The sequence below is a fragment of the Periophthalmus magnuspinnatus genome, chromosome 17 (assembly GCF_009829125.3).
Source record: "Periophthalmus magnuspinnatus isolate fPerMag1 chromosome 17, fPerMag1.2.pri, whole genome shotgun sequence".
Lineage (NCBI taxonomy): Eukaryota > Metazoa > Chordata > Actinopteri > Gobiiformes > Gobiidae > Periophthalmus > Periophthalmus magnuspinnatus.
Genome location: NC_047142.1, coordinates 7,499,779 through 7,616,124, shown reverse-complemented (window position 1 = coordinate 7,616,124; position 116,346 = coordinate 7,499,779). Strand labels below are relative to the sequence as shown.

Genomic DNA, 116,346 nt, shown 5'->3' with positions numbered 1-116,346 from the left:
CCCAAATTTCTGTTGACAGGCCTGGGAATTTTCACCGTCAGTGTGTGTGTGTGTCCTGGGACAACTTGTCAAGAAAATTGGCAATATCCACAAATCTTTGCAGTACCGTGAAAATGTGTGAAGAAGCCAAAAGGTTATACAGTTATTAGGTTATACAGTTACAATAAAGCACCCCTGAACTAATAGCCAGAGTCAAATCCCGGAACTTCTTTGTTGTGAGGTGAGACTATTAGCCTCCATACTTCAACAACAGCCTATCAAATAATCACATAACTAAAGACTTCACATTTTCCTTAAAGAATAGGAGAATAGGTCACTTATAGAGCCTGTAGCTTTCTCTTCTTTCTATAAACTTTTAGAGGGAGTGTGCTGTCTGCGCCTACCCTCTGCCTGTTCGTATGCTGTAAATTAAATCAGAAAAGAACATTTTGTGTCCTTTCCGTGACCACACTCACACAAGGCCAGCAGGGATGTGCAGTTCAGAGCGTGTGTGAGTGCACTGCTAACACACTAATCTACGAGCATTCAGTGACAGTGGTGTCTGCATGGTTTATGTAAGTTTTTAAAGAGCCAAACAATTGTGTTAGATGTGAATCAAAGGTTGACTGTTTGACCTCATTGATGGTCTAATCAGTTATTCAAGGTTCAAGCTAATGAAAGGTCCTATACACTAAATTGGCTCTTGTGAGATTTAAGCCATGTTAGAATGTTGTTACCTCCTTAAAAACAGACCTGGGGTTGTGTTTTGTTTCAGTCACGCATGTTTGAGTAAACCATTATTTTTAGTCTGTCTGCATCTCCAAAGGTCAAAATACACTGTTCCACTTTGTGATGTCATGAAGCAGTAATAATAAAATAAAATAAAATAAAATAAAATAAAATAAAATAAAATAAAATAAAATAAAATAAAATAAAATAAAATAAAATAAAATAAAATAAAATAAAATAAAATAAAATAAAATAAAATAAAATAAAAATACATTTTATTTATAATGCACTCTTCATTCCATAGAATCTCAGATTGCTACAATAAAACAAGAACTTTAAATCAGTACTTATTCCTAAATGCTAAAAAACATCAAGTTTTTTTAAGCTTTCCTAAATAAAAAGGTCTTTAGATTAGCTTAAAAAATTCCAGAGTCGTGGTGCAGCTGAACAGAAGGCTCGGCCCCCCATTGTACGGAGCCTCGTGGGGGGAACCTGAATAAGCATTCTACCTGAAGAAGTGAGGGTGCAGTTTGAAGATTACAAAGTTTTTAGTTCAGCAGAGATTGGCAATTCCAGGACTGAAATTATCCAAACGATTTCAATGAAGGTTTATGAAGTTTTAAACACACTAGAGCAGTTATTGTATTACCACGTGACATCACACTATGCAGGATTTGTGTGTTAAACATGTGTGAATGAAACAAAACTCCAGGTAGGAAACAACATTGTAACATAGATCAGAAAACTCTGTAATATGGGCCTTTTAAAAGTCATTTAAGAGAAGTATTTAGTGATCTTGTTGGGTTAGTATTTCGTGTTTTTGCTGTTTTCACACTCGAGAATTCCTTCATGTTGAGGCGGTCTCCTTTAGATGGTGTTTGCTTTATAAGGCAAAGAGGTAACTTTTCTGGTTGACAATCTGCCACCTGCTCATGATGTCTTTGCCTATTCCACAAATGCATGTTTTTCAAGGCAATACAAGCACCTGTAATAGAAAACAGCCAAGATAGACAAGTTCAATGTCATACTGTGGAAAATTCCAGGCACAAACAACAACTTCCCTATGGAGACGAGCAGGTAGCAGACTCTTCAAAAGTCTGTGGACCTTAATATGGAATTTATGATACAAAAATTCTGGCTTGTTGTCTGTGTTTTTGACTATCTATGAAATCATTGTTATCATTGTGAATAAGGTTATAATGCAGCGTGTCGGTCTCTCAAGGGTTTAGCTGACGATCTGGGTCTCATTCGGACTCATGACTTCAGATAAAAGGTCTGTTGTCAAAGGCTGTGGCTCCAAGCAAGTGCAGAAAACATACACTTTAAAGATGAGATCACATAAGGGCGACAACTTCACATTTACTTCGCTTTTATTAACCATTTTAATGAACTGGAGTAGCTTATATTACAACAGCCATTTTCAAGATGATCACCGAATGATTAATAATAAAACAAGATCGTTTCAAAATATATAAACTTGAATTGACTGAGTAATGATGATGATGACAGTAGCTAAACGGCGATGACAGTAGTTCAGTTGTCCGCTGATCCGAAGGTTGGTGGTTCAAATCCAGCTTTTGACGTGAGCATCATTGTTAGAGCTGTCAGAACCATTCTAGCTCCCACAAGTAAATGCTGCCATTGTGTCCTTTGGCAAGACACTTAACCCACCTTGCCCCCAGTGTCTATGTACATGTGGAAATGGGTGAGTGTTTCCTTGATGTAAAATGCTTTGAATGCCTTGAAAGTGGAAAAGCACTTATCATTTTATCATCTTTTCATTTTCTCATTCATGCAAACCCCACATCATCCTTATTTTTAAAGGTTCACTACGTAACATTTTTGGTGGAGGGTTTCTGTAATGTTCCAATTGCATTAAACGTATATATCTTGCATTTATTCAGTTACATGTGTTTTATTTCTTAAGAGGCTTACCTTGAAAGACAAGCTGCAGTGAGTGGGCTCTTCTCTCCACACATCTGACGTGTACCTTTGGCTGGTGACACCACCTGCTTGTCACCATGGAGATAGAAAAAGCTTCATAGTGCACCTTTAAATCTACTATATACTTTGACAATGTTTAAATCCAGGCTCAAAACGGTTCTGTTTAGTTGTGACTGTGATATGAGTGAAAGGTTTTTATTCTGCACGTCATTGTTTTAATGTTAATTTTATGATGATTATTTGTGATTATTTATGTTTTGATTTGTGTGATTTTAATGTCTTTCTTATTCTGTAAAGCACTTTGAATTACTTTGTGTACGGATTGTGCTCTACAAATAAACTCGCTTTGCCTTAAATGATCACACTGGCTCCTGGATTCCATAGAGACATTTGTCGGTTTCCTGTGTTTTTTTTTTATTTTTTATTTTATATATGAAAAAACCAAACAAACAAACAAAAAAAAACAAAAAAAAAAAACAGTATAATACAAAACTTAACAGGACTTGTCAAGAGATAGAAACAAGAAATAGAAATAAAACAATGATCAGAGCTTGGGGCGGGTTGAGGGGGCGGGTTGAGGGGGTGGGTTGAGGGTTTGGGCTGGGGGTTTACAATGAGCTAATATTTTATTATTAAGCAGGAATGAATGAATGAGTGAGTAGAGTTATGAAGTTAAAACTAGTTTTGACATTCAGTTTCAGGGTTGAGTCTCCATTCTTCTTTTATTTATTTTTTCCTTTTCCTTTCTTCCCTTTTTTCCTGTGTTTTTATTTGATTAGTCCTACTTCAGTTTGGACAGGTTTACTGACTCCACAGCATACACATGTACTCTTACCCATCTAAACACAATTAAATATTTCAGACTGTCATGGATCTGTTTATGTTTTTATGAGAGGCTTTGTAGACAGACAGGAAATTAAACCCACAATGAGCAAATAGGCCACAGACTATTAAACATATTTAAGAAATATCTGGGATGTCTTCTCTACAAATATTACAAAGAATCCACACAATAATGTCACTTCAAGACCTGAAAGAACACTCCCAGCATTTCACCAATCAGGATCTGTTCTAAAGACTGAACAGTGAATGTTTTCCTCAGGGTTTTATTTCTGGATTTGGGTCTTATGATCACGTCCATGTGCCTGCCACGTGGAGAGCTGCCTGTAGAAAATCTTAAGTGGTACCCAATAATTCACTCTGTTCTCCACACTGTTTCATTCATGTGTCTGTGTAGCACATGTGTTTCCCTCAGAACTATAATGAGATGACCCCCCCTAAAATGTAAACTTTAATCAATATAAAGGAAAAACTAAATTATCTCTAAATAACTGTATTGAATTAAAGACAAAAAATAATCCCAAAAGAACAAATTCAGCGTATCTTGAAACAGTAATAACAGCACATGGGGCAAATTCATATCTTTGTGTTGTCCATAGCAGATTTGTGTTAGTTTGTTTCTGTGCATGTTCTTTGTCCTTATCACGTTTTGTACTGGACGTGTCCATGTTGTCGTTCTGTCCTGTCAAACAGCTGTGTCCAAATGTGAAATATTGTTACAGCGCACTGTCAAATGGACAAAGCATAAAAGTGTCATTGTATTTTAACTCTAACAATGCAGGGAGAGTACACACATACATAGATCATATAGATAATATAGACCTGTGTAACTCATGCTGTTCATAAGTCACAACTGATGCATATGGTCGTTTAGTTAGTTTCAAAGTCCATGTGAAAAAAACGTCATCTTTGCTTTGTCTCATTTAAAACATGTGGGACATTGCCCCCTGGTGGACACAGTTTGTATTACAAGTCCTCGAGTTTACCTTACACAATCACAGATTCATTTTCAGAAGGGTTTGGGATGCACAAAAAACTGCATTTGAAGGAATTGTCCAGTATTGTTTTCTTTCTTCTTTGCAGAAATCCCACAAATAAATGCTGCCATCGTGTCCTTTGGTAAGACACTTAACCCACCTGGTCCCCAGTGTCTATGTACATGTGTGAATGTGTGTGGAAATGCGTGAGTGTTTTCTTTATGCAAAACGCTTTGAGTGCCTTGAAAGTGAAAAAGCACTTACCATTCCCCCATCTTTTCATTTTCTCATCCATGAAAACTCCACATCATCCTTTTTAAAGAATTCACATTTCTGGTGGAGGTTTCTGTAATGTTCCTATGGCATTAAACGTATATATCTTCCATTTATTCAGTTCCACATGCTTCATTTCTTAATAGGCTTACATTGAAAAACAACCTACAGTGAGTGGGCTCTCACTATGAAAAAGTTTCATAGTGCATCTTTAAATGATCACACTTGGTTTCTGGATCACACGGAGACATTTGTGGTGGTATTGTTTTCTTTCTTCTTTGCAGAAAATAGGCTTTTTACTTGTTTGCAAGAATTTTCTTTCCCACCAGTCAAATATAATATGAAATACATTACTTTACCTGCAATATTACCCTGAGGAATGAGCATATTCTTCAATACAATTTATTGTGTTAGTATTGTGTGATACAGGAATATATTTACAATATAAAAGGTTATTACTGGGAGGTCTTACAGAGCACTGTGTTTCTTCTGTGTTAATGTGCGTCACTGTTTACAGTCATTCTCTAAACTTAGATTTTACTGCATTTTCTTCTGAGGAGACTATTACTCTATTAATAAAGTTGTTTTTTTTAGTTTAAAAAAAACCAAAAACATCACATTAATTTGTTCATTTGCAAAAACATAAGAGCCATTAAAAACAGGTGAGACATTCAATATTTTCTAAACTTACTCACAGAATATTATAACAAAAATAGAAATTTTCAGCTTTAAAGAATGATCTGTTTTTGCAAATGAATACTTTGACAGAGAAGTATTCAGTCCAGCAGTGTGACTCCTTGTCAAATGCTAAGTTGTATTTTTCAATAGTTGTATGTGATGTGCCATTTGCAGATCGTTTTAAATAATAAATTATGCACAAAAAGATTGACACTGGTAACAAAGGCACAAAAGGCTAAAGTGAGTTTTGCCTTGAGCAGCACATGCATCAACCATCCGTCATATGGGACCTGATTTAACATGAACACGCCCATCCCATCCATCCCACAGGCGTTTATGTACATGACAGTTATGGCAAAAAGAAACAACCTTTACAACATAAATGCTTTCTTAATTAAACAAAACTTCTCTAGTGTAATGAAGTACAGTATTTGTGACCACCAGCGTGGCGTTCGTCTCAAAGTATTCAAAAGTCGGTATGGCTTTTTCAGAGCTGAACACAATGTGATCATCACTGGGCTTTCCTCATCCGGTCAGCCACAGATGCTCTGTGGTTGGTTAAATTGTTCAGGACACAACTGTTGGTCAGAACTGAGAGTTTGGAATTAAGGCTGTCTTTGCCTCTGTCCCAGCAGCAGGTGGCGCCCTGTTCAAACTGCTCCTCATCCTCTTTGTCATACTCCTCAATGTCACTTTCATCGTCACTGCGCTCGTCCTTCTCCAGCTGAAATCAAGTATGAAATGTGTCATTACAAGTAATGCAATAATACTGACAAACTAAAATCTTATAATATTATAGTGGTGGGAGAAGTATTTTGTTTCTTAAGTAAAAGTTCAGATACCAGAACAAAATACTAATTTACTTAACGAGTAAAAAGTAAAAGCATTTTGTGCAGATTATGAGGTCTTATAAGACTTCATATGAAATCATTTTGATAAAGATTTGTGCTGAATTTTGTTCAAAAGAAACAATTAAAGTTTTTTTTTTTTCCTAGCTGTTTTTATTTGTATATTTCTGTTTGTTCAAGCTACAAATGCCTTACTACTTTTACTTTGTTACGTTCCACCACTGAAAATTATATATTATAGTGGACTTTGCATAATGGTAAGAGGATACAGAACCACATGGTAATGATGTTATTGCGTGTACATTTTCTTTGCACTAGTGAGGAACATTTTTTCTGTAGTATGGTGACCATAGACTGTAAACTTAAGAGTTTAATTCAGCTCTTTATTTATTACAGCTCATGCTTTTATCAGTGTTGTAGTGTCAAACAGGGTTTATGGGAATTATCCTGCTTCATTATATTTTGTCAGTGGCATAAATTACTTTCAATAATATTGTTCATAGTGACATTGCACTTCAGAATTTGTAATGGTCAAAGGCCTCATAAAGACCACATGGTAAAATACATTATTCAGTGTAAATGACATCATATTACAGAATTAAAATGATAAATCAATTTTATTGTGACAATACTAGTCCTGGGTCAAGAAAGCATAATTGTTCATTGTAAAAACTGCTAGCAAAGAAAGTACATTTCCTCACCTTGCCTTTGAGGAACTTATAGATCATTCTGAGGATTAAACCAGCCCAAAACAAGTGGAGCGCCTGTAGCACCATCAGCAGAATGTTGAAAAAGTAGTAACCAAAAAAGGGCTCAAATACTTCCATGGACAGAACTAGAGTGGAGTGGATGATCCTGTGACAAAACACATTTTAGTTTAGCATAACATACTTTTGGCATGGCATGATAAGCTAACAGAAAATACTTTAATCAAGTATTGTAGTAGAAAAATGCATGAAGAAATATAGAAAAACAACTTACTTGCTTGGGAAAATGACTAGTCGAGTGACAAGAAAAACAGCGGCAAATACAATGAAAAGAGAGTCACATGTTTTTCTCCAGCCTGTGCCATAGTTGAACATCTTAGCAGACTGCAAGAAATAAGACCAAGTGTAAGTGCACACTTCAGTGTGTGTGTGTTTTATGTGATGAAATGTCAGCTGCTCTGTGTGCCTTTTAATTGCCCTTTGGGGACAAATGAAGTTATTTTAATTAAATTTAATTAGAGGTGCTCTATGTAACTTATTTTCTGGTGGCAAAGCAATAACAGCCCTATTGGGATGTTAGTGCTTTGCCAAGAATGTTCCACACAATGACATTAAATGTATGCAAAAAGTTAAAGTGCAGAAATAGACTTCTGACTAAGGGCAGTCCTTTTGTTGTGGTTGTCAAGGCAGTATCAAAACTATTAAAGCTCACACAGCAGTTTTTACTCCGAAGGTGAACAGCTCAGTTTCAGACCTCATCACAACACTCTATAGTTCAATAATATTTAATACAGATGAGGGGCAGCTAAAATGAGCATTGTTATAATGTTTGATTTTTGTTGTAATACTCCCCCACCCCACCCCCCAATCTGGGAGTATGACATTATCAAAGCAAACTTCAGAGTTACCAAACCTCTCATGCATCCCTACTGTTGACTGCTTATTAACTGGAGCAGAATCCAGTCATGGGACGTGTGAACTCTGGCAAAGGAAGACTGCAGAGTTCACTCAGAAGACAAGAGTTTTCTCATGACCCATTGAGTTTAAACTTCCTCTTATCGTATGTTTTATCACAAAACATCCCACAGCTGAAAAAAAACAATATGCATAAGAAGTACAACTGCACCTCTAGCAAGATGTCCGATGAGTCGTGAAGGAGCATGACCAATGTCCCAATGCGAATGTAGTTGGCGCAGTAGGAGAAACTCAGTAGGAAGATTGTGGCCAAATGGTGGATCACTTGTTCCCTGAAATCCTACAACACGCATCAAGATACAACATGATTACACAAGAGATATTTAATATTTACAGAGAGGTCATGTGATGTTATGATAGGAAGCTAAAGGAGGCTATTTCAGAATGGCTCAGTTTTTCCCTTTTTATTTAAAAAAATGTATACTTTATTTTAAAATATACAAACCTTGGAGTCATTACCTTTCTTTTAACATCCACAGAAATCCTGAGAAGCAGTGATGCATAAAAGCCAAGCTCAAGCATGTAGTACCAATAATGTGTCCATTCCATGGGCTGAGAAAAAAAAAAAAAAAGTCAGTATGAGTTTAATATTACAGTGTTCGTTATAGTTCTAGATCAGGGCAAAACAAGGAATAAGGAAGGAGTAAAACAACAAGGAAGCAGGTAAAATATTATCACTACAGTCTTTATTTCCTTTATTTCATATCAGTTACAACGATTGGTCTGTTATTAATGATCATGTCTTGATTTAGGGAGAAAATAGTGAAAGAAAAGCACCAAGATCAGGTAAAGATGGTTAAAAAGAACATTTTAAGATCAACATGACGAATTTGACAGCAGTTACAGGGAGAGGGGAGAAGATTTTTCAATAGAAGTCAGTTGGAACCAGACCTACAAAGGACTACTGGTACTTAGTTCTCGCCCATGCTCACTTCTTACGTTCACCGCGGCAGCTAGCGGGCTATAGATGTGCATTTTTATATATACAGTCAATAATTTAAAGTGGAACATCCCAAGCAAAAGCAATAACAGAACAAGAACAAACAGGAGGTATACGCTACCCACTCGAAAAGTTGCATATAAAGTTTAAACATGGCTTTACCTGTACAGGATATTGTCTCCAGCACTCCCTCAGGTCCCAAAACCACGGCCGCTGTAAACACAAAACAAGTACCATGATGTAATCACCTGATATTTTGTGTTTAGTTCAGAGTTGACACCTTTTGTTGTTCTTGTAACTGTGTATGTGTTGTTTATGTAACTCTTGTGGCACTTGGTTGCTATGTCGACAAGTTGATGTGAACTTGTTATCTGATTTTGGAGACTCTGATGGGTTGAGGCTGCTGTTGTTTTGCTTTTGTTTTAGCGTGGGTTACGGCCTACAGTAGCCCTTGTGTTCAGAAAATAAACAACCAGAACAAAAAAAGGTTTCCATACACCAGACGCTACAGTAATAACACTGTCAAACTGGTATTAATATAGTTAAAGTCCTAGTCCCTTAAACTGAAAATAAAAATGGTATTGCATTTCAAAATAATGGAGGCAAAGACTCCAGTTGAGCGTGAGACTGACAGGCGGATCGGTGCAGCGTCTGCAGTGATGCGGTCGCTGTATTGGACTGTCGTGGTAAAGAAGGAGCTGAGCCAAAAGGCAAAGGACGTGCCTGGGGTGAGGGAAATCTAGGAGTCCCTGCTTAGACAGCTGTCCCCGCGGCCCGGCCCCGGATCAGCAAAAGAAAATGGATTTCAACATAATGAAATCTGTTGTAGTTCAGACACGTGATGTAATGTTAAGTGGGTTTGTTTCCTTATTGAAAGTAACTTACATTAATCAAGCAACTTAATCCAGCAATGAAGGCTGCACTGTAGAAAAAGAATCTCCATCTGTTGAAGAGCAAATCAAACACTGTAAATACTTTTGCATGTTTTGTAATACATTATAAGTACAATTACAAAGAAATCTCCACATACGCGGCTTCCCCAAACTTCTTAGTCTGACCCGGCCGGTCCTGGTTCCTGCGGAGCCTGAACCATGTCTCAATTTGCCTCTGAGTTTTCCCACACTGTGACATCAGAAGTACTATTTCTTTCTGAAAGAGAAAAAAACCAAAACATTCTTAGACCACCTGATCTAAGATGTAGCATGTGACAAATCATTTAACATTATTCTAGTTTGTATTATGACAGGGTGTCAAACACATTTTCACTGAGGGCCACATCAGCAAAATGGCTGCCTTCAAAGGGCCAAAGGTAATGTAAAACAACTGTAACTACTTTACACTACTACTACTATGACTATGCAACTGCGTATCTTCTGATAAATTGACATTTTAAGACAGTCGTACCTTTTTATTTACCTTGTTGGGGGCCACATAAAATGCCTTGACATATGTGTATTATGCGATTTATGGGATTTTCATACATTTAAAACAAATCACCTAAAAAAGAAAATATGCAAATTTGGCCAAAAGAAAAACAACTTTTGATCTAGACTGCAATTTTTGAACATGTATGAAAATAAGTATTCATCATTTAGGAAACTGGATTACAATTTATGCTGTACAACAGAATAACAGTTAAATCTAAGGCCAGGTGTAACGAACTGTTGACTCGATTAACATATAGTGGAGCGTGTCCCTTAGAGTATTTTTCCAGGAACAAGGAAGCGTCTCCATAATCACACAGACCTTTGTTTCACTGTGCGCTCATTGAGGAAGTTTTACCACTAGCTCATATATCTTTTAACGGTTTGTGCTTTACTTGCTCTGGTTTAATGACTTACCTGTGAGGGTTTTCTGCTCTTCTGTTTGTAATAGGACTCCAGTTTAGGGGAGGAGGCTGCAGGCACTTGTAACCTATCCCTCACCCCCAAACATCTGGACATGGGTGGGGCGCAGAACCTGTGGTGAGGACAACAAAGAGCCAGATAGTAGCAGCTGGGGTGCTATCGTTACTGTAAATCAAACGGACTCGTGTGGACATTATAAAAGGTAACAATAGTATCAGATTTCATCAAGAGAAGTTTATAAAAACACTACTTAAAATAGTAAGGACTGAGTGATTACACAGTTACTAATTAGCACATGTTTGAACAATAGTGTAAGCCCCAACATACCTGGTAATAACAAAGTGCTAAAACTTTACATAAGATTCAAACCACATATTTTACAAACTGTTAGCTGATTTAAGGATAACTAAGTAAATATGTCATTCAACAAAGGCACAAATAACTTAATATATTCATTTTGTTACGTGTAATAATTGAACTTAAAGCATCGTGTCACTAAAACCATTAATCAAATCATAGTCAATAAATGTTAAAGTCACTGTGCATTGTCTTTTGCTCATCAATAGTCTGGATAAAGTTAAATAAAAACCTCCACACCTAAATAAACATATTATTTGCATAACATATTTAATTACTAAAAATAGCTCATAGTCTGCTGTCATGTGTCTCTCTCATCTAAACATTGAGAAGCAGTAATTGGGTCTACCTCTCAAAAAGGTACCGCAGAACAACAAAGCCCAAAGCGAGGGGCAGTGTGATGAGCAGGTCCTGGGGTCGGGGGCGAGCAGATGGCCCCAGGCGTTCCATGTCCTCCCAAGTCACACCCGGAGGAAGCCACAACTCCTGCCTCCATAAATCTGGTACCAGCTTCATTGTGGATACAGTGGATACAGCCTGGAGTGGGAAAAACACAATGAATATTACTGTTCATGTGGTTTATTAAGGTGTCAGTGGTTATGTAAGTCACATGGCTAAAATGTAGTTGCTGTGTTACCTTGAAAGGATCTTAATAACTACAGAGTTAGTTGTGTTATTGTGGTGAAAGACACAGCAGTGCTCTAACTCATTATACGTTGTTTGCTTGCAATTACAGGCATTGTGTTGAGAAAAAAGGATCTCTGCAAGCACAAAAGATTTTAATTTGTGTATTCTGTGTGTGTGGGGGTGGGGGTGGGTGGGGGTGTGTGCGTGTGTGTGTGTGGGGGGGGGGGGGGGTATGTGTGTATGTGTGTGTGTGTGGGGGGGGGGGGGGTATGTGTGTATGTGTGTGCGTGAGCTCCTATTCCTCCCATGCTCAGTACACTTGTATCAGCAGTACATCACGTATGACTGTGCTATTACTACATCCACACAGCCACAAAACGTAGGCCAAGTTATACAGCTATTTGACTCAAGGCCAACTATCCCATCGCATACAGAGGAAAAAAGTAGGTTGTTAAAGGCCTATATTTTTCTATTTATAATAATAAGATAGGTCATACTTATATTTTGACTCTTTTTTAGACTCACCTGATCTTCTGGCCCCTTCAGAAATCCTCCAAGGTGCTATAAATGTGTCCAAAAAGAGCGTTTCTTGTTGTGATTGTGGTAATGGGAGATGAGATGCGCTTCAATGCTGCTGAATCCTAGCGACGACACGGAGATAAGTGAAGGGCTTGTGTGCGTAAAGCCTTCAACAATCACAGGGGGCTGACGCACTTTCAAAATAAAACCGGTGCGTAAATATCTCGTTTTCTTTTCCTTTCTCTAATTTGCTGTTGTATAAATATATGTTTGTTTGAATATATATTTTGATCAACTCATTTTAATCCTGTTTTGTCATTTTTAAACCTCTATATTTTCACTATGGGCAGTTGTCATTATTGCTATTTTATTTTGACACACTTCCAGATTGCTGATAACGGGTGGGTGCATTCCCAAAGCTGTGTGGTTAATGAAACACAAGGAGCGTCTCCTGCTCCATTAAACCAGCAGCAATAACAACAGTCTATAACATTAAATGTAACCTCTTGGACACATATCCAAGTGTGAGTGTGTCTGGATGGTTCTGATGTTGTGACTTTAATTATATTTCATTTATCAGGGCTGAAGAAGCGTCCTGGATGGGCAGCGAAACGTCTTCACTCCTACAACATTTTGTCCAGCTGACAGATTTTATATTTTTCTTTTACTATGTTTTATTAATTACATTATTGGACATGGTGTTATAAATTACTTGCATTAAAGGTGCAATTGTTTTTCTTAGAACTGAAGTTTTCTGTCTTGGATATACTCAGTTCTTGATGGCCAGTGTCTTCTGTATGCGTGTTTATTTTTCTTTGCAGACAGAAAGTCCACCCATGTTTGCTTTGCGTGTCTAAACTTTTGAAAGGCTCCCAGCTGGAGTCCCACACACCATTGTCCCATGTTGAATTAAAGGAGGAGATGGAGGAGGTCTTCTGATTTACTGATATTGCAGTTGTTATGTAGGTGGACCATGGACCATTCTACCTCTTTGTTTAAGTAAAAATAGTGCACCACAGGAAAGCATATTTGCCTAAATAATATGGTCCATGCAAACGGTACAATCCATGGCCCACATGTGTGACTGCAGGAAATGGACTACAGTGTTCTGTTAATAAACATAACACTGTTTTGTTTTTGTTTGTTTTTTTATGAGAAAACACAGAATATCCCAGTGGTGGAACGTAACAAAGAAAAAGTTGTAAAATACTGTATTTAAGCACAATTTGTATCTGTACTTTAAGTACATTTTAAAGTAGACACTTTTTACTTTTACTTCACCACATCTGAGAGCAGGTATCTATATTTTCTACTCATGTTGAACAGCACTGAAAAGGAAAAAGACTGATTCAATTGTTTCTATTGAAGAAAAAAAAAAGAAATACGTTTACTTTTTACTCTTAAGTACATTTTTAAATGAGTACTTTAATACTTTTACTTAAGTGGGTTTTTCTTGTGATACTTTTGCTTGAATATTTTTTTGCTCCACTATCTGTACTTTTACTTAAGTAACAAAATTGAGTACTTCTTCCACCACTGGAATATCCATAGTGCATATGTTGGTCTTGTCTAAAACAAATCTGAGACCATTGATTTGCATAGATGTGAATGTTTCACTAAAATGTTGATGACTTGTTCTGTTTATTGAAACCAAGTAAACAATGTACAAATGTACAAAGCTGTTTTGCATGATATAATGTTGTAATGTTCTTATTAATGATGTTTATTCATCCAGATGGCTCCCTAATACGACCTAATGTGTTTATACTGCTCTGATTTCCATATGACAGTCATTTGTATATCTGTGTACTGGTTGTGTGTCCTTGGGTCACTGTGTGCAACTGTGCATAGAGACACATGAGAGAGGCTTTGTTCAGTGAGTTATTGGTGTCCACTGGAGCACAAGTGTATCTGTTGAACTGGGGCCATAATGAGTTTGACAGTGGTATTCAAACCATCTGTAGGAGTGTGATAAAGCAAGGGGAGTCCTGGTACTGAGGTTTTCAACTGAACTCATACTAATGTTACATATTTGAATTACATTGTATTTGTCAATCCATAATGTCTGTGAAAACAACCACACAGAGACTAGTCTACTGAGGGAAAGGTTATAGTATTAAGATTAAGTGTTTATGTCTGTAGTTCCATTAAGTGTTGATTTTATTTTTTATTTTTTGCATCAGAGGGATTATTAATCATAGAAATACACAGTTCATTAGTTTTCTCACAATACAACTGTATGTGTTTGTGTCCTAGATGTTAATGCACAACAAGATTTTTGATATAATCTGGAAAATTTGCAACTAAAAAGGGATTTCTCTGACTTGTAGTTCACACAGTCTCCACAAGAGGACAGAAAAGAGCACAATCTATTTTGAAGTAGAACGGAATAAGAACTAACTTGACAAAAACTTCACACAATATTGCGATCTTGATGTGTGTTTTTTATTTTATTTTATTACTAAAGTATACAAAACGGTCTTTCTCCCAACGTACTAGTCATCAACATTTCTTTATTAACCTGCTCACTGAAATGGGCGATATTTCTTCCCGTGTTTCCTGAAGTGGAGCAGGGTTCATTCTCTTTACGAGCCTCTATTGATTCCTTATTGATTTAAATTGCTCTAAATCTCTCGATATTGACTATAGAGCTGCAGCAAGAGTTTAAGCACGTTTCTATTCGCAGACTTTTGTGATAAAATGAAGGCAAAATGATTGACTCTAATGATCAATAAAAAATAAATGACTGAACCAAAGCAGCGTCCATAAAGTAGTTTTTATTATTTTTAGCGTTCATTTAAGACATTTTGTTTTCTTAACAATAGATTATCAAATTCAGATTTAAAATAAAGGACAGATATTTCTACAGGCACGGTTTTGGCTGGTGAACTGCACGAGGGCAAAAGGTAAGGATTAGGAGAGGAATTGGCATCAGTGCTTTTCATTATCACCTTTATATAAACAGATTCTCTTGATATTATCCCACAAAGCCTCTTAAAGGGACAGGTGCATAAGCCTCTCATCTTATAACTTTACACAAAGAGACTGAAAATCAAATTGTTACAAATAGCTGCTAAATCTTTGGTTAATAGACATTTTTACCTGAGGAACGTTCTATTACAAATTTACAAAGTATGGCTTTCTATATAAATAAGTAGCATTCAAATATATATGATGTTTAATTGTAATAATCCACTCTGTATAGGTCAGTTTTAAAGTATAAACTAGGATTCTCAGCCTCTATTTATTCTGTAACTGTTCTGACTTAGGTTTGCAACAAAGCACAAAGCCCACTGCAAGTAAAATCACATTACTTGTCAACAATTTGGAAAGGAAAAAATAAAGATACAGCATTTTACAAAACCTTACATTACAACTCTTGTTAAACCTTTTAAATTTCTTCTTCTTGTGGCAGCTCTTGAATTTGTCAAACAAGAGTGTGCGGGTCATTAAAGTCACAACCTTTGACTTAAATACTTCTTTGTTCTCATCATGACATTGACTTTTCTCTAAACCAGAGCATAGTCGAACTGTCCTCTGTCTAGACCCTCCTTATGATCGGTCCAGGATGAGGCCGGCATGCTGCTGTAGGGGTCCAGAAGGATTCGGACACATCGCACCATGAGGAACAGCAGCAGTAACACCAAGAGGCCCACCAGACAGAAGGCCGTGCCCTGCTCCCCATGCCCCTCCATAGGGTCCACATCAGAGCTACCCCTGGGGAACGGAGGTGAAGAGGAGAACTCATAGTCCACCACCCAGTAATTTGTGTCACCCATATTGAAAAGTTAAGCCATACAAGAAAAGCTGAAGGTTTCAAGATACCAACAGCAGCATTTTAATTTACTTTACGTTCATAGCTTTCCAGAAGGTCATTTGAAAACACTGTAATGTCATAGTTTGAGGCAAAAAGCTAAGTTATGGTTAGGAATGGCATCTGGAGTAAAAGATATGCCAGCAAATCACTACATGTTAGAAGACAAGTTGGGCTTTCAAATGCTATATGTAGTACAAATGCTAACCCAGTGACCCACTTGTCCTTATAAGCCACAGTCACAGTCTATTCTTGCCTTAACTGCAGCCATCAAGTGTTCCATGTCTGAATGCATCAATATTTCCAGTGTCATTGAACAACATGCCCTTTTCAATGGAGAGGGCTTCTCTATAGTGACAAATGAAGGTTAAAACTGACAGTGTATCTCAACGTAAGCTGCAGTAAATAGAATTTTTTGAAGATGTCAGCTGGTTTTGTTGCACTCCTCCATCAAACATCATCTCTACATGAGGATTGTATCACAGGTCAAAGTTCAGTCAGTGTTCTGGTGGCGTTTGGAGGGGCAAGTTGTAGAATCAGTGGTTACCTAGAAGAAAAACATACACAACATGAGGAACTGTGTCGAAATGCTGACTGGGCTCAAATGTGAGTGATTCAAGGGGTTCGAGGCTGGACAGGGACCTTGGAAAATGTCAAGATATACAGATTTTTACTGTTTAAAGCTTCACTGTTTTGGTTCATGTGTAGACAGAGGACAAGTGACTGAATAAAGCACTTGTACTTTCAAACTATCATTACATCTACTGAAGTAAAATAATAATGAAATGTATTATCTTGGTAGTTGGAGTGCACAGACCTCCACCAAGGCACGTATCACACATAAATAAAGATATAGTTATTCTTTATATTTAATAAGGACAGTACCACTGAGATTTGGATTCTTATTTGCAGGGGAGTCCTGGTCTCAGAGGGGAGTCTTTTGTACATGTTCTTAGAGGTAGGAAAGACGTAGCACACAGAGGAAACCTATGCAGACACAGGGAGACTCTCCACACTACCCGGGAGTCGAACTGAGAACGTTCTTGCTATGAGGCTAAAGCAAATACTGCTGCACCACTGCATTGCCAAGATGTAATATTTTAGCTTATTTCTCTTGGGGCAAAAGTACATTTATTTATTTGGACACAGTAGTTCACAGATTACAATAAAATAACAAAAATGGTATCTACTGTGAGCTGGTGTCACTCTCTCAGACGCTCAGGTAAAAAATGATGATAGTAGAACTTATAGTATGAATACAATCTGTTTACTCTTGACGTTTTATCAGTTGATCAGATCTATACTTTATCTCCTCAAATATAACAACACAACAAACCAACGTATCTGTAAAAATCCCCTTGCTGTATTTATTAAGTTAGTGCAGTAATTTCTACATTAACACTGAATTATTATAGCGTAGTCTTATTTTTGTGCAGCAATAAAGTGAAGTGGATAACGGAACAAGAAAAAGTTAAACATAGTAGTGTGAAGTGTTTACACATTTACATCAGTACACATATATCCCAGGGATCCCCCCATGCATTGTACCCCTGTGGATTCAACAGCGACATTTGTGCACCACTGCCTCTTCCATCAGCACATTTTATGCCTGGTTCTCCCTCTGACAGCTCTCCATTCTCCCACAGACAGGCATTGATAGTGGGGTTGATGGTCTTAAAGCAGGGCCAGGCTTTTAATAGGCAACTTAAAGACATAATGAAAGAAAGTGCCTACCTCAGTATCAATTATCAAATGGACCAGGGTTACATCAGTGCCGACGGAGCAGGTATAAGGAAACCAATAGATAAAGTAAAGGTGCATGTAACCAGCTAACAGTGATTTGATAAGTTAATATTTTATTATCTAAGTGCTTATAATCCGCTGTTTTCGGATCTATGTTACAATGTCATTTCCTCATCAAAAACAAACCTGGAGTTGTGTTTTGTTTCATTTGCACATGTTAAACACACAAATCCTGCATATTTAGGCTGAGTTCCTCTTTCAAACAGAAAATACTTTGGTCCACCTTGTGATGTCATATGTTAATACAGGAAGGGCTCCGCTGTATTTTCACTCCATACACTAGAATAATTTGCATAATTTCAACTCTGGTATTGCCAATCTCTACTAAACAAAAGGTAAAATGTAGCTGTTAACTTGAAAACTACCACTACATGACATCACATGGTGAAACAGATCATTTTAAGATTTGGAGATGTAGACAGATTAATAGTACAGGATTACTTAAACCTGTGTAAATGAAAAAAAAAAAAAAAGAAACACCTCCATGTATGTTTTTGATGAGGTTACAGCATTATAACATGGCATAAAACTCACAAGAATTCATTTTGTGACCTTAAACAAGCAGGTAATAATGTTCTGTTTACCTGGGATTGACAATGGTGTACTGAGTTTAATATGGGGATACTCTCTCTTATTTATGACTTAAAATAAGGTTTGTAAATAATTAATGAGGCAGTTACTCATTTCTTGGCTTACTGCTTTCTGTTGTAATATTATTGTTACCCAGCAATAATACGACTTGATATTGAACATAAACCTGTGCAGTTGTAGTAAATAGTACTTCTATAGCACTACTTAACTGTGCTGAAACAGGTTAAACACAAGTTGACTTTCAACTACAAAGTATGGTACACTTCTGTGATGTTGAATATAATATCAGTTTTGTTCTAGTGAAAAACTTATCTTGACCTATTTTCCCCCATAAAACATTGCCTATGTAATCCGATTAAGTGAAAGAGCACTAGTGTCGATGTCCATACACACCAGCTGAACTAATTCAATGCAAGTGGTTTATCACCTAACTGATGTTCAATTTACACCCACATGCTATTAAATAAAGAAATGATTTTTTTAAGCTATTGCAGTTTTTGTCACTAAATTTGCAGCTCATTAGACTAAACCTATTCTTAATTTAACAACACAATGCTGTAAAACTACTATACACAGTTTTAAGGCAATGGCATGGGGAAAAATATAGTACTTGTGCTTTCAAGAAGTAATTACAGGCTATAGACAGAGTAGCTTTTAAAAAGTTCAATCAAAAATAAAAATAAAACTCTCTGACAAGTATCTTGGTTCGTGACTAAGTATAAAAAAGTTGCCTATCCAAATGGACTCACCATCAGCTGAGAAACCGCGTCTTTCGGTTGTTTTTATTATAAGGTTAAAGCAGCAGTGAAGCAGACGAATTACTCAACAAACTTCAAAGTCAGTGCGACTCATCTCTTGTGACCAACGGCAACTTACGACTTCCTCGCAACTTTGACAAAGTTTTTATCCCGAAGAAATTGGTGTAAAACTTCCATGAGGCGGATTCGGGTTCAGCACCACGGACAGCTCCACGGCTCTTGAGCTCCTCGGCTCTTGAGCTCCACGACTCTTCAGCTCGTCGGCTCTTGAGCTCCACGGCTCTTGAGCTCCACGGCTCTTGAGCTCCACGGCTCTTCAGCTCGTCGGCTCTTGAGCTTCTCGACTCTTCAGCTCCTCGGCTCTTCAGCTCCTCGACTCTTCCGGGCTCGTTCCTTGTGGTCCTGGTGACACGCGGCTGCAGACCTGCTCCACGGGGCTTTAATAAGTTCCTCTGTGGGCCCGCCCTCGTGCCTCTTGCCCTTCACGCGATTCTGTCCGCGCCTAGACGCAGCACGTAATCTGCGTTTGGATGAGTGTAGGGCCCAGAGCCGGTCGTGGCGGGTGCGTTATGTAAGAAGACTTGGTGGGGCAGGGACATGGAGGGCCCCTGTAGCTAAAGTGACACAGCTGGAGCCAAGTAAACAAAGATGTAGCTTATCAAACAGCAACTCAATGCAGTACAAATGAAAACTACTATATAACTATAATACATTTAAAAATATATATAATTCAACTAATATAAATAATACTTTTGCCTCTATTTAAACTCTTCATGTAAAGTTCATTAGTGTAAACTTTACACTTGAATTCTCCACATGGCTCTGTCAAGACAATATATTTTGAAGTGCGATATATTTCTGAAGTAAATATAGACGATAAACGATAATATTGAAACTAATTCATGCCACTGACACAAAAATTCAAAAGCTGGTTTAAACTTCAAAACTATTCTAAATCTACAATTTAGTAAAAAAAAAACAAAAAAAAACGTGAGCTGCAATAAATAAACAGCAAAAACACTTTTGTACTTAGTTTGCTTCTGTAATGAGTCATAGAATTTATTAATTTAACCTTTTATGATTGAAATGTTCATATCAAATCATATTGCCAAAAATAACCTAACATTTTCCGCTAGTGCAAAGAAAAAACATGATATACACACGATAAATATTGACTCAAAAAAAAAAAAAGCTTTCATAGACTGAACAATGTAGAATTCGATGTAGTAATTAGCATGACAGGCCCATCTCCACATTAGGACTATGTTGTTTCAAAAGCCAGTGCTGATCTGAATCTCTGCATATGCATATTCACACAAAAAAGGTGTCTTACCCATGGGAATAACTACATGTTACTTGTGGTTATAAAATGAAGCGAAGTAAAATGAACTTGTTGAAGTTGATTTGATGCCTGTAATGATTAAGTGCCCTTTTTAATGGACATACTCATCATGCTAAAGACAGATAAAACATTGAACAGATACTGAGAAGTCAGATGAATGTAGGTCATAAACAATTTGTTATTTGTTTATATGGATTCATTCTCCCATTACATTATTTACCCCCATTCAGGTTTGCATAATTTAAACGTTGTTACATCATCCGTTTAAAAAATAATAATACACAATGAAAAACTCTTGACCTACCGTGCCCTCTCACCTCACTGACTGACTGGTGTGTGTATGTAAAAGCCCAATTAAAAGCTCACAGATCTAGGTCCTTCTCTCCCAGGCCTGTCCCCTGCCTGTGGCCCACGGGATGTCCCTGTAGCTTTAATTAATAATCCACAGTGTTCTAACGGAAAATATTATCCCCTCATGCAGAGCAGAGTGATCCTGTTGGCCTCTAATTGATACACAGAAGTCTGAGGGTAATGAGACTGAGATGCTTCACGGGCATAATTGGAGCAGGTAATCAGGGGAGGCACAGCCGATCCTGGGGCAGGTGTGAGTCAACAGAGCTGATGGTGATGGTTCCTCTCCGGACAATGACATAACGAGTCATTAACAACCCCCAATGGTTTCTGACGGACACCTTTCAAAGGACAGCAGCTATAAGAAAAACTAAAAATACACTGTATATAAGAAAAGCTATAGTACATAAAACTGCATTGTGTTTAGTTATGTAATATAGTCAAGCTGAGTTTATACATAATGTTCCTTTATAAACATGTGAAAAAGGCCAGGATAAAAAGAACTTAAAATGCCTGCAGATCTAAAGGCTGACTATTGTGTTTGTGCAGCCAGCCTCACACTGTGTGGCCCACAGAAATGCACTTATGTATCTGATTAACACAATGTTACACTGTAAAAGATGCAGTGACCATTTTGTTTGTCACTTGTATTGTTTTTGAATAATGCAATGGAGTGTCTATTATTTCCACAAAACAATCAAGTTCCTCCCCAAACTAGGAAACCTGTGAGTGTTTTTAGAAGAGAGGGTCAACATTATTTAGGGTCAACTTGATTTAAAACAGATGGTGTGCAATTTATTCTTGTATTGTCTTATTTCTGTGATATATACATAATTGTACAGTTAGATTACGGTGAGGGAATTAAAGGAGGGAGTGACTTGCTGTATGTGTTAGTATGGTGGGGGATAGTTAGTATTAGGACAACCACAGCCATTCATCACTGCAGACAGGAGTGGGATGAGGTCCCCTTTGTACTGGGTCGTAAGGGTGTGAACAGGCACGTGTTATTTAAAGCCTGATCCATCGTCTTTATACAGCCAAATCCATAGGTTTATCAAGCAGCTTCAATGCTCCATCGGCATCTATCAAGATGTGCCAGATTTGAAATGAGAAAATCAAAAGGACTACACACACAAAGCATTGTGGGTAGAAGGTTAATTTTCAACTGTAAGTACCAACATATGACACACAGAAGCTGCTGAATGGGAGAAACAGAACAAATCATATTCTGGCTTTTATTGTAGGCACAGACAAGAAACATTATTCTCTTTGTATAGTAAAGATCGATGCATTTGGATGGGGCAAGCTTTAGGCATTAAAAGTGTTGATGCACCACTTAGTCAGTATGAAATTTATCTACCTACCTTTGTTATGAATAAATAATACCCTTACTTACCCTTTTAAGTAAACACAGCATTAATAGATCTATTTTTGGGAGTCAATTTTTCATTTTCATCTGATTGGCCTCAAGGCTACATATGCCAATAATGGGAACAAAAAGTGAGAAGTAAGTACTGACATGGATGTTTGTGATTCAATCTAGAGTTCCTTCAGACATAATATGCAGACAGATTATAAGTAGTAAACATGGAACAATAATCTGTTGCTTCAACATTATGTTCAGCGTTTTGTCAAAATGTCCACACACATTTATATATTTAAAAACCTTATTTTATAGCACGGAATTTAACTTACATACAGTATACAGTAAAAGAATGTGAATTTGTTCATTCAAATTGGAATTCTTATAAATAACATTACCTTCAAGGCATTCATAGTCCATGTGTAGTCACATAATTTAACCAACTGACAAAGCAACATGAATTTACATGTTTCTAAATGAACACACATAACATGGTCCCAGTCAACAAAGAAGCAGACTTTGTATCGGACGCATGCATATTATATAAATGGATTTTCTGATTACTGTTTTACTACAGAGCAAAGCAGTAATATGTATATTTAGGGTGCATTCACACGTCCTGGTTTGAGTCCAGTTTTAATCCCGACTAATTAGTGCCATCATGTCCTGGTTTCATCCAGGTCTAGCCTGAGTTAAGTTACGGGATCCAGTGTAATCATATTTTTATGAGGTGTTTATGTGTGTGTGTGTGTGTGAATGCATCCCTAATCTCTCTATTGTTGTAATAGTAAATCTGTTTATTTATAATCCTCCACTGTTTTTTTTTTGTTTTTTTTTTACAACATATTTACAGACTTCAGTTAACCAGTACATCTTTGATTATGAAGTATGGAGATGATTTGGTCACTTACTTTTTTCAATGCACATCTATGAGTATTCACATGTGAAAACTGTTTTGTGGTGGTCTATGTAGGTTTTCATGGCATGTTGTTACATTTCTCATCTTGTTTCAGTTGGCTTGTCAATGTCTATGATGCACCTGGTCGTCCTAAAGGATCTGCTCTGTGCTGGAGGCAGAAATGTCCAAAAGTCTCCAGGCTGCACTGGGGTTCAGCTCCTCCTGGTCCCGACACAACGCCCAAACATACATCATCCGCATCACCTTGTCCTGTTCAGGGGCATAGAGGCAGAGTGTCAGATCTCTGAGGACATGTCCTTCCAGGGGAAATGGGTGATTCCCATTCACATTTGGGTCCCCAGACTTCTAAAAAGGTCCAAACTAAACTGCTGTGCTATGCTTACTTTTCTTTATCAACCATAAAATGATATTGTTATTTATAGGACAGTAGTTTCTCAGGTAGGAGAAGGATGTTTGGCAGTGTATCCAATGGTAAAATCGGGGTTGCTAAGAGGCTTTAAAATGGGTTTATAGCTTCTACAATGGAAAATGATTAGAAGGCACAAACAATGCGACACAGGCCAGTATGGTTTGTGCTGGATGAAACTGCATGCATCAGAAAGCATAAAACTATATGCAACCTTATGTTTCTGTTAACAGTGTACAATAATGTGTATAAAATTTTGCCATAACAAATTAAAGGTTGTGTATAAAAACTCATTATGCAGCCATTTACTTCCTGATCCTGATCATATCACGTTGCTTGTATTTTTGCAGAGCTTATGGCTGACTCACCGGATCTCCCTCCACAATGTCTCCTTTGGGGCTGCGGATAACCATGACGACCTGAGCCTGGAAGGTGATAATCAGCACTGGGCCTTGGTCCATCATCTTCCCCATAGCCAGCTGCAGCACAAACAAAACACTCATGTAAGTGTCCTTGCTTTTCTGTAACATTGTGTAATCATAATGTACTTACATCTATGTTGTCAATGTCCAAGACTTTGGACTGGAACAAGAGACCCAGTGCTCGGGCCTGCTGGATTGGATGGGCCAACTGACTGTAAGTCTAATAACAAGAATCAACAACTATAAGTTAAGAGAGGCTCAAGGAACTTGTAACAAATAAGGCCCTTAAAATTAGTGTCAGTAGTAATATGTAAATAGAGTAAACACTTACAGCTTCATAGCACCAGTCTTTTAACACATCCAGTTCTCCTCGGATCATAGCCTGCACAAGTGCACAAGAAAGTTGTTGTAGATAAACAATTTATTGTAAGTAATATGTTTGAAAAACGAGTATCTTGGGTGTTGGGTGTCTTTGGTGTTTTTACCTCGAGAATGTTGGGAATAATGTCTTTCTCACATTGTTTGAGAAAAGTGTCTTTGTCAAAAGAGGGATCAGCTTTCACAATCTCTGTCAACACCTCTGACATTTCTGTCTTTGAGAAAAGACCACCTGGATAATGACAGATAATATGTTATGAACAGAATTGTAAACCAGAACCTCTGAGTAAAATTAGAGAGTTTCTTTACCAAGAAAGCCTGTCACCCTGTCTGTCACTGCTCTGGATGCTCGGATGACCACATTATCACTTTCATCATATTTCATCTTCATCTCAAAAAATCCTGAGAGGGAAAGAAAAGTAATCATGCCACAGATCAAGTGGAAACAGAACTACATAGTGCCACCTACTGGTGTGATAATACAAGAACAGTTATCATTATTTCCGTTCTTATATTACCAGATCATAAGCATGATTCATGTCTGCTTACTGTTGAAAACAACATTGTTGTCCTTAAAGTCCCTCCACTGCTGATACCATTTGGAGTCCTTGTGTAAGACAACACCCATTGCCTCCCTAAACACAAAAGTAATCATAATCAGTAACTAGATAGACATACCACCACTGTAATACTCTTTATGTAATGAGTTACTTACTCATTGGCTTCATAGACTCTTGAGTCAAAGTCGGCATCTTTAGAAGAGAACTCTGTTCTCTTTCTCAGTTGGGGTGGTGCTCTGTAAGGACCAGCATCACCTACATCTATCTCCTTCTTCACCGCTTCTACCCCCTACAAAAAATATACATGTGGTAAATAGAAGACCCTATGTGTTTAGAATAATACTAACTGCCTTAATGTTTTTAAACCTCTGACCTGTGAGATTGCCTTAAATGCACCAGACTTGCCGAGTTTCTCTCCTCCTTTAGACACAGACTCTGCAGAGTGAATAGCTGTGCGAGCTGCTCCCTCAACTCCCTCCTTTATCTTCTTTCCCAAATCAGTACGAGTCACCTCCTCCAAACCCTACAACCACAACAAACAGGCCTACAATTTGTTTCTGTCATAAAAAAAATATGTAGAGTTAAGATATGTGATTCTGACCTCCTTCACTGTCTCTGACAGAGAGCCTAGTGTCTTCTTAAACACTTCTGATGTCTTCACCGTCTCAGCTTCTATTGATTTCTGTTAAAATAATAACAAATAATAAATTTTTTTTAAATATAATAAAACATTAAGGCAAAGTTATGTCTGTAACATAATACTTGCATATTTCTTGCGAGCCTGTTGAAGGGCGTCTGACTCCTCAAGTCTTTTGGCCTCTTCTCTGAACTTCTTAATGTTCTCTTTCATCTCTTGATTCTTGCTGAACTCCTGCCGTAGGTTATCCACAAATTCACCAAGAAAACCTTTGCGTCCAGATGAATACCGCACCTGCAAAAGAAACAGAGAGGTGAGTATACTAATCCTATAATATCAACTTAAATATAACTATACAATGAAGAAAATCTATTGTTTGAATATACAGTGCACAATAAAGTTTGCAGTACCTGCACAGATGAGACAGGGCTCCTTTGTAGCCTATAGACATCTTTGTGGCAAACCAAGGACACCAGGGGCCGTGAGCATAGGGTCAGTGCCCGTCTGCTGACCAGCTGCAGGGCGAGAATAACAATACTAAGGTTATTTAGGGGCCGGCGGACACTAAGGACCTACAACTAGGGCTAAAGCATACAATCTCCCACCAGAACTGTCAACAGGCAGCTTTCTTTGCACACTCAGAATACATAGGTAGGTGAAGTAGTGGCCACGTGATATTATTCAAGTAACGCTACAACCACTAATAAATAAATAAATGTATATTTATCAATTGTCAGTTAGTCTGATGCAATTGAATACAGAAGAGGGCATATGTAGTAGAAAATAAAACAACAACCGCCAATTCCATATATTGAAAAAGGTAATCCATCTTATTAAGATACTGAAAACTGGGTAACAAAAAAAAACAACAAAAAAAAAAGGGCAGGGAATGAATGAATTCATAAATTACCTCGTAACACCGACACACGGAGGCCGCCATCTTGATCTTGAAGTGCTAGGAGACGCACGTGGTTTCCCCTGCGTCAGCTGACCTTTGTTTGGACCAATCATAACAGAGCAGCTGGGCGGGAGGCGGAGTCAGCTGTCACAGCTGCTTTAAAGGGACACGAACATCCCCGACAAAAGCCTGGCAAAAACAACTAAATAATAATGTTTTATCAAACAAATTCTACAATAAAGACGCAATTTGTATTAAATATTTGGTGTAAGTGTAGCCTATGTATTTGGCATTTTGTTGCAATTAATCGGTTTTTTTATATTATAGCTAGTGAATTGATACAAAACACCAAATTCAAGTCATTGTTTTATAATATGATATTTAGATTTTGAAAACGAGAGTGTGTAACATTTTCACAAACAACAATGTGTATAATCATGGCAGCAGTTCGTGCAAATAACTCCGGTTCAGCATAAGTCAGAGTATGCGTCAAACTTCACTTAAAAATAAAAAAAAGAGTTCCTCTCCTTCTCCTGTTGCTGCATTTAGTACGTTTCTATAGGTCTAAAATTGTCTTCAGGTGCACTATGAAAAGTAAAATCAATCAATGTTATGTAGGCTATTTGTTAAAACACACACTAATAAAATATCAATGATCGTGATAGTTTCCTCGGAGTCTGAGCTGAACGTACACACTGCTGGTATGCCAGTACAGCGCGCCCTCTGGCGAAAACTATGCGCACTACAGGGACTCCTCCCCTCCCTCTGCAGACTTCAGCTCCTTTTCTGCGGCCAGTTCGCCCTGACAGCAGCCGACTCTGGCGCACACTCTCATTCCAAATCTTTATCTATCTTTATTATATCTTACAGCAAACACCATCTCACGCTCGTTTCAACGCAGCCTTTTCCGGGGACCAGCGTAGCAGCCTCGTGTAGAATGGGGAACCGAGACGATGAATACGATTTCTTGTTCAAAGGTAAAAGATGACTGCATTCCCACTCGACAGCGACAAAGCTATCATGATAAAAGCCTGTATCAGATTTTGTGGCTCTCGTTAGCTTCATATGAACATTTAAAATGACAATTCTGTTGTTTTTATCACCACTGACAGGCAGTTGGTCTATTACAACACAATACTCTCATTGTAACATCACATCGCCTCAAGCTATATTTATACGATGCAACACCCAATCCATGCACTGCCTTTGTATTAAACTTTTATCAAGTCACAGTGCAGTAATTGGCTACAGTAAAGCTAGTGTTATTTATGGGATGGTTTTTCATTTGTGACCCATTTCACCTTATCCCAGGCCTGTATGCGCCTGTACCTAGTATTGATCCACAGACATCCTCCTATGAAGATGCTCAGGGAAGATGCTTGTTATGCAGCAAAAAGTCCTAGTGAATTTAACTTGTGGTGTGCCCCTGTGGGTTTACCTAATATATAGAGTATAATTGGCCTATATTTATGTTTGGATCTAGAATGGCTCCCTTTGATCGTAATCCTGTGGCACATTAACATCCTGGGCCTGCACAAGCTAAAAGGCCATTTTGATGTAACAAAGTCTCCTCTGTGGTATGAATAGGGCATCTGCTGGAGCCGAGGAGCCCCCACACCGAGCATGATACACCCCCCAATTTGATTCTCCTCTCCTGGGTTATACCCGATCCATCACCCAAACCCAAGCTTGAACAGGAAGGGCAAGGCGCTGTGAAACTGTCGATTCAGGTTTTGATGAGGCTGTTATCAGCTTCCTGCAGCCTGAGGGGAGCACTGTGTTGGACAGGGACAAAGTTGGGCTCAATTTCCTTAGTAGAGCAAACAACGGTGCTCCACCTCCGCTGTGTTGTGAACAACAGACACTTCAGGATGGACACCACACACAAACAAGCAGACAAACTAATCTCATTTCACTATGGTGTTGCAATCATTTCTATGGGATATTACTCATGGTACTTTGGCGTTTCAGATTATTACAGCGATGTGCCTGCTTCCTCTGTGGTGGATAGTTTTCACACAATTGCACACTGTTTCTCTCAGATTAATTTTAGCGTTCTCATTTTCAATATAAATGCTGTAACTATGCATTAATATAGTTCAGATTCCTATGGTCCCTGAAACACATTTTTTCTCACATACGTATATTGTTTATATGTTTTAAGAACTATACTGTAAGTTATGATCTGACATGTGACAGTAGATAATTGCGTTCTCCGGTTTATATTGATGTGGTCCATAAAAACACTGACTCCTGAGCAAAGTCCAACAAGTCATCTGGTTATTTTTCAGAATGTAGGTAATATTCAACATTTCTGATTTGCTTATCATATATACCAAAAAAATAATTCTAACTTTAAGAGGGTAGTCTGTCCACAGATCTGACCTGTTAGTTGATCTGGGGGAGCCACTTGCTTGTCTCCATAAGAATAGATTTTAAGCCATAGTGGAACATTCCAGACAAAGCAATAACATCTCCATGGCCAGGTGTTAGGGCCTCCACCATAAGTTACATAGTGTACCTTTAAAATATTAAATAATTGTATATCTACTGTATAGTTATTTAATATTAGGCCGTAGTTTCCATCATCTCCTTATGTATTTGTACCAATGCCATGTTTTCCCTTTTTCTTCCCTTGTTGTCACAGTCGTGTTGATCGGAGACTCGGGTGTGGGCAAGAGTAACCTTCTGTCACGATTCACAAGGAATGAGTTTAACCTAGAGAGTAAGAGCACCATTGGGGTGGAGTTTGCCACGCGCAGCATCCAGGTCGACGGAAAGACAATAAAGGCTCAGATCTGGGATACAGCGGGACAGGAGCGCTACAGAGCCATCACCTCAGCGTGAGTCCACGTTTGGTACAGTCAGTGAACTAACTGTATTTAGGGTGTGATTGGTGCTTCTGTGGCAAATTCAATGTAAGGCTGTAGGGTTAGGGTTGGGTTGGGGTTAGGCCTTTAGACATTTAGTCGATTAATCAGTTGACGGTGTCATAGCCGATCAAAATATGTATTAGTCAGCAAATCATTTTATTTTGATTATAAGGATTTATTTATATGAGACAACAGCAGAAAGGAGAAGTGAAGTAAGCAAGATGCTGAAGAGTTGGTATTTTTTGGTATTTATACGTAAAAAGGCAGAATAAAGTCATGACTCACACATTTAATCTCTCTTTATATAAATACATTGTTTCCTAGTATTTATCTTACATAAATAGTAGTTTTTGCATGAAATCCCGGGGAGGAGCAGTCTTGTGAGTGCAGTTTGGGGTTTGAGAGCTTTTGTCACACCCCATTTTTAGTCGACTAATCATAGTTTATAAGAATTTATTTAGTAATTCAACAACACGTGGGTGTAGGGATTGCTCCAATCAATTACAAAAATGGTGTAAAACGTCTGTCTGGAGCAAAGCCATTTCAAATTCCTTTAAAACCCCAATCACAAAAGATAACTCTTCCTCCCGAAGAGATACTCTTTTTACAGTACAAAATAATAATTGTTTCAAATAATTCTGATTATTATATACGTAATTAAGCAGCCCGATTGTTTGGGGCATTCCTGACAAAAGCTTGGTTCTGGAAAGGTTACCCCAGTGGCATTGAAGGATGTTTCAGATGCAGAGAACAAATTTTGCATGGATTTTATATTACCTGATAATGAACTGTAATTTACTAATGACAATAAGCTTAATGTTTGTCTTAATTGGAGGAACACTTCCTGTGGTCGCTTCTTTTGTCAAATCTTTTTGTTTGTTTGTCTTTTTGTCTTTGTCTCTAAGAGACTGTAGTAGGAGGCTTTGGTTATTATCACTCTATAAACACTGCCTTGGCTTTTTGTCTCCTCAGATACTACAGAGGGGCTGTGGGAGCACTCTTAGTGTATGACATTGCCAAACACTTAACTTATGAGAATGTGGAGCGTTGGCTAAAAGAGCTGAGGGACCACGCGGACAACAACATAGTGATCATGTTGGTGGGAAACAAGAGCGACCTGCGCCACCTCAGAGCTGTGCCCACAGACGAGGCCCGAGCCTTCGCAGGTGATCTCTCTCATATAGACTTATTCTGTGTGACCACCTGAGATCAGACTCAGCCAGGCTGTTCAAACTGTCCTGTTGTATTCACAGAAAAGAACAATCTGTCATTCATTGAAACTTCAGCTTTGGACTCAACAAATGTCGAAGAGGCCTTCAAAAATATCCTTACAGGTGGGTTTTTTCTATGGGGCCAGGCCAATGTGTAAATTAAATGCATATATTAAACCTACAAATAAAAGTCCTTCATAATAAATACAACATAAAAAGAACAATTTGTTCCTTTAACTGCATTATATGGGGTTTAAAGCCATTATGTTACCCAATGTTCCACAGGGTGTATTATCTAATCAATATTTGTTTACCATTGTTTGATAGCTGAAGGACAACTCATGTTAAAGCATAGGACGTTAGTAAAACTGAACTTGAGAAACTTCCTCTCTGAAGAGGAAGTGTATTTTGTTTAGACTCACCTGTAAAACAAATGGCTATTATAAGCAGTTTCTTTTCAAAGAAATTTAAATTCATTTCTGAGGACATTGCATAACTGTAATAATACACATGCTAAAACCAGTTTTTTCCTTGTTCCAGAAATATATCGGATTGTATCGCAGAAACAGATTGCAGAGCGGTCCGCCCATGATGAGTCTCCAGGGAATAATGTGGTAGACATCAGTGTGCCACCGACCACAGACGGCCAAAGGGGGAGCAAGCTGCAGTGCTGTCAGAACCTGTAACCCTGCACGTGTCACCGTCACCTGGGTCGATTATTAGTTGAAATCTAGTGTGCTGGTCTGCTTCCATCTGCTTGGAGTGCAATATTGTGTTAGTCTGCACTTTTTAATAAGCAAGATCAGTTCCTTTCAGTCACAAATGTTCAGTCCTCTGAGCTCTATGAAATGATTTCAAATCATAATATGACCCAGGTTTGCAACACTGTAGTGCAAAGTCAGGACTGATGGTATTGTTCAAAAGCTACACGTTACTTTTGATTGTGGAGCAGACGGCTGAGGCCTTTTCTCTGCTTCAGGCCTCAGGGTAACCCCGCTTGTTTCTCTTCATACCAGCAGTCCTGTTTTGGGCTTCCTCATCCTTGTCAAGTCATCATCTCAAAAGTGGTTTTGATGCTGCTGATGCTTTCTTTTTGTGTAAAGTATATTTTTTGTTTTGATAGCTTGTCTGCTCACATACATTATATTAATGCCATGGAAATAAATTTTACAATACTGTGATGTTGTGTTCTTTAAAACCACAAATAGCCCGGGGTATCACTTTGTCCCTATTTCAAGAAGCAGGTTCAACCTAAACTCAGTTTTTGGTTTAACAGAGTTAACCCAAATTCTGAGTCAGTCACCACGGTAACTCTGTGAACCAAGGTCCAGAGCTTTTTTTTTTTTTTTTCTCAAACCCAAAGTTTAACCATGGTCTGCTCCTGAAAGAAAAGTTCTGGATAAACACCTACTTATTAATTACTGTACCCCGAAACCTGTTTTCTCAAAGGCCAAGTGGCAACAGTGGCTGCAGTTACATACACATTCTACTTCTACTCCTGTGTTAATACTTTAATAGTATTAAGCCTTAAATTTATATTATCAGACTTTTTAATGACCATGGTCCCTCTGATTACTCAGATTAGTTTTTGTGGTTTGCAGGTAATTTAAATAATGTGAAAGGTCTTAAAGATTTGGTGTGCATGTAAACAGTCATTGAATCAGCCCAACAGGAATAGGGTAACTCTGGGCTATGATTACAGGTCTGGGTGCTCACTGGTGGTGTAGTGGTTTAAGGCATTGCACATTGGTGTGTTACCATTGCAGTCCACGACCATTTGCAGAATGTCTCTACCCTGTCTTTCCCCATTTTATGCTACAGCTGTCCTGTCCAAGTCAATCTTAAAAAACAGGGACAGACAGGAAATGGGATCTATGGTCCATATCTCTTAATTAACAGGCAGTGTAAACATAACCACTCAGTGTGAATCCAGAAGTCCCTCATGTTTATTGCACAATAACCCAACTTTCCAAGGGATGCAGCAGGAAGACTACAACAACACAAATTACTTTGTTTAGTGTGTGCTGCATACATTGATTGACATCTCAAATCAGTGAAGATTGCCAAGCTTTGGCACATTTTACACTTGCACCTCGAGTACCAGCCTACTCTGGTACTGATCAGTTTTATGTAGGACAAAACTTGTCATCTTCTCCTCTGAACACTGTTTTTTCCCTTATTTTAAATCTCATCTCCCATGACAGGATGTAACACTACTAGTCATAGCTAGGCAGCTCAAAGAATGAATGGTGCATTTACAAGTGGAGCAGGGTTGTTGTAATGCGCTTTTACAATTGTCATAGAAACTGCCCCCAGTTTAACTGTAAAGAAATGTCCGGACCTTCAACACTATTTCTTTATGCACCATGGCCTGCCCGTTTAACGGACAGTTTTAAACCTTATGCTACAATCTAACCCCATGTGCGAAATGTTTCAACTACTATGAGGTTTTCATAATAACAAGCCTTTAACCATAAAATTTAAAGGATTCAGATAACCAGGTTTTCAAACACCAGAACAGTGCCAGTAATGTTATTAATACCATCCACTGGGTTACTGAATGCCCATTTAACACCAGCTAAATACATTGTGCAGGGCATGGGGTTATAGGTAGTGAGTAATGTTTCATATTATATTGTAGTAGCATGCTGCATCAGTAATAACCTGCTACATTAGCTTGTGTCTTAGTATCTCATAGGTTTGTGTTGGACATGATGTCAGGCTGGTAAGTCAATGCACATGGAGCAGCTCAAATGGCAGCTCTAGCTGTCCGTTGAGTGTCATCAAACTTTGACTCTGCAATGAGTTCTTTCCAAGACACTTCAGTGGTCTCCCAATACTGTTTTATCATACATCAAGTGCTTCCATAAAAGAAAAAGAAAGGTCTGTCCCTCTCCAAATGGTCCAGGTGAAGTGCAAAAGTTTATTCATAAGTTTTAGAGAGTGCTTCAGTGGGCGTCTTTAGCTCCGCACTCATACGATGGTCTCGTCAGTCATTTTCTTGGTCGACTTGGTCGGCATGGAGCGCTGGGTGGTGTGGCCTCCTTTCATGTCAGGCATGAGCAGACGCACCTTCTGATTGGTCCTCCTCCACTCCGAGTACAACTGACAGTGATACCGAAAGGACACCTGAGAGTGAGAAGAAACAGAAACGAGGTGACAAGAGAATAAGACAAGCAGGAAACACAATATTTGTCACTGTGAAGTGTCCAGTCTGTTCTATATTAACTACTGCCTATGGCCTAGCCCTACCTGACATACACACTCGCTGCAGTTTATCCCATGTTATTGTTACAATTCAGAATGAAAAGAGCTATCTGGATCATTGTATCATTGTCAGCCAGAAGGGTTAGAATGAACTACGTCAGAATGATTGTTTAAGGTTATTATCCAGGTACTAAAACTGAATAACTTCCATTAATGGCACATGAAACATTTGGCAAAGACAAACATGCCTCTATTATAAATATTCATGGTCAGAATGAAAGTGGTGAGAATGACAAAAGGAAAGGCAAAGGTTCCCATTTCAGTAAAAGTTCAGGTAAATCCATGGTTGGAAGGTTGTTATTGGTATGAACTGGAGAAGAGGCAAAACACTATGGAACAGTACAGATGACAAGGATATTTATAATTCAATCGCTGCACTAACTGGTAGAGAGGAAGAGTTTTTCTATGTTGACGATAGAATGCTTTTAAATTACCAGTGTCCAGAGGATATAAATGGTGAAGAGAGCGATGGTGAGTGCGATGAGACCCACAGCCTCCAGTCTGCTCTTGAGCTGGAGGTGGTCCTGAGCTCCTCTCAGACACAGCCAGCCCGAGATGGCAGCGAGCGGTGTGATGAGCAAGAAACATGCCATGTCACAGAGCAGAGTACGCTTTTCACTGCGGGGACCTGGGTCCTTCAGCCACTGAACAAGACAAATGAGCTTTATTTATATATTCATACATATTTATACTGTCTTCATTATTACATTCTGTATTTAGTAAACAGTACAACATTCAATACAATAATATTTTGTTTACCTGTGTGAGAGGCTGTGGTCGCCGCTCAATGGTGAACTCAGTGTGGCAGAGTTCACAGTAGCTGGTGTTGGAGGACGACAGCCACTTCTCCAGGCAGCTCTTGTGCACTTTACCCAGAGTCCCGGTGCAGTCACAGGGAGACAACAACGTCTCCCCTCCAGCCCCCTCGTGACAGATCCGGCACATGCCCACATCACTGGAGGATTACAAAAGGTGTAGAGTGAAAAATAAATATGCCCCCATTTGTAACATTATCTACAAGTTTTATGCAAGCATAGTTTCCATGCCACCCTAAGAATGCCCAATCTTATATGATCTTGGAATCTAAGCAGAGTTGGGCTTGGTTGGTGCTTAGATTGGAAACTGCTAGGAATACTAGTTGTGGCCTAGTGCATACTGCTTTTGTGTTCATAGTCAAGGCACTTCACCCATCTACCCTAGTATGAATGTGATGTGTGAGTAAGTGATTGGCTGGTTGCGGTCAGATGTCTAGGGCAAAAATTGGCAGCCCTGCTTCTGTCAATCTACCACAGGTACTACGGCATGAATGAGTAGTGCACAACAATGTAAAGTGACTTGAAAAAAGTTATATAAGATGTGACCAAATTATCTTACTCTTTCTAAAGGAATTAAAAAATATACTTCATCATAATTCCTTGGCAGAAAGACTAAGAATGTGCAGGCCAGTCCTTCTCCAGATCTCACGTCACAATCTTGATCTTAAGAATCTACACTAATACTTACAACAATACAACAGCTATATTTACCAACCAATACATATGACATTAAAGTGTACTGTACCTTAACCTTAATATTTGGTGTGTGTAAATAAACTTTGGAGTCTTACAGAACCTACCTTTGCAAACTGACAGCCTTGACAACAGTGGAGAGTGGGCGTCCATCTTTAGCTGTAACTTTGGCAACATACTGGGCCTGTGTAGTTGAGTCGGACTCCTCTGACTCTTTGGAGGTCTCTGATTCAGCACTGCCAGAGTAATCGCACAGGGATCCAGGCAGGTGACAGCAGCCTGAGGAGGACATGGCTCTGTTCACAGAGACAAGGAACAGGCGATTGTGGACCACTCCAGAGGAAAGTTGATGCTTGAGAATACTTCACACCTCCTCTGCCTATAGGACATCAAAGCACATCAACATGGTCACAATTTGGGTTGTTATAACAGTTAGTGATTTACACACTAAACAGAACATGGGTTTGAATCACATTAAACCGGATATTGTTTTCACACAATAGGTTATATGAAGGCGAAATATACTATCGTATAGTTTACTCTCACAATACTAGGAAACTGTAAGTAATAAATGACCACGGTAAAATGTATGTAACAGGATGTTAAACGGTTCCCTTAACGACCAAATAAGCACTAGTCTCATCGAAAAAAAACACAAAATCAAACTATCGTTAGGTTAACTTTAAGCATTTATAAACAGCAACACACTTGCATTGTTGTGGTTGTAGTACAGAGAGCTGAGGTATCAGTTATAGCACACGACTGGTTGTAAATGCAACAACCGATGCGATGTGTATTCCACTGGACACCGTCAAAGCAGACCCGGAGAAAGGCCACGGAACGTTAGTCCTTTAACTGTAATTCAAAAGTGTCTACTCCAATATTAACTATTGTCCAAAGGTATAGCTGCCGCACACGGGCTGGCATAAATACACATATTGACAAACAGGCGAAAGCCTGAATCCACTCACCCACGGCCTCTCTTTTTCTGGCTCGGCCTTGGCCTTGGCCTGTGTTATCCAGACGCTGCCTGCCTCACTACCTACACAGCCCGAGCAAAGAAAAGGACGTCAACATCTAGCCCAAAACCATCCACATGACTGTTCACTGGAGAGCGCCACTCGTACTGTGTCCTCCCCATGACCTCCGGGCTTCTCCTGCAGCTGCTGTTGTTTAGAAAAGCGAAAGGGACGGACAGTCCTGCAGGATTACCACAGACAGCTAACGAGGCTAAGTGGCTAGCAAGGGCCAACCTACCTCAGCAGCATCTCAGCTGTGTGCCCTGGTCACGTGACACGCTGTCGTACTGTAAGCAGACAGGCCACACGGGCTTCACAAAAGCTCCATCTGCGTTTACAGCAGCTCAGATTTATAGTATAGAGAGAATTATGAATTTCAGAAGGCTATATGTGTGGATGTCACCACAAACAACTATCTGGACTGACTTGGCCATAGGCCTAGTTCCAAAACATGACTTGGTTCAGCCATAAGTGTGGATGAGAGAGATATATGTGCCAGAACAGGACAGAATGTCACTACACTGCTGCGGTGTAATATTTGGACGTTTTTCTGTGGCATTTTAATTTTTACCACAAGGGGGGAGTAGATGTTCTGTGTTGGACGGTGAGAGGAGATACATTTAAAGTCATTGATTGATGAAGTCTCCATTTTGTAAAAAAAAAAAAAAAAAAAAAAAAAAAAAAAAATTAAACAAAATCATTTTTTGAAAGAAAAAAAAAAGAACAACAAAAATAAATTGAAAAAATCATTAAATAAAAATTTTAAATTATGTAAACAAGACAAGTGCTATAATCCTCTCCCTGTGACCCTCCTAATATAGCCTTAGCCTATATAATTTCTTGTGTTTATAAAATTCAGTGATAATTCAACCTCTTTGTATGCTAAATACAGCTTATATAAACATTGATTTTTGACCATTAGTCAAACAATTTCTATTTTAGTCCCATTCTGTCAACTCTGTCCTGTCCTTTTGCTCCCTTTGAACCCAAACATTGATAAGAGTCCACTCACTAAGCGAGTGGTCTGAACCCAAGGAATCAACACACCTTAGTCATGTGTGTTTAGTCTAGATGCATACAGGCCGTCCAAAGTTCTTCAAGAGTCAAACTGATCTGGACTTTAACACGTGCATTTGACACACACTTATTGTAGGCTATAGTTTAAAAGACATAGGCCTATTGGAAGTCTACAAGTATTTTCATCCATCCATTTGATCATTAGGATTGGATTGGCTTGAAAATGATTGTTTTGCTATTCATCCAGATTTTTAATCCCAGAATAAGGCAGACAATTTAATTGGTCTATGGAAAATAATAAAGAGTCACCTATTTCATATATTTACTATATGGTTTATCTAATCAGAAACATTCAACTCCTTTCTTCTTCTAAACTGTACTATATTTGACTACTCCTGTACCATGTGATTCTTTAAAAGGCATATATTGTGCTATTGACTGATCTATGTTATAATGTTGTTCCTCATCACAAACATACCTGGAGATTTGTTTTGTTTCATTCAAACATGTTTAACACACAAACCCTACATATTTAGGCTGAGTTCTTCTCTCAAATGGAAAACACCCTGTTCCACCTTGTGATGTCATGTGGAAGTACAGAAAGTGTTGTACTGTGTTTTTAAACTCCATTCACATTCACTGGAATCGTCTGGATTATTTCAGCTTTGGCACTTCTGATCTCTACTGAACTAAAGGTAAAAGGTAGCTGTTAACTTGAAAACTATCACTACACGACAAACTACCACAACAGAGCATTTTGAGCTTTGGGGATGTTCACAGTCAGAAGGATCATCCATTCATACATGTGTGAATGAAACAAAACACATATGTTTTTGATGAGGTAACATTATTACATGGCTTAAAGCTCACAAGAATAAATTTTGCATAATATAGGACCATTAAACTTCAAAGTAATCACATTTTCTCACTTTCTGAATCCTATGAGACTTGGTTAGAAGAACAGCTTTTATTGCAGTTTTTTCACAGTTGCTGCATCAATAGATTCCTTGATTAAAGCATCACAATCAATGTACCTGTCACCAACATAACAGACCCTCTTCTTCTATTGTTCAGCCTATGGGAGGCTGTGAGTTAATAACAGACAGATATAACAAACCACAGTTAAGTAAACTTTAAAAAAAATGTAATAATTCTGCAATTCAATCATGAGAAAGTTGAAAAAAGTATTTTTGCCAATTAAGAGCAGTCTACTTATCTGCTAATAGACTACAATTAAACCTGTGCTCTCTGTCACAAGACTGGCTTGTAACTGGGAACATTATGCTGCATGCTCAAGTCACCCGCATGACCTCTAACTCAACTCATACTACACAGTTGGCTGCTTCCACTTACAAAACAGCATGGATTCATTCAGTGTCTTTATTCAATTTAACAGTTCCCTGCCTGGATAAACCTAGAGCTAGGCTATGTCTTTTAAAATTTTATCTTTATGGTTTGCCCTATTTCTGGAGGAGCCGTGCCATTTCCAACTTGCGGTGTTTGTTTAATATATAGGCCAAAAGGGTTCAGTAGAGTTCACTGTGACTGTTCATGTCAAGGCAAGTCTGGCCATTCTCATATAAGACTGAAGGCTGAGACTGGGGTGTTTACTCTGAAAAGTGGGTCTAAATAAAATAGAGTAGACCACCATGTTCAAAAAAATCTTGAAAGACAAGCATTATACTGAACAGGGCTGCCCCTCCACAGATCTACCTCTATCTTGGCCTAGTGACATCACGTGCTTATCTCCACTAACATAGCTAAGTTCAATGCCATGGAGATAAGAAGGTGAATCTTGGTGGACCCTCCAACAGAAGTTGGAAGAACAGTTAGTTTTATTTTGTTATTTTGTTTATTTGATTGGGACAGTGCATGCTAATGTACAGACATGATATAATATGAATGTAAACACCTGGATCATAGACAAAGGCTCATTTCTCCCAGTTGCCCCAAGTTACATGGGCTAGTAGTGCACCTTTAAAGATGTTCCATTCTGATGTAGCTGTGGCCTTTCTTTCTAACCCAAGAGACTCAACCTCTAAAAAGACAGATGATTCCATGATTTTCAAAACAACTCAACGTTTATCCCCTATAAAATGTAACTTGCCCAATAATAAACTAGCCTGTGTATACATAGACTGTACGCCCTGTGTATCTATCTGTTGAAAATTACATTTTTATGGTGTCCTTGTTGTTAATAGGTTTGCAATAGTGACTAAAGGAGAGCGGCCATGCAGTCAAACCATGAGTCAAACACTAACAATAACCTGCAGATCGTTTCATTGATGTGCATGTGCACCCTGCATGATCAGGGAGGGAGCTCGTGACGTCACGGAGGCTGCAGCCAATAGCAGCTCCTCTGTGCAGCCTGTAGCTTTACAGTAGATTCTCTGTCCCGTCGTCTGTTTCGCTGCGGACAGGAAAGCAGGGGGGCAAATCAAGTCAGTGTCGTAGATGCTCAATAAAACCGTGAGTCCGAGTGTGAGCAGAGGTTTGTTCCTCATCGAGCGAGTAGCCGATTGGTCCTGCCCTCTTTCCCAGCACCTCTCTCTGTAGCGCTGTCTGGAGGTCGCAGGCTGAGGGCCGAGGCTGAAGCATCATCGCCCACGACTGCTACTCCGCCGAACTTAACCCCGCACCGCGCATCTTATTCTCTCAAAGCCAAAAGCAGAAAGAAATTAGAGAATCCCAGAAGCCTCGCTTTTGCATCCGTGCAGTGCTCTGCCTGGCGGCGAAGCATGATCTATAATGAGCCAAAAGGACACGCTGGTTCATTTATTTGCTGGAGGGTAAGTCGATCTGTTAAACGAGTGGAAGCTTGAGCTTGACTCGAGGTCTCATTTTTGAATCACAAAATTAAAACTGTCCCGCACTGCTACTCTTGAGGGGTCTTTAGGTAACACTAATACTCTTGATGTTTCTTTAGCTAACAGTAATACTCATCTTTAGCTAACATTAATACTCATCTTTAGCTAACAGCAATACTCATCTTTAGCTAACAGTAATACTCATCTTTAGCTAACAGTAATACTCATCTTTAGCTAACAGTAATACTCATCTTTAGCTAACAGTAATACTCATCTTTAGCTAACAGTAATACTCTTCTGGAGCTAACGTTCCCGTTACCTGGAGACGGTCGTGTCTTTCCCGCTGCAGTGTCGAGACTCGATGCTGCAGCTCACAGATACTCACAAAACACTGTTAGGCTAAAATATACTCTTCCCTATGAAAAATGTCCACTAATATACGATCAACTGATATGAACGACTATAAATATGTTTATTTTCATGTGGTGTCTGGCTTGTGTTTTAGTAGACCTACATTCTGGGGCAAGATTTATTAGAGGTAGCGAGATGTTACGCATTGTAACTAAGCTATCATACGCCTTGGATAACCATAGGTCCATGAGGCTCACCCATCATACATTTCATGCCACCACTACAAAAAGTCGGCTTTTATATAAACGCCCAAACTCGCTAGCACAGAGTATCTCATCCACTCGCCCACATTGAAAGCCCTTTGTCCCTTTTCCTTGTTCAAATTTCCTCATTGGTGTCAGTGACATAGATAACTAATCTAATCAAACCACTCTTTTACTATCTTGCACTCACGGAATTTTGAGACAAATCTTTACTTTACAAAATAAAAACCATATGCCGTACAATAGACACATGTAGTACATAGAGCAGCACACTGAACATAGTTGGAAAGTAGGGCAAGGGTCACACTGCTCATGTATGTGGGTCGCTCTTCTGAAAGGTAAATATAGCCAGTGTTAAACTGAAGGAGTCTGCAGCTTGACGATATTGTCATTGATTTTGTCTATTAAACCAACTACTCTGCTTTTCATTTGAGACAACTGAAGGATTACAAAGTTATCTTTAAAGTAAAAAAAAAATAAAAATGCCTGTTTGCCAATTCAAGGATCATATTACTATTTTGTTGCCTTTGCTTGTATTTCTTACCAGTAGGACACCAACAACTAACTGGATGAAGAGAGACTAAACTAAATACTCTAATAATTATCATCTCAGGACTATACACACTTACTGGAAAAAGACGTTTTGTTGCCAATCAAAAATAATCAAATAATCAAAAAAATAAGCATTATCTGTACTCTGCACTATATCTGTATATGTTCTATAAAACGTTTCTCTGTTATATCTTTATCTTAATGCATATGATCACTCAAATCTTTTGGCAAGCCACTCTATTCTTACTGGTTTTGTTTTACAAAAAAAAATGTAACTTTTATAGATGCGGTGGAACGGTGGGCGCTATTCTGACCTGTCCATTGGAGGTGGTGAAGACTAGACTGCAGTCCTCCTCTATCACTCTATACGTCTCTGAAGTCCAACTCAGCACTGTTAATGGAGCCAGTGTGGCCCGCATGGCCCCTCCTGGGCCCATGCATTGTCTCAAGTAAGAGTTTAAACAACTGTTGCAAAAGCACATTGATCTAAATTATATTATTGAGGAAAATCCAACCTATTTGTGTTTAAAGGAAAATATAATACACAATTATTTTGGACTATAAAAAATGTATTTACTTGTATTTCATCTCCACACAGAATATGTAAATGCAACACAGTTCATTCTTAGAGTGTATATAGGACACAGGCTAGATAAACCAGACATGCTCTACGTCTAAGTAAACAACCGGTGGCTGAAATAGTACACCACAAATATTTGATACAGAGCTGTGGAAGAGGGAAGATGGCAACAGAGGGGCATGACCTGCTATCTAACTCAAGGAGGTCAAATAAACCAACTTGTTCTTTCTTATTGTCTATTTCCTTACCAGTCTTACCAGTTGTTCGTTTTTCTGGTAGATTTAGCCTACCGGTACTTCATGCTTGTTTTAGTAGTCGACTAGTCAGCAATTCGTTTTTCAGAGTAGTCAACTAGTCTTTAAACTTAATGTGTTTTAGAGTTTCTATAGTCCAGATAATGATTGTAAAGATCAATGATTAGGATTATTTTATATAAACGAGTAGTCACAATTGGTCAATTAATCTCATTCCTCAATTTTTATTGGCAATTTCATTCATTTGATAAATTGTTATTGATGGTAACCAAATAAAACGTCCAATACGCAAACAGTATAAAAATAAAAATAGACCTATTGGACACAAGGCCTACAGAGAAGGTTTGTTAGTATAGGTTACAATTAGTTTTAACCAGAGGGTCTTGCCATTAGGGCTATATTGACACATTTAAATATCTTGATATTATGTTATTTTGTTATGTTATCCAGATATTATGTTAATCCAACAAAAAAATGGTTAAACATGCCTTTGATAAAGTGTCAAAGACATGTTTTGTATAGAATGTCTAGGCATTGCCTGGATGATCAACTTTGCCTTTAACATATGCACCACTGCCAACTGGTGCTCAGTCTGTGTATGAAGTGTTATTGCTGATTCTTGAGCTCAATTGAAAAAATGCTCAGTGTTGCAGAGTCTCATAAGCTACACCACACTGCTTTACCTGTGTATTGTGAGATACTAAACTTTTCGTTCTGCAGGTTGATCCTGGAGCGAGAAGGGGCTCGTTCTCTCTTCAGAGGATTAGGACCAAACCTTGTGGGTGTGGCTCCTTCCAGGTATGAGCAGCATGTTGGCTTGTTTGCCTACTATGAGCACTTTAGTTGTAGAGTTGGAGGAATTTACATTGGACACAAAATCCACAAAAAAACAATCACAAATACACAAACTGAAAGTGATTTGCTTGCATTTCCAGCACCAGGGAGGCTTCTCTGTCTTGCTTTGCAGGTTGCATAACAGTCTTAACAGAGCCAATGAAACTGCAGTGGAGGTTATCCAGATGTGAATCTGTCATGTGATTGTAATAGTTAAGCTTTATCTGAGAGACGAGTGGTAGCTTTCCTAATCTTCCACACAGACCAATTTTACATCACGGGGAATACATTCACTTGTCACATCTCCTCTCAATACACAATGAAGTGCAGATGGTGTGCGTATGCATTTATTGCATTACATTAATCAAGATAAAAAATAGCAAAATTTACACAATATACAGTATGGAAGAAACACTTTGACTAAATTCAGGAAGACTCAGAATAGCCTTATTTGTCGTGTCTTTTCCACAGGGCCATCTACTTTGCAGCATATTCCACGGCTAAGGACAAGCTGAATGGAGTGTTCGAGCCCGACTCTACCCAGGTGCACATGGTGTCCGCTGGAATGGCAGGTAATGACCACTCAAGTCTCCCCTTTACCTGTGTTTGTGTTTCTGATTTTAACTGGGCCAATACAGCTCTTAGGGCATTTTACAGATTTTTATTTGGCTTTGTTCAACCATTTTCTGTACATGCTGATTATTTAAATTTTTATTTTTGATAAAAAAAAATGGTGTAATTGTAAAACAAATCACATTCTTGTAGTAGTATAGGTAAAGAAAGCACAATTTAAGGCTATCGGGATCAGAGTCATTTTTAAATGGTAGAACTCATCTTTACACTATAATCTGAGCATTTATATAATTATTACAGTAATGAGTATTTTCTGAATTGTGTTAATGGTGTCTTCATTGCCATTTGAAATAGCCTTTGGCCATTTAGGCAGTCTAGTCAAGCAGATGGAACATGGCAATCTGCACTTTTGTATTACTAATACTGAATACAGCTTGGTGTTTGTTCAGGGCAGCGAAAGCTTCTGGTCCTTAAGTTTAGGTTGTGCTTTCAGTGGCTCTGAGCCCTTTGTCCTTATGTCCTCTTTTTGTTTTTGACCTCGTCCTTCTCATCTGTTTTTATTATATTGACCTTACGACCTTGTTGGGGCCCTCTGTTAATGGTTTAACATCCACGTTGTCACTTGAACAGTGTGGAGTGGGCTTTGCTCTGTGTGTACAGAGGAGAGAGCACGGCCAGTGGTCGACCGCGGCCCCTGGCACTCGGGCGGACGTGTCAGGTAGCACCCCATTTCTTAACACTGGTATGAGCCACACCATGGTGATTTTCTTTTTATAGGAAGATGCGTATTATTTCATTTATAACTACCATTGCTTATAGCAGTGTGTCTGCTGCTTGTTTGTAGTCTTAGTCTCTCATTAGTTTTTGTAGTGCTTTTATGCACACCCCTTCCTCTTAGTCGTATTGTGATATCAATAGTAAAGAAATGCTAACCTTGTCATGATCTTGCACCCTAGTGTAGGATATCGAGGTAGAAAGAGCGTTAAAAATATGGTCAATATTTATCAATAATCAGTATAAACTAATTGAATATAACTTATTTAAATATGTAGAGCCTTCCTTCACTTAATTTCTCACTAACCTTTGATATATGATCCCAGGGTAAAGCTCTTTATCTGGTAAATCTGTCTGAAGTGACTCTTTGTTTAAGAAAACCAAATTAGAGGTTTAACATAACATTTCAGTTGTAATATAATATGGACTAGTCCAATGAAATTGGCAAGCATTCATTAATCTCAGATCTTTGCCTTTAACAAATCCACATGCTTTGTGTCAATCACACAAAACAACAAGGTTAGCATTTCTGCATAATTGTTTTGCCGTTTAACTTCTTTATTAAATTTGTAGTTACTTCACTAATACATTTACTGAAAGAAGAATTTTAAGGCTGATAATAGGACTATTTGTCTTCTTTAGGTTAGCAACAGTTTTAGTTGTATTAAATAAAATGCTATGATTAAATCATAATTTTTAATAGATAATGTTTTTTTGGATGAAGGTTTAGTGTAGTTTACATTTGCAGCAGGGGTGGGTGGGGCGTGGGGGTGGGGTTAGATGTGACTGCTGTTGTGACTATGGTACAGAAAAGCCTGTGTCTATTTTAGGGCTTTATTATAAAGCTTTCACCCCTGCGTGATTGGGTGGGAGACCCCCGCCATCTGAGCCCCCCAAATCTGCAGGCTTCTAGCTGCAGCGGGGAGGAGCTGGAGGAGCTTTGCCCCTCCCTCGTGAGTACACGCCATAGATGCTACTTTTCCCTTTTTCTACCTTCTTTTCTCTCGCTCTGTCTCTCTTCTCAAGGCCTGTGGTCCTCTTCTCATGCAGTTGTCCTCACTTAGGGTTGTGTTGTCTACATAGATTTGCAGTGGCCTTAGATGTTTCTAGAAATTGTTGTTATTTATAGTTTAAGTGTGCATTTGCATTCAATTTAATTTCATAAATTACAGTACATTCTTTGCTGTGCAATAAAATATAATTGTACACAGTATTCAAATCCCATACAGGAAAACATTGCAATTGGAATAGCATTTTCACAAAAAAAGAAACACCATATTAGTATCCTCATTAGCATGCAAGTAATTCACTTGATTCCTATAACAGGCTTTTTAATGCATTACAGTGACTGACACATTAAGGTTTATTATCTTTAGTTCTTTATAAAGCTCAGAGACCTCTCACTTTAGCCCTGTTTAATAATTAAACATGTCTCTCTAGGTATCATTTTGTTCTTCCTTCCATTGTTGGTATGCCGACAGTAAACAAAAAAAGAGAAATGTACAGGCCAAGACCTCCAGTGTAATGACAGTTGACAAAACGGTCATTAAGGAATTTCACAAAACACAACCACAACTGTATAAACACAGTCGATTTTTTTTTACATTTATTACTGCCTTTACAGTTACATTCATATGTACACTGTAGACTGCCAATTTTCTTTCTAAAAGTTTAATTCTTAATATAAAATTAAATTGATAAATATATATTTATGTATTTTGTTCTAAATATATCTTGATAAACACAGATGTTTTATACTAAACCCTTTCACAGATAAGCATACATTCATGTGCTCATTTGAACTAATAATAAAATATGTGATTTTGTGTTTGAAACGCATTTTTAACGACCCATCTACATTATGAAAGTGGTTTATACTTTCAAAGTATTTTCCCACTGTTCTTGTTTAGTTCATAAAAATATGTTTTAATGGAATTGATTTATTTTGCTTTAACATATTGTAACTTATTAAACTCTTCTCAAATTTCTAGGGTTCACAGCCATTACAGCCACCAACCCCATCTGGCTCATAAAGACTCGTATGCAGCTGGATGCCAGGTGAGCATCATAAAAAAAATCTTTGTCCAACTGAACAAGTGTCAATTATACATGGTAATAATTTTAAACTAACAGTTGTGTATTGTCCACAGAAACCGCGGGGAACGGCGCATGAATGCATTGGACTGTGTACGGCGAGTGTATCAGATGGAAGGACTTAGAGGATTCTACAGAGGCATGTCAGCCTCATATGCTGGTATTTCTGAGACTGTGATCCACTTTGTCATTTATGAGAGCATCAAACGTAAACTGCTGGAGTCCAAAGCCCACACTAGTATGGACGAGGAGGACGAGGCTGTGAAAGATGCCTCAGACTTTGTGGGAATGATGCTTGCAGCTGCTACCTCCAAGACCTGCGCCACAACCATCGCTTATCCACATGGTAAGACCTATTTTTATACTTCATAAATACTACTACAAATAACGTATTGTCATAAAGTCCAAACATTGAAATCTTTTTGCAGAGGTCATCCGCACACGACTTCGAGAGGAGGGCAGCAGGTATCGCTCTTTCTTTCAGACTTTATTGACTGTTCCCAAGGAGGAAGGATATCGAGCACTGTATCGTGGCCTGACCACTCACCTGGTCCGACAAATCCCCAACACAGCCATTATGATGTGCACCTATGAAGTAGTGGTGTACCTGCTCGGGCGCTAGACATCCCTCTTCTGAAGAGGAGGCTTGTCTGAAGACCAAAGTATTGAGCATACTATAGACAAAGAAAAAATCTTTTTTTGTAAAAAAAGTTTTGGTCCTCAAGTTCATCAATCTTAACTTCCAGTACCATTTCTTATGATACTGGATCAGAAGAGTCAATGTTAATGATTGAAAAATAGGAGAAAAGCTGACAGATTCATGGCAAGGAGTATGAGACTAGACTCCATGGTACCTCTATAGGAAAAAGCACACATCAGTGGCCTTAACTATGTTTAAAGCTTACAATGCAGCCTTTTCCTCTGGTGCTCTTCATACTGTGAATGGGAGACACCTGGAAATACTTTCTTGACTGTATAACTATCCTATTGTTATTTCATTGTCCAACATTGGTCTAACTGAAGGTCACACACCAAATTTCATTCACAAAACTACTGGAACCTGTAAAAATGTGGTTAGATAACGTTTGCTATTTAACCGCATTGCTCTGTAATTGTTGAGGCAATTTATTAAATATATGGTCTGTTACTAAGCACATGCTAATGGAAATTTGTAATTTTCCTGAACTATTTGAGATTTTACTGTTAAAATAGGGCTTATTGGCAGTGGTATTTTTTTCTGAGCTCAGCTCTTTTCGATCAAATAGTCAGTTAGTCAGCTTGATTTTAACATGATGGGGAAGGAAATCATACACTCAGTTATTAGAAGTACAATAGCTTGTGTGAGATCACCATTTTAATGAAAATATTTCTCTGCATGTGCAATACATTACATCTATTCAGATGTCCCTCTTCTATCAATGATATGGAATGACACAGTGGTGTGGAAGAGCTACTGTACAAGAATGGCAGCTTTCTCTGCCACTTTGCCAGTTCTCCTTTTCTAGTGGCTTCCAATTGACCTTAAAACATGCACTTTTGTGGCCTTTTGGGCTTGTGCTTTGCTTTTGTGTGTAAACTTTCATGAAAAAGTATTATTGTTAATTAAAATGGTATTTTGTGCAACTTATGGCAGATCTATTGTAAAGCTTAGAATTCTCTGTAGCAGTGAAGGATGTCCAGATGTGTGTAGACAAAGCTGTATGTGTATGCATATCACTCTTAAGGTCCTTATTATGCAGTTGCCATTTGCAAGTTATTGTTTGATGTTTTTTTTTTGTTTTGTTTGTTTGCTTCTTTTACTTAAACTGTCATGTGAAATACCAGCGGGAAAAATCTATGAGTGTTTTGCAGACAGTTACACCAAGTCATTTTTATGTTTACATTTGTTCTCACATTGATTTTAAAATGTTATAATATTGTTATCAGTGCAATATTTCATTTTGAGACCTTTGGAGACCAAATGTAAAAAGTTGGTGTGAAGAATATGTGGAATTCAAACAGCAAACAACCCCCCCTTCCCCCCCTTAGCACCAGGCTGGTTACATATAAGACAGGGGTGCCCAAACTTTTTTCACCGAGGGCCATATCTTGAAAAATATTCGACACGGAGGGCCACAGTGGTCAATACAGTGGATAATTCAGATGGTGCATTTAACATAGTTTTGACTTCATACTTTAAATAAGGCTTGAAATATTAACATTTGGTCTGTTTGACAATGCAGTATTTAGGTTAGATTGGTAGGATTATTCAAATTTGCTGTAAAAAGTACTGATTATGATCAATTGGGCCAGTTCACCTGTAGGTTTGAGGGCCGCATTTGGCCCCCGGGCCATAGTTTGGACACACCTGATATAAGATAATACTGTGATGTCTGATTAAATTCAGCAAGTCATGTGCATTCAGTTTTTGTTATGTTTGGTCTGTTTTGGTATGTTTCTATGTGAAATTATTTTAAGGTTGCATTCTGTAAAATCACTAATGATGCCTCAGATGTGCATTGTTTAGTCCCAAATCTGGGGACATTTCATGTACTGGTAGTTATTTTTTTGTTTGTCGTGTTGTCTATTTGCATTTGGGCAACTGAAATATTTTGTCATTGATTTGATTCTTTTAATAAAAGAAAATACAGGTACACATGCACTTCTGTTGTTTGTGCTGGCCTACAATATAATCTGTTTACAGTGAGTGTGCCCCCTTCAAGGATTGTGCTAATTAACCACGGTCAGCAGATGGCGCTAAATGTCTAAGAAGAGGTATCACCATCAACAGCGCGTTCATGTCTGTTACTGAAGCATTAAATGATCGATTTCTACATTGTACTCTAATGCGTTTAACCAATAACAGAACTGATCAATGAATAGGGATAGATGGAAATGGAAATAATCCATCATTGTGGCTAATATTAAAATTGCCTTTGGATATTTAGTATTGATTCCTAAGAACAAGCTTTTGAGTTGGTAGACAGAAGCCACTTTCTGAATTAGACAATTTTTAGAAAACAGAGGCTATGTAAAAACAAGTGGACGTTTAGCGGACGCTTAGTAGTATAATAGTACACATTTGATGCCATATCATTATTTTATTCGTTATTATATTATATTATTTTTTTCTTTATGTCATTACCTTAAAACAAATTATTGACAAACAGTCACATACATCAATACCTTTTAAACATATTTAAATACCATATTTAAATTATCTCCTGTCTCAGTAAGAATATTTATGCAAATAGACAATAAAAATACATGAACATAAATAAATCTTATCAAACATGAACGCACCTTAAAGTGTACAGCCAATCAGGTCACGGCAGAGTCCTACGTCACAGCTGAGTTAGCCAATCAGTGAGCGCTCTCAGGAGTAAACGGAGATGTTCTGCGTCGGTCCTCCGCTGCCACCGTCGCTGATCAAGCCCCTGTTTACCGCAACAAAGAAGCGGATCCGTGCCTCCCCCACTGTCACATTTGTCACAACGCTGGGATTATGTTGCTGTCATCGGCGGACTAGAAAACTCACCGATTCCGTTGTCTTTTTCTTTATAAACCGCGTGATAAAAGTGCGTTTCGTGGACGATTTGTGTTTCTACGGTAAGTGTTTCCCTGTTTACACCGGATACAGCGGCTCCGCGATTTGAGCGCTGGGTTATTTGTAGTCAGACTTGGCTTGTGCTTTAATTAAAAATAGTTGTTTATCTTTACGTTGTAGTTTTACGCTCACAATCAGCTAACTTTCTTTGTGTATGGTAGTTGGTGACAAAGTTAGTCCACGAAAACACTATGGATTATCAGTTCTCAATGTAGGAATGTGACTCCAACTTTCATTTTACAGTAAAACGGGCAGAGATGACGGGCTTATAACATGTTGATCCAATCATCTAAGTAATCATTGATATTCCTTATCGGTTTCTTAAGTCGTTCTGGTTCTGGTTGATTAATCGTCAAACTCCAAGTGGATATCCGCCGATGAAAGGAAGGAAAGGAAGGAAAGGAAGGAGTCATGTGGAACTAAGTCCAAACCGTGCCAAAACATCTGCACGACTCGATGCATTGGCCAAGTGCTGTGACTATGGTGTCTATGGAGTTTAATGGAGCATATTTTGCATGGTATGTTCTGGTGGGCTCTGGGACGTAGGACGTGTTCTCCAGGTGTCCTCTCCAGGAGAATGGTGGATGGCATAAGCATCCTGATTGATGACTTGTGAAAAGGAGAATGGGGGTCCGGGGACAATGTGGTTGGCATCATGTGACAATCAACTGGATCTGAGCTGCGGGGACTTTGTGAAATCTATGACTTTGTTGTGTTTTTATCAAATGAATAGGCTTGATCTTTGGATTAGGCCTGTTTGAATTTTGAAATACCACAGTGGGCTACAGATGGTGAGGAGTCAGAGTTGGAGAGCCATCCCTCAAAGTCAATGGCCACACAAGAGTTGACTCAGTGTCGTTACATGCTAATTAATCAACCATGTGGTGATGAATGATTATTTAAATTTTACTTGGCCAGTTTGTCATCACCAGTGCTCTGTTCCTCAAAACACTATGTCTCACTCTCTTGTTTCCAGCAGTGTCATGACAGGATCTTTCAATGTGAATTGATCCGCATCAATCATCATTATTTACTGTTAATTACTTATATTTCCCCGACTTGCCCCCGCTGTGCTAGTTATGCATCACCAGAGGAAGTGGGCTCCAGCAGGAACCAACCTCAAAACATCTGAACATTTGAACCCTCAAATTAGACCAAATCAAAGCACACAACAAACTGCAGAGTACTGAGAGCTGCTGGAAAAAGCCCATATCAGTGTCATATTCTATCCTAATGTGGGAAAAAAAAGAAAATCTAAGCAGTTGTATTGTATAATTACTGGAGTGTCACATTATTGGATCTGTGACTATATTAATTTTGCAATGCTAGACAAAACAAACAAAAGGGGGGAAAAAAGAATGAGACTGCCTTGGCCAGAGAGCCAGGATGAAACCCACCCAGATACTGAGAGAAACATGCAGACTGTGCACAGGGGGCCCGGGTCACCCAGGAGTTGAACCCCAAACCTTCTTGCTGTGAAACATAAGTGCTAGCCACTGTGCCACTTTACCATCAATATTTATCACCATATAATTTGTGTCATTTTGATCTGCATGTGTGATATATTTTCACCTTTACATTTTTACCTTTTACCTTTTTAAATGATTAAATTACTTAATATCATAAACATAAAAAAACATAAACCACTCTTAAAGATGTAGGACTTACTGCTGATTCTACAGAACTGCCACAAGCAGCACTGTCTCTGTCCGAATCAGAGGCAGCGACACAAACAGTGATGCAGAGGAACAAACAGATGAGCTGATGTGTTCCTCTTGCCCTTGACAGGTGCTCAGTGTCCCAGTACTGAACAAAACACACACCTGCCCCACTGTGGACGTGACTAACCAGGTCACAACAAGCACACTGTAACTGAGGCAATGGTTCTTTACTGTAAAATGGGCACATTCACTCCCTGCGTCTGTCAATAGATGGCAGGAATACATTGACCCACCATGCATATTTCCCCCCTGTGTTTCAGCTTGCTCATCAGTTCTAAAGAGCTTGGTTGATTCTGCTTGTCATGCTGCGTGCTATGTGTCAGTTTTAGAATTGATTTGCAGTGGTGGGATGTTAATCAAACACTTGTCAATGGTGGGGGGGCATGTCCAGGCAGACCCTCAGGAAGGAGACATAAACTGGAGGTTATTAAAGGCAGAAAGACCTTGGGTTTTGGATTTAGAGTGCCACTAACTGTCTTCTTGTCACATTTTGTGTGAGTAGTCATCTGTCTGACACCTTCTCACACAAAGCTACCATCTGTAACTTTTGCTGTCACCACTGTCAGACAGCAGTAACACAGATAGCATCTAGTGGTGCTATGAGAGAATACAACAGGCCAGAGTTGGCCAGTCTAATTACAGATGGTAGCTGTAAAATCCTCAATTTTACATTTTCAAGGCAAATTATTTAAAAAAATCATTAAATTACTTTGACTACCAGAATTAGTCATTTTACTACCGTGTATCATTAGGGGGTATATTCAGTATATTATTAATAATTCTAGACTGGAATTGTTTTGCGAGCGATGTTTTACTTGTAGGATTATGGTAAACGTTCACATTCACAAACATGTTCATGAGTGTTAACATTTGAGATGAGGGTCAAATATAAAGTGGCATGTATTTAAAAACATGTTAGGTCTAAAATATAAGATTACCAGGTTTAATATATAATAAGACATAGATAATTGGTTTGAAATCGCAACTTTAATGATCACATACAATTTTTATTAAACTGTGATAAATCTTGCAGACCAAGGCTAGTTTTTATTTTTTCCTTTCATGCAAACAGTATAAAACAGGACTAATACTGTAGATAATAGGCCATTTAGAAATGTGAGTGTGAGTGCGGCATTATACCAACACAATATTTAATGCTGGCAGACCAGTGCTATTCTCTTATTAACCAGAAAGAGGAGTTATGTTGTGTAAGCTCATATATCGTATTGTAACAGGAATCCTGACTGCCTGCGCCCACAGTTTACTTTCAAAGCTAAAAATAGCCTAGACACGCAGTAAGGCTCCTGCCCACACATCATCTTCACTAATATTAGAGTTTTGTGCTAGACCTAGAATACACATATTTAAATGCTACTTGCTTCACATGTGTGGAAATAAACTAGGCCTTAAATTAACTTTAGTCCAGGGGACTAGCATGTATAAGGAGTTCTTATGTTGTTTGTTGGCTGAGTGTATTTTATGTCCCTCTAAACAACAGAGAAAGAGCTTTTAGTGCAAGTACCTGCTTCAGTTGAAGTGCCCCTCAGTGCTGTTTTTGGTTGCCTGCCCAGCTCCCCTTTGGCACATTCCCTAAAGCCCAATGGAGCAAAACTGAGAAAATGTGTTTTAAAAGTCAGCAGTCAAACAAGAGTAGTTGTAATCTTATTGATTTCAGTTCACTTGGCTCTTAAAACAACCATCTCCATGTTTGGTAATGGAGAAGGTTGAGGGTGAAATTCACCTTTGTCAATCAGTAATACTTTCAGTTGTATTTTTTTGTGCTACTTGTGTTAAATGGTAATACATATTTGAAGGTGTTATCATAGTAAGTTCAAGGCTTTTTGTTATCATGTTTGTGACGATGGAATACTGGACCCTTTTGAGACCATCAAAGAGACTATAACATCCAGTAAGACACATGTTGTAGTACAAAAACATGGTCTTCTTGGCATTATTTATCTTGATCAGCTGGCTCATGATTTTTCCCGAAAGTGTTTTTACCTCTTGATAACTTTACTGTTTAGGAAAACACAGGGCTGCTTCCATTTATTTTTCTCATTTTAACCAATTTTGGACTCTTTTTGTGCCTATCTGTGCTGTGTCCATAATTATAGTTCTGGTGAGGGTGTTTAGACTCATGAATATTTAGACTGTGAAGTGTCAGGGGAGGCCCATGTGTGGCTGGTCTGCTCTAATTATGGAGACATAGGCTGAGGCATGATGGGAAATGATCAAAAGCTCATATTGTGGTGGAAGTTAATGTAGGCCCAGACCGCCCAATCAGAAATAAGGAAACCTAAAAATCACAGCTGGTAAGGGGTCTCTGCAGCTGCTGCCTCTGCTGCTTTTGTTTAATTGTGAGATAATGATGGACATAAGTTTGATAAATTAGTGGGATCCATTTTTTTGGCAAATCTTGTTTAAGAAGCACTGGCACGGGAATTGAATGATGAAAAGCCAAGTGTCAGTAAATTAGGACTTATTGGGAACCTTAATTCATTTCAGTTCAGTTGTTAAGTCTCATTCGTTAATCTTTTTCTTCATATTAATGCATGTGGAAATATTCATTCTCACACTCATTCACTGGGCTTAAGTTACAGAACAACAAAGAGCAAAAAGCAAATGTAAAACACAGCAAGCACTTGCCCAGTCTTATTGAAAGTAAAATGTGTGGCAATGGAAACCCACAGCCATCTACAACTGAAATACAAAAATAGATTAGACTCCCATTTTCTAATTTATTGAAATGTACCGGTAAGTTTGTTTCAGAAGATTGAAGTGGAAAGATTCTAAAGTTTGTCATCAATTTGCAGCAGGATACTGTGTGTCTTTACTGGTGATGTCTCTGCCAAAGCGTGAAGCGTGGGTGTTCAAATAAAACACATCTTCAGGCCCAGAAATGATTTGAACGTGGTACAGGGCTGATACAGTAAATGAACTCCTGCTGATGGAGAGATAAAAACTGTCCCTAAGGCTTGTGCTCGCATTAGCATGTATTACAGTGAGATCAGAAAGTGTTTAAGTTAAAGCTCCCCACACAAAAATATCAAACATCTACAAGCAGGTTCAGAGCTGGGCCGGTTCAGGATAACTTTTAACATCATTCCTCCTGTATCTGCATTATTAATATGCAAAATTAGAACATACTAATAAGTGTTGAATAACTTTATTGGAGTAAAAAATATATCCTACAGTAATGGCTCGTTTACAACAGAAAGCTGAAGATGATATATAGTATTTATTTATTACATTTGGCCTTAAGTCTGATCCATTATTTGTAATTTCTTACATATATGGACAGACAGCACATACCCCATTACCAGCAGCAATACTCACTTGAGTTGGCACTATCATCTCCACTCCCAATAGTGCAGACAGGATACCACCATGTTGTTATCACCACCACATCAGAGCCTTGAGAGCGGAAACAGAACCACATGTTGAGAAGGCACAGTTATAGTTAGTTAGCTGATGTTATGCTATTGATTTAACTGGGCAGTCTGTAGTGGTTCGCAGCTGTGGTGAGCTCTAATTCAGTCCAGCAGCGTTGAAATGGCATGCTTATTTATACATACATGTTTATTTATGGGGATATTTTACTGGAGAGTTGTCATGAATAAAACATAGAGCCAGACTGGGAGAGGTGCTACTAACTCGAATGTGCCATTTGCAATTTGGGTTTGTTAAATGTAGACACCAGACTCCATTTAAGGCGCAGATATGGGTGATGTGTAGACCGGTTGACTAAGGGTATGTCATCGTATATAGCAACATCTATTCACATGAACGTGCAGAAAAAAAATCTCCCTTGTTGATAATGCCTCCTTTCTTTTTCATTGTTAGGCCTGTCACAATAACACAATTTGAAGTGAAGTGCGATCTATTGCTGAAGTAAATATAGACGACGAACGATAATATTGAAACCAATTTATGCCGCTGACGCAAAAATCCAAGAGCTGATTTAAACCACAAAAACTATTCTAAATCTACAATGTTGTTAAAAAAAAATATGAGCTGCAATAAATAAACAGCAGAATGAAACACTTTAGTACCTGGTTTGTATCTACAGTGAGTCATACGAGTTATTAATTCAACCTTTTACGCCTCAGATCTTATCATATAGCCAGAAAATAACCCCAAATTTCCCAGTAGTGCAAAGAAAATGTACACGTGATAAAATCTGAATTAAAAACTGTTATATTTATTAACTTAGCAAGTTATTAGATCAATGCAACCACCTTTAATATGATTATTAACTTTAGCTCAACCTGTAGGGATTAAGAACAAGTCTCTGAGTGTGAGTAGACTGGGGAAGTCTTTTTCAAGAGACTCAGAGGGGACCAGGCATGTCATCCAGTCAGCACTTCAGGCTTGTCACTGAGACTCTGCTGCTTCAGTGTATGTAAAGTGAACGCTAAGAGGAGAATAACGCACGGCACTTATGGAGCATTACAAGATGATGTGCTTTCTGGGTGAGTGCTGCTGAGGCTGGGAGTAAAGTAGAAGGAGTGTAGAAATGGCAATGGTTGAAGCATTTGTTTTAGAATTGGGAAGTGGCTGGTTCAAGCCCTGTTTAAGTACACGTCGTCCTGTATAAGCACGCAAGTCCAATTGCCCACTCTGCAACAATACACAATTCTTTTCAGTTTTGTCTTCAGATATAACCCTTATGATAATTTAGGATAAATTTGTGCACTTGCCAATTTACACAAAAAATTAAATGCGAGACTATATTTTTCTAATAATGTACAGGCAAAAAAATGGCCTTTTGATTTTCTCCAATCCAGATTTCACAAACAGATAGGTAAAAACAAGACTAATATAGCAACAAAAAAGAATAAATGCTCAAATGCTTAACCTCACTAGTTCTAAAACAATAAAACCAGTCAAATCAAAATTCATAATGCGTATGTGCTTCTCGAATAGCGGGAGCACCTGAGTAGTCTTGTTTTGAAAGTCGGGACAGAGAAGCCCAAACCTGCACATATGTGGCCAAGCTGTTCACGTCTCTGTTTCCGCAGGCGCCCGGTCTGAAAACCAACAGGTGCTAGAATCTAGAGGGAAAAATCTCACTGTTTGCGGCATCGTCTTGTGGAGAGAGGCAGATAAGAAAAAAAGCATTCTTTTTGCTCCAGGGCCTCCACTTCCCCGCTCGGCTTGTTTATCAGTGTTTGTAATCGATCTAAGCCATTGCCTTGAATTAGTGAAGGAAACAGGAGGTGGTGCTGAAATTGGAGAGTGTATGCATGCAACGTACAGTGTCTCAAAGTCAAGCATGTTAGCAGCAGGACTGTGTTTGATTGTAGGGAAAGAAAAAAAATCCGCTTTATATAAACCCCCAGTGCCTTGTGGAATGGAGGAAATCAGATCTCAATAAACACATGTAATAATTTTTAGTAGTGTGGTTATAGATGAAATAAATCCTAGTTGACTTGTAGGGTGAACATTTCTGTAAAGTATCCAGTAAAACCTAAAAATCTGGATTTTTGCCTTCATATATTCAGATTTTTTTCATTCTCCATTCTCAAATTCAGAATGCATTAGTTTACTTTTAAACTTTTAAAGGGTCTTATTTTCATGTATTTATTGATGAAATAGTCATCTTCTAAGTTTTAGGAAAGATGGCGGGAGCGAGCCTGCCAAATGCACCAAGATCTGTCCGAGATCCAGAGCACAAGAACAAAACAAACTTGACTTAGAAAGGATTACCAATGTGTGCTGTGCCACTGTCTAAGTATAGCATCCGTGATTATTCAAGTGTGGCCTGAAACTACAACACAGCGGCACTCATGTAGATGTGAGTGCTGTCTTCTTTGTCTTTACTGTTTTAAGTTTTAATTTGTGTACAACAGAAACCAGGCTGGTGTGTTTATTAGTTTATGAGGATGTAGCCAAAGACAAAGGGATGGTGCAACAACCGTACTTAATGAACTGCAAAGCTCCTGGTCTAAATTTGCTAAAGAAAAGTTCAGCAGGAGCCTGGCAGTGATTTATGGAATATGTAGGATTGTAGGATGGATAGTAGTGTGTGCCTTATTAAGCCACCAGTTTAACAAAAAAAACAAACAAAAAAAAACATTTTCCGAGAATTCTTACAAAACAACTCTAATTGATATCAGATTCATAAACAAAAACAGCTAAATAACCACTGGAAAGTCACTCAGATCTGTCTCTGTTGCCGCTCACTCAGGGTAGGCTCCTCGGGGAGATATTTAGCTCCGCTGAGGCAAAGGCGCGATGCTCTGAAGATGAGCTGCAGATATGGGAGACACGATAAGACCACGCTCTGTTCCTATATTTGGCACCACTTACTCTCACGCTCTTCCAGTAACATCGTCCCTGTATCGGCCTCCTCTCGTGTACTCGCCCGGTTGCTATGGCAATGTCAGATTGTGGCATATAGAGATGTTTTCATCGGATAATGAGCTCAGAGTCTTTTGTGTTTGTAATTTATTGGTTTGACCTTTCACCTTTTTAAATAAATTGTTAATATGTTAGTTTTTCTATGTGATTTCAGCCGAACTTGTAAAATGTTAAATGGTGTATTTACAGTGAGATGTGCTCCATTTTGTATCACTTAAGATTATTTTACTGTAAGAAAACAAGCATCTCATTTCCCATCTCTATTTTTCCCATCATCTAAATAATTATAATACAGTTTTATATTGCACTCTTCACAGTAACTCAAAGACACTTCACAACTAGACTTTTCATATAGATTTGTGGTGAGTATATTCAAAAATATTTCTGTAGCTTCTTCAGTGCATAATAGATGAACATTGCTGGTATTTTTAAGCAGGGTCTGAAATGTCTTGCATAGAATTGTTGCCCCAACCAGCTAAGATTGTGAGAATATATTTACCCTTTTTTCCACTGATAATGTATAATGATGTGTTTAACTTATGGTAACATTTTGTTTACAAAGAGTAAAAGAGTCTTGACTCGCACCACCCTGAGTCGCATCACTTACTGTTTGACTTGGATGTTTACTGGTATTGCCTCAGGAGAGTGATACGTTAACTCCTACACAAATGTCTTTAAAGGTCCCTACTCCAATTTCACAAAGTCAAAAACCAATGCAAATGTACTGCAGCTGGTCTTTGCTGGAGGCAAGGATTGTCTTCGCTCTAACTTTATGCAAAACAATTCACAAGTTGCTGAAACTTACTAGAGAGTTCCACAAAGTGAGAATGGAGCAGGTTTGAAAAGGTTGCATGTTTATACAGAGTTACACCCATGGGCATGTAACGCTCTCATCTAATTCTATCCAGTATAAACAAACTGTTTCTTACATTATTAAAATGTTATTGCTGTGGCTTACAGTAGAAATTGGCTCACTGTTTGGGCTGAGATTCTGTCTAAATGAAATGCATGGAGCTTTGTTTTAACACTTCAGTGCCATTAGCTTCTGTCCATCAAAAGGGGGCACTGCTCTAAATATGGTACACTGCTCTGTTTGGTTTGTAGGAAAACGGAAATTGGCATTAGCCTTGAAATCTGTATTGATCCATCTATAGTTTACAGTAAATTATCAATCTCATAAAATATTAATTCTAGCACTATATATTCATAATACTTCATATCTTTAAGCTTCCAAGGCCAGCACCGCAAATTGACTGTTTTTCATGCTACATCCTCATTTCTCCAAGTTTCTCTCAGACTTCTATCTAATATGTGTTTATTGATACAAATAAACCCATAACATTTTCACTTCGTCTTGAATACTGAATCTTATACTTAAGATTAGATCTGGAAACGTTTGCTCTGGACTCGTTTGGAAATCCATGAATGGCTTGAGACGTAGCTGGGTGTCGAGACAGTGAGTGACACCTGCCGCTAATCCAAACTAAAGGAGCTTATGAGGCAGCCCTACAGTCTGTCGGAGGAAATGGAGCTGTCATAATATGATAACTAAAAACACTTTACCGATGTGAGGGTCAACTCTGGGTTTTTGTCCCCCTTGAGCACCACTATGACACCACTGCTCATGTTTGGATTCAATGGGCAAACTACAGGTTAGAGTGTAATAGAATAGCTGCCAGCTTTGGAGAAATGGTTTTGTTCTCTTGTGATCATTTACGCTCTCCAAACCATTTTTGGAATTTGGATTACATTTTCTCCAAGTATATGAGTCATACATTAGAGGAGTATCACTTTTAGTTAATCAGCATGTCTGGGCGGTGTAGTGGGAAGTAATGTCTTGGTAAGAAAATTGAGATGCTGTACTCACTTTATGACTGATGCTGTTTGTTTGAAATTGCTCAACACGAGTGACCTTTAAGGCTTAAATAATTGCTATTAATTTATCTTTGTCAGGTGTTGTGAGGCACGGAGGGCTTACAAGATGCTTGCAAGATGCCTGACATTATATTTAATCTGCTAACAAGTGCTCTAATGGCCCTTCACTTACAACAGGAAGATAGTTATGATAATGTTTAGTTCAGTATTATCATTGATTATTATGTTTTTTTCAGTTTTGTCTCGATTCTCGATTTTGTCTCGATTTGTCAGTTCAATTGTATGAATTATGATATGAGCATTTCCATTGTGCTTTGAGTGTGAACCATTGTATTATTTTAGTCTTCTGCATAAACGTTGTTAAATAAGTACTGATTGATCTGCTTGATAAATAACTTTATTGCAATATGGTGGAAAATTACAGGCAAAGAAACAACATCTCCATGACAATAATTGTTCCATATACTTAATTAAAGCAAGATCGAGTTGTAATATTGTTGCATGCAATACTTCTGCGTGTCATTTTGCAGTTACCATATGCTCAGTCCGTAACAGTCTTGTTTGATATTCCCCTCACATCTTGTCCTGCTCTAATTCAGTGAGGGATCTGGCATTTATAAGGCATTTAAGTGACAAACGATGCAGCGTAATGTGATGAGAGTCTTGATCAGATGGTAACTTTGTGTGCACTAGTCATTCAGGACAGAAGGGGGGGAGGGTGGTGCTGTCTGATTTAGGGTCTCCATGGGACAGTGTGCAGGGGACTTGGCACATGGCACTGGGAGGTCAGCAGTGACAGACAGAAGAGCAGCAGCTGTGTGGAGGAGAGACAGGCGGAGAAGAACGGCGTCAGGAGATCGGAGTGATGGATGGATGGGCGGAGATGGAGGGGTGTGAGGAGGGAAAGGGTTAAGATGTGTGTGCAGCAGGTTTAATTCATTTGTAGTTTGTAGTCTGTAGTCTGTAGTCTATCTTATTCAGTGTTATTATTAAAAGCCCTGTACCAGATTTTTGTCCCCATGTTTTTGAGCAAAATTTGTCTTGCTCCACAGATGGCAAGTCTCGAGGTCAAAATCAAGGCGTAGTCATGCTTAGTAAGATGAAGAATGATGTTCTTACACCTGGAGCTGTAAGAACAGGATGACATCATTTTGTGTTACAGCTCCTATTCTGCAGTTTTTCTAGCTCGTTCTTGACACATTGGCTGAGCAGAACACACACTGTAGCAATGCTCTGAATAAATGAATGAATGATGGATGGATTCAACCAATCACAGTGAAGTGGTAACTGTCAGAACTTAACTTTAATTATCTCCTCAAGGCAAAGTAATGTAAAGATGCTAAGTTGACATAAATTGTGTTGCAATCTAAATCATAATTTGGCTCCAAGAAAATCGTGATAAGTTTTTTTTTTTTTTTGCCATATCGCTGACCCCTACTGTCACTGCAAAACACTGTACTGGTCTCTGAGAGCTGGGATAAGCGCTTATAAACTCATCACGCTGAATAATTAGGATGTTCAGAATGGATAACTTAAATAAGCAATGATATCTCTACATTTTAAGATCAGGTGCAGTACCTTTTTCTTTTGACTATATTGATTTAAAAGTTGCCTTAACCCTGACCTAAATGATCTTTGATTTTGACATGGGTCTGGCACAGCTTTTTGTCTTTGTCATTGTGACATTGAACCTGTGCCTTGATTGAGGCCTTTGCTTCTTATTTCACACTTTGATGCACCGCTTTAGTATAAATATTCTTCGGAACTTTAAAGTGGATTGAAAAAGTCTTGGAACTGTATTATTGATTGAGGATGAAGCACTTATCTTGGTCGGTATTGACAGTAAAATGCTATTTGTTTCATAAAATAAGAAATGCAGAAGTTGGGTTTAGTGTCTTCAAGGTGAAATAAGAGATCCCTGTCTGCCTCCTGCTGCCTCCATTGATTGTGCAGCAGGCTGGGCTAATGCAGTCCTGCTGGAGTTGGAGATAGCAGACATCTGTTTCGACATGACTCTGAGCGAAATGAGTGGAGCTTTGTCCCGTAGTGACTTTTCTCTTTGTGTTTGTTAAATATGAACCCTGCTCTGAAACTCAGGGTTACAATCTCAAGGCAAGAAGAGAATCTTAATTTCAAATTTCCATTGCATATTTGTGCCTCTTTGGGCAATATGTAAGAAGAATTAGCATAATACAAAGCACACTTGGAAACTGCTTGCCTACTGTATAGCCCTATCCATGTATGTAATTCTCATTCTACAATTGACCTTTACTTGTATAACCAAACCCACTTAGCCATCTTGTAGTGTGACTGGAATGCGGAAAATGCAAGATTGTTCTTTCTTTAACTGGAAGAAAAAACTGAGAACCAATTTGGTGTTACACTTTATATAGCCTAAAATAACCAGTGGTTACTAGAGATCTTCTGCAAAAATCTCCAGCGCAGGGTGATGTTTTGTTTTGGCCAACCTACTGCCTTAAAAGTACACACAAAGGTTTATTTGACCACTTAAGTGCGAAGAGATAACTTACTACGTACACTGACTACACTGTTCTGTTACAGATTTGTAGTAAAACAGGGTTGTGAATGAGTTTGTAGTAAAGTTAAATTATTTAATTTGGACAAAATGTGGAATTTCCCCACTGTGGGACTAATAAAGGCATATCTTATGTTCAAAATTGGCCCATAAAAATATCGGCAGAGATTATTTGGCATCAGTTTCTCTGGATTCTAATAAATCGTTATTGTATCAGCCATGAACAAACCCATATCGGCTGATCTCTAGTGGCTACCAGTGTTAAGAGTGGCTGTTTAAAAGTTGCAAAACTCAATTCAGTAACTCTTGTGACAAAATGAACCAGGATGGGGAGAAAGAGAATTACAATTACAAACACTGAATATAAAAGGTGTTTGCAAAGTCCTCACATTCACTGAACTGTATGAATTGTCCTGTTTCACACAAAACCACTGAGGCACAAAATGGCCTCTCTTTTCATTATATTCTTGTCCAAACTGGTTGGGTTCCTGTCGCGCTTTTCACCGCCATCTGCACAACGTAATTCTACCTTGAGCTCCTTGTTCTGGCTTGGACACACTCCCTTTTCAGCGCTTTAGTCCCAGGATCGTTGCTCGCTACTTTCATTCCCTTCTGCCCATCAACCCTTGCACCCTTCTCCCTCGGGCCCTGAGGACAGTTGGGTGGCTTTTGTGTGACATGTGTTGGCAGCAGGCACCTTGGGTTTCCTTTGTCCGTGAGCTGCCCCCAAGCCTTAGTGTCGTGTCTGGGATGGGGACAGGGCCCTATTGTCCTGCAGATTAACTCCCTCTCACATGCACACGTGTCCCAGGACCCCATGGGGCTCTTAAGTGTGGATGTGCCCTCAGGCGGAAAATCAAGGGCCAATTTAAGATGGGGTCCAGCAGAGAAGATGGGAGAGGCAGAGCATGCTTCAGTCCCAATGGGCAGCGGCTTGTCATTCACTGTGCACACGTGACTATAGAAAAATACTAAAAATGGCTGTAATTTAGGTCATCATTTAACTCATTTAGCTGGTACCAAAAAAAGTAAAAAAATTGCCCAGTTTGACAGCTTTTAGGTTTAAAATTGAACTTCCTGGTTGGAAATCATGACATCACGCTAGAGAATTTGATATTTTTCAACTTTTTTTATCCCACCAAATATAGTAAAAACTGGACAACCATACAAATCTGTCATATACGTCATATTTTAAGTTTTCAGTGAAATTTGCTTCATGTAATTGCTGGTTACTTCTCATTTCTATAATCAGTGAAGGGAAGTGAAACCTCCCTGAATGAAACACGCCAAAATATGGTAATAGTACTGTGATGTATTAACTAAACCTTTACATATTTGAAATACAAGGCCAAGGCTTTTTTTCGTGAACAAAATCTAAAAGCATGAAAAGCCATCTACATATTATATACTTCAATTCCTCAACCTTGTACTCCCCATGTCCAGATTTCAGCCCTGCGAGTTCAAAGTCCTCCTCCTCCTATACCTGTGCGTATTATGTTAGGCCCTCGGTGACTGCTTGCATTCAAAACCATTGACCTACATCGGTGCTGTCTAGAGTAACAGGCGCTCTCATGTGAATGTATGCAGTCAGAGTGTGTGTAGGCCAAAGGTAAGTCAGCTGCTGATTCAGGGGGGTCTGTGTTTCCTCTCCCCAGCCCCCCGCTCCAGTGAGGCTGAGTGATTGACCTGTGGTTTGTTTACCCTGGATGTTGGTTCCTGTCGTTTATGTTCTTTTTAGCTTCAAAATGTTCATAGTTTGCACTTGTGCCTGATTAAATGTATCCTCTTTCCTAAATATCTGACAGCCTGGAGGAAACCAAACGGCCTTAGACACTGTGGACTGTGAAATACTGTTGGTGGATTAATGTAACTTTTCTGGTGGAGAGTCTGCTACCTGCTCATCTTCATAGAGGTGTCATTTATGGCACTAAACTTTTCTATCTCCATGGAAACAAGCAAGTGAAGCCACTAGAACAAGTTACATGTCAGGCCTATGGAAAGACGACCCTGTTCACACTAAATGCATGCTATAACACCTGCAATTGAATAAATGAAAGATACACAAGTTAAATGCCAAATAACTTGTGTATGGAGACAAACAGGTTGTGTAATCTTCAAACAGAAAAGTTACATAGTGCACCTTTTTAAAGAGGAAAATTCGTTTGCAAAAAATCATTGTAAAAGACTATATTTTAGTAGTAGTTATTGTATAAACCTTTCTGTAGAAATATTTACAGACTTAAGGACCATGTATCCCCGACAAAAACGTTGGTGGTCTGGGAAAAGTCCTCACAGGAAGTGACCTGCTCTCCCTGCTGGGGTCTGTCTACAGCAATGCTCGTCAAAGAGTGGACAAGCTGCTTATACTGCACTATTCACACAGCTTAAGATCAATTCAACCATTCAGTTCCAAAGAGAGACCTCATTTTTGGACTTTTTTATAAAGAGTTTATTGCTATGAAAACCTGTGGACAGAGAATTTACACCACAACTATGTGGTGTAAAAAAATGGGCAATATTACAATATATGTGTTGATAAATATAATTAAGTTGCACATATGTAACTTTTCTGGTGTAGGGTCTGCCACATGTTCCTCTCCATGGAGGTGTTATTGCTTTGCTAGGAATGTTCCACAGTATGGCATTAAGTTATGTATCTTTATGGAAACAAACAGGTGAGTGCACCAGGCCGTGTATCAGGTTTGTGGAGAGGAAACCCCACTCATAGTAAAAAATATGATTTTTTTTTTTAGAAATAAAATGGCAAACTGTGGGGATGCAGTCAATGCAAAACAGAAAAGTGACTTTGTACATCTTTAAATACAAATCAAGCCTATTTGTCTAGTAGTAGATGTTGAAACTTTTAATACTGTCTGCCACTCAAAATAACATTGAATAACATGGACTGCAGTACTCCAAACTGTACTATTACGGCGGTTTACTGTGTAATCTTTGGCACATCGCAGGTAGTTGCCACATGTCTTACCCGTGCCTTTGGTGTAGCACGTGTACAGGTGTCTGCACACGGGGGAGGATTGTCTGGACCTCTCTGTAAGACGCTGGCTATACACAGCATTAGGGGGCAGTGAGGAGACCGCCTGCCGCTCTAGTGCCAGTGCTAACTCAACTTGATGAGATCAGAGGAGGATCGCCTTTCAGCCGCTCACTTCGGGGCCCTGCCCTTTTCCTTTCTCTGAGAAGTGGAACTGAAACTGCACAGGTCTCAGTCTGTCAGAGTGTTGTGATGAGGCTGCTGTGGAAACGCAGGGTAGAGTTGAGGCGTTAAAGTCTGTAGCCGCAGGACATTGGAGCTGGGTGGGAGGAGGGGTCAGGAGGGACCAGGACACATCTCTGAGGAAATAGTCACTCACTCTGTCTCTCTGGCTTTGGATTGTGCTTTCCTCTTGTGTCAACTTACAGAAGATTGACATTGTGCTGGGATAACTGAACATCTACATGTTGCTTAAAACAAGGATTTACTTCAGTCATTTGGTTGTTTGCTTTGTTTCAATGGGAATGTACAACAAACAGCTATTTTAGGTAAGTGCCTTTGGCCAGTATTACTTAAATTTGGTTATACAAATGTTCTATAACTACTTATGCTTAATCTGACAAGTCTATATGTTTTACAAACCCAAAACCCAAACAAGCCCTATGTGTGTGGGATTGCACCAGGAATCAGTTTTACCATTTTGGCAAACTTTTTATATAACTACTGTCCCATTGTACTAGAGCATGGAGTGGTTAGTTTTCATGCAATTTTAAGTACATTTTAAAACATCTCTCTTTTGCACCGTGTATTTAACAGTGGTCTGTCTTTTTCATGAATGGCATTAATTCTGTATTTATTGTAATTAACTACATTAACACCATGGTTAAGCGCGCTTATGTGAGAAGCAGCTGACTTTCAGTGCTTTTACCTTATCCGCTAACCCCTTGACTCTCTGCTGCTCCTTCCTGTGCCCGCCTCACCCCTGCGGCTGTTCGGTTTCTCTTGTCTTAAAGCTGCTAATGGTCTGAGCACCAGCTGGTCTGCCGGGACTCCCCTCTTGTGTGGATTTGTCACTGCTTTTGTTTGAGAGCGGTGGAGAGCGGAGGGCTGGGCTGCATAAGGATATCCCCCCTCTCACAAAATGTCAGTCTGATTTTGCATTGAGGAGACCGTTTTGATACGAGGTGTAAAACTCTTATTTGTCACTCCCAAAATAGATGTGTCTTTACCCTTGAACTAAAAGAGTCTTTGTCTCATCCACTTTTGGCCCTATCCCGCAACACAAAGGTCATTGGAACTCTCAGTGGTTAAGTAGCACTATTTAGAAGCTTTTGTTTGAGGATAGTGCAGAGCTGGGGGAGGCTAAGGATATCCCCCCTCTCTTAGAATAATGGGATAGATCCTTTGGGCTATTTCTATACTCATTGTCCCCCATGTGCTAACCTGAGGGTTCATGTTGCTGTTTAGTCTGTACATGGGGGACTGGTCTGGTATGGGAGGGGTACATGTGGACTATCCTGGGATATAGAGATAGCAGTCATCTTTTCTTACTTTATTCTTTGTTTTGTCAGCTGTCGACCTCCGCTTCTCTCTGCTCCATCTCATCCATTGTTTGGGTTCCCTTTCTCTTGCAGTATTGCTCTATAGTCTACAGTCACTCTCAATGCAGGTTTTGACAATGGGCCCTGCCTTCCCCTTTTAGAGATGCCCCTTTGGTCTTAAAACCCCTGCAATAAATGTTTTGTTTCAGCCAAATTTTGAGAGCCCCCTCAGTTGAACTTTTAAGCCGGAAAAGTTACAATGGCATGAGATAAATGAATTGTGAGGTAAACTTACTAGACAAAGTTTAGTTTTAGTTCACAAATGAAAATAAAAGAGTAGTAGGCTACAGCAGCTCAGTTGGTTGTTTGTCCACTGATCCAAAGGTTGGCAGTATGAATCCCACTCTTGACGTCAAAATCATTGGTTGAGTGGTCAGATCCACTGACCCTGACCTTGCCCCCAGTGTCTGCGTACACTGGTGTATGAATGTGTGTGTGAATGGGTGAGTGGTTCCTTGATGCAAAAGTGCTTTGGATGCCTTCGGTTAAAAAGCACTGCATGCAGTCTGCGTTTTACATTCAGTGTCATATTCTGTCCTGTGTTATATAACCTTGCATTTAATCATCAGTCAATGCAAACACATTAACGATCTAAAAGAGATTTAGTCAATAGCTTATATGCAAGGACATTCATCCCATGGTGATTTCAGACATTGACGGAATCAAACCTTTACAACTGTAGAAAAGACTGTACTTTGGTTGTGATTAAAAACTTTTTAAATGGGTGGGCCTGTCACTATAACACATTTTGAATTGCAATATACTGCTAAAGTAAATATACATGATAAACGATAATATTGGAACTCATGTTTGCCACTGACACAATAACCCAAGAGTAGATTTATACCACAAAAAAACATGACCCACAATAAATAATTAGTATAATGAAACACTTTGTACTGGTAGTTTGCACCTGTAATGAGTCATAAAAGTTATTTATTCAACAAAACTCAGTGCCAACATTTCTGTGGTACTTTTTGGCAAATATCACTCCCAATGCAAATATCACTTTTTTCTTTCTCTTTTTTCTTTTATTCTTCGACTGCCTGTTTGATTAGGCATTATTAAAACTTTCTGTATTGCTTCAGTGAAACAGCTGCTGAGGTCATATGTGTGCTATGTGGGAGTGACCTGTTCCTCTTGCATGCGCCTCGTCCGGGCATGAGTGAGTGTGCAGTCGTGCGTCATCGGGGCCAGACTTTGATTCAGTTTCATTACTGCTGTGGCTGTGAATCTGCCACCTGAACGTCCTGCTGCCCTGGGAGCTTTATGGATGGCATCACCAAGGCCTCCTGTGTCCTGTGTGGATGTGTGTGTGTCTTCATACACGTGTGTGTGCAGAGATGGATGGCTTTTACCAAGGTGTCCATAAAGAAGTGCTCAATCACTGTTCCACTAATGGTCTTCCCTCAGGGCTCCATGGATTTTTTTTTTAAGTGTCACACTAGCCACTGGAGAAATGGAAAGATTTTTACAGCTGGCTATGAACATATAGTGAGGACTGCTGGATATTTTATATTTATAGTCTGTGGTTGGGTTGCTTGTTTGTCCTTCTGTGAGTCACAGCGTTAATGATGGGAATTGTAAAGAGGTTTTGGTCTTGGAGTTAATCTGCCAAACTTGAACAATATGGGCTGTCTGCTTTTGAGCATAGAACTGATTTAAACAGAGAAGAAATTAATCAAAATATGATGTTTAATTAGGTCTGTTGGCTTAAAATTGTCTTGAAGGATTAATTACGGGTTTGGGTGTGGAACTTGACAATTCTTTCTCAATTTGATTGGTTTTGTTCACTGGAGTGTAACATTTTAGAGGCTACATTTTATAGGACAGTACAAAAATTCCCTGGACAAAATGAATAGTTTTGGTGTGGCTCTCTAGTCTGGATCACTGTCTGCACATCTTTTCAAGGCTCCGTGAGAGCAACTTCCCGGGAAGGGCTGACAGAAGGGAAAAGTCTGGGAATATGACGAATTCAGGAGACCACGGCTTTGTTGTAAAGTTGTATGTGAAAGAAAGAGAGGAAGTGCTGTCTGCTTCTCCAAATGTACACACTGTTGCGCAAATTTCCTATTCTTGAGAACTGCTGGTGTTTCCCCAACCAAGGACGTAATGATTGTCTGCAAATGTAATCATATGAGTAAGCCAGGTCAAAGTATTTTGAGTTTCTTCAAGGCATGGTATGTTTATACATCTCTCTTATTATTTCTACATTATATTCTGTATATCTGTCTCGGTAGTCTATTGTTAAACTAGTTTGAAACTGGATGCCTCACCTAAGGAGTCTCTGAATTTAGAGTTGATTTTAGATGGGCCTACTTGGATTTCTTTGTATTACATTTGGCTTAAATAACGCTAGATCCTCTGTCAGTTTTGGTATTTTTAGTAGAAAACGTTAATGCTTTTACACAGGTTCATACAAGCCTCCCCGTCATGTGAGGAGCTGTTTGGTCTCTGCGTCTGTATTTTGACATTGTGTTAGGAGCCAGACGGCACAGTTTATGTCTGGCCCTTGGTGCTTCTCAGGGATTCCCTCAGAAGGAGCGAATGTGTTCACGGCAGAAAGGATGGCAGTTTGTTTATCTCAAGAGAAAAGTGTTCTGCAGGTATTTACAGATAAAGTATAGCCATTATGTGTGTGGATATAGCAGTTCTGAGATGTCCCCTCTGAGAAGTGGAAAATGGAAGGAGTGACCTTTGACGTGACTCACTTTCAGTTGTCATTGGAATCAAGTGTGGCATTGAAGAAGACGGGTTACATAATCAAAGGTGAATTCTGTAAAAATGCAAAACTGGAAGATTTTTCATGATTGGGTTTTATTTACTAATTAGTCAGAACTATGTTGTGTTCTCCATTCATTTGTTTAAAGACACTTCCCAGATTGGTGATGATGGAAATAATTTTGGGTTTGTCAACCTTGACCCATCAGTTACAAAGTTAATTTTATGCTTGGCTCCTGGGTAGTTGCTTCTGTTTAAATGTCTTACTAATTCAACCACAAATGGCAGATTAAAAAAAAAAAAAGATTAATCAAACAAGTATTAATTAAATGTTCTACAAGATGTTTAGGCTACACCGCGCATGTGAGGGGCCCTTATTGTATGCACAGAAAACGCATTTTAAAAGTCTCCTTTCATTATCACTTCCTTCATTGAAAGTTGAATCAATTTAATTTTATCATCAGCTTTATACTATAAATCAAGAGTCAAAATGTCTTGCCTTTGTCCTTAAACAACCTTCTCATTACAATCGCTCTCAGTCACAAACGCAGGAAATAAACCTCGCTGTTAGTCACACGTCAGGGCTGCCATATTTTGAGTGGAAAAGTCTGCTGACATGTGTGGCGTCATCCCGGGGGGCGCTGTTTTGCTCCCCCTTCCTGTGTATGTGTGTCAGACTTCAAAGCGCGGCGGCCCGGTCAGAGCTGGTTAGGCACATTCAAATGAAAGCCCAGCAGAGGCCCACAGACACATAGCAGCAGACAGTGTAAGTGGGAGTTGCTTGTTAGCCATGCAGCCTGTAGAGGACAGATGAAGGCTGCCCACTCACCAGGTGCACCCCACATCTGTCTCCTCTTATTTCAGTGCTTTGCCATGTTCCTGTGTTCATCTACAGTGGCTGTTTGTTTTGTCCTGCTTGTTCATTGCATTTATTTTGACACATACAACACGACATCATCTTCTTGTGCTTGTCTATTAGCCTGTTTATTATGCACTTTTAACTTGGCAAAGTGTAGGTGGTTAAAACTAAAATTATTCTCAAGCTGTTTTAACATCCCACATTTGCTTTGACATATGTTAATACAGAAATTAAGAATAGTTTGTCAGTTTGAAATGCTTGGGAAAGTACGTTGATATAACATTATTAATATTTTAGCTGAATTTTAGTAAAAAACCCATCTGTCCTCCTTTCTACTCTTTTCACCGTACATGACATGGTGCATGTTGAATCAGTGAAACTCAATTCCGCCTTTTGAACGAAAGACAATAATAGTTTTTTGTAATACCTATAAAGCCATTGTCCAAGTTCTACCACACCCATGGAGGGGTCAGCAGACAAATATCCCAATCCAGTTTTTTGGCTCCCGATTGGATACAGATTTTTTGACATTTGCGATTCCCAATACCAATCCAATACCAAACACATACCAGTCTTCTCATGTTATTAATTATTTTATTTACACTTTGCCTTTATAAATAATTAAGTATTCCATGGTGAATTTAGCCCCAGCTTAATAAAATTATTACTAATAATAATGAGTTCTAATGTAAAATGTCTTCACACACTTCTCTTCTTCACTTCTCCACACACAGCAGCTTCAGAGCACAATGACAGACATTAGGTCATGTTTTTGAAGGGAGAGTTTTTTCATCATATTATTCATGTTTGAGGCCTGTAAAAAGAGAAGCCTGCCCGAAGCACATGGCTACTTAACATATGTAAACAAGTTGACAAATTCTGCTCTCCTCCTCCAACCAATTTGTCCAAAGTTTCGTTTTCACTCTTAAGGCTCCGTGAACACATTGCAGAGGTAAAACAAATACTAGCTCTGTTTTTAGCGGCTTTAGAGCCTCTTCAGTCTGTGTTTAAGCTGCTCTGGGCGTTAGCTGTAGTGTGCTCTGTGAGGAGGACGCTATTCTCTGTATCGGCCAGTCTATTCATCAAATCCAAATCTGAGGAGATTTAAGAAAATTTTACTGTTTCATGGGGAAAATGATGAAATCGTTCAATTACAAACAGCAACAGTTTGGCCTTGAAAGTGTAACAAGGCCCTAGGTGCATCTTTTCTCTGTGTAACCACATACGCTCCGCTCTCTTTGGGAACAACAGTAAAAGGCTGTTGGCTGGACGGAGCCAGGCCTGACGCAGCTGAGTGGGCAGATGAAGAGCGGGGAGCAGTCCTAAATGAGTTGGCTGCACACAAACGCAGGAGTGAGGGAGGGAAAGTAAACAACAGATGGCACTAGCATGTTGCGGCTATTCGCACCAGCCGTCGTGCCAGCCCATCAGCCTCTCAAGAGGTTACCACGTAACTGTAACCGTGACAACACAGGGTCAAATGTCACGATCCTCTTTGAATAGTGCCAGATTGTTTTCCATACTGCATAAGGCCATGACCTGGAAATGCAAACATTACTTTCATCTTGTTTTAACTTGATTAAAAAAAGCATGAATTCTACTTCTTCAGTTACACTCTTATTGCTGCTGTGAGATATAGGACCATTGTTTTATGGTAATTTCTCATTTCCTGCAAAAAAACATGCACTTATGATTAGAATTAAAAAGTAGTTTTACTGGTGACATGTTAGTTTAATAAGGCCATGTTTGGTCTGTTCTGTGTGCCCTGAAAGCACCTGTCACGCAGACGGTCCAGCTGCCTGTGAGTTTGACCAATCCTTGAACTGCCCTGACGCCCAGCACTGGCACACCTCGTCTGCCAGCTGCCGTGACCTCATTTACGGCACAGAGACAAACAAGAGCCAATGACAAAAAACAAGTGTTATGGAGAAGTCTCTATGCGTAAGGCAGGCTCAGACAGTCGCAGAATTACACTATGATTTCAGCCTTAAGTGTGAGTCAGTTTGTGGGAATATTTCTGCTTATGCCAGCTTTGGGCATGTATTAGCTTCCCAGCATCCGAACCTGCAACATTTAAAGTGATTTTGTTTTCTTAATCTCTTGGTTGCTCCTTTCAACATTTGATGTCACCAGTGTTAATCTTTTGGTGAGTTCTAGATTTTTGCAACACTGGAGGTTTGGTAAAACTACTCTTTTATAATTTATAAGAAAAAAATAAAAAATAAAGTTTCTTAATGGTGCACTATGTAACTTTTCTGGTGAAGGGTCCACTTTTTCTGTTTCCATGGAGGTGTGAATGCTTTGCCTGGAATATTCCGCAGTATACATGACAGTTAACTTTCCTGCCATTCAAGTACTCAATCAATCATGTGTCTTATTGCTTAAAAAAGGCAGAACAATAAGATCATCATGTGGAAAAAAGAAAAGTCACGTAGTTTATTATTATTTTTTTATCCATCTTTCTGTGTGTGTGTGTGTGTGCGCGCGTGTGTGTCAAGCGCTGCATTGTTTTGTATCACATGAGTTGACCACTGTCATAAGGAGAACAGAGTGCTCTGTGGCTTGTGTGGAGCAGACAGGAGCAGGCCTCTGAATGAATGATGCAGCCAGGAGTTGTTTCATCCACTTCCCATCCACCGCGCGAGTCTCTTCCTCTGAGCAGGAAGCTGACACAATCCCGTCACTTCGACCGCAGCCTCATCAACTGTCTGCATCGGAATGACATCACCCTCTGTTGTGGCTTTGAGATGGTGAATATTACCTGATGTTTTTGCTCATCATCCACTTTGCGTGTTTGCTGACTCAGATAAAGCTCATTAAATGTACATTAGTGACATGAGTATAGTTCTGGAGTGACTCTAGTGTAGGTTTAGGCCCTGGTGGCACAGATGAGTCAGAGGAAGTGGGCTGCTGTCTGTCAGTGTTCACACTTCACCCTGCTCATTGTTGATTCTTCTCACAATCAATGTTTTAATAAAATCCAAACAAACTTTTCACACCAACATTTTCACCTTTGTTCTGGGTTCTTGTTATTGTCATCAGCTCTTTTCATTCTTGTTACTTTGTGTTTCAGAAAAGGACTTTGTAATTAAATTGCTCAGTGCTTTCCAAGTACACTTTGTTCGGGTATTTGATGATAACTCTTGGATTATGTAAACAATTGTAGCAAAGTGGGTAGCACATTAGGCGTAAAATCTGTCTGCGTGCACTGGGGTATGAATGCATGGATTGTATGTGTGAATGGGTGAGGGTTTTTTTGATTTGAAGTGTTTTCAGTGCCTTGAAAGTGGAAAAATGCTTGAAACGATCATATCTAAATGTATAATATGTGTGCATTGCGGTGTGCTAATTCAGAACATGTAAGGTTCATATGTTTCATGCCCTGTCACAGCCAAATAGTAAATGTTTATAATATATAATTTCGAAAGCTATAGCCATAAAATATAATAAAACAAAACATCTATATCCAACTAGTTCATATCGTTAAGTGTTCTTTCTTCTTGTTTCCCCGCAGGATCGACAGCAGCTGTATTCTGACGCTATGACAACCTAACTGGCATGAGCCGCGACTACATCCATCACTCATCCATCACCCCCTTCATCTCCCAGCACTTCCTCTTGTTTTGGCTCGACTCTCCTGCCCCCCTTGCTGCCTTGATGAGGTAACGCAGAGTTCTTTTTTGTGCAGCCCCGCCCCTTGGCCACACCCTGCCCTGCCGCACCCTCTCCCTGTGTGGACCCTACACTGCACCGATATGGGTCAGAAGATCTCCAGCGGCATCAAGTCTATAGACAGTCGTGGGGAGAGTGGTGGATCGCCATCGTACCGGCCGCTAGCGCACCGAAGACAACACCCAGAATTTAGAGGTCCGGATTTCTCAAGACCACCGAGACTAGACCTACTTTTGGACATGCCTTGCGCTGGACTAGATACCCAACTTCGTCACGCATGGAACCCTGATGATCGATCGCTTAATATTTTTATCAAGGACGATGATAAGCTAACGTTTCATCGCCATCCCGTAGCCCAAAGCACAGATTGCATTAGGGGTAAAGTAGGATACACTAGAGGGCTTCACGTCTGGAAGATCCACTGGCCTTCGAGACAAAGGGGGACCCATGCTGTTGTCGGAGTAGCCACTTCAGAAGCACCTTTACACTCTGTAGGATACACTGCGCTGGTGGGCTCCAACTCGGAGTCCTGGGGCTGGGATCTGGGGCGAAACCGGTTGTATCATGATAGTAAAAACAGGGCACACAGTTCACTGCCCTTTTACCCGTGTTTCTTGGAGCCAGAAGAGTCATTCACGCTGCCGGATTCGTTATTAGTGATTTTAGATATGGATGAAGGTACACTAAGCTTTATGGTAGATGGACAGTATCTGGGAGTGGCGTTCAGAGGACTTAAAGGCAAGAAGTTGTATCCGGTCGTCAGCGCTGTGTGGGGACATTGTGAGATCACCATGAAGTACATCAATGGCTTAGATCGTAAGTATCACATGGATTTCTTTCATTATCTAATCTGTGTTAAGCACTTGTCAATTCAAATGCCTGAGCGTGGCTAGGAATTTAGTTTCACGTTTTGTGATTGTTAAAACAAACATATTTCAAGATTAAAGCAGTGGTTCTGAAACATTTTACTCACACGACCATATCACTGTATATTTAACTTAAGGGTGCATTATGGAACTATTCAAGGGAAGGGTCCATCACCTTCTTGTCTCTATGGAGATGTTATGCTTTGCTTGGAGTGTTCCACAGTATGGCATTAATCTAATCCATCTGCATCCATCTGAGTGCATGTTTTTTCATAGTTTAATGCCATATTGTGTAACACTGCAGAAAAACCTATAACATGTCTAAGGAGACGAGAATATGACGATACAAAAAACTGGACTAAACCCGGGCTCAGCCAAAGCTAAACTATGACCAAGCTAGTACTAACTTAGAACAACATCTAGTACTACAATTTTTCTGACAATTATTATACGACACAGCAGAGAGTCGTATCCGTTCCACATTTCCAGAACCACTGTTTCATGTGTAAATTGGCAGCTTGTGTCAATCAAATTAATGAATGAACCTGACGTTTGGTATGTGAAATGGTATGTTCTGCGTTCTTCAGTCTGTGTGTTATTGTGAGAGGGCTAGTTTGCTCTGCTCCCAGTCTAAACAGAGCCTCTTTGAATAGCTGGTTAAAAGCCTTTATAGACTTCACATACATCACACTCACTCCTGATGGCCAGGGAAAGTGCACAAGCTTACGATCCACTGGTGGATTCTCTGTGTGTTTGAAGAAGTTTATTTGATATCGCAGCGGGTGGTGTTTTTGTCCATCTCAAATCTCAACTCGTGGAGAGGATGGGCACTTCTTTGTAGTGTGATTTGGCTTCTTAATCAACTTCAGTTTTTCTTTTTTGTGTTGGAAAGATTTCAAGTCACCCAATTTTCACACATACTACTCACCACTTAATATGGATTTAAATTACAAGTGTTCTCATTTAAAAGCATTGAATTGAATTATTTTTTTTCATGTCTGGATTCGTATTCTGCATTTCAAAGTAAGAAATATGTGTGAGGATCTAATTTTCTGGGTATGTTTAAAGTACAGGTTGACTGCCAAAAGAAAACAGTGTATATTTATGAAGCCATCTGCTGGATTTCATAGTAGTCCTGAATGGCCACCGTTTGCCAAAATGCATTGTGTGAAATAAGATTTGACTGTTGAAAATCTTGTGCAGAAATAAAAATTTGTAAGGAACGAAGGAGAGCTGTGTGAGATGTGGACCGGAGTGCTTTTATGTGAATTATGAACACGTTTCCAACTAAAAGCAACTGCATTTGTCTCCCGCTGCACCTCAGAAATATCACAAAACAGACAAGTCAGGCAAAACTGTAGAGAAAATAAATTGCAGGTAAAATTGATGTTGATAACAGCCTTGTCAAGGATGTACATTTCGAGATTTGAAGAATTCCTCTGTTTTTGTGAAATGAATAACTTTCATTTTGTTGATGTAGTGGATGTGTTCAGGCAGTACATATATAAAAGCTTTCTAAGTTTATGAGTTGGAAGAATAAAATAATATATATCGTCGGAAAAGTGGTCCATATGTATTCATTAGTGCTGTAGTCAACCGAAGATTGTCGATTGATTAGTTGACCAAAAGGAGGTGTGACAAAATCTCTAAAAACTATTAAATATCTCTGTGTATCTGACCCAAGATGCACTCACAAGACTACACCTGGAGTTCATGCAAAAACAGAAAAAAGTACCAGAAAACAATGTATTTATATAAAGACAGACTAACCTTGTGATTTGTGAGTTTAATCTGCCTTTTTACATATAAATACCAAAAAAATAATCTTCAGCTAACTCACTCACTCTCTTGCTTCTCTTTCCTGTTGTTGTCCCACATAAATCCTTGTAATCTACATCGATTAGTTGACAAATAGAAATAGAAATAGAAATTCTACATATTCTGAAGTTTTGATGTCTGATAGAAAAAATGCAATTTGTTAAGCACAGGGATTTTTATAATGTATAATGACTTTCTGTGGTGAAAGTCACAGTGAAACCAAAATAAAAAGCACAAAGGGAATGATATTTTCTGAATTCTCTGAGCACTGGAGTAAATGTATTTGCTGCAGAGTGGGCAAAGAGGGGATTATTGCAGGCGCATTCTTGTAGTGTGAGTGAAGCCATATTCCTGTCTGTGATATTGAATCAAAATATATCTATGTAGCCAACCAGAAAGCTTAGGTTGTATCATATGGCTTTAGTCTTTCCACACCATTTGCTCCGTGTCTCCTGGTGAAATATCTTCCTGGGCGCGCTGTAATGGCTTGATCTAACATAGCCACTATTGGATTGTTTGTGAATGATTGTTGTTAAGGGGAACCTACTGCAGAGGTATTAAAAAGAGATTTACAGAGTCTCCTTGGATCCTGCTGGTGACTTTCTCCCCTCTGCACAAAGAGTCCATCATTACCACACTATATACTGTTACACTGCTGAAATTAACACTGTTTTAGGTCATTGTTTGGTTATACCTCAAAGTTTTCAAATGACAAATCCTTATCTCCTCACTTTTCCTTTTCTACTGTGATGGATGTTGTTGGCTTTCTCGAGTTTCTGCTACTCACTCATGTGTAATTCCTTTCTTTACTGTCTAGACTAGAGGCACTGCTGTGACCTGTCTGGGACACTCAAGATTGCAGTTAACTTTCACTTTTTTTTCTTTTACAATGAATAATGATTGTGCAAGTATCTAAAATGTGTTCTCAAATCAGAGTTATGTTTTTCAATTTATGAGTTAATTGCCCCATTTCCTCCCCCAAATTTAAGTAAGTGGCACTATTACTACTATTACAATTACCGTACGTCCTGGAAATTGTAACATTTGGTACTGAAATAGATCAAGTAAAGTAGCCTTCAAGTTCGAAGCTTTTCATAACATTAATGAGCGTCAACATTATATTTAAGATATTATTTAAATTACTAAATTAAATTACCCGATTACAGTCTTCTACCTATGTTTCACCAGTGACAGTGAATACCATATTTAAACACATACAGGTCATCAGATGCTTTTCTTCTAGTGCTGCTGCATATGAAAATCCAGTTTACAGTTGTCTCTATAAAACAGTACAGACTCTCTCAGGCTCATGTGTGTTATTGGCCCGGTCAGGCTCAGACTAACAGTCAAAGCCTGACTGTAGGTTTATTCAAGCGGCACATTCCTGCAGATGTGTGGCGGGGAGGTGACCCACTTTCCTCTGCCCCCATGAGCTTATGACCTTTGACCTCTCTGTCTCTCCTGTTTAGTCTGTATCACATGAGCATACAGTCTCATACAGAGGGTCCGAACAGACCCAGCTGCCTGCTCACTGAGGGGCTTTTCACGGCTGTAGTGTTTACAGTAGCCTGGATCACGCCGTAGGCTGTTAGAGCGACTCAGACCAGACCACATAAAACATGGATGGAGGCACGACATGGACAACTTGGCTTGCTTTTGTAGGTCATGTTTTTAGTGCAAAGTAATGATGAATAACAGTCTTTAGCAGAAATACAGATGTACATGTATCAAGTAGACCTTTGGCAATCATAACTTTATGCTCTTTGAGCCATTTTTCAAGGTCAAAATAAGATGACGTTTTTCAGCAGTTCTCAGTTTCTCTTTTTGAATCTTTTGTTTCATGGTAGTGAGGACAATTCAGCTACTTTTGATTCTAATGAAAAGCAGTTATTTAAAAGTGTCCTTCTGTCTGAAATAATGTCTTTGGCAACAATAGAGGGCTTGATTTTTTTTTTAAGCATATCTTTTTAACTTTGTGCATGCCCTTATTTGTATTTGTATTTATTCAGTGTGTTTATGTTGCACTTTTTCACCGAAGCAAGTTCCTAGTTTGTGAACTGTGTTCACAGACTATGGCAATAAAAGTCTTCTGATTCTGATTCTCTAAGGCAGATGTTTGGGGATAGCTGCTCCAACAATGCTTTGAAAACAAATGATTATAAATGGTTATTTTCTATTGATTCTATTGATTTCTATTGGCATATTAGCCATGTTGACCACTGTATCCAAGCTCCAATTCAGTCATGTAGGTTATAGGGTAACATTATTGGGGTATAGTTTTATTGCTTCCAATCCACCCAGAGCCCAGGTGGTCTTGGCTGGAAAAGATCTTTGTTAATTTTGTCATCAGAAGCATTCCTCTTTACCCACATAAGACCCATTTGGCTTTTGTCTATTGTTCTAGGTCCTTTCAACACCATTTGAATTATGTATCGTCCTGTGGGACCATGTGACTCAGCTTCATTGGCCGTATGGCAGTTGGCTTGTGAGCTCTCACTCCTGGATGTGTGATATGTGGGTCACTGGGTTAGTCCTTTAGCCTCTGGCATGGCTCTGTTCTCTGTGCTTTTAATGCTGTTCTGCTGTGCACCCCTCCTCCTCCTCTGGCTCTCATCTCTGCATGCTTCTCTCACTTATTCAATCTCTTTTGTCACACATGGCAGTGAGTGCAAGTCAGTCACCATTATTCCTAATGAAAAGCAATAATGCACAATGATTTTCCCACTCGCAAAGACATAATTGAAGCAAATTGTGCTGAAGTACCAATGGCTGATGTGCAAACCTCCCACACTACAGAAGCCTTTGAATATTTCTTTAGTCAAAACGTTACAAATCTTGCATTAAAGGCAGAGCTAATGCTCGGATGAATGTTTAAGTAAGCTTTAAGATCCAAGAGTATTTCTGCACGAGGGAGCTGTCATGTCAGGGCCTCACCATCAAATATTTAGCAGCTCAAGCTCCACGGCGAGGTAGCAGTGAAAGATGTTTAAATGCATTCAAAAAGAATGCACTTACCAGTTAACTGTTACTACTGACATAAAATAGGATAGTTTCTAGGATTTTGTTGTATAGACTATTGAAAATCCCTGAAACATGGATTGAATTAGTAGTTTAATTTGAAAATTAGGACCATCTCTTCCGTTTTTCTCAGGCTTTTGTTGGCATCTGCCTTTCTGCAAGATGAATCAATATGTTTGCTTGGTTGGTTGTTTGGAATCAATAATTTTAAATAGGAACATTTGTGAACCTTGATTCCTAACATTCAGATAACAAAACACATTTTACAGATGGTTTGCCTGAGAGAGCTAGTCAGGAAATGGTTGCGTTTTTGACAACATCCTGACGATATTAAAGGTGCACTATATCCAACTTTTCTGGTGGAGAGTGAGTAACCAACTTGTCTGCACGGAATGTTCCACAGTATCTTATTAAACCTGTCCATCTCTGTGGAGACAAGCAGATGGTGTCTCCAAGCCAAATCACCAATCAGATCTTTCATGTTTTGCAAGGTATTTTTAACGAATTGAAACTTTTTTAATAAATGAAGGATGGATGCCACGCAGTAGAACATTATAGGCAATGTCATAACATCACCACCCGAAAAGTTGCGTAGTGTAGTTTTAAATGTATTTACTTTATATAAAACTACTACAAAATGTTGGAATGGAAAAAGAGTTGTTGTGGCTCAGTACATCAGACTCTACGTTACTGACTCCTCAAGAAGAACCCATTTGTTCCAATCCTCCTGTGGTGTCGTCCAGCTCTTACATTGTTATTGTTTTGGTAGTATTCCCTAATTCCTGCACTTTAATATGGCTGTATTGATCCGTGCAGCTTTTATGAGGCACTTGGGTCCAGAGGCGCGTGCACCTGCGGCTCGCTAATGAGCACTAAAACAGCCGCTTAAGCTTCAACACTTCAAGTCTTAATCTCACTATTCTCCAAGTGAGTCGTCAAAATACTCCTGCAGACCACTCCATAAAACCGAGAATTAACACGCTTGTGCTCATCCTGGTAACAGCAGGCACTTGTGACCATTGAACTATATCTATGGAAATTATATGTATATATATATATATATATCAACTAATGCTGCTGAATGGATTTATTTTATTATTGTGTCTTGCATACAAATATGCAGAGGCCTTTAATGGGCTTATAAGACACCATTAACAAAATACAATAAAATACAAGAGGCCAGTTGCTAGACTGTCACAAACACCAATGGACTCATTTAAATGAACTAATTTGCAGCTTATTCCAGGTTTTACAGAGAAATGACACCAGAGCATATCAGGGCATTTCTAAATTCATCATAAAATGGACAATACAACAAAAATGCAGCTAATAACATAAAAAACATGCTTATTTAAAAACATTTACCATTGTAAATCCAGGTCTATATAACAATATTAATTTGTTTCTGCATCTTCAAAATGCTTTGTACAAAAAAAAAAAAAAAAAAAAGTTAATAATTTCATACCTGATTATACCTCCATTTATCCAATTCTCCACCATTTTGTCTCATCTGTTCCCTGCCACTTGGAGAATACATGTATAAAGACATACTGTACATCCACGTGTTAGGCCTGTCACAATAACACATTTTGAAGTTTGACATATTGCTGGGATAAATGATAAATAATAATACTGAAAGAAATTTATGTCACTGACACAAAAACCCAAGAGCTGATTTGAACCACAAAAACTATTCAAAATCTCCAATATTGTTAAAAAATCATGAGCTGCAATAAATAAGTAGCAGAAGGAAACACTTTAGTACTTAGTTTGCATCTGTAATGAGTCATAGAAGTTATTTATTCAACCTCCCCCTCCCCTCAAAAGTATAGTTCCATCTCACATATATTAACGATAAGTCGATATAGTAGTTATCATGACAGGTGTACGAGGAGAGGAATTATTGCTTTTACTGCACCATAATGTTATTGCTGTGTCATTTCCTGGAGCAGGGCGGAATCATTTAAGTGCAATTAACTTCCAAAAATATACTTCAAACAGCCATAGAGTCCGTGATGGATTGGCTGTGCTCTCCAGTCAGTCACGCGCCACAATAGCAGGCAGCCACCGGAGATTAAAAAATGTATGCAAGCAAGGCCGGCCCGGGGAGCACTTTTGAAAGCTCAGCACAGGCAGCCTATCAACCACTTCACTGGAACAGCTACACTACACTGGAGAAGTCGAGAAGGCGAGTTTTTCAGACACAAACCCTTATGTTAGGAGCGGATGTTCGGGATTTAGAGTGGAAAAATACTAAAACTATCGTAGCAAAACTAGATACTCATTTAAATATATTCCAATACTGAAAACAAAATGGGCTTAATCTCTATCAGAAGCATAAGAACAGATGAAAATATTAAAGAAACATTGCATTCTTTTGTCTAGAGGTTTCAATTATTTTGTGGTATCCAAGTTGGGTTTTTAATTTGTAATGTGAGAGCACGAGAGCTCACAAGCAATTTTCCACTGACCGTGCCTTTTACAATGACAACAGGGATCCTCCGTGTCACAATAATACAGTTTTAGTAATTAAAAGGTCATATTTATATAAGACCTAACTCATTTCAACTAAAAATGTTGGGGGATCTTTGGTGTCCCGAATAATTTGACCCTATGCCATATTAAAATGATCTTAAACAAGTCAACCACTGGGATTAGTAAATTTGATTCTATATTTACTGTTTTGATGTGTCCCATTTTTAGAAAGCGTGCATCTAGTTGCTAGTTGAGTCAGTAACACTGTATTTCTTCAAATATTTTGTCATGTACCTGAAGTGCTAAACTGAGGGAGTTGAAGTGGAGCACTTTAATCTAAGTGAGATGACTCAAAATAATCGTTTCCTTTACCAGGACAAACAAAGGGGGGATCTCATCAAACCTTGACAAAATGGCTGTCTGATCGGTGAGGCGGGCTGTTCTTTTATTAAATCCGACTCAAACACACTTTTACGTAGGTTCAGTGTTATTACCGGGGGACGATCCAATCACAGTTCACCGTAATAATGAACGGGAGCTGTAATCCTCTCCATCATTGTCCGCCTTCTCTGTCTTTGTGCTCGTAGCCCTCCGATTGGCCCTAATCAACACTTCAATTTGGCCTCGCGACATTGCCATTTCACACCGCGCTGGCATTCCTTTGTATCCGCTGCAGGATTGGCTTTTAGTTGAATGTCCCCCGGTGCGACCCGTCTACATTTGTCCTTTTCAGCAGCACATGGATCTCTCTAGATTTATCTAACTGCTGCTTTATTCACTCCCACCCTCCATGTCTGATTCACTAAATGAGATCTGTGGAGTCTTGTCTTACAGGAAAAGAGACTTGTCCGTGTCTCCAGTGGCGTATTAGGGTCCAAGTCAAAGCCATCCGTCTGTTAAAGATGACTTGACCCGTTTCCATGGTGACGCCCCTTGTCTGTTTGCACATCTCATACAAGTCTAAGAGGTACCGCACATCAGATAACCAGAGGTGCAGCTCGTGCAGACTGCATAGTTCCACTCCAGAAAAGTGCCTTCAGCCAGTGCCTTTTCTGTCCGAGCAGAGTGGAACACAGTCCTGGGAAACATCAGAGAGCTGATCTCTAACCATCTTTTCAAAAAACACTAGTCGTTCATAGCAAATCAGACCTGTCAATATTAACCCACTGAATCTGCTTTGTGTTCACCTTCACCTTACTGCTTATGAAGGTCTGAATGTTTTTAATATATGTCTTTAAATAGTTTTTAAACTTTTGTGTAATTGTGTAGTACTGCTACTGTACTCTGTTATTTAACTATAAGCTTTAATGTATTGTCTCCTCTCACTGTACACTAATGTTGATAAATGTTCACTGTCCCTGTCAAATGAATTAAAAACTAAAGAAAGAAAGAAATGAAGGAGACTATGTTGGGCTTTTGGTTTAGAGAACAGGAATTCACCACTTGACTTATACTATAGTTCTTTCTGCCTTTGAAATAACTCCAGTATTGTTTTCTATTTCCTGGTTGCTATTGAGTAGGGGACAAGGTTAACATAATTAGGTGACAGGTAAGGTTTTAGCATTAATAAATAGCTATGTCCAGTACCTAAAATGGAAAGTTAAAAATAATTCAAACCTTTGTAAACCACACTTTTAGGTTAAAGGTGCACTGCTTAGCGATTCTAGTAGAGGTATTAGATGTCATCCATGCATGTCTGAGTATTTTAGCGATCTCCCTGGGCCCTATTTGAACCCTCCTTATAGTTAACTGTAGATTCTGTGCAATGCTAAACCCACAACCCTACATCACCCATACTCAGTGAGAGTTCAGTGAAACCTGTTAATACAAATATAGTATTTTCAAAACAATAAAGAGTAACATGGTGATCTAAATCTGTTATGTGTTACAGTTAATACCCCACAAAGTAAAATACCCCCTCTTTAATGTTGCCTAATACTAAACTTTTACTGTAAAAGCAAGTAGGGATTCCCCATCGTGCAATGCAATGATGCAACCTGAATATATAGCAGTATAGCAACAGAAGCAGTGCAAGTACATTTGACTCTGTTGTGAATAGATTTGACTTGTATAATCCGCTTTACACAAAACTTTATCACTTAACATATCATTTGTTGCATATTTCACTAACAACACTTCCCTCTGTTTAAAGCTACAGTAGACCTACATTTGACTGCTCTTTTTTTGTATTCCCATCTCCCAAGTCGCATTAACTGCTGGTATAGCCTGCCTTGTTATTATCCTCTTTTGTGCCAAACCTAATAATTAACATCACATGACTCGCTCTTAGCAGCTGGCCTCTTGTTTTTTGTTCATATTGAAATCACATATGTTCGCTCAGGGTCCATAATTACACACACTGCTATCTTATATCCTATTTAACATTTGCTAGACCAGTGTGTTTCCTTGGAATATTTTTTGCCTTTCAGATTTTGGTTTCACTGCATAAAATGACTCAACGTGTGAATCAGACAGTGAGCATGAGGAAATCTTGTGCGCTCTCTCCTTTCACAACATACCCCGCGTGGTTTTTACTCTACTTTCTTAATATATACTAATATTGCCAAATCCTGGTCTGGAGTGAAGAGTTTCTGACATTGTGACATAAAGTAATTTCATTTTAATTTGTTCAAACATGCCTGATGAGTGGGCTTCACAAATTGACTGACATACTTAAGTCCACATAGATGTTCAACTGAAAGTGAAATCAATGTATATTTGTAGTGACATCATGCCGGGGGTGTACTGCATGCATTTCTATGATGGAATGTTCAGCAGTTATCATGGTGACACAATGTACACATTAGCAAACGCAGCCTGATAAGTTTTTAGATAGTCTATAAACTCATGAAAAATGTAAACTGGATTTAGACAGGACTTTTTCAGGAACCTGTGATGAATATTTGTCGTCTCATTTAGGTTTGAGTTTCAACAAAAAAATTAGTTTGATTAACAAACCACCAGCTTGTACAACAGGTGATTTTGTGTTTTGTGAAGTCTCATATCTATAGTCGTAAGTCAGTTCTGTATGGTCAGATTTAGTGGTGGAATGTAACAAAGTAAAAGTAATAAAATACTATACACAAGATTTAAAGTGGGTTCTTGCTTCACTACTTTTGAGAGCACGTATCTGTACTTTCCACCTTACTACGTGTTTGAACAGGACTGAAAAGTAAAAGCATTTTGTATTATTCTTTGAGACTTTATTTTTTACCTAGTTCATATTTTGAACAAACAAAAATGACAAAATACAGCACAAATCTTTTTCAAAATAAATACATTTAAAGTCTTGTAAGACCTACACTAAAAGTCTATGTGAGATACTTTTACTTTTTACTCTAAATACATTTTTAAATGGGTACTTCAATACTTTTACTTAAATAGATTTTTTCATGTGATAATTTTAGTTTTAGTTGAGTATTTTTTTTATTTTTTATATTGAGTACTTTCTCCATCACTTCTTAGATTGTGTTAAATAAAAATCAGATTAAAGTCTAACTTGAGTAACAGAGCTTCAGACAGCAGAGCCTACAGTTAGCGTCACACTCCCAGGGAATACTGCAAAGTATCAATAATTGTATCAATAACTCGTATATAAACATTTTGTAACCTACCAATATTTCTTCCTTTTCTACTTGAATTGTATTTATTATTTATACATTTTCTGTTACAGTGAGATTGTGAGAATTAAAAGAGAGCTGACAGTTTTTTCATAGTTTCTTATCACTAAAGTCTATAAAAAGTGGTAACTCAGTTTTGTGTTATATCCGTGGCCTATGTTTTCCTCATTCATGTCGTGTTGTCTTTGGTTGTGGCCTGTAAAACACAGAGGGTTTTACAGTATTGTTTTCCAGCGTGCTTCCCGGTTCTGGTGTCTTTGTGTCATGTTTCTGTGTTCCTGGATTCATCTCTTCCGTTCACTTTGCCCTCCAATAGTGTCTGTATTATCCATCACTTTATCTCATCCTGGCTCCTCTCATTGACCTCTCTGATACAGTATTACACTGGGTGGACCACTTCTGCATCCTCCTGGCTTAGGCCTTTTGATAACACTTCAGTTAGAACGTTACTGTGTTCTAAAATCAGGTTATGTTTAATAACTTGGATTCTTAAAAATGGGGGGAAAGATCAACTTGAGGTTTGTTAACTGCCTTAATGATTCATTGTTCTGATTATTGCAGCAATACCACCGCGTCAATGTCTGGTCTTGTCTAATCTCAGAAGCTAAGCGGAGTTGGGTCTAGTTTATACTTGGATGGGAGACTGCTCAAATGAAAGGCCACAATGGAGCAGTTGTGGTTCTGGTTAAAAATGTTGTTCTGTCCTTAGGCAAGACACTTCACCCACCTTATATGGCATGAATGTGGTGTAAAATAATTGACCTAAATAATTTGGTAAACACTTTCTGGATTCCATTGACCAGTCTGTGGAGAATACCTTTACAAACCTTTTCTTTAGTATCTGGTACAAGGTTGAGCCCATGGAACAATTCACACCTCTGTCCATTTGTGTCACTGAGCGCCAATGTGACTTGTGCTATGGGGATATAAATCTTTGCGCAGTAACATCCCACGTGCATTATGAGTGTAGGCTCCTGTAGGCGAAATTCAGGTTAAGGTTGAAACATCCATACTGTGATTTAGAAAATAAATGTGTCACATTTCACTCTCTGCTGAATGACAAAGTATGAGATGAAAGATACTGTGTAAGTGAAAGTCACCTTGTTACATAAACTATACCGTGAGTGCACTGTGTGTTTAACCTTATCTGTCTGGGTGTGCTTCTATTGTGGCTAATGTGCCTAAAAATAGAGCAGTAACCTTCATGTTTGAGTACATTTGGGCTAACTGGGATACTTTTCTTGTTTCTGGTGATCTGAATAACATGAATATGAAATGCCACATAACAAGCAGGTTTTCTGGCAACAATTTGATTCTGATCATTTATTTTGCAATCAAGTTTTAGCCACGGATCATAGCAAATCACTAATTAACACCACACAAGAACTGCAGATTCAGACTTCTTTTCTGCAACAATTTAACGTTTATTTACTTATAAACTATTTCACCTTTGCCATATGTAGTATTCCTCATCTGTATATTTAGTACCATGTTCTTGACTCCATTGATATTTTACTATAATTGTACCAGCATTGACTTAAGATGCAAATACTTAAATAGTCATGGAGTTGTCTCATAGCAACAGCAGTCTCATACGGCAAGTGCTATCCCTGGGCATCTGTTGCACTGACAGCTCCTTAAGCCACCGCTGGTTGTAAGAAGTTGTTTTTAGCTCAGAACAAAAGTATATTTGAGTCCTTGTCAGCCCCGAGGAAAAGCCAGCATCCAGTTGAAAAATGTCTTAACTTAAGGCTTTAGAAAGACTGCTGGGATTTGAAAGTTATGCAGCAGATAAATTCAGCTAACTTAAATGTGTGGTCTTTACTTGGATTTTAAAAGTGTAATAGTAGTTTCAGCAAATATCCGTTATCGACCACAACAGCAAGACAAATATTTGGATATCAGTATTGCCTCAAAAAAAACCCATCCCTGACGATTAGTGGGTTTGATGAAAGTAATTTACTGCAACTACTCCTGCTGCTGCTGCTGGGACTATGCTTGTATACAGCTGTGTATGCAGTTACTACTACTAGAAACTTTAAACGTTCAAAAAGTGCAAGCTCACCAGTCACCTCCGCCAATAAACCCCAGGAGACAAACTCATCGTCACTGGGACCTTTTATAGCCAAGCCGTATTAAATAAGCTATTGTAATTAAATGGCTTATTGGTACATAACTCACTCCGCACAACCTCACAAATGAGAACAGCGTTGAGAAGTTTACTTTTAAATACTCATGCTCATGCTGAGTTGATAATTACAACCCCAGCGCAATCCCAATTCAGAGGCACAGTGAGATCCAAAGATTATGCTCCTTCTGGCTTATTGTAACTTGAACAATGGCCAGGCTTATTTCATAGTCTCAAAACTGGTAAAATAACAGAAGGAAAAGCCAAGAAAATCATCCAGCTGTGGTCATTTTGGAAGGTTTTGGATTCAGAAATGTAAATGTGACTCTTGTGTTAATATAGTTAATTCTTTTTTCAGACCAGGGTTTAGTTTGTTTTCATACTTGACCGTTTCGACTGCTTACTAGTGGTCTTCTTCAGCGTGGTCACGTGATGTAACTGTGACGTGTCTGGACAGCTGATTTAAACAGGTTTTGGCGCTGTCTTTCTACCGGTGGAGGCAGTCTGCAGTCCGACTTCTTCAGAACAATATCCCAGGTGTGAGAAAGTAAAAAAGCTCTCTCGTCCCAGTTTAATGTCATGTGGACAAGTTTCCAGCAACGATTGTCCGAAAACAAAGCCTAAATATTTTACTTATTTATTGAGATATTAAGGGGGTTTTAAAAGTGCAATTATCTGTGTAGTACTTTTTACTCAGCAACTCTAAGTATATTTGTTGTACCCCTGGGCTATGTTTACATATAGTATTCATAACTTTAGTTTTCTGCACGGCGGCCATCTTTTTTGTTTCGTTTTTCAAATCTTCCTTTGGAGCAGTTAGCGTCGCTGCCTCCCACACTCGTATGTGCCCCTGGGGTGTGTTTCTATACTCTTTACAGTCTCCCACAGTTCAAAGCCACAGCATAAAACGTGTATCGGTGGCTGGTGTGTGCAGATGTCGCAGTGTGCAGTAAACAGACGTAGCTACCATTTCAGACTGTGCAAAACTGTCAAGGACGGGTCAGATCCAGACGACAATTGCGTTTCGTGCCACTCTGACCCCTGTTGACCCAAAAGCAGGGGGTCACTCACAACTTCAATTCTCGTCGCATTGCTGTCTTTGCGCATAACCTCTGCTGTCCAATCAGAGTGTGCCCTGTCAGTCTTCTTTCACTTGGCTGTGCTGGCCTCCCCATTCAAACCCACTCTGTCTCTCCCGTTGGATTATGCCTGTTAAATCTTGTGTGACCTTTGCTCCACACCGAGGTCTAGGTTGTGGTTTACACTGTGTTTTGTCCTTCAGTTGATGGTGACAGCTGTCTCTAGCACATATCAAGAGCTAATCTTCTCTTTTGGCCAGTATAGGGGTCTCCAAAACCATATAACATGTTAGTTGGATGTTAAAGACCTGTAGACTATAAGGAGTTGTCAGTAACCTGCAAGAATGGATGTGGATGTTAAAGTCTCTGTACCTGTTTTCTGTTGTCTTTAAAATGTGAAAAAAAACAAGCATCTTAATAATTCACCACAAGTTAAAATTTATGTAAGCGCTTTTTACAACTCAGAGCGAAGTTTTGCCATGATGGTAAATCTAAGAACAACTAGCAAGCTAACACACGTCTTCATTATGGAACTGCTTTCTGCTTAAGTATGAAGTTGACTTATTTTGACCTCAAGAGCTGCTTATCCAATATATCTGTACTGGGGCGGGTTATGCTCAAATTCATGGGGAAATATTAGGTACAGGCCATAGACTGTATAAAGAAGTGGACTAATGAAGCTCATCAAGGCTCGCAGTTGTACGGGCGAATTTGAAGCCAAGCTACATATTTGGAACTCTAACCACAAGTATCATAGCAACCAAAGAACCAATCCGCAGTGAGGCTATTGAACGCCCCTTCCCGCCTGCACTGCTCGTTTAGCAGGGAGCAGGCGCTTGGCAACGCTGTCAGTCAAACTTGTTGCTAACCTCAGGGAAAGAAGGCGGCTCATTAGTCTGTTATTAATGGTCATGTCTTGATTTACGGACAAAATAGCAGAATAACAAACGCCAGAATCATGTAGAGCGGATTAATATGAATATTTTAAGGCCAAAATGACAAGTCTGACAGCAGCAGCTGCAGAGAGAGGAGCGACAGTTTTTCTATAGAACATTAATTGGAACCAGAGTCGACGGCTAGCAGGTCCATTTTTATATATATAGTCTATGGCACAGGCTCTTTAACAAATTTCTCATCAAATTGTCATCAAACCTGTAGTTTTATTTTGTTTCAATCACACTTTTTTAATTCATCCTGAGAAATATTTTAAAAGCCAACCCAGGCTTAAATCATGCATGAAATGTCCAGTTACATTTTTCCCCATTTGTAGTATTTTTGTCAAGTGCAATACAAGGTTAGCACTCCAGTTTGTGTCTCTAGTCATGTTCTCATCTTCGGCTTCTCGCTGTTTGATGGCCGAGCCAATACTCCCCTGTTATCTCTATCGAGCTCCACACCTGCTTCTGCTGATGCCGCCGCATCTCTCTCCCAAATAAAACAAAATGGGACCTTCCCTTTGCTGCAGCTCTAATATGGTTTGACTTGTGTTGTTCAGTTAGGATGTTGTTGTCGACTCATTTGTTTCAGCCAGCACTAATGTAGAAGTTCAGCGCTCTGGGACTAGGGACTGCTCTGCTGTATGAAAAAGACAAAATATCCTGAGTTATTTTTTATCAGTTTCACTTCAGCTGTGCCCAGTGACATTGATAATATTACTGTATCGACATTTTTCTACCTGTGAAATACAATGGCAACATATAGTCTTACATTTATTGACAAAGAAAACATTGTTCTTTTTAGCGAACGAGGATAATTAAAGGATCTGTTTTCAAAGAGTTCATCTGTAAAGGCTGATGCCATCTCTATGCAGGTAACATAATTGCCCTCCCATGTCGTTTTTCAAGTACTTTACTATGTGATTCTGCAAAGGGGTATTTTATGATAATGGGTAATTAATGTTTTCTGTTGCCTTACCTCTCATCATGTGTTTAACTAAAAACCATTTCAGTTAAGTGTCGGTCAATATCAAAAGGCACAATCTACATAACGGTTTTGAATGTATTTTTTTACACATACACATTACTGTCCAGCTTTATGCAGCAATAGAGACTTGACTCTTTCATAGGATAAAGACGAACAAATGATAAGTCTCTTATCTACAAGTTTATGTTTGACTTGGGGCTTAGCTGTCCTAAACATCCATACTGTGCTCTATTAATGATCTCTTAATGGTAGTAAACATCCTTGGAGCTTAAAGTTGCAAACTGCAGATCCATTGTGGGTTTGCTCTGGAGCTCTGACTTTGTCCTGGTTTGAACCGGCGTGCTCCAGTCAGTGTGTAATTTCCATCTCAGGACACTGTCAAAACAAGCATAAGCCTGTGTGATGTAGACGCAGGCTCCAGCTCATAATGGGACCTAACACAGCTGCTTTGGCCTTCCTGTCTATCAGATGTTTTCTCATTCAAAACTCGGCCCATCTGAATAATCGTGACTAGCTGACTATTAAAATAATCATAATTGCATTTTGATCGTCATTGTCTGCACTGTACAGATAAATATTTCTCTCTCTAGAAGCCGTCATTCACAATAATTCTTCTATTTGGTTAAAAATGAAAACAGTCTGAATAGTCAACTAATTAGAAAAATAATGGCTGACTAGTGTACTATTAAAATAATCATTAGCTGCAGCCTAGAGCTCATTGTACTAAGACTGAGGTGTATGTTTACCCTCTCACTCTGGGCCTCATTCTGGTCAATCTGATCTGGAGTATTTGTGTGTCCACTGAATTACACAGTGACCTGACAGGTAAAGCCATCTCGTCTCAATGGAGTCTTACTGAGGTATGAGTGTGCACGTGTGCACGTGTGCACGTGTGAGTGTGCACGTGTGAGTGTGCACGTGTGGGTGCTCATGCCCAGTTTGTGTGAGTGCACGTGTGGGCCTCGTTTGCACTAATCTGCTAAAGCCGCAGCAGCAGGAGTAAACTTTACCGTCCTTCAATGGAGTTGGCTGCACACTGAGATCCTTTGTCCCAGACTTACCCCGAATGCTGTTTGAGGAGAGGAAGCTATGTAAATGTGCTTTAGGAGGACCACTCTAACTTATTTGTAAGATTTGTATTGACTTATTATTAGTAACTGGCTAAAATACTCTGCTGGCTGCACTAAAATATCGCAGTGATGTAAATGTACCATTGATGTTTATAACCTGTTTGTGTTTGTTGGTTTGTTGCGTAACTTTCTGGAAGTGGCACATCACTTGCAGGATTTCATGGAAATGGAAAGTTATAAGCGTATTTTCTCCATGGAGATAAATGCCATACCATGGAAGATTATAGGCAAAGGAACAACATTTCCTTGACTTCCTGAGACAGGCAGGAGGAGGCCAAGTAAGAGTCAGGTTTTTGGACATAGAAGCCCACACACTCTAAGGGTGCATGTTTTTCAGTGCAATAACGAAAATGAAAAAAGAGGGAAAAGCTGCTTTTATTTTAGTCTACACCCCACACATCCTTCAATTTTTTTGTAAAAAAGTTAGGCTTTTTTGGTACATTTTCCTTAAATGCAGTGAATAGTCACACCTTCTTTGTAAAAATGAAGTGCTCTGTTCATTTTAGAGTCAAATTTCATGATCATTGCAGTTTTTTATTTTTTTTTATTTGTAATTTCTGTTGTAGGATATTTCTCTAACAATCTCTTTATCAATAAAACCAGCACTCCCACATCCTCGGAGCTGGTGTGTACTTGAGCTTGATTGCTAACTTCAAAGGCTGTAATCACATGTTAACAATCCCTGTGTTTTTTCCTATTAAAGCTATTAGCAAATGCCACAGTACATCAACATGAGCAGATTACATTCAGGGCTGATGGAGGGGCCCAGTCCTCGCTTAGCATAAAACTGCTCTGCACAGCGACAGACTTGCTTGTAAGCAGGAATATTAATTGAAAACGCTTAGTGAATTACACCCGATAAATTCCTCTGATATTGACGTTTTTATAGAACTGTGGGCGCTTACCTGCACTTTGTCAAGGAGATGGCAGGGTGGCCTCATCTGTCTCTCCTTGCCTGACTTCCTGCTCTGTTTCTGCCCTCCAGTTTTCTCTTATCTGGCCAGTTCTTATCCCCCCTGGAGGTCATCACCGTGAATTTACAGTACAACACATCACTAAAAGGACAATAGGGCCTCACAAAAGAACAGCAGTGTGGCTTGTAATACCGGCAATCTTCTCTTATGTCCTCTGTCGGATTACTATACTTTATGCTTTTACACTGTGTTGTTAACTCCTCCAGAGAGCTTTGGTTTTTCTGGTGTTTGTGGTTTAGCATCTTTTCTAAGATCTGATTCAAGCTAGCATTTATACTTAAACAAAAAATGCAAAGCTAAAGCCATTTTTTGTCTATATCCTACCAATATGAGACATAGTTACTTTTTAGCTAATTTTAATACAACTAAAATGAATAACTAAATGAATAAAACGCACTAAACCAAATATTATTTGGACAGCTTTCTCAGTTTGTGTCTAATTCACACTGAGCTTTGCCTCACTTAGTTCTTTTCCCTGTGGCTGTTCTTTTGTAGAACAAAAGCTTCTGTTCATAGACAGAGGGAGTGCACGGCCTCATTACATAGAGGAGAGACTTATGGGGGATGCCGCTTAGCATTTAGGATGTTAGGATGTTGGTGTGTTCAGATACCTCGGAGTCTCTGGGGTAAACTGGGATTTTTAAAAGAGGTTTGAATCTTAGAATTTTTGTATGAGGCTTTATGCTGCGGCATTTTTTATTACCCAATTTGACTTTGATTCTCAGCATGCCATCTTAAACCTCAGATACATGTTTTAGGAGTGCTACGTCATTTTTGAGCAATACTAAAAATAGAAAATGAGTCATTCTTCAATATGTTTCAACTACACCAAAGGGAACCAGTTATTTTCAAGTTGCAGTGCAGCCTTAAATACATTCAATAAAACCCTCTTATTCATTAATTTCCCCATTTAACCAGTGTTCTCACATTTTTAAATATAGAATTCTATTTGTAAGTCAGCTCCAAAAAAGGTTTTTGCATCACCTGTTCTTTTTGTGTTTTAATAAACTTTCATGTGAGCAATTACCTCTTAACTCCTGCTCTTGGCACTACATTTTGACCTTTGCAGGATAGGTCTGTTTCCTCAGTCCTGCTTTCTATTGTAGGCCATTAATGTCCAACTAAATGAATTAGATTCTTCTCATACCATTTTACACCATTACTCCCATCCCTTCTGTCTGCCCTTGACAATTCTTTGCATCTGTAATGTTTACCTAACCTGCTTTTTGTGTGTTCATTTCCAATTACGCCCGTCTCCAGGTACAGGATGTGCGCCTTTGATTTCCTGTCTTCGTGACCTTGCATTGGCTCTTTGGGATTTGTGTTCAACATGTTTACAGGGCTTTGGCGAATTTCCTTTGTGTAAATATTTATTGTCATGTGTGTTAGTGGGATTATAGCACGCTCTTTACAATGAACTCAGCCACTTATGTTGTGTCCAAAAATCCTTGTACAATTTTGCCTTTTCATGTGAATTCTCTTTAATTAAAAGATTAAAGGATTACGCTAAAACGGTCACGCTCTCGGCTCGTCCCATCACTGCTTTGTCATTGAACCAAACAAGCCTCCTGTTTTGTCTTGATGACATTTTGATGACACAGCTCGGAGTTACTGAAATGATCAAAAGCGCTGTTGAAGTACAAAGAAGCAGATAAGATAGTGAAGAGGGCAGGAGCGGAGGCAGAGGAGGAGAGGCAGAGGAGCGGAGGCAGAGGGAGCAGAGGCAGAGGGGGCAGAGGGAGCAGGAGCAGAGGCAGAGGGAGCGGAGGCTGAGGAGCGGAGGCAGAGGGAGCGGAGGCAGAGGGAGCGGAGGCAGAGGGAGCGGAGGCAGAGGGAGCGGAGGCAGAGGGAGCGGAGGCAGAGGGAGCGGAGGCAGAGGGAGCGGAGGCAGAGGGGGCAGGGGCAGAGGGGGCAGGGGCAGAGGGGGCAGGGGCAGAGGGGGCAGAGGGAGCAGAGGGGGCAGAGGGAGCAGAGGGGGCAGAGGGAGCAGAGGGGGCAGGGGCAGAGGGAGCAGATGCAGAGGGAGCAGAGGCAGAGGTAACAGGTGGGGCAGATGCAGAGGCAGAGGGAGCAGAGGGAGCAGTGGTAGGGGAGCAGAGGATTGAGTTTCACATCAGGAAAGATCTGAATGGGATGGATTAGATTTGCCTGAGTCGTCTTCTCTGCCCATATCTTTCTCATTTGGATACAGTTTCACTCAAGAAAATGTTCTAGATTGTTCATTATCTGTAAATGTGTGATTCAGCTGAGGTGGTAAAGTGTCATTGATTATATAGTTTACAGATCCTCACATTTGAAGGTGTGGTTTCTTCCTTTGTGAGGGAGAAAGTAGACCACAATTATTTTTGAGCTGGGCTGATGTATTTGCTCCAAGTGACTTTTTTAGGCTTTGTTTGATAAGGCTGAGGAGAGCTGGGAATGAGCAGACATACTTTAGTAGGCTAGATTTAAAAGTTGTGATTCCAAAGCATATGTCATTCTCCAGTTTGGTCACTGAGCCACATGAAGCGTTCCTTAATTGACTCGATTGATTCAGTACAATACACATTGACTTTAAATTGCCTCAACAAGAAAACATAATGAAACACATTGATCGTTTGTCAGTGAAGGGCAGCATTTTGACAGTATTAACTTTGTATGCTGCAAAGGCAGGAACATAAATAATATTAAAACATTTTTTAAACGTATTTGGGAAAACTACTACTGAACTACTAGTAAATTTGTTGGCGTAACTGGCTGGACATAACATTTTATTTATAAATCATACACTTAAATATAATTATAAATAACATACTTAAATATAAATAAATACAGTTTGTCCTAGTACTTTTCTGTATAAATAGTTGTTTTGCATGAACCACATGCAGTAGTAGGCCTATTATGAGTACAGTGCAGACACGGTCAGATCATAGAGATATGAGAATCACACTCTAGATCTCGTTCTAACCTATGGTATTGAGATTAATGATCTAATTGTCCTTCCTCAAAACCCTATACTCTCTGACCATTTCTTAATTACCTTTCAATTTATACTAAAAGACTATCCAGCCCTGCAGAGAAAAACTATAATGAAAAGAACATTATCAGATAAATCGGTTACAGAGTTTAAAGAAATTATTGAGCCATTACTGAAAGATATGTCATGTGACAATGAAAATAATTTAAATCCAATTGTCACTGATCAATTGGTTGACAGAACAATGCTCACCTTAAAATCTGCTCTCGATGTTGTAGCTCCCATAAAACAGAAAAGCATTAAACCAAGACCTCCAGCTCCATGGTATACGTTACAGCTCAGGACACTCAAACAACATGTAAGACGCACAGAGAAGCTTTGGCGTCGCTCGCGCTCTGAGCAGTCTCTGAAGGCATGGAAGCTCTGCCTGCTCACTTATAAGGCCGCTCTGCAGAAAGCCCGAACAACTATTCAAATCTAATAGAAGTAAACAAAAATAACCCCAGATTTCTGTTCAGCACTGTAGCCAGGCTGACAAACTCCCACACTGCTAATGAGTCTCTTATCCCCTCGAACATTAGTTGTGATGACTTTCTTCAATTCTTCGATTACAAAATTACAACCATTAGAGACAAAATCAACAAAGCTACTCCAGAAATCAGCTCTGAGCTAATCCAGTCTGTAATGCCAATATCCCACATAGATCCTCTAATAATATTATATAAATTTACTCCTGTTGATGAGGTGGAGATTACCTCAGTCATCATGTCGTCCAAACATCAACCTGTTTGCTCGACCTTATTCCAATCAGACTCCTCAAAGAAGCCCTCCCCCTAATAATAGATTCCATCCATAACATAATAAATATGTCGTTAGAAAATGGCTACGTTCCTCAGTCCTTTAAGTATGCTGTGATTAAACCCCTTTTGAAAAAACCTAACCTAAATCCTGATGAACTAGCCAACTATAGACCTATCTCTAATCTTCCTCTCAAAAATTCTAGAACGAGTGGTGGTGAAACAGTTCTGCCGCCACCTGCAGGACAATAATATATTTGAAAATTTTCAATCTGGATTCAGAGCTCACCACAGCACAGAGACTGCACTGCTTAAAGTAACAAATGACTTACTACTAACTGCTGATAACGGGCTGGCTTCAGTCCTGGTCCTACTGGACCTCAGGGCAGCGTTTGACACCATTGATCACAACATTCTACTGCAGAGGTTAGAATGTGACATTGGAATCAGAGGGACCACCCTCAAATGGTTTAAATCCTATCTATCAGATAGGTACCAGTTTGTTAGTATAAACCAGAGCACCTCTCCCTGTTCTAAAGTAGCCTGTGGTGTTCCACAAGGATCTGTGCTTGGTCCAATCCTATTTACTCTGTATATGTTGCCATTGGGTAACATTATCAGAAAACATGGCATTAATTTTCACTGCTATGCTGATGACACTCAGCTGTACTTATCAATGAAACCAAATCAGACTGACCAAATAGATAAACTCAGTGCCTGTGTGAAGGACATCAAAACCTGGATGACCTTGAATTACCTGCTCTTAAATCCTGAAAAAACAGAGGTCATTGTCGTTGGTCCCAAAGGTAACAGAGATTCCCTGTTGGACCAGATAATGTCACTCGACAATGTGAATATAGCTTCTAGCCCTACTGTAAAAAATCTTGGAGTCCTATTTGATCAAAATCTCTCATTCACAGCCCATATAAACCTATCTTGTAAAACATACGCATACTTTCACCTGCGAAATATAACTAAAATTGGAAATATTTTACCTAAAAACGATGCTGGAAAACTCATCCATGCATTTGTTACTTCCAGACTTGATTACTGTAATTCTCTGCTCGCCGCCTGCCCCAAAAGAACTATAAGGAGCCTCCAGTTGGTCCAAAATGCAGCGGCCAGAGTCCTAACAGGAACTAAAAGAAGAGACCACATCAGTCCTGTACTAAAATATCTGCACTGACTTCCTGTCGAGCTTAGAATCAAATTCAAAGTCCTCCTCCTGACATACAAAACCCTAAACGGTATGGCCCCATCCTATCTGCAAGATGCTATTGTCCCGTACCAGCCAAACAGAGCGCCCCGCTCTCAGAATGCAGGACTATTAGTGGTTCCTAGAGTGTTCAAAAGTACAGTGGGAGGGAGAGCATTCAGTTACCAAGCTCCTGTACTATGGAATCAACTCCCTGCTGATGTTAAACAGGCTCCCACAGTCTCTGTATTTAAGACCAGGCTTAAAGCCTTCCTCTTCGGTATAGCTTATGACCAGGTTACTTAGTGAGGGAGTGACATTAAAACCCGGGATAAGATAGGCTGCAGTAGGAGATAACTAGCTGGGGGAAGTATGGCAACCTGAGCACTATCCTCTGCTTTGTCCTATTTTCTCATCAGCAATGCTATTCACATGTTGTCCCCTGTCCCATTCCCCCTGTGGAGTGTAACGCTTTCAGATGTTCCGATGACAGCTGGGCCCTCTCCTCCTCGCCTGGCTCTCATCCTCCTTGCCCGGCTCTCCTTCTCCTCGCCTGGTCTTCCTCCTCCTCGCCTGGCCCTCCTCCGCCCCCCTCCGTCCTCCTCGCCTGGCCGATTTTTCTTGTTTTGTCTGATTTTTCCTGTTGTTTGATTTTCCTGTTTGTTTTTGTGTGTAGGCAGCATGGTGGCTGAGTGGCAACACTCATGCCTCACAGCAAGAAGGTTTGGTTCGATCCCCGGGTCGCCCAGGCCTTTCTGTGTGGAGTTTTTGCATGTTTCTCCCCGTGTCTGGATGGGTTTCCTCCGGGTACTCCATGTTTTGGTTGATGGGGGAAACCGAACGCCCTTCGAGACAACTGTTGTTGTGATTTTGGGCATTACAAAAATAAAATGAATTGAATTGAATTGTTTGAGAGTTTTTCCACGCCCCTTTTAGCTGACAAATTGATCAACAGTATATGTCTTTAGTCAACCAAGAATTTGTTTAGCCTCTGACCCCTGGTGTACTCTGGTGAGTTGGTCCAGTGACAGGGTGGGAAGCCCTTGGGGATATGTCAGATTTTGGCCCTCAGGTCTGTTTTATCATGTGCCATAAAAACCCTGCTGCCGTTGCCATTCTCACCCCTGTCCCATTATCACTGTCCTCACACGATAAATTCTGCAGTGTGCTGCATCTCATTATGAACATCACTCTGTACCTGCTCCCCTGGGGTCACCCTTCATATCCATAGAAACGCTCTCATCTCGGAGCGGAGGGGGAGGTCCTCACATGGAAGAGTCAATCCAATATTTCCAGCCGCTGTCATCAGTGAAGCTGCTCAAAATTCATAAGGATATGTGGCCCGCACGTTGTGACCAGTCACTGCAGTACAGGCTCATGAGACGTGTAACAAAGATAATGAAAGAAATGCTGTTTTATGTCAAAGCTGCTGTAATGTACACGTTTGAAATGTTCAACACATGCTGTAAATGCTGTGTGAATTGGATACACCTGTTGCGTTGGAAATGTGCAGCAGAAGGACTTGCTAAATATAAACAAAAACTAAGATAAAAAATACTTTGAACTCAGAAGAATACAATGTAGGTCTACTCTTCAAGTGATTTGATGATGTGCTATTTTTGAAACTTTGAAACAAGAAGTATTAAACCATAGTATAGCCAAGTATAATTTTTAAATTGAATCTTCATGAGTGGAGATTATCCAGTGAGCTCAATACGTTCTTTTAAAGAAAAGGAGCAAATCAGGTTGTCAGTAGTAGTCACTTTAGAATTGAACCTTCTACTTTAAATGAGCCGTAACAGGAAAAAAAAAACAGTAATGTGGTCTAATTGCTCATGTAATGTAATAAGGAGATTTGTGCACATCCTGAGGGTATCTCCTAATTAATACTAGCAGTGACAAATATTTTTATTTTCTCCCAAAAGACAAGTTGAAGTAAACAGTATGAGATGTTTTTGTTTTTTTTCCCCCTCATTATAATGCTTCTCAAATTGAGCTGTACACTTGACAATACCCATGTGAGTTTTTACAATTATGATTTCTTTCATATTTGCTTGTTTTTTTTCTCCTCAAGTGGCAAACAATCAGTTGTTGACAGAGCAGCATTTGTCACAGCAGCTGGAGTTTAACACACAAAGGGTGTACAAATAAAAGAAGTACTAAAAAGTCGAGCAAAACAAATTCATTGGTTTTGGTGAATAAAACTTGTATCTTGCGGCTGTTGTTCAAGTTCACACATTCACCAGTCAGGCATAACATTATGACCATCTGCCTCTGAAGAGCTGTTCTCAGCATCTGTCCAAATACTGCTCCATATGTGCTCCAGGACTGTAGTGTTCCTCAGACTCCAATACACCAATATGTATTCATTCATTCAAGTAAAATGTAAATTTTACAAAAAATGAAATATTGACCAGTGCTGGAAGGAAGTACTCCATTTTGTTTCTTTTGCTCAAGTATCTGTACTTTTACTAAAGTGAGTGTGTCACATGAAAAAATAAGTAGAAAAGTAAATTATTACTGTACCTGTTTGAAAATGTACCTTGAGTAAAAAGTAAAAGATTTTTTTCCTCATATTTTGAGTCTTATAAGACTTCAAATGTATTGATTTTGATAAAATTTGTTGAATTTTGATCAATAGAAATAACTGAATCAATAATTTTTCTAGCAGTTTTTATTTGCTTATTTTAGTTTGATCAAACTATGAACGTGTTAAAAATAGACACCCCTTTTCAGCAGGTCTCAAACAATAATAAATACTTTTACTTTTCAGTCCAGTTAAAAAATGTAGTGGAATAGAAAGTACAGATACCTGCTCTCAAATATAATGAAGTAAAAAGTATCCACTTTAAAATTTGCTTTACTAGTAAAGTACAGATACTTGTTACATTCCACCATTGATACTGACCCTATTTAAATATAGTGTGTCACCTTATTCTAGTAATAAAAACATAAAACATTAAAAATGGCTTATTATATATTTAACGAGGGCCAACCTTTAATTTTTTGCATGATCTTTGACCATAATAATACAAGACACAAAACGTATAGTTCATCTTTTTTTTTAGATCAGGGGGAATAAATGAAACTAAAAAATGTCACTGTAGTCTACTTTTTATGGGAAACACTATCTTTTATGTTGAATCAGACCAAACTCTGCAGCTTTGAATATTTTATCACAAGTTGCCCCTCATAAAACTCACTTGAATTCTTGCCCATTTATTCTGCTTGTAACGCATCAGCTTTGAGGATAACCTTTATTATCTGTGTGCAGTTTCACCACGCTGGCAGAGCCCAATGATTGAGATATTTTGTAGTAATTCACCTCTCCTGGCAGTGGTCACTATTTTATCTGTAACTGAATCTGCCAGTAGGAAAGGTAAAACGGTGTAGCCAACGGTGCAGATTTAATTTAATTATGTACTGGGATATGCCGGTAATTATCTTGTGAGGTTTTTTTTTTCAAGCAACACCTCTAATGATGCACAAATGCTTGTATGACAGGCTGGTAGCTTCACACTGTGGGTAGATGTATCACAGTCAAATACAAGTGTTTACAAATGTACAATCAGCCAGCACAAAGCCAGCCTAGCATCTTTTTTTTACTCATGGGAAAGACTATATTTAGTTGGTTGACATGGTCTAACTGCACACTTACAATACAATCACTGCTCTACAACCTATAGATACTACAATTATCAATCCCTTGATTTGCTCTGTGCAGGTTACATACAAATAGTTATCCCAAGTGTATTAAGAAGTCTGGTTGTGTTATCAGCATCAGTGTGTTTACAGGATACTGCAACTCGAGATGTGTTTGTATCATTCATATTTAATAACAGAGGAGGTGATGAGGAAACAAACCCAAATATTCAGTATAATGTGTTTGGTTATATTTACACATACCATTTCTGAGTTGAATTCTTACCAATGCATGTAATTCCCTAGAAATTAAAGGTGCGTGATGTAACTTTTCTAACGAGGTGTCTGCCACCCTCTTGTTTTCATCAACATCTCCATGGAGGAAATGACACCATCACCATGGAGGTGAGCACGTGGTGGAGGGTCCACCATCTGTTTGCCTCCAGTATTATTTTTTTAGCATAATTATTATTAAAATTTGACCTGTTATTTTGGTAAAACACACATTCATGTAATTATAGTGCTGCTGTGACTATTGTGTCTGTACCCCAGCTAACACCAAATGTGACTTGAGTAGCTTTATTAGCGCCCTCTATTGGAAACAGCCTAAGAAGATGAATGGATGAAGTGAAGGTCAGAGATGACACAATTTCTCTTTAATTGCAGACATGTCATCTCCCATGTTTTATTATTGCCCGAGTTGACCACTCACTTCAGAGTCATCTTCTCGAGTACATCTCCCAAAGGGCAGAGTAACAGAGTCAAACAGAAGGTCGATCAAATCAACAGTATGCCCTATATGAAGAACAGCAACACAATCAAAAGACACACACACACACACACACACACACTGCTCCTTTGTGCGCTCCACTCTACCACTGCATCTTTCATATGTCACCTTGAGCTCCCCAGCGGGACACAAGATGCAGGTGGTAAAAGATGCCTACAAAAACACAAAAACATTGTCTAGTTTTCGCCGTTTGCTTATTTGCATATCTCCTCCTATCTATTAATTTGTGCAGTGTGTCTTGATTGATGGGTAGTGACGTGAGGTTGTCAAAGGGCCATCGTGTGCTGCTGGGTTTTGTGTGAAAATTGGAGGAGAGGAGCTGTTCATTTTACTGTCGCCCTGTGCTGTAATTAAGCCAATCAGACAAGCCTATTACCAGTAATTAAAAGTGATGGTACGATAAAACAGAATGGGGCTATACTGCAAAATGGCCTCAGGAAATTGTTTTTGGTGGAAAGACGGTAAACAAGCAATTAGTAGGCCTTTTTAGTGCTGCTAAACTTTTGAATACTCAACTGGTTTGATTTAGTGAACATTTTCTCCAATGCTTTTGCAAAGTTTTATAGCTGAAGATGGATAACTAACTTAAGCATGCGTGTGATTGATAACCTCTGACCTGTTATTATGAGCACGCTTGCAAAGTAGATAATGAATTTTGAATACTGTAAATGTATATGATGGGGCCATAGGGGCCAAGTCCACCCACAAGAGGTCAGTATATGAGCAGATAGTTCCATTGTTTAGCCTTTGAGAAAGAGCATTTATCAACATTAAATACAGTTCTGCCACTATTACCATTGCGAGACAGTGCCATCTCCGTGTTATAGGTCAATGTTCTTGTTTTGGTACTTTTTTTGTTTGTTTTTTTTATCCATTTCCCTCACTGTGTAACTATCCTGGAGGGGTATCAGCCACCTTATTGTCTTTTTGACTGGACTGTTCCACCATCTATGCCACTATATATCTTGCATCTATTCAGTTACAGTTTTTATTGCTGAAAAACACATATCTGACCAGTAACTTGGCCTAGTGGCATCAACTTCTTGTTTCTATGAAGGCAGAAGCAATAACATCTCCACCGAGACAAGGAGGTGACATATCCTCCACCAGAAAAGTTACATAGCGCACCTGTGAACACGTTTTTATAGCCTTCTTCTGTTTTCCTGCTCTTGTTATCCCTGTGTCATCCTGCCCTCTCGGCGGTGGGTGTGTCTGGCTGCTCAGGCTACATTGCGCTGTATCCATTACCTCCTCCTTACCCTCAATATAAGATGAAGGTCAGCGAAGGGCCTGACTTTGAAGTAACGCACGGAAAAGCTCTAAATAGATGCTTACAAAACCTAGAGGAGGCAGACGTTGTCATTAAGCACCCCGGAGAATGAGCTCATATAACCAGGCTGACAGATGGTGCTTGGAGATAGATTGTCAAGTGTCTAAACAGGTGTCAAATGAGAGGTGTGAATAAAGCATAATTTTTCTGTCTAGGCACAATCACGATTAACGGCTGATCTTTGTTTCTGTTTCCCCTCCGCAGCCGAACCCCTGCCTCTGATGGACCTGTGTCGCAGAGCCGCCCGCCTCGCACTAGGACGCGAACGCCTTCAGGAAATCGAAACTCTCCCTTTGCCACAATCCCTAAAGAATTACCTCCAATACCAGTGACCGACAAACAGAGGGACGCTACTGGACAGGCTGCAGACAAGGACGAAATGTGAGGATTTGATGAATGGACTGAAGTCTGCACTCAAGAGCACACGACCCCTCAAAACTTTGTCTTTAAATGACAAGTGGGTATCAACTGACAGATTGGTTTTGACCTCTAAAACTTAAAGATGGCACCAGCTTCATAGCAATCCACAGCTGCTTTAACTTGGTCTGTTTGAACTTGAATAAATTCTTAATGACACTGTCCCACTCATGCTCTGAAAGGAAACCATCTTCTCAAAACATCATGAAGAGAAAATGGTCAGACAGATACCGCCATCTTGTGTTGGAGCTGAGAACTGCACCCTACCATAACGGGACAGGACCAAATCACTCTGCGCTGCATTCAAGAGCTGCAGGGAACAGAACTTTTAGCATGCCAAACTTGTTCTTGGCTGAAGTGAATATCTCGAGGCAGGTATAAGTCCGTTGTCTCCAAATGCATTCAGACTGTCTGTTACAACGCTTCTTTGACGATGATTTATGAATTTTATTATTTATTATTTAACTTTTTATTTGACTTACTATTTTATTATGGCTGACACTGCGCCTGAGTGACGAGATGTCAAGTTTTACTGAATGTTATTGTTATTTATGCAGTTGGCAGTGTAAAAAGTCTTATCCATGTCTATAGTCTATTTTGAATTAAAGACACTGTCAGATCAACTATGTGTGTATTATTATTATTATTATTATTATTATTATTATTATTATTATTATTATTATTATTATTATTATTATTATTATTATTATGAGTTGTAATAGTAGCAGTGGTGGAAGAAGTATTTGATTTTATTATTTAAGTAAAAATACAGATACTAGGGCAAAAAACCTAAAATCTCAAGTGAAAAAAGCATGAAAAAAACATGAAAAAAGCTACTTGAGTAACAGCATCAAACCACTTGTTTTAAAATGTATTTAAAAAGTAAAAAGTAAAGAATTTGAAGTTTTATAAGGCTTCAAATGTAGTGATTTTGTTACTGATTTGTGTTAAATTTTGTTCAGTAAAAACAATTTAATTGATCGTTTTTCCCTAGATATTTTAACGTATATATTTTTGTTAGTTTAAATTATGAATGTTAAAATAAACCATTTGCCATTTCAGCAGGTCTCAAACAATAATAATAAAAAAAACACTTTTACTTTCCAGTACTGTTCAAAAATGTAGTTAAGTAGAAAGCATTGACACCTCCTTTCCAATATAGTGAAGTAAAAGTAAAAAGTATTCACTCTAAAATGTCCTTAAGTAAAGTACAGATACAGGGAAATGCCATACATTGTGCAGCAGTAATGTTCCCCCTGAAAAAGTGGCACATACTTGTAATTTAAAAGCTCAATATGAACGCTCCATTTACAGTGTGCTGTAGTGATATACAAACCCAATTGAATCCTAGGCACGTGTCATAAATTTGAGCCCGGTTTGTTCAATACTCACCACAATTTACACTCCTTTGTTAATGGAGCCTGTCCAGACGTCTGAGGAAAGATGAACGGCCTTCGGTTCAGTTACAAATGGGTTAAAACAAACTAATTATACTCTCCACCACAAATGTCACTCACTAATTGACTCTTGAAATGTAGAAAATAAAAAGCTAAAAATGCTTAGGCTCACTTGTGCGCACACGTCTTTGCATTGATCTATTTTGTAAATTCAGTTAAACTTTTATTATTATTCTCTTTTATTAGTTTTAGTCTCTGCGTTATATAGTATTAGGACTGCTGCTTATCAAACAAACCCGAGTAGACGTGAGGTGTAGGGAAAGTGAGTGGGGCCATCTGGACCAACAGCAGTCTGCAGCACACTCTCACATCCGAGAGTAAAGCTGTCAAATTCAATTAAACTTTATTTATATAGCACATTAAAATAACTTCAGCCGACCCAAGTGCTTCACATAAAAGTCAACAAAAAACAAATGCACAGATAACACGACACATAGGAAAAATACAATATAAATATGACATAAATCAAGTCATGAGGGAGCAGGAGTCTTTTTTGTCTTATTGCTTTGTTATTGTTATAGTGTGATGAAACAAGGCTCTAAGAAAGATCAGATATTAACACATTTTCAGAGACTACCAAATAGTTTACAAAAAATAAATCTGACTGCAGCTGATGCGTTTATCACCCACTCAGAGGTCAGTGCAATATCTCTACCCTTCAGGATGCAGTACAGGGTCTGGCTTTGGTCCATGTGCCCATACATCACTGTACGTGTGCGCTTCCTGATTAAAGGTGCATTAGAGCTCCAATTAGCTCATTGTATTTCTGTCTCGGGGGAAATGCTGAAGAAATGAATAATCAGCTTGAGCAGGGAGCCGGAAAAAGAGCTGATCATTTATCACAACAGGACCTACTGTTGGCTCCACATCAGAGAGGGTTTAAAAACAGAAATGTGGTCATCCAAAATATAAACATGAAGCAAGACTGTAGACTTCAGCCAATAAAAGGATTTTTTTTTTCAAATTGGTAACTTTATCTTATCTTCGAAGATCTAGCAGGATCAAAAACTCATTAAAAGTGGATCTCCTCATCATCGTTTGCTGAAGAATTATCATTAAAAACATATTCAGTCTGCTGCTGTCATTTAGATTTTACTGTGGTAAGAAAATAGCAGTGTAAATTTTAAAGGTCTGATTTATGTCTTGCACAAAGTTTCATCATTTTCTTAAGTTTTATCTTGAAACGTATGTTCTATTTATGTCCTCAGTGGCTTATTTTTAAAATCCAAACACAGGCCCACATGTAGAGTCTAAAACAAGTCTTTATTGGTCAATATACAGAGGAATCCAAACCATTTGTTTACAAAAAGAAAAAAGAACCCAATATTTATAAATATAAAATAACATTTGTACAGGTTTTATTTTATATGTAAAAGAATCTTCTTTATCATTTAATCTGTTGAAGCACAATACACAAAGGAGACGAAAAAAACAAGGCAGTTGTCTCACAATGATGACATCACAATCACAGGTGCTTAAAGGCCAACAGAGAGGGACAGTCAAACAGGGACAGAGGTAACAAGCTAATAGATCTTTTAATGGGACACATTTAGAGGCATTTAGTCTAATCACAAATAAGCTCCACCTGTTCAAAAGGACAGGCCGGTGCTTTCATCAAAATTTACATTCAAAGGAAAAGTTGTCCTTGTTGGCATATTTTGGAGTCTGATATCCTCAATAGACTGTTTTTATTTGGGTTAGGATGCATTGCCTTTATATTTAAACTGACATTACAGACCTTCTGCAAATGAGACTGTTTATCTCCTCAAACTAAAAGGGTTTGATGTTTGCTGAAATGGAAACCAAATTTGCATAGGGGACTTCGTTTACTGAGAGAAAGAAAGACAACAACAGTAAATGCTAAAACGTTGCTACAATATGGTTAGATACATTAATAAGACATGAATGCATATGATGTGTAACAAACATTAGAAATGCCTTCTATATGTATTGTACAAACAAGTAAGGGTACAGTAGTTTGTGCATCAAGACAAAGACAGCATTATTAAAGGTGCACTGTGTAACTTTTCTGGTGGATGGTCCGCACTATGCTCATCTCCATGGAGATGTATTTGCTTTGCCTGGAATGTTCCACAGTCCATTTTCTTCTGCTTTATCCGAGACCAGGTTGTGGAGGCAGCAGTTTCAGCAGGGAGGCCCAGACTGCCCTCTCCACACACACTTCTTCCAGCTTTTCCAGGAGGATCCCGAGGCGTTCCCAGTCCAGACAAGAGACATAGTCCCTCCAGCATGTTCTGGGTCTTCCCCGGGGCCTCCTCCCGGTGGGACATGCCCAGAACACCTCTGTCTCCTGGAAGAGAGGCTTCCAGGAGACATTTGGAGTAGATACCTGAGCCACCTCAGCTATCTCCTCTTGACATAGAGAAGCACATCGAGAGGAACAGTGACTCTACTCTGAGCTCCTTCCGTGTGACTGAGCTCCTCCTGATCTCTAAGGGAGCTCCCAGCCACCCTGTGGAGAAAACACATTTTGACCGCTTGTATCCGCATTTTTTCTTTTTGGTCATTACCTAAAGCTCATGACCATAGGTGAGGGAGGGACATCGATTGACTGGTAAAACGAGACCTTTGCCTTTCGTCTCTATGTATGTATTTCCACAGTATGACCATGAATGGTAAATGGTCACAGTTTTATATAGCACTTTCCCACCTTCAAGGCACCCATAGCACTCAAGAAATCATTCACCCACCCATATACCCATTCATACAACAATGTACACAACCAATTAGGGCAAGGTGGGTTAAGTGTCTTGCCTAAAGACACAAAAACAGCATTCATTTGTGGGAGCTGGAATTGCTTCCGGATTAGTGGATCTGACTAGACAACCAATGATGTTTACGTCGAGAGCGGGATTTGAACTGCAACTGCCTTTGGATCAGTGACAAGCACCCTACTCTCACCCCAGTGTATCTATCTCCATACAGGCAACAATCAGGCTAAAATACAGGTCAAGGCAAGATAAATATTGTGCAACATCCCAGGCAAAGCAGTTGAATCATCATAGAGACAAGCAGGCAGCGCACCCACCAGAAAAGTTACATACTGTACCTTTAATGAATGAATTATGTATGTGTGAAAATTAATCTTTGATATAAAACACAAACGTATCCTCTGAAACATTTGATCTTAAATTATATTATGGACATTGTACAAACCATGTAACAACAGAGAGTGTGTTTTGTTTCAATGCAGTGGCTGTGCTCGTTCTCTTTTGGCTGTTTTCGTGTGAATTCAAATGTGGCTGATGTTCTGAGTTTGTCCAACAGAGGGAGACCTTGCATCAGAAGTAATAGGTGTACATGTTCTGCATCTTTCCAGCAACAGATTGTGTATGGTTGTGTATGCTCAGTATGTCCCAGAGCAACTGTCCCACTCCAGTTTTGTGACCCGGTTCGTCTCCTCTTCGTCCTCCTCGTCAGTGTTGTCTGAGTCAGTGCAGGTCAGGCCCACCACCTGCTCCTCCTCTTCCTCACTCTCCTCCTTCGCCTCTTCAGCTACTACCTGAGCAGCACTGATGTTCTATAAAGGACAGACTATTAAAGTCAAACATTCATATTTTATTAAAAGCGCTATATATGACTTTTCTGTTAAAGGGTGGACTACAGGCTTATCTCCATGGAGATGTTACTGCTTTTTCTGGAATGTTCCATATCATGGTACCACCTCCTTGTCTCCATTGAGTTCCATCACAATGGAGACAAAGAAGTAATGCCACCAGGGCAAAAATACATGTCAGATCTGTGAAGAGTTGACCATGCATAAGAATACATGTATGCACTATTTCTGAGTAATAAAAGTAATAAAAAGTGAACCAAGAAAGATCATCTTAATGTCATACTTTGGAACAGTCAAGACAAAGCGATCATCTCATGGCGACAAGCAAGAGACAGTCTCCCCACAGGAAATGTTACATAGAGCACCTTTAACAACTAAGCTGATCAAATGCATTTTCTCCATTTACCTCCATGGGGTTGACAGTGATGGTCAGGCCAGAGTTGTCCCAGTCCATGTCACAGTCTTTGGGCTCATCCTCATCCTCTCTGGAGCCCTCCTGATGAGTGGCGTGAATTCTGTACACGCCAATGACCACAATCACCACCAGGGCGGCGATACAAACCACAATAATCACTGTGGCAGCCGGAGGAGCTGGCCCTGTGTGAGATGAGGTCAAGAAGATAAGGTAAGGCTGATGAAATGACCTTTTGCTAGTCCAGAGTGGTGTATTGAATGACATTTGGGATACCTGTCATGTGAGAATTGAGAGAGTGGATCATCAGAGGGTGATGCATTGGTCTCATGAACTGGGATGATGCTGCCATGTGGTTGACATGCTCCACGGGGGCAGCAGAGTGGTGCAGCAGACTCATCTGTGTAGTAATGAAATTATATTATACATGAGTGTATGCATATTCAAGAAAAGGCAATCTTAAAATCCATTATTCACAGTTCTTGCCCATAAAAAGTAAACTCAAATTGAAAACGAAAATAGGCAGAAAAATAGAAATAAATTGAGAGTAATTCACTCACTCTGTGGAAATTCAATTTAATTCAGATCTGATTAGATTTGTAGAATTTAAATTACAGATGAGGAAAGCATCTCCATAAAATTAAGCACTCTGGAAAACAACTGACAAACCATGACACTTCCACAGTCAGAGCAGCACCAAAAGATTTCTAACACTTATTTATTTATTATCTGTTGTTATTTAATTATTACGTCACTGACACCAGGTGACTGCAGTGTCTTTGCCTCAAAACTAGAGACTGAATCCTTAACTACATCTCTGAGCCCACATCACACATAACAACTAGTTATGTTTTTGTTTTTGTTTTTTCTTTCTAGCATTTTACCAAAATTCCAAGCTCATGCTGGCTTTTTTGCCAAAACACAACACTGGCATCAAAATAAGAACTGTAGCTCAAAATCCCTAAACCCAGGCATGGGCTTTACAGTTACTGAGAACATTTCAAACAAACAAAACAATATTGCTGGGTTTCAGATGACATCACAACATTGTATGGACCAGTAGCGTTTAATACAGATGGGGGTTGGACAGTTAAAATTAATATTGTTAAAAGGCTGATTTTTGTTCTAACAAAGCAAGTTTTAGGGTTTTGTCAATTAAAATGATCAGATTCAACATTTGTAAATGTACCTTTTAGATAATTCATGGCAAAGTGCAATGTAATCAGCCTGGCTCTTTTTGCCCGTCTGGGAGTATAACATCTTCACATAAACTCTGAAAACCACCAGCAGCCTAAACATGAGCTCACCTCCAGGTTGAACTCATTGCTGGTGTACCGTCCGTTGAGCTCGGAGCAGGTGACTCTAAACTTTCTCTTGCTTAAAGTTGCCGGTCTCCAGTTTCTGTACCGGATCTGTCTTAGTGCCTGCTCGTAGTGCGACATGGAGTCCACACCTGCAAAAATGAAAAGAAACCCATTTATTCTATAAGTTACTAGTTGTACAAGTTTTGACAGGACCTTTACAGCTGTCTGGGTCTATAGAGACTGAATGTCCTGGTTAAGCCTATTGATTTCTGTGTAAAGGCCAGGTGCCACACTGACTGTTCGCCTGTCACTGCGGCAGGTGGGCAGGTGACGTGTGCCTACCATATATTGATATCCCGGAGGTGGAGTTGGTGGCGTCCAGGTGTTTTCCTAACAAGGCACTGTGATGTATCTCCAGGCTTTCTCTTTCGGGGTTTAATTCGTCACCAATTAACAGCACGTCACAGTAGTCCAGGTTGTGCATGAGCTCGGTCACACCTGGTCTGTGTACTGTGGACACAATAAAACCAGATTTATCATTACAACAATCAGAACATACTATGGACCAAAATTGTTCTGTAATTGACCTGAAGTCAGTGGTGGAACGTAACAAAGTAAAAGTAGTACTTTTACTTCACTACATTTGAGAGCAGGTATCTCTACTTTCTACATTTTACAAGTATTTTTTATCATTGGTTGAGACCTGCTGAAAAGGCTTTTTAATACATTCATAGTTTGAAAATATATAAATAAAAACAGCTACAACAAAAACTATCGATTTAGTTGTTTCTATTGAACAAAATTCAGCACAAATCTTGACCAAAATCAATACATTTGAAGCTTTATAAGACCTCAAAATCTACACGAAATGCTTTTACTTTTTATTCTTAGTACATTTTTAAATGGGCACAAGTAGATTTTTTCATGTATCTTTACATTTACTTAAGTAATAAAATTGAGTAACTCCTCCAGTAACTGTAAATTAGGAATTTCATGTTTCAGGTTATCATATTATTTTTAAAGTAATCTACAGAGTGGAGTTGGGATATCTTATAAAGTAAATATTCTCAAATAAAATAAATAATATCTGGTTGGAAATAAATAAGCCATTATAAAAATCTTCTGTAAAAGTTGGCACTTGTGGGAGGTATTTTCCCACAATTACATAAATAGTTCCTGTATTAATGAAATGTATTAAATATAGTGATCATTATAAAAAAATAAAAATAAAAAATACATTTGAATGTGTTAGACAATCTCTTCTCAAGTTTGAAATACAATGAGTTGGGGTCTGTTCTATAGTCTGAAACAAGCACTAGCTTTTTCTGACATGAGTTATAATTCCAGTTTCAGTGAGGCTGATTAAACATGAAGACGTTCTGCAGTCATCTCAGGGTCTTGACTCACTCCCGCCTAGGCTGTCCCCTCTGATCACGGTGCTGGTGAGGTGGATCTCTTTGAAGGGGGCCACCCCGAGCGGCGCCTGCAGGTCACTGGCCGGTCGGACGAGGCGGTTTGAGCCGGAGATGGTGATCCGTGGTTTACTGGGAGCCATCACCATGACGACGGCCTTCACGTCAGGGATGGAAAGGCAAGAGTCTTCACCAAAACACCTACAACACAGAGGAAAGAAAGGTTACATATTGTACAACACATAAACATTTACTCAGTCCACTGATTTAGTACAATGTGGCGTTGATATATGGTAAAAAAGGTTAAATGTTCAAATGTATATATTTGTCCTCTTGTCTATATGTGGGTTATTTTGTTATGTCTTGAAAATGAATAAGTAATTTGTTGGTGAAGAGGGAAGGTTCTTTATCTATAAGTAAATGCAGTATAGATTGTAAACATGACAGAATAACCTTGCATTTGACAAGCAATTGAGGCCAGTTACGCCACCCTGGCTGGTGTTACTGGGCCCCAGCCTGGAGCAAGGCCTGAGGTGGGTGTTCGACAGCGAGTGCCTGGTGGCCAGGCCTTTCCCCATGGGCCTGGTCAGACACAGCCTGAAGAAGCAATGTGGGGAGAGGCGGCGAGTGAGTGGGCTTGCTTATTGCCTCCTTGTGTTGGAGTACACTCCAGTGAACGAGAGGATCGCGTCCCTGTGCCAAACAGCAGTGCAGAGTACACGGCCTTCTCGGAGTCCCTGGGAGAGTGCGCTGGCCGGGGATTCCGTCATTCTACTGGGGTAAAAACGGCCTCCTTCCCCTGAACCCGAGCAGTGCTCTGTGCTAGTCGCAGTTTGTCCATAACAAGCACCTTGTTCAAGCACAAGGGTGTACATTAGTGCACCAGTGGACCAGGCAGGCCAGGCGGGCCAGGAGTGCAGCAGCTCGTACTGTTGCAGAGGCAAAAACTCGGGTATGGGAGGAGTTCGGGGAGGCCATGGAGGAGGATTATCGGTCGGCCTCAAAGAGATTCTGGCAAATCATTTGACGCCTCAGGAGGGGGAAGCAGTGCTTCACTAACACTGTTTACAGTACAGGCAGAGAGCTGCTGACCTGGTTATGTTGTCGGATGTGGAAGGAATACTTTGAGGATGTCCTCAATCCCACCATCATGTCTTCCGAGGAGGAAGCAGAGAGTGAGGACTAGGAGGCGGACTCATCCATCAACCTGGCTGAAGTCACTGAGGTGGTTGGCAAGCTCCTCAATGACAAGGCTCCAGGGGTGGATGAGATCCATCCCGAATCTCTGGATGTTTTAGGGCTGTCTTGGCTAACATGTCTCTGCAACATTGTGTGGCGGTCGGGGACAGTGCTGCTGGACTGGCAGACTGGGGTGGTTGTCCCTCTAATTAAGAAGGGGAACAGGAGTGTGTGTTCCAAGTACAGGGGAATCACTCTCTTCAGCTTTCCGGGTAAGGTCTATTTCAGGGTGACCGGTAGTCGAACCTCAGATTCAGGAGAAGCAGTGTGGTTTTCCTCTCAGTCACAGAACACTGGACCAGCTTTACACTCTCCATTGGGTCCTCGAGGGTTCATGAGAGTTTGAGTTGGAAGCCACAAGGGCTGCGCTTTGTCACCGGTTCTGTTCATTGTATTTATGGACAAGGGGCTGGAGAGGGACCGGTTAGGCGACCACAGGATCTCATCTCTGGTGCAGATGATGTTGTCCTGATGACTTTATCAGGCTAGGACCTGGGGCAGTTTGCAGAGTGTGAAGTGGCTGGGATGGGAATCAGCCCCTCCAAATCCGAGGCCATGGTTCTCCACCAGAAAAATGTGGCTTGCCCCCTCTGTGTGGGTGGGGAGTCCTTGCCTCAAGTAGAGGAGTTCAAGTATCTTGGGGTCTTGTTCATGAGTGAGGGAAGGATGGAGCTTGAGAATGACAGGCGGATTGGTGCAGCATCTGGAGTGATGTGATCACTGTAGCGGACTGTGGTGGTAAAGAAGGAGATGAGCCGAAAGGCAAAGCTCTCGATTTACTTGTCAATCTACTTTCCTACTCTCACCTATGGTCATGAGCTTTGGGTAATGACTGAAAGGACAAGATTGTGGGGACAAGCGGCCAAAGTTTCCTCCACAGGGTGGCTGGGCATTCCCTTATAGATAGGATGAGGAGCTCAGTCACACGGGAGGAGCTCAGGGCATCTGTTTAGGATGCCTCCTGGACGCCTCCCTAGGGATGTGTTCTAGACATGTTCCACCAGGAGGATGCCCCGGGAAAGACCCAAGACACGGTGGAGGGACCATGTCTGTCTGCTGGCATAAGAACACCTTGGGGTCCCACCGGAGTGCTGCTCCTGCAAACTGGCGCTAGATAAGTGGAAGAAAATGGATGGATGAAAGAAACATAATCTCAAGGACTGAATAAATATAGGCACAATGTGTTGACTCTGGCACAGTGATTTGTCCTGGTCTGTTTTGTGAAGTAAACACATGTTGAGTAGTAAAATAATTGACAAAATGAAGAAAAGATTTTAAAAACATAATTGCAGGACTAGTTGCACATGTGTATCACTTACTGCACTGTGGTTGTGATGTGCAGTTTTCGGATGCCTGGTGTGGGGAACTGCCTTGAGTTGATGTAGGACACTTTGGTCATGGCTGTGTTGATACTGTCCAAATCCTCTCCTTCCACCACCAGCACCGACTGAGCGGGATTAAAGTGAAACTAGGCCCAAAACAGGATTAAATGGACATATTTTAGTTGCACTTGCAGTAGCATTTATTCAAACTCGAGTAATATTCCATACCTTGATGTCCTTAGCCAGACTTTCCAGGGAGTTGATATCCAGGCCCTCTTTGCAGGCCTGTAGACAGGAGATAACCTTCTGCGTCTCAATGCGGCCCGGCCGGATTGTCAGACCTGACAGGCTGCCATGGAAATACTGGGTGAAGCGAGGGGTCGCTACCTCTCCCCCTGAAAGGAGAAAGCAGAGGTGCAGATAAGACGGGGCAGAAATGGAGCAAATGGAAAATTGCCATAGACCAGTTCTAAAAACAGACTTGTATAGTGATTTACCAAATAAATTGACTGGAATAAATTTACACTGTAATGCTAAGTGCTAAAAAGAGCTGCAAGATTAATCGTAATCAAAACAAAATCACAATCAATTTGAATAGTCACAACTAACTAATTGCAAAGACTGCAAGAATAATTTCCCCGGAAACAACAGAATATTCCGTTTTATTGTGTATAAAACCTGATAATCCTGGATTTTAGACCTCTACAAACCAGTAACATGTTTTTCCAAAATTGTTCAAGTATAATTTTTAAACACACGGACCTGGAGAACCGAGAAAGCAGCTCAGCTCAGCTCATATACTGTATGTAGGCCTGTCACGATAACACATTTTGAAGTGCGATATATTGCTGAAGTAAATATAGATAATAAACGATAACATCAAAACTAATTTATACCACTGACACAATAATCCAAGAGCAGATTTATACAACAAAAACTATTCTAAATCTACAATATTGTTAAAAAATCATGAGCTGCAATAAATAAACTGTGGAATGAAACACTTTAGTATGTTGTTTTCATCTGTAATGAGTCATAGAAGTCTACAGCTCAAATTCTTCTACAGCTCAAATATCATAT

General features: G+C 39.3%; 8 protein-coding genes across 9 annotated transcripts in view; 3 read left to right on the top strand and 5 right to left on the bottom strand.

Annotated features, from left to right (window-relative positions):
• Positions 1–3,650: 3,650 nt before the first annotated feature.
• slc25a36a (solute carrier family 25 member 36a) lies at positions 3,651–47,690 on the top strand. The gene is made up of 8 exons (XM_033982490.2): positions 3,651–3,660; positions 40,068–40,166; positions 41,635–41,799; positions 42,905–42,982; positions 43,490–43,590; positions 46,357–46,423; positions 46,516–46,805; positions 46,888–47,690. The coding sequence occupies exons 2-8, from the start codon at positions 40,126–40,128 to the stop codon at positions 47,079–47,081; spliced, it is 936 nt and encodes a 311-aa protein (XP_033838381.1). The 5' UTR covers positions 3,651–3,660; positions 40,068–40,125; the 3' UTR covers positions 47,082–47,690.
• Positions 5,127–12,364, bottom strand: LOC117385316 (ceramide synthase 2-like). Its single transcript, XM_033982611.2, has 11 exons — positions 12,247–12,364; positions 11,444–11,631; positions 10,732–10,849; positions 9,921–10,039; positions 9,776–9,833; positions 9,053–9,103; positions 8,410–8,502; positions 8,102–8,230; positions 7,250–7,359; positions 6,970–7,123; positions 5,127–6,144 (listed from the first exon to the last, which is right to left on the bottom strand). Exons 2-11 carry the CDS (start codon positions 11,608–11,610, stop codon positions 5,932–5,934), a joined length of 1,212 nt encoding a protein of 403 aa, XP_033838502.1. The 5' UTR covers positions 11,611–11,631; positions 12,247–12,364; the 3' UTR covers positions 5,127–5,931.
• On the bottom strand, positions 15,750–16,019 carry LOC117385317 (cortexin-1-like). Its single transcript, XM_033982612.1, has one exon. The coding sequence runs from the start codon at positions 16,017–16,019 to the stop codon at positions 15,750–15,752; it is 270 nt and encodes an 89-aa protein (XP_033838503.1).
• LOC117385673 (mitochondrial import inner membrane translocase subunit TIM44-like) lies at positions 22,105–26,572 on the bottom strand. Its single transcript, XM_033982977.2, has 13 exons — positions 26,495–26,572; positions 25,995–26,099; positions 25,714–25,878; positions 25,549–25,629; positions 25,321–25,470; positions 25,103–25,236; positions 24,937–25,022; positions 24,697–24,789; positions 24,495–24,619; positions 24,341–24,391; positions 24,140–24,229; positions 23,956–24,066; positions 22,105–23,430 (listed from the first exon to the last, which is right to left on the bottom strand). The coding sequence occupies exons 1-13, from the start codon at positions 26,522–26,524 to the stop codon at positions 23,311–23,313; spliced, it is 1,341 nt and encodes a 446-aa protein (XP_033838868.1). The 5' UTR covers positions 26,525–26,572; the 3' UTR covers positions 22,105–23,310.
• On the top strand, positions 27,239–31,744 carry LOC117385226 (ras-related protein Rab-11B). Its single transcript, XM_033982496.2, has 5 exons — positions 27,239–27,459; positions 29,130–29,325; positions 30,328–30,521; positions 30,609–30,689; positions 31,107–31,744. Exons 1-5 carry the CDS (start codon positions 27,420–27,422, stop codon positions 31,250–31,252), a joined length of 657 nt encoding a protein of 218 aa, XP_033838387.1. The 5' UTR covers positions 27,239–27,419; the 3' UTR covers positions 31,253–31,744.
• marchf2 (membrane-associated ring finger (C3HC4) 2) lies at positions 32,495–36,624 on the bottom strand. The gene is made up of 5 exons (XM_033982494.2): positions 36,313–36,624; positions 35,449–35,720; positions 34,593–34,788; positions 34,268–34,477; positions 32,495–33,695 (listed from the first exon to the last, which is right to left on the bottom strand). Exons 2-5 carry the CDS (start codon positions 35,631–35,633, stop codon positions 33,540–33,542), a joined length of 747 nt encoding a protein of 248 aa, XP_033838385.1. The 5' UTR covers positions 35,634–35,720; positions 36,313–36,624; the 3' UTR covers positions 32,495–33,539.
• A 2,141-nt stretch (positions 47,691–49,831) lies between the features above and the next one.
• Positions 49,832–105,166, top strand: LOC117385223 (SPRY domain-containing SOCS box protein 4-like). 2 transcript variants are annotated; one of them, XM_033982491.2, is made up of 3 exons: positions 49,832–50,047; positions 74,228–75,201; positions 104,331–105,166. In XM_033982491.2, the coding sequence occupies exons 2-3, from the start codon at positions 74,469–74,471 to the stop codon at positions 104,456–104,458; spliced, it is 861 nt and encodes a 286-aa protein (XP_033838382.1). In that variant the 5' UTR covers positions 49,832–50,047; positions 74,228–74,468; the 3' UTR covers positions 104,459–105,166. The 2 variants fall into 2 exon arrangements, with proteins under 2 accessions (XP_033838382.1, XP_033838383.1); XM_033982492.2 differs by lacking the exon at positions 49,832–50,047 and adding an exon at positions 65,911–65,948.
• Positions 105,167–109,008: 3,842 nt separating this feature from the next.
• The window catches only part of LOC117385546 (calsyntenin-2-like), a 13,520-nt gene continuing 6,182 nt past the window's right edge, over positions 109,009–116,346 (bottom strand). The window contains exons 3-10 of the mRNA XM_033982836.2: positions 115,495–115,661; positions 115,264–115,412; positions 112,701–112,906; positions 111,636–111,803; positions 111,297–111,442; positions 110,266–110,389; positions 109,984–110,174; positions 109,009–109,541 (exon numbers count right to left, since the gene is read on the bottom strand). Coding sequence (XP_033838727.1) covers positions 109,368–109,541; positions 109,984–110,174; positions 110,266–110,389; positions 111,297–111,442; positions 111,636–111,803; positions 112,701–112,906; positions 115,264–115,412; positions 115,495–115,661 — 1,325 coding nt within the window. The 3' untranslated portion in view covers positions 109,009–109,367. The remainder of the gene's footprint in view (positions 109,542–109,983; positions 110,175–110,265; positions 110,390–111,296; positions 111,443–111,635; positions 111,804–112,700; positions 112,907–115,263; positions 115,413–115,494; positions 115,662–116,346) is intronic.

Coding starts and splice junctions, on each gene's coding strand:
- LOC117385316 (XM_033982611.2), bottom strand. CDS start 11,610: ATGAAGCTGGTACCAGATTTATGGAGGCAGGAGTTGTGGCTTCCTCCG. Junction 10,040..10,731: donor AGAGCAGAAAACCCTCACAG/GTAAGTCATTAA, acceptor TTTCTCTTTCAG/AAAGAAATAGTACTTCTGAT. Junction 7,124..7,249: donor CTAGTCATTTTCCCAAGCAA/GTAAGTTGTTTT, acceptor GTTTTGTCACAG/GATCATCCACTCCACTCTAG.
- LOC117385317 (XM_033982612.1), bottom strand. CDS start 16,019: ATGGGTGACACAAATTACTGGGTGGTGGACTATGAGTTCTCCTCTTCA.
- LOC117385673 (XM_033982977.2), bottom strand. CDS start 26,524: ATGGCGGCCTCCGTGTGTCGGTGTTACGAG. Junction 25,471..25,548: donor TGTCAGAGACAGTGAAGGAG/GTCAGAATCACA, acceptor TTGTGGTTGTAG/GGTTTGGAGGAGGTGACTCG. Junction 24,620..24,696: donor CAGGGTGACAGGCTTTCTTG/GTAAAGAAACTC, acceptor GTCATTATCCAG/GTGGTCTTTTCTCAAAGACA.
- LOC117385226 (XM_033982496.2), top strand. CDS start 27,420: ATGGGGAACCGAGACGATGAATACGATTTCTTGTTCAAAG. Junction 27,460..29,129: donor ATACGATTTCTTGTTCAAAG/GTAAAAGATGAC, acceptor TTGTTGTCACAG/TCGTGTTGATCGGAGACTCG. Junction 30,522..30,608: donor CGAGGCCCGAGCCTTCGCAG/GTGATCTCTCTC, acceptor TTGTATTCACAG/AAAAGAACAATCTGTCATTC.
- marchf2 (XM_033982494.2), bottom strand. CDS start 35,633: ATGTCCTCCTCAGGCTGCTGTCACCTGCCTGGATCCCTGTGCGATTAC. Junction 34,478..34,592: donor GACCACAGCCTCTCACACAG/GTAAACAAAATA, acceptor TGTCTTGTTCAG/TGGCTGAAGGACCCAGGTCC. Junction 33,696..34,267: donor TTTATATCCTCTGGACACTG/GTAATTTAAAAG, acceptor TCTCACTCTCAG/GTGTCCTTTCGGTATCACTG.
- slc25a36a (XM_033982490.2), top strand. CDS start 40,126: ATGAGCCAAAAGGACACGCTGGTTCATTTATTTGCTGGAGG. Junction 40,167..41,634: donor GTTCATTTATTTGCTGGAGG/GTAAGTCGATCT, acceptor TAACTTTTATAG/ATGCGGTGGAACGGTGGGCG. Junction 42,983..43,489: donor GTGGGTGTGGCTCCTTCCAG/GTATGAGCAGCA, acceptor TCTTTTCCACAG/GGCCATCTACTTTGCAGCAT.
- LOC117385223 (XM_033982491.2), top strand. CDS start 74,469: ATGGGTCAGAAGATCTCCAGCGGCATCAAGTCTATAGACAGTCGTGGG. Junction 75,202..104,330: donor GTACATCAATGGCTTAGATC/GTAAGTATCACA, acceptor TCCCCTCCGCAG/CCGAACCCCTGCCTCTGATG.